Source organism: Perissodus microlepis, chromosome 4 (assembly GCF_051167445.1).
Source record: "Perissodus microlepis isolate ML-2025 ecotype Zambia chromosome 4, ASM5116744v1, whole genome shotgun sequence".
In the NCBI taxonomy this organism is placed as follows: domain Eukaryota; kingdom Metazoa; phylum Chordata; class Actinopteri; order Cichliformes; family Cichlidae; genus Perissodus; species Perissodus microlepis.
Window position 1 is genome coordinate 19,753,304 of NC_140464.1, and position 139,973 is coordinate 19,893,276.

General features: G+C 41.6%; 10 protein-coding genes and 2 long non-coding RNA genes across 20 annotated transcripts; 4 read left to right on the forward strand and 8 right to left on the reverse strand.

Annotated features, from left to right (window-relative positions):
- Window positions 1-1,137: 1,137 nt before the first annotated feature.
- Window positions 1,138-19,609, reverse strand: xylt2 (xylosyltransferase II). 2 transcript variants are annotated; one of them, XM_084926372.1, is made up of 11 exons: window positions 19,438-19,609; window positions 14,734-15,235; window positions 13,814-13,989; window positions 12,030-12,232; window positions 10,838-10,918; window positions 10,276-10,492; window positions 9,711-9,887; window positions 8,781-9,037; window positions 8,498-8,693; window positions 6,634-6,967; window positions 1,138-3,683 (listed from the first exon to the last, which is right to left on the reverse strand). In XM_084926372.1, exons 1-11 carry the CDS (start codon window positions 19,567-19,569, stop codon window positions 3,364-3,366), a joined length of 2,595 nt encoding a protein of 864 aa, XP_084782498.1. In that variant the 5' UTR covers window positions 19,570-19,609; the 3' UTR covers window positions 1,138-3,363. The 2 variants fall into 2 exon arrangements, with proteins under 2 accessions (XP_084782498.1, XP_084782497.1); XM_084926371.1 differs by having other exon boundaries at window positions 1,138-3,686; window positions 19,438-19,608.
- Window positions 19,610-21,292: 1,683 nt separating this feature from the next.
- On the forward strand, window positions 21,293-30,475 carry LOC146388834 (uncharacterized). Of its 3 annotated transcripts, none has more exons than XM_084926375.1 (5): window positions 21,293-21,868; window positions 22,245-22,357; window positions 24,653-24,745; window positions 26,265-26,438; window positions 29,428-30,475. In XM_084926375.1, exons 1-5 carry the CDS (start codon window positions 21,718-21,720, stop codon window positions 29,608-29,610), a joined length of 714 nt encoding a protein of 237 aa, XP_084782501.1. In that variant the 5' UTR covers window positions 21,293-21,717; the 3' UTR covers window positions 29,611-30,475. The 3 variants fall into 3 exon arrangements, with proteins under 3 accessions (XP_084782501.1, XP_084782503.1, XP_084782502.1); XM_084926377.1 differs by having other exon boundaries at window positions 21,294-21,868; window positions 26,268-26,438; XM_084926376.1 differs by having other exon boundaries at window positions 21,298-21,868; window positions 22,248-22,357.
- A 3,569-nt stretch (window positions 30,476-34,044) lies between these two features.
- LOC146388835 (uncharacterized) lies at window positions 34,045-40,652 on the forward strand. Of its 4 annotated transcripts, none has more exons than XM_084926378.1 (10): window positions 34,045-34,217; window positions 35,576-35,650; window positions 36,072-36,170; window positions 36,395-36,496; window positions 38,895-39,029; window positions 39,119-39,256; window positions 39,353-39,404; window positions 39,490-39,516; window positions 39,619-39,645; window positions 39,739-40,652. In XM_084926378.1, the coding sequence occupies exons 2-10, from the start codon at window positions 35,591-35,593 to the stop codon at window positions 40,296-40,298; spliced, it is 1,200 nt and encodes a 399-aa protein (XP_084782504.1). In that variant the 5' UTR covers window positions 34,045-34,217; window positions 35,576-35,590; the 3' UTR covers window positions 40,299-40,652. The 4 variants fall into 4 exon arrangements, with proteins under 4 accessions (XP_084782504.1, XP_084782505.1, XP_084782506.1 ...); XM_084926379.1 differs by having other exon boundaries at window positions 34,097-34,206; XM_084926380.1 differs by having other exon boundaries at window positions 34,116-34,206; window positions 35,581-35,650.
- A 1,588-nt stretch (window positions 40,653-42,240) lies between these two features.
- recql5 (RecQ helicase-like 5) lies at window positions 42,241-56,746 on the forward strand. Its single transcript, XM_084926382.1, has 19 exons — window positions 42,241-42,393; window positions 42,549-42,670; window positions 42,770-43,291; window positions 44,124-44,220; window positions 45,308-45,419; window positions 45,511-45,673; window positions 45,748-45,830; window positions 49,682-49,903; window positions 49,988-50,081; window positions 51,823-51,862; window positions 51,946-52,004; window positions 52,234-52,304; window positions 52,428-52,521; window positions 52,600-52,776; window positions 52,904-53,523; window positions 53,612-53,678; window positions 54,815-55,036; window positions 55,116-55,188; window positions 55,270-56,746. The coding sequence occupies exons 1-19, from the start codon at window positions 42,297-42,299 to the stop codon at window positions 55,392-55,394; spliced, it is 3,060 nt and encodes a 1,019-aa protein (XP_084782508.1). The 5' UTR covers window positions 42,241-42,296; the 3' UTR covers window positions 55,395-56,746.
- LOC146388837 (uncharacterized) lies at window positions 45,856-49,376 on the reverse strand. Its single transcript, XR_014800087.1, has 3 exons — window positions 48,396-49,376; window positions 46,754-46,872; window positions 45,856-46,664 (listed from the first exon to the last, which is right to left on the reverse strand). It is a non-coding gene; the product is annotated as an uncharacterized LOC146388837 (long non-coding RNA).
- A 614-nt stretch (window positions 56,747-57,360) lies between the features above and the next one.
- Window positions 57,361-64,509, forward strand: cdr2l (cerebellar degeneration-related protein 2-like). Its single transcript, XM_084926383.1, has 5 exons — window positions 57,361-57,784; window positions 59,761-59,873; window positions 61,461-61,609; window positions 61,966-62,130; window positions 63,009-64,509. Exons 1-5 carry the CDS (start codon window positions 57,706-57,708, stop codon window positions 63,952-63,954), a joined length of 1,452 nt encoding a protein of 483 aa, XP_084782509.1. The 5' UTR covers window positions 57,361-57,705; the 3' UTR covers window positions 63,955-64,509.
- Window positions 64,510-65,176: 667 nt separating this feature from the next.
- arhgdia (Rho GDP dissociation inhibitor (GDI) alpha) lies at window positions 65,177-77,442 on the reverse strand. Of its 2 annotated transcripts, none has more exons than XM_084926384.1 (6): window positions 77,347-77,442; window positions 68,866-69,064; window positions 67,985-68,068; window positions 67,466-67,542; window positions 67,246-67,309; window positions 65,177-66,965 (listed from the first exon to the last, which is right to left on the reverse strand). In XM_084926384.1, the coding sequence occupies exons 2-6, from the start codon at window positions 69,056-69,058 to the stop codon at window positions 66,763-66,765; spliced, it is 621 nt and encodes a 206-aa protein (XP_084782510.1). In that variant the 5' UTR covers window positions 69,059-69,064; window positions 77,347-77,442; the 3' UTR covers window positions 65,177-66,762. The 2 variants fall into 2 exon arrangements, with proteins under 2 accessions (XP_084782510.1, XP_084782511.1); XM_084926385.1 differs by lacking the exon at window positions 77,347-77,442 and adding an exon at window positions 70,322-71,367.
- Window positions 77,443-78,429: 987 nt separating this feature from the next.
- alyref (Aly/REF export factor) lies at window positions 78,430-81,744 on the reverse strand. The gene is made up of 6 exons (XM_084926387.1): window positions 81,370-81,744; window positions 79,807-79,965; window positions 79,566-79,713; window positions 79,406-79,469; window positions 79,126-79,321; window positions 78,430-79,030 (listed from the first exon to the last, which is right to left on the reverse strand). The coding sequence occupies exons 1-6, from the start codon at window positions 81,607-81,609 to the stop codon at window positions 79,016-79,018; spliced, it is 822 nt and encodes a 273-aa protein (XP_084782513.1). The 5' UTR covers window positions 81,610-81,744; the 3' UTR covers window positions 78,430-79,015.
- A 3,314-nt stretch (window positions 81,745-85,058) lies between these two features.
- On the reverse strand, window positions 85,059-88,763 carry mcrip1 (MAPK regulated corepressor interacting protein 1). Of its 2 annotated transcripts, XM_084926388.1 has the most exons (5): window positions 88,662-88,763; window positions 87,907-88,002; window positions 87,648-87,766; window positions 85,888-85,992; window positions 85,059-85,790 (listed from the first exon to the last, which is right to left on the reverse strand). In XM_084926388.1, the coding sequence occupies exons 2-5, from the start codon at window positions 87,912-87,914 to the stop codon at window positions 85,726-85,728; spliced, it is 297 nt and encodes a 98-aa protein (XP_084782514.1). In that variant the 5' UTR covers window positions 87,915-88,002; window positions 88,662-88,763; the 3' UTR covers window positions 85,059-85,725. The 2 variants fall into 2 exon arrangements, with proteins under 2 accessions (XP_084782514.1, XP_084782515.1); XM_084926389.1 differs by lacking the exon at window positions 87,907-88,002 and having other exon boundaries at window positions 88,662-88,743.
- A 909-nt stretch (window positions 88,764-89,672) lies between these two features.
- On the reverse strand, window positions 89,673-92,341 carry ppp1r27a (protein phosphatase 1, regulatory subunit 27a). The gene is made up of 3 exons (XM_084924790.1): window positions 91,497-92,341; window positions 91,146-91,296; window positions 89,673-90,503 (listed from the first exon to the last, which is right to left on the reverse strand). Exons 1-3 carry the CDS (start codon window positions 91,930-91,932, stop codon window positions 90,383-90,385), a joined length of 708 nt encoding a protein of 235 aa, XP_084780916.1. The 5' UTR covers window positions 91,933-92,341; the 3' UTR covers window positions 89,673-90,382.
- Window positions 92,342-103,850: 11,509 nt separating this feature from the next.
- On the reverse strand, window positions 103,851-113,484 carry pecam1a (platelet and endothelial cell adhesion molecule 1a). Its single transcript, XM_084926390.1, has 15 exons — window positions 113,306-113,484; window positions 113,180-113,203; window positions 112,146-112,439; window positions 110,816-111,112; window positions 110,466-110,729; window positions 110,045-110,326; window positions 109,243-109,542; window positions 108,877-109,155; window positions 106,537-106,669; window positions 106,362-106,429; window positions 106,070-106,123; window positions 105,544-105,633; window positions 105,403-105,459; window positions 104,699-104,721; window positions 103,851-104,186 (listed from the first exon to the last, which is right to left on the reverse strand). Exons 1-15 carry the CDS (start codon window positions 113,355-113,357, stop codon window positions 104,022-104,024), a joined length of 2,382 nt encoding a protein of 793 aa, XP_084782516.1. The 5' UTR covers window positions 113,358-113,484; the 3' UTR covers window positions 103,851-104,021.
- Window positions 113,485-132,982: 19,498 nt separating this feature from the next.
- LOC146388844 (uncharacterized) lies at window positions 132,983-133,744 on the reverse strand. Its single transcript, XR_014799986.1, has 2 exons — window positions 133,365-133,744; window positions 132,983-133,149 (listed from the first exon to the last, which is right to left on the reverse strand). It is a non-coding gene; the product is annotated as an uncharacterized LOC146388844 (long non-coding RNA).
- Between the last annotated feature and the right edge of the window lie 6,229 nt (window positions 133,745-139,973).

Sequence of the window (139,973 nt, forward strand, 5' to 3'; positions counted from 1 at the left end):
GCAAGAAATGCCCACAATCGGAGACAATAAACAGGATTTCACTTGCTTTGTTTTTAGTTAAAACTGTGCAGCTCCTGTGATTGTGACAAAGTCCAGAAGTTATCCTGCTGACCGATGACTAACGCGAAATTGGTGAACATTAAGTGATGTGCTCTTTCCAGTTCTTAGACAGCGCTTTTAGTTTTTTAATTTTATCCAACATGTCTCATTCATCCATTCACACTCATAAATCATGACACACTGCACTCCCCTAACCCCCTAGTACTACGGGGAGGTTATATTGGGTGGCATTAGATCACTGAGCTATTAGGAGATTATTGTTGGTTACAGATGTTTCCAGAAAAGGAGTCACTGTGGAAAGAATAGTTAATTATTTAAAAAAAAGCACATCCTTTTGAAAGTTAATTTAAAAGTAAATTAAGAATTTTATTATATTTTTTTCTGTGGTAATCTGGAATTTCAGTTTGTATATTGTTAGTTTCCCCCATCATTTTTAATATAGTTACATAAATACCTTGTGTGTTAGTTCTTCATTATAAGGGTAGGTGATGGCCGTGGGCGTCTGTCCATCCTCTGTGGATGACATGTACGCGCTGTCTGAGGAAACCATCTTCCCCCGCTCATTCATCCTGTGCGTATCCCAGCTGTCGTCCATCCACTTTCTATTAAATAGTAATTATCAGCTCCTAACCAAAAAGCAGGTGAAGTCCTAGAGGTGAACTAAACGTTTATGCTTCCTCTCCATCCTTTTTATCGCCCTGTCTTAATTCCTCCACCCCACCTTCTCTGCATGTCTCCTTCACCCCTGGATGGTTTATATCTCCATGCTACGACGTATAATTATGTTGAAACTAAATATTTAAAAGAAGGAGTTTTGGTCAGAGATGATAACGGAAGTGTAGCTTATACAGTATTCATGATGTAAGTCATGTTGAGCTTTTTAACAAGGAAGGGAAAAGGAAGTGTTCAGCGCCCCGGAGAGAGAGCCTCATAAATATCTCCCATCGTGTTCTTGTAAGAGGGAAAACCCCTCGAAATGTAGCGGAAAGGTTAATTTAAGACTTTCAAATAAGAAGCATTTCCTCTCTATTTCCACCTGATTCAAAGGCATGTTAAGAATGAAAATAAGGAAACATCTTAATTTTTTTGTTTTGTTTTATTTTATTGAGTCATCAGTCAGATCTGTCCTATGAGCTTTTTCCAGATAAGAGCTCTGGATGACTCACCAGCCGAGCTGCTGCATATCACAGCGGCACGGAGGGAGACCTCAACTTCCTACCCACCAAAAACAATAAAGGTCTGTATCAAATGACGCTGAACAGCTGGACAAATGTAACACGATTGGAGAGCAGCTCTAATAGTTTAGAGTGCTGAGAGATAAACAGACAACAAACATAATTCCTCCTAAACAGGATAGAAAAATAACATCTGTCACACCCATTCATCTGCTCCCTTATCCCAATAAAACTGGGGCTTCACTGAAGCAACTGTACTGATCGAGGTAAACAAGGTCACTTAAAACTCACACGGTGGCCAACTATTACTTAACACGTAACGTTGGAGTAAAAAAGAAATCAAACAAACCAAAGCACAGACATGGGTTTCACTATCATCTGAAAAGGCATTGATTGCACATCTGTGGAAGCTTTCATCCCGTAGTAAACAATTCAGCTTTGTGACATAAAGGCATCTTGGAGTCTCGATCACACTGAAACAAATGGACGATACACTCGTGACCACTCTGGGTCGGTGGACTCAAAAAGAAAAACAAAACAAACAAAAAAAGAAAACATACAAAATTCAAAAAGTTGAAATTAAATTCACCGTAACAAATTAAATGTGAACGTGTCGTGACAATACTGCATACAAACAGATACACGGCAGGTGTGTGATCTAAAAACCTTGCATTTAAGAGAACTTTGAGATTTTGGAGAACTGTGTAAGCTTGCTTACTCTGCAGAGAAAAGACTGACAACAAGTGACAGTCGTTAGTGTTATGGTGGGGTTATACGTCCTATACCTTGGTTGACACCTGGCACGGAGTAGCCAGGGTACAGACATGAGGGCCTTACAGGTCCCGACAGGTAAAACAGTATGAATTCTCTTCCATTGACGTTGTTGTTTAAAAAACAAACAAAAACAAACAAACAGCTGCGTTTCAGACGTAGAGTGTCTTGGCTTTTGCCCGCTTCTTTCTATTTCCAGCCTACATGCTGAGCTAACATATAAACAGAGTGGTTTCAATCCTCCCAGTGGGCCGAGAGTAATCTGAATATACGTTATTTTTACCCACATTTCCTTCAGCTCAGTAGAGTCGCTTTAGCAGAGTGGATAAGAAATCCTGACAGGTCAAACAGCGGAACTAAAAGTCCTGACTTAAGGTCCACCGTCTGTTGTTCTGGAGCTTTCATGCACACTTGCACATCCCTCCTTTTCAGTTAATGACGTATTACAAAGATGATCTCAGAGAAACTGTGAATGCATCCTCGCTATCTGCACCAGCAGTCTAGGCACTTCCTTAGACCAGACGTTTAGCTCAGAGCCTTTTTTTGCAACAACAGAAAATTTAACTCAATTTAGCAGCTAGTTCTGCGAATTAACAAACAAAATGTAAAAAAATGACACAAATAATATATTTAAAAAAAGCATAAGACTCCTAAGGATACACAAGAACCTCACTCTCTTTACTACTCTTCCTTCTCTGTGTTACAGTCCAAGTATTTTATGTGTCTGTGCAACAGGGAGTGGCAGTTTGTTCCTATTGTAAAAAAGAAAGAAAGAAATGACCTTAACCGTTACCTTCTAATCTTCACATTGTAACCTAGTGACCTCTGTGTAAAACCAAAGTCTTACAGTAAAGTGCACTTCATCTATCTGTTCCTTAATGCTTACATAATAATGCTTCAAAATAAGCACAATAACATGATTCACAGGTTTGATTCTCCCTCGAAAAGAAGACGGAGCACGGCACGGAGCCAGTTGATTCTACCGAAGCGCAGGAAAACTGTGCGCCTGAACACTTCTTAAAGAAACTCCGGCACAGACGGATCATGACTGCAAACCTGTGCGACAGCTTAAACAACACGTTACACCCGGCATCCATGTACCCATTCAGTAAGCAGTGCTACAAGTCTAGGCGCTTGCAGTTTCCTATGTGCAAATTTCCAGCAGTCATGCTCTTGTCTTTCAAGCCTGTATTACTGTGGCGCTGAGAAAGACGCGGCTCCTCGGTGGAGGAAGATTCCTTATCGTTGCTTATGTGCCCTTGAGCTCTTAGCCGACCTCGGAGACGTCCTGGTTCACACAGGTCTCCTAGCAGTCTCCGGTTTTCTCTGCACGTCTGCAGTCTCTCTTCTCTGAGGGCTACCTGATCCGCCCATCGCTTTTCACTGGGCCCATATCAGATTTAGGGTCTGGGGACAAGGAGCTCCAGGCAGTCTTGGAACAAGACCCCAAAGCTGGGCATGAGGAAGTCTGTGTTGCACACAAGTCGCCGATAACCCAGAAGGACTCAACAGAAGTGTCCACCCATGCATCAAGGGCCTGGCCCACCAACTGGGCATTACGCTGGGCCACCTGCATGGCAGGTTCTTGGGGAGGCAGTTTAAGCACTGAGCTCAGCTGCTGGAAGCTCTGCTCCAGGTACAAGTTCCCTGGAGGTCCTGCATGAAGCCAGCTGTCCTCTTCTAGAACAGAAGGAGAAAAAAAAAAATCAGAAGAAGATGACATGAGTTTCTGAAAAATCCACCAAAGTTTGCAGATTTTAATGATCAAGCACCACGCACTAATGTACGCCCAGGGACATTCTGCATGTTTTTATTCCCAATAAATCCAATGCAAAGATTAAGACTAACAATGAACACCATCAACTGTGCAGTCTGACATAGCCGATGCCATGTTTGCCCAGGTAGGCATGGTCATTGATTACAGCACACACCAGCATTGTAGTTTATTTACTGTAGCTGATGAAGCTTGTAGGCAACACCAAACTTCTGTGTGTGTGCGTGAGAGAGAGAGAGAGAGTAGTTTTGGGCACTTTGGGTGCGTCTACTTCTTAAAACCTTTATATTGCCTTTTTTTTCTCAAATAAAGCATGCTGGAAACAGAAATCAAAGGTGAAAATCAGACTTTAAGTTGATGTAATAATATTGGTTTAAAATAGTGGAAAGTAGAGAATCGGAGAATTTAATAGCCAACATTAGTTTCTTGCCGATATATCAGCATGGACTGGTATGATAAATGAGCATTAAAAAATAAATTAAATAAATAAAAGGGGCAGAAAAATACCCAATAAATAGCGTTATGAGTGCTGACATCGTTTACCTAAAAACACATATTTGAATATTAGGAAATTAGGTTTTAATAATGTGAAAACAAAACAAAAATATAATGTCCTGAAAAATACAGGGAGTGCAGAATTATTAGGCAAGTTGTATTTTTGAGGAATAATTTTATTATTGAACAACAACCATGTTCTCAATGAACCCAAAAAACTCATTAATATCAAAGCTGAATGTTTTTGGAAGTAGTTTGTAGTTTGTTTTTAGTTTTAGCTATTTTAGGGGGATATCTGTGTGTGCAGGTGACTATTACTGTGCATAATTATTAGGCAACTTAACAAAAAACAAATATATACCCATTTCAATCATTTATTTTTACCAGTGAAACCAATATAACATCTCCACATTCACAAATATACATTTCTGACATTCAAAAACAAAACAAAAACAAATCAGCGACCAATATAGCCACCTTTCTTTGCAAGGACACTCAAAAGCCTGCCATCCATGGATTCTGTCAGTGTTTTGATCTGTTCACCATCAACATTGCGTGCAGCAGCAACCACAGCCTCCCAGACACTGTTCAGAGAGGTGTACTGTTTTCCCTCCTTGTAAATCTCACATTTGATGATGGACCACAGGTTCTCAATGGGGTCCAGATCAGGTGAACAAGGAGGCCATGTCATTAGTTTTTCTTCTTTTATACCCTTTCTTGCCAGCCACGCTGTGGAGTAATTGGACGCGTGTGATGGAGCATTGTCCTGCATGAAAATCATGTTTTTCTTGAAGGATGCAGACTTCTTCCTGGACCACTGCTTGAAGAAGGTGTCTTCCAGAAACTGGCAGTAGGACTGGGAGTTGAGCTTGACTCCATCCTCAACCCGAAAAGGCCCCACAAGCTCATCTTTGATGATACCAGCCCAAACCAGTACTCCACCTCCACCTTGCTGGCGTCTGAGTCGGACTGGAGCTCTCTGCCCTTTACCAATCCAGCCACGGGCCCATCCATCTGGCCCATCAAGACTCACTCTCATTTCATCAGTCCATAAAACCTTAGAAAAATCAGTCTTGAGATATTTCTTGGCCCAGTCTTGACGTTTCAGCTTGTGTGTCTTGTTCAGTGGTGGTCGTCTTTCAGCCTTTCTTACCTTGGCCATGTCTCTGAGTATTGCACACCTTGTGCTTTTGGGCACTCCAGTGATGTTGCAGCTCTGAAATATGGCCAAACTGGTGGCAAGTGGCATCTTGGCAGCTGCACGCTTGACTTTTCTCAGTTCATGGGCAGTTATTTTGCGCCTTGGTCCACACGCTTCTTGCGACCCTGTTGACTATTTTGAATGAAACGCTTGATTGTTCGATGATCACGCTTCAGAAGCTTTGCAATTTTGAGACTGCTGCATCCCTCTGCAAGATATCTCACTATTTTTGACTTTTCTGAGCCTGTCAAGTCCTTCTTTTGACCCATTTTGCCAAAGGAAAGGAATTTGCCTAATAATTATGCACACCTGATATAAGGTGTTGATGTCATTAGACCACACCCCTTCTCATTACAGCGATGCACATCACCTAATATGCTTAATTGGTAGTAGGCTTTCGAGCCTAAACAGCTTGGAGTAAGACAACATGCATGCAGAGGATGATGTGGACAAAATACTCATTTGCCTAATAATTCTGCACTCCCTGTACTTTCAGCACAGCATGCTTTTTTGGTGACTGGCTTTATTCACCAATAGCAATCAGTATTAGAAAAGCTTCTGTCATTAAACCGGCATGCTCTCTTTTCCATAGAGTACTGATTGGGACAGCTATTTAAAAGTGGTACTGTAAAACTAGCAAGGCCTCCTTCTTGTCCATCATCTTCAGCTGCATCATCTTCCAATTGGGCCTCAGGGATTCTTAAGATGTTTGCGGACACAAACAAAAACTTGCTGTTACTGTTAACCATTTGCATTCACAAAAATTGACCTGAAAGGGTCAGACGAACTATAAAGAAGCAAAAATAAATGCATTCACCTGATACCCATCCACTTACATTTACCAATTACAGCAGACTGAACAACAGTATGGCTTTAACTTCTTCGTGAACCAAATGTGTGAAAGCCTGAAATGGTGTGTCACAAAATGTTGGAATGACATGACTGAACACATTTGAAGTTCAAGACTTTTAAAGGGCACGGAGACACCCTGTGACCGCGACAGACAGGACTGAACAAGTATTTAGGGAAAATGTAGTGCTTGACTGATTTGGTGTTTCATCATGTGATTCTGTCACAGAAAGCGAAATAAAGAATAACATCAGCCTTATCTTTTCAAATTAAAAATGAAAATAAAGAGCTATAAATACATGTCTCACCTTTGCGTAGTGGCTCCTTGTTATTAAAAGTTAATGGCATGACAAGGAAGTGAACTTCTGCCACACGCTCCCATTGTTTTAACACCCGTACCGTCCAGGTGCCCGGCCGCAGGGGGTGCTGCAGTGGCGGTTTGTAGTGTGTGTACTCTGCATCCAAATCCACTGTAATGTCATAAGATGCCGCCACCACCAAAGCCGGGTCGACCCACACAATAGTGGCGGTGAGATTCGGACCACGTGCCCACTTCTGGACTGCCAGAGGTTCATCCAAAGGGCCGATCACCCCACCGAAGTTACGGAAGATCCTCTCTTTGGGATCCCACTCTGTGCCGATCTTAGGATAACAAAAAAAGTCATTTTTTAAAAATATTTTAAAAAGTTTATGTGACATATGTTACGTCCCTCTGCAGCCCCTAATCATCTCAATGTTTTCAGCTGGTGCTAATTGGCCACACCTAGTCAGGTGTGGATAAAAGCATACCTTAGGCAAGCTTCCTGGGGGAGCTCACTTGCCTTTGCGGCACCAGCCATTTTAGCCAACCTGCTATGCATTTTAGGATTTAAAACCTCTTCTCACTAACACTCTGGTATTCATCTCCTTTTTTATGTTGCGGCTTTGAGCCGGGACGTAACATAAGTGGGGGCTCGTCCGGGATCTTTGGACATTTTTGTGGAGACTGAATATCAGTTTTTTGTATTGGTTTTAAGTGGGTGAGTGTTCGTTGTGATTGAGCTACGTCCCTTTAGTAAGTGTGTTTCAGCTGGGTGGCTGTGCTGCCCTTCCATCGAAGCACTTGTTTGTTGTTTTGCTTTGTTGTTTTAGTTTATTGTGTTTGGTGGTTATCCTGGGTGGGGGTATGCTTCAGAGCTTGGTAGGAGACTATATCTCTGGTCTGCTGCCTGCTCTCGAGTTCGCGTTTAAAGTTGCCTCGAGTCTGGTACACCACTGAAGATGACAGGTAAAGTTTTATTATTTTTTAGCATCTTAGGTTGGGAGTTGCGCATAGTAAATCAGTGGCAGCAAACTTGGCAGGAGGTTTGAGACCATTCAATAATTATGGTCTTGTGCCTGAGGCAGGTAGGCCGTTTTTAAGTTGGCATAATGTATGCTGTGTGTGCATATGTCAGTGTTGATGGATGCTAATGAGATCCTTGTGAGGTGAGTGTTTTGTGCTGTGACCTTTAGTGTTGTGGGGAATATGGCTACTTTTGTTGGATCACTTGTGAGTGTTGTTGGCCAGGTGATGGCAATAACACTGAGGGGTGCTGAGCAACCCTTGATGTGATCGTTGTGTGGCCATAGCTCTCCGTTTTGTGGGTGGTCACTAGTATGCTTGCTTTACTGAACCTTGTGGATTAAAGCCTTATGTTACGACCCAGCTCAAAGCCGCAACATAAAAAAGGAGATGAATACCAGAGTGTTAGTGCGAAGAGGTTTTAAATCCTAAAATGCATAGCAGGTTGGCTAAAACGGTTGGTGTCACCAAGGCAAAGGCAAGTGAGCCTCCCCAGGAAGCTTGCCTAAGGTATGCTTTTATCCACACCTGACTAGGTGTGGCCGATTGGCACCAGCTGAAAACATTGAGATGATTAGGGGCTGCAGAGGGACGTAACACATAATACAACAACACTGACAACACTACAAAAGAGACCCACTCCTTTCTGTTTGAAGAAGGTGAGTGAATATTCATTTCTTCCAGTATTAACGTACTTTTTGTTAAACTAATTAAACTTCAGTTTAGCTTTTGTCAGATCACGCCTGATACAGCCACCCTAATTTTTAGATATCAGCTAGAAAATCTTCCTCATGTTGCAGTTGTCTTGATCTTGAAAGTTTGTACAAAAAAACCTAAAGAGTGCTTACTTCCAGATTCTTGAGCCTTTCAAATTCTTTAAGGTTCTTCTCAAGGACGAGTGTAGCCTGAGGCACTGCCCACATCTCCAAAGTCTCCCTGGCCTTTGACTCCACTGCCTGGACTTCTTGGCGAACCAGGTACCCTTGGAAACGGTCATCATAAAAGTATACATGCACAGATAGAGGGAAGCCTACTGGTTCAAACCTGGGAGAAAAAAATAGATAAATTAAAAAAATAGCTTATGTGCTGTGTTAGTGACAATAACAAAGCAAAGCAGAACAGACTCTCCACCTGCAGGCCTCCACGTTGCTCTGAGCAGTCACCAAACTCTTCAGGCCCAGGCGAAAGAATGACAAGTACGCTGTGAGAGCCATGTCACTGAGAGAGCCCACGCTGTCCAGCTGTTCAAACAGGCTCTCCCAATATGCCTTGATAGCAACAGTCCCTGGAGCATACTGGCCATACAGGTGAGTGTCCAGGATGTCTATGGCCTCCTGGTTCACCGAGGACTCAAACTTGCGGGCAAAGAATGTTGGACGGGTCAGTTGCTGTGGATGAGGAAGAGAAAATAGCAAAAACATATTTGACAAAGAATTAGAATTTAGTTAAAGTCAGTTTGATTTAGCATTAAATAAAGCCCTTCTTCTGTAAAGTATCTGCAGCTCTGCCCTTGTGCTTTTTCAAAACCACCGGACTCTGTTGACAAAAACAGTGATTTCCCATCTTACAGAAACAGGGCTCATTAGTCTACTCTGTGTGCCTTTCCTTGCTTGCAGTCAGAACTAACCGCAAAGAACTCCAGGAGCCAGAAAGTAATACAAACTAACTGAGGGAACAATTTCCATTCATGTTTTTGTCATTAGAATCATTTCCTTGTTTGACATGGCTTTGCCTGTTGGCAGAGAAAATCATCTAAACACACCATTACTCATATGCAATTCTTTTAGGTGGCTAAAATGTGTTTTGTCATCAACTGAAGATAATATACTGACTGTGAATCAGAACCTCACAGATCCCCACTTCAAAGACAAGAGACTATCACTGAATGAAAACATTTTACCAAGTGAAACAATTAATCAGAAAGAAATACTTAATGTTTTTAAATATAACCTAGTACTAGCAAAGTGTACCTAACAAAGTGGCCACTAGGTGTATATGGCTTCTGTCTATATCACTCAGCCCTGTTTTTTGTTTTAAAGTGGCATCCTCTGTTGAACTCACCTGGATTCGAACGAGGTCTTGTGGTTTAAAATCGTTGGGAGAGCAGCCACACCAGTCAACAATGTGCTTGTACTGACATTTACAGCCCAGCTTACGGTTCCAGTTGGTGACGCGCAGGTTATTGTCCACCAGGGTGTCACACATGAGACTGTTCCCGAGCACTGTGTGGAAGAAAGACTGGGAAGAAAGGGTAGGAGTAGGTACGTTATTTCTTCACTGTGTGAGAAAACGGAGTGTGGCCAAGTGTTGTGTCTAAATTAAGCTTGTGTAAACCATCAAATATACGTATAAACTGTTTCTAACCACAGTCAAAATTACAAAAAGGTCACAGCTCTATAGCGGTGAACAGACAACTCTTCTGAGACCAAACTACACAGATAAAATATAGCGAAGCCTCCTCTCATCTTGCACTTCTGCTGCACGCTGTGCCAGAAAGCTTAAAGTATTACATTATCTCTGCTGCTAGGCTCTTCTGACTTGGCAGGGGACGACGAGCCTGAGACAGGCTTGTATATTAAACTGTCTCAACAACGGGAGATAACCAGACTGCCTACAGCTCGCTTACCTCAGCAGGAAGCAGAGCGTAGGAATAGAACTGCTTCAGCCCCGACACAAGCTCGTCCTGGGAGTTGATGACGTACTCCACAAAACGGCGGGTGAGTGCAAACCAATCGGAGCCGCCTGAGACCTCCAGGCCTTCGGGGATGTTGCGCTCGCCTAGACGCCACATGTGGTTGTCACACTCGTGGAAGAGACGGTCAAGGCCCTGCTTCTTAATAAACCTGGAACAGAGGACACAGCTGAAAATGATGGGTGGAAGAGACACGGGTGAAGGTATTTGCACCATTCATCGCAGTAAATGATAAAGAACTGTAACACTGCATTAAATAATGTATCTGACAGAGCTCTTTGCTCCCCAGCTCACCTGTATCTGCAGCAATATTTACATACACTTCTATTTGCTGAGAATTTATAGAGCAACTTTTTGTGATTTCATTCATTAACATTGTTCAGTTACAGTTTTTCTGTAGTATTAAAAGGTGTGTAAAATTTAACTTATAATAAGTCAAAATGCCATCCTGATGTCAGTATTTGCAGACTGTGCTGCCTTTATGTAGCAAACTCACCGGGCATTCTCTCTCCCGTGGGACTTGAGAAAGTTCTTATCTCTGTGCAGCGACAGGAAAGCCACCAGTTCATCATTGGTCCTGCAGGAGGGCATTATGGTGAGAATTGAAAGGAGGAAGGGTTATGTTGAAGCAGGAGACCAAAAAAAGGGCCATCTACAGGGTTCTTTGGACTGTTATGAGTATTGTGCTAGCTGAAATAAACTACTCTGGACACACTACAGAAAACATTGTCTTTCTGTGTGTATCCAAGCAAGCCTTTTCCCCTTGAGATGGTTCAGGTGGACTAACAGCTGCTTTGTTAGGGGTTCAAAGCTGCCCCAGAAACAAGCCAGCCAAAACTGATTCATGCCCAAAATAATTCATTTGAAGCTGCCACTAGATTCTCTTATCTGCCAACTGTTAAGTTTCTTTGTAAAGTTGCTGTAAAAAGCACCGTAATTGTAGGTGCAGTTTTGCAAAAGGGAAAGAGGCATTCAAAAATAATGAAAAATGGCTCAAGATACAAACTTTGAGGGAATACAACAAACACAAAGTAGGTTGAAGAGGTAGTGCACACTAAAATGTTTTTTTTAAGCTCTAAAATAAACTTCACTGTGACAAATAGAGTGAACATAGCTCAAGACACCCTCTTCTGTTTGGGATTATGAAAGATAAGTGGTGTAACCAGCTGTTAAGTTTCTTTTGTTTTAACATGGCGGTTCAATGATTTTGACAGGAGCAGAAGCAACACCATGCTGCAATGTTTCACTACACACCCACACATGTCTCAGCACTGCTTTTGATGGCAGGACACTGAACTGATAGCAAGAGGGCGAGAGAGAGTCAAAGACAGCTTTGGGCATTACTAGGGCTTCAGGTAAAAGCTTGAATTTATACAGTTTATGACCATCCTGATCTCCCGTGACCCTCTGTGGCAGAGGTTCATTGACAATCTGTCTAATCCTCTTTTTTTCACTTAGCCTGAGATTCACTGAGCAACTCCTGCCTCACATATCTATGTCCCCTCTTCAGTAACCCATCTAAACTCAAAGCATCTTTTTTTAATCTTGCACTGCATGGATTTAGGCTCAAATGTGGGAGTGAATGTACACCTTAGGTAAAGTGCAACAAACATATTTAACATTTTCTGCCATGATCTAACAGCAAAGATTAGCTGTTGAGTTTATTTCTGTGTATATGTGTGACCAACCTAGTTGGAAAGTCTGTGGCACTGAGATTGATGAAAAAATCCCACTTCCAGTCCAGCATGGAGAGCAGATCCTGCATGCTGCGTAGGTAGGCTTTGAGAAGGCTGGCTCCTCCCCAGATGGTGACCATGCGCCATGGCGTGGCTCTCACATTTGGGTACTGCTGGGCTATCTGCAGGACCTCCCGATGCATGTAGCCAGACCGCTGTCAGAGTTTTAAAACCAAAAGTCAGTTAAAGAGTTAAATGAGAGGCTGCTTCTGAAACAAAAGCATAATCTACTTTTAGCTTTGTTCTCACAGAGCTGCAGCTGCCACTGTGCCAAGACCATCACACAAAACTGGCTCGTGTTGAAAGAGAATTTGATCTGAGAAGAACAACAGCCACATGGTGCTCTGTGCTGAGGGTCATAATGACGATAGAGGAAGAATCAAAATTAGTTTCTGTTGCTGGCTGTTCCTCCTTTAGGTGACTGCAGGTGAGACAAAAATAAATGAACTGAGCTTAAAAGATAGTCTGGAACAAACCACAGTGCGGGGATTAAAGGAAGAAATAGAGGCTGCTGAGCTGCCAAGCTTTATGCAGCGGTATTAAAAATTGAGTGAGTGAACATGTGACCACTGCAAGTGTCTGAAATATGCAAGAAACCAACAATAGAATATAATTCAGAAGTGCTTTAGCCATGATATAGATATATTACAATATATATTAGCAATAATATAGATATGTAAGTATATTACAGAAATGGGTCTATTACGGTATGTAATATGTACACGGTATGAAGTATGTTATGAATATGCTATAAGTATGTACAGGCTGTACAACTGAAGGTTCAACAATTATTTTTATTATTTCTACTTGGAACTTAAATTGATTAATTATAACCTAATTAACAAGGAGCCTGTTCACAAATAAGGAGAGCTAATAAACGTTGTGAAGCAATAAATGGGCAGTTTAGGGAGACACAGACACTTCGAAAGTGACTGTTTGGGGACACAAAGTCCAATTGTGTTTAGCAAAGCATGAACAAAGGGTATAGATTCTGTCTTGTATATTTAAAAGAGGACAAAAAGATTGTATAGTATGAAAAGGGTATACTGTTTTTTTTGCAGAAATTAGAAAATAGGAGAACGAATGGTAAAAGAGTAGTCTGAACTCAGTGCTCGCCTTTAAACAGGAGAAGAAGAGGACAGGATAAGAGGGAGCAGAGCAGTTGGCAGACATTTTCTAGGACAAACCTGACCTCATCTCTCAAACAGGCTTTTGCCTCTGAGATGGATGAGGTTAGGCAAGCAAAGTATCTAAGACTGTGTCTGTGGTGTGATTGTCCTACTGACGTCTTATCCATCATTGCCTCCGGTGAGCTGCTCTGCCGTCCCTTGGCAGCAGAACAGAGCAACTCCCTACGTCTCCGCAACCTTTCCGGCAACACAGGTGCACTGAGAACAGGCACCTGTTTCTCTGCTGTCTCTGCTCAACACACCTGAGGTCCCTGCCTCAGTACCAGCCGTGCATTTGTCTTTTGCCTTCTGGCTGCACATGACAGCAGACCTTTCCTCCACTAAATCCAGCCCCTAAGAATAACCACACTTTGCTCTATCCAGGCTAATCCCCTTTACTACACTGTGAGACCCGTGGGATAAATTTAACCTTCATAATGCAAGAAGATCTAACTGGGAAAAGCATCTGTGAGTGCACCAAACACATACTGTTTAATATAATATTTAAGCACCAAAAAAAAAATACTGTCTAAAGAGACTGCATGGCAGTTGAAGCTCTGTAATTACCTTATCCACATGGATGTAGTAATAGTGGTCACGGTGATAAATGGCTTTGATGAGACGTTTGAGCTGCCGTACAGCACGGCCGTGGACCATCAGAACAAAAGCCACCCTGACGGGGTTCTCCACTTCGGATAGGCTGTCTTCCAGCTCACCAACAGCCTGAACTGGGTGTGACACACCTGTCCCAACAGGACAGACAAATATAACAGACTCAGTAGGCTTGGGGGCACCTCTAAACTAGCTGTTTAACAGGCACTATTAATGGATTGAAAGAGATTTAATTTTAACATGTTACATCTCTGAAGTATTCAAAATCTAAAATGGTTTTCTTTTACTTTCCTTTTTGACAAAGCGTCCAACTCAGCAACACTGCAAGCTGCATTTACAGTAATGGCACAACTGAGCCAGAGGCGTGGGTTGAGTCTTTTGGCCCAGTGCAACCCCTGCATTATACTGCAGTTGCAAACAAGTTCCCTAAATGTGGCTATATAATCAGAGACATTTGCCGATCTATAATGTATAACCCTAAAACTAAGCATAGCAATGGGCAAAAGATGGAAAAACTCTTCTGAGTTAAGGACATGAAACAGCTATTTGTTGCTGTTTATCATAGTGGGTCAAATCTTTTTGTTTTTAGTATTTGAATTTAGTACATTTTTAATTATGTACCAAAGAAAACTAACAGCTACAACATTGTTAGACTGAAAAATAACAAAATCTATAAAACAAAATTATCCTATAACTGTCAAGGAAATTTGGCAACGAAGAATGTCTAGACTGAAAATGCACTGGTGAGTTTAAAAATTACAGTAAATGTCAAAAAGTGTCATTTTGTTCATTTTTTACATTCATCTCCTTTCACGTTGAAGTTTGTAGACTACAAGCGATTATAAATACTCATGCAAACTTTAGCGGGTTCTCACCAAGCTGAGGGCAGAACTGAGGGAGTGACTCTGGCATGAGCTGCCCGGCCTGATGCTGGCACACAATGTTGGCGATCTCCTGTCTGCACTGCTGTGACGCGGCGCGGTGCAGAGCAGACAGCGCATCCTTTCCTATGATATCACATTTAGGCACAAAGTCACTGTTGGGGGCTTGGTGCGCCCCGTCCACGCTGCCTGGCTCTCCTGGTATGGCAGCAGCAGGTAACTTGCCTGCCCCGTCTGGGCCGCTGCGGATCTCGCTAAGGTTACGGCTGCTGGAGAGATCGTGGGGGACTACACCATCTACTCCAACCCCTGTCATTCCCCGTTCCTGGGGGGTCTTCAGCCTGATGTTGGGCTTCCCTCCACGGCGGCTGCTCCCTCTCCTCAGTGCACTAGCACCATTGCTTCCCTTGTTTCTCCCCGACAATGAATTCTGTGCGTTGTCTTTCTTGGGGTCCTGGTTGTCGTGGTCAGGCAGCTTAGACTGTCTTAGTTTTCTCTGAGGAAAGAGAGAGAGCAGAGACATGAGACATATTTTAAATCCTGCTCTGTTGCCAGTCATTCCATAAGAATATCTTGGACAACCACTACTGGGAGGAGGCGTTATTTCTTTGGAGTCATAATGAATCATAATGAATCCACAGAAATGACACATAAGGTAAACAAAGACCTCGACTAGGGCAGCAGTAGACGGAGCCCCAGAGGGAAGGATGTGTTTACTTGCTTTTGTTTTTTTCATTCTGCTGATCTGGGTTATTTTTAGCTGAGCCTCTGCCTTTTTATGGAGCTAATCTGCAAAAAGTGGACAGTCACACATGATTCCAGTGATTCACTGTACCGACCTGAGTTTCCTCCCTCTGGCCAAAATCACAGGCAGGAAAAATGCACACACATGCAAGTAGGTCACATGTTTACAGCCCCTTCATACACACATTAAGAAGTGACAATTTGGCAAATTTACAGAGCTCAGGGGGATTTTGTGACAAATTAACAACAATATTCTATCATTTTAGTTTATTATAAAAAAAATCTGTAAAGCACTAACTTTAATAGTGTTTGACTGTAACCTCTTAAAAATCAAACCAAGGCTTGTGAGCTTCCTTAAAATGTCAAGATAAGACCTTCTTATAAATGCTTTGACATAAAATCAGTGAAGTGTCCCACTGCTGCAGTCTCTGGCCGTAAAATCTCTAAATGTTAAGTCCACCCAGTGTTTGTCATATAGTTATACTTTTGTGAAAATGTCAACATAAAAGGGAAAGATCAGCTTGGGGGCAGGTGCAGAGCTGCCCGTTTTCCCCAGCAGGAAAATTATGTAAACACTAATGAAAGCTAGAAAGGTCTCTTTCCTCAAGTGCAAAAAACAAAACAAAAGAATGCATCATAGAGAATAGTGTGTTATCATCTAAACTGATGTTGTATCAAAATGAAAGAGGACCCAGTTTAAGTTTTACATCTAAGGCTCGGTTTCAAAGCTTGGAGTGAATCAGTCTCACTGGAGTAGAAATCACACCTCAAAAAATAAAGGCAGAGGACTTTTTTGGAGGGAAACACACACACGCACACAGTTTAAGCCCTTTTAAATCTTCTAGCCAAATAACATCATAGTTTTGGCACACTAAATTACTGGTTCATATAAAAAGTCCCTTCAAAATATTCATTTGGAGAAGAGAAAGAAGAAGAGCGAGTGGGCTGAGAGTGTTCTGCCTCTGTCAGAAGTTATGGTAAAACGTGGGCCCGCTCATTCGCCTCACACCGCTGGCACCCCGACAGCCCAGAGATTGTGGGAACAGAAGATGGACCGGGCCTGTGCGGTGGGACGAGGAGCCAGATAATACATGGCCAACACACCAGCTGCCAACCAATAAAGCAAAGTCAGCTACTGGCTGCCAACTGCAGTCTCAAATCCAATACAGTAAGAGGGATTGTGAAGTAAACTTACACAGCAGTCAGTGCAATGCAAACCTACTGGAAGATGCTTATATGCATTTAAGGAACCTTGCCATCTTTCTGAGAAATTATGACGCCATACATGTCAACTCATCAAGAAAGCTTTGCTTCCTTTAATCGGTGTAAGAGTGGGTGCTTTAGTAACGTCTTTGTGTCAATTTCACAACACTCAAAGGCCAAACTAAACACAACCTCAGCTTCTGTGGAAGTGCTGGGAGGAAATCTGTGGTCTGACCAGCTGCACGACACTAACTCAGAATAGGCCTTAGAGAGTGACTACCAATGTTGCCTTACTTAACAAAGATTTATCCTTTTTTTGCCATTTCTGACCTTTTCATAAACCAAATTGTATTTGATGCAAAACGCCGCAGCTGCAAAATGTGGCATTAATACTATGTAAAAATGCCAACAAAAACTTTTTGTTCTGAAAATCTAATTCCTGTAAAATTCAATTTTTAAAAAAAGAATAATAAAAACATTAGTGGGATGATAACAACAAGCATGATTGCCAGCAAACATTCATAAGAAAGCTCCTTAGTTTTCAGCTGCCAGCTGACATGTTTTTGTGCAGAAAGCCAAGCACGCAGCACGGGCTAACATTTCAATTTTCCTTATCACTTGTGTTCACAGCTTTTAATTAACGCCATCATGTCAAAAAAATTTATTGATTCAAAGGCAAGCCAGGCAGCCTCTTTACTTTCCAATTAAAGTCGAGTGAAACCATATCAGCGTTGCCATCTGCTGAAGCGTGAAGCTGCAGCAGCAGCAGCGAGCACTTGGCTCTGCAGGAGAACCCGGGCGTGCAGAGGGTGATACGAGGATGACAAGCGCCATGTCTTCTTCTGTCCTCGCAATCCTTTCGCTCTTCTGCCCAAGGGATTTAATATAACGCATGTGACCGTGTTCACACATGCACTGCCAGACGCTGATTACAGCAGATGCAAGATAAGGCAGAGATCGCTGAGCACGGGGAGACCGTTCAGAGGTGAAGTGATGATTAATGCGCACGCTCAAGTCAGAAATTTGATTCTGCATCTGCGAGAGTGCAAACATGCAGAGACCAAATGCTGACATTTGCATAGATGTCTGCCAACATAGCTGCATATAGAGCTGACATTTGTGCTGAGTGGTAGTGCCACATCTTCAGGGCCCAAAGATTAAAAACAGTCAATAAATAAATCTGATTAACAGTGAAGCAAACAACCAGTGCAGCTCTTTTCCCATCCACCTGCACACCTTTTAACTTTAAGACCATTATGCTTTCACCTGAGACACTCAACAGCAACCCCAAGGTGCAGTTGAGCTTCTATAAAGTAGTGTGCACTTCTGCTCATTTAGAAACACAGAAGAGCTGCATTTAAACACAGAAACCACAGCCCTGCAGACATTTCTCTTATCTTTGCTGAGGCATGTTTAAGCATGAATACAACTGATGAAACAGCAAACAGAAACAGGTGATGAAACCCGGAGCCTCTCTCAAAATCACTTCAGCAAGAAAAGTTGACTCACTTGCTGCATTTAAAGGAAATGATTGATTTATTTAGTCTAGCATCACCATCTGACCGATTAGCTCATGGTTTAAACTGAAGTGGTCAGCAGCAAATCATTTCCTTGGCAAACAGAGGCTACTGTCCGCAGAGTAATGACCCATCTTTTTCCCTTTCTCTGAAGGAACAGCCAAACATCTTTCCCTCCCCTCCCACTCGGCCACTGTTACATCTGTTGCCTGCCTTAAACCTTGCCAGGCACAGAACTTCAGCCTATCCATATTGGAAAAAATTACACAACCACATTGCTTGATACATCACAATAGTGAGCTGGCAGGGCTCCCACCTCAGTTTTCAGTGTGCATTCCTGTGGCTCCATCATCACTGGTGTGCCTCAAAAAATGAGTCCTGTACACGCATGGTTCACCTATCTATGTTAACAGCTCAGGTTACCTGACTTAGAGGGAGAACTGGAACAGAAACTGCCTCAAGGTAGCGCACTCCAGGTGTGCCAGGGAGACCCAGGGAGAAAATTCCCACACAAGACTTGGCTACTGTCGAAGAAACGGTTTCAGTGGTATGTAGGAGAGGCAGCTCTCTGCTGAACTTTTCTCTTGCATATATACTCCCCTGTATGTTTTGGTATGACTCAAAGCTAATTGAAAGTCACAGAACAGCCACAAGCACATCACAATCCACAGGTTGATATAAATAAGTAGGAAACATAAAACAAAAGAGATCCAAGTCATCCTGGAACTACTACATGAAGGTGTTTGGGATCAATGAATCACCAGTCTGTTCTCATGCTCCCTCAAACTTACATTACTTCATAGCATACTATTCGTCTTAGATATTCCCCTCCGTCTGTTTTTCATCACATTTTAACAACGCCATGGTTTCCAAAAGAAATAAACATGAGCGGTGGTACCCAAGCTCACCGCTGTTCCTTAAACAAGTTAACTACCACTTAACTACTCCTCTGGTTTCATGGCTGTGACAGTCTAGCAACGAATACTTTCTCACCAGGTAGTGTGGTCAATGAGAGACTGAGGAACAGACAGACACGCAGGCAGGTAGGTAGGTAGGAGGGCTGGACAGGGCTGGTCCGTTGTGCTGAAATGTTTGGGAGCAGCGCTCTTCCCCAACTGCTAACAGCTAACATCAGCTATAACTCACAGGGGGCTAAGTGCTAACGGCTAGCTCTACAATTAAACCAAAGCGAATAGCTGTCACGCCAAATACACCCGGAGGATCGGTTCCTCACCTCTGCCTCGCCTTCTTCCAGACTTCTCAGACTCCATACCACAAGCCCTTGAATCAGGAGGATAGTTAATGCGGCGGCAATCGCTAGTTTATATCGTCGGAGCAGCTTCTGCACTCGAACGCTGGCCACCATTTTTCCGACTCCGGTTGACTGGGAGCGCGTGCAGGGCTCATTCTGAGCGGCGCGCCCACGCGGGGTCGCTCAACATCCCGGTTTGCTGGAAAAAGTTATAAAGACGATTAGAACTGCTTATAATAATAATTATTATTTATTTATTTGACTGTATTTTATAGCGTTCACTCACATTAGTTTTTTATATTTCCAATGGCCTGAAACAAAAATAAATAAGTAAGCGTTCTTTTTTAATTCATTTATATTTTTCTTATTTCTTCAACATCAGTGTAATGGTATCAGAAACAAAATAAAAGAATAAATAAAAATAGGCATTATATTTTCCTTCAACTTCCAGGTACAGACATAACATGACACTGACAGGTGACATATTAAAGGAAAATCTAACATACACTACACTTCATAGCATCTTCAGTTAGCATTGAGATTCAAGTTTCAGGAGGTCAGCCTTTACATTGGAGCTCAGTTTTCCCCAAAACATGTTCCCTCATTTGGTGCTTTGATTCAGAACTGAATCCACCATAGGTGCTCATTTGGGTTGAGTTACTGCAAAACCATAAGTCAGACATTTACATACCCCAACAGGTCCCATAACTCATATGACACCCCCCATTTTTTTTGTTACTTTGTTACATAAGTGCGTTGTAAAAATGTTATATTTAATGAAATCTGGCAAATCTGATGAGGTGCACGGTGATATTTTCTTGAAAGTGTGATATAAACAACATTTTACTTTACTTTACTTTTATAAGTAAAAGTAAGCCAAGTCAGTCAGGATGGGGGCATTGTTCTCCAGAAAGAGAGACCGCTCCCTTAAGGATAGCAGTGTTTCATCATAGAACAAAGGTAATTACGCAGAAAAGCTATGTATTGATTTGCAGTCACTCTTCCCTCCAAGGTGGCGAGGAGACCCGCAGCATAACAAAGCCATCCGATCACCTTCAGCGTCATGGGTCAGGATTTTACTTGAATTAGGCATTTTTTAATTTTCTGTACTGATTAGGCCTGCCTATCAACACCCATTCATATGCATTTACATAAATAGTAAAATTCAATACGTGGTATAACCCCCCTCCAAAAAACAACAACAACAACAACAAACAAACAACAACAACAAAATGAATTGAAAAAAACGAATTCAGAAAATTACTTCATTATAAAATGATACATTAAACTGTATGTTTACGGATTTGTTATTTATGTATTTATTACTGTGTAAAATACGCTGACTCGAATGAATACTTATTACTTAAAAAGCTTGCTGGAGTTTGGCTTTTCCAAGTTTTAGTTACTTCCCTCTCCCTGTAAGGATGGCCAGTATGCAAAACTAATTTCTCCTTGCTGTCTCGAGGGCAAAGTATAATATACTGATTCAATTCAGCAAGCTTGGGCCACAGCCAGATATGTGAAGCGCATATTAAGAGATCTGTTTTATCCTGTCTACAGGATGTCAGTGCCTCTCTCCACCTTTAAGATATAAAATAATGAAAGTATCTGGGGTGACATACTTTATGAAGTTTATCTAGTAAAAAAGGAGAAAAAGGGCGGGGGCGCATGTTTTCATAGTTTCCATCTATGAATACTAATGCTACATTTTGGGTCTTTGTTTGTGTAGAAAGCCTCTAAGGATGGGACCCCCACGGTTGCCAGGGTAACGGGACTCCAGCTCAGGAATCCGGGGTGTTAACTAACTTACTGGTCTGGATGCCATTAGTTAAACAGCGGAGGAAGCAGCAATAGCAACCTGCTGTAATATTTATTCAGCAGCACAGACGCTGCTGTTTTCCGTGTCCGTGGCCTGGTGTCCTCCGCACATAGAGAGGGGTCCAGCTTAAAAATGCCTATTAGCCTAAGTAATGAGTCTGTATGCCCGTGCGCTGCTGCTGCTGCTTCCAGTCAGTGTCAGTCAGTCCATAAACAAAACCAATGCTGCTGTCCGGCTCCAAGCCACAGCGACGTCACGCGCGCTTCGGGGAGGGCGTCAGTGCGCCGTCACGGGCTCTTAAACGCTGTGTGGCGTGTTTGACCGAGTGGAGAGAGTTTGAGATCCCCACTTTGCAGAGCGCATGTGGACTGCCAGCCTGTCCGGGACTGAGCGCACGATGAAGACGAGCGACAGGAGGACAGATTCCTTTTCTGATCTGTAAGATGAGAGCCCCGGCGCTGAGGCCGAAGAGTTCAGGAGGATTTGTAAAGGGAAGATTAACAGTTCACGAAGGAGAAATGTCCACAACTGCAACTCCAACCATCCCCTCCTTCCAGCTGACATCTGATCAACTCACAGTGGTCGCTGCGTCCTGTAAGTAAAGCTTTAAGGATGTAATTCGAGTAAAAATCGTTTCTTTAGAGGGAGACATTTGGATATAGCATTTGGATTTAATCTAGCCACACATGCAGATAGCTATATATATATACAGGCTTTTAATGTCTCAGCTTTGGCTCATATGTTTACCAAGCCCATTAAAAACAAGCTTAGACACTTGAGTTTGTCATTTTAAACACACCAGAGAAACTTTGACTGTAGAGATGGACTGACATTTAAAAACAGCGAATAAGCACATTTTTATTAAAAAAAACTCATCACAGGCTTCAAATGTGCAAAGTGAGTGGAAAAAAAAATGCACAGTGTCTGACTCAGTGTGATTAAGTGACTTCTCATTCTCTCCGGCTTCAAGCAGTTTCCTCTCTGGTGTTCTTCGTGGTTATCGTGGTGCTGCTGTCCATCATCTACCGCAAGGATCCTCAGTGCTGCAGACTCTTTTCCTATCAGGGGCCACATGCAGATATGGTAAGGAAAAACAAACCACATGGCAGAGAGTGTATGTGTGTGTGGGTGGGGGTGAGGGGGGACAACAAAAACGCCCTGATGCTGAGTTTTGTGGGGTTTTTTCTTTGTAAGCCAAGTTTCTTTCTTTGTAAGGTGATCTGTATGTTCAGTTTCTCAGCACAAACTGTTGAGATTACACTCAAAGACAGGCCGGCACGCAGACATTAAGGGGTGTCAGATTGAATTTGCATAGCGGCACAAACATGGCCTACAATAAACTTGATATGATCAGTGTCAGTCAGTGAATTTGCTCCGGTGGAAATAGCGCGCTGCCAGAAATATCTCCTGAGTGCTGCACTATCTCTCCAATAGAATTGGACAGAATTAGCACTGATGCTACTTCAGCACCATAGTGGCCTAATTAAATCACTGCAAATCAAATTTATTTTTTTTTCTGTCCCAGCATTGGCAGGGTGAAGCAAATCAACCCAAGTCCTTGGGTCTTTTTTAGCTGGTGTGTAACATTTTGTTAAAAATCACACCTACAAAATAACATAACTGTTTGCTCACTAAAGAGAAACACTTGACTATCCTCAGTGCTGCAGGCGCTGGTGCAGGATAAACTAAAGAGGAAATGCAAATACTCCCAAAGAATTATACTGTTTATTAGTCGTCTGTTTCCTTTTCCTGACCCGTCTCTCCCCTCCATTAGTCCCCGGGGGTGAGGTTTGAGTGTTATCTTTAGATTGCAGAGACACAACTCATGCCTCCCTCCTTCAACTGACAGGAAGCTGTCTGTTCAGCTGTGTCTTTAATGGAGAGGCTCTGTTGTGCCTGAGTTTAAGGAACTAACAGACTGTTTCACTTGTACAAAGTGGCCATACTGACCTCTGCTTACAGCTGTACCGTGTTGCTGATAAGAGAAGCACATGATGGTTTCTATTTACCCACAGGTCACATACAGTGAACTGCACGTGACAGATTAGAGAGTGATGAGTGTCGTTACAATTCCTGCGATTAATTGTGGTGAAAAAGAGGCTTTCACTCTTTTGACCACAAGCGAGAGAAAGTGAAGATTGAGAAACACACACAGGCGCTCTTTCATTGTGTTTCATGTCTTCGACTTCATAGTCACATACCTTTCCTTGCTTCAGTTTGCTCCATGAATAGTGGACCGACCCCACGGTGGGTGTTGGAGGTGGGGGGGAGACAAGAGGGACAATGGGAGCTCCTTTAGGCTGCGGCGGAGGAGAAAAAAAGCACACTGCTGCTGGGGTCCTCCCCCGACTTCGACACTGATTTTACACGGTTGTGCTTTTTTCTTCACGCTGGCTGATTCAATGGCAGGCGACAAAAGCTCCTCTCCTTTTTTTTTCCTTTTCTCTTCGACGTGGTGACGTTTCTTTCTTTTTTTATCCTCCCTCTCAAAAGTACAAACCAGTGAGGGGAAAATGACCTTTGACATCACCTTTTTTTGGTGCCATCTCTGTGTGTCTGTGAAACGTAATGAGGGTTATGGCAAAGGTCGACAGATCGCGTCAGTCTGATGGTGAGTGATGTCATAGTTTAAAAAGGCCTGGGAAAATAATAAATCTGATAAACTGATGATATGTTGATGTGACCCCGTGTTAGTGCAATCTGAGCTGCCTTTGTTGCTTCTGTGTGAGAAGAATCTCTATAGTATTCGCAGCAACTGCTGTTTAGCTCATATCTCTTGTCCTCATGCTGGATCTAAATCTCAGTCAGGCAACAAATTGACTTTGTGGTAAAGGCGGCTCAAATGACATAAAAAGGCCATAATGTGTATTGGAGTGTGCTCCTTAACAGGTACCTGCAGGAGCTACACGGGGAATAGAGGGACGCTGAAAAGACCACACGGTGTGGTTTGTTGCCTAGGGACCTTGATGACACAGTAGGACATCACATTGTTCTCCACACAAAGGAGACTCATTTAGACGCGAGGCAATTACCTCGTTTTACTAGCGGCCTTTTTTCAGGATTTCTGCACCTCATACAGTGAGACACTGACGGGTCTTGTTTTATAGGAGGAGGAGGCACGGAAATCTGAGGGTGGTCGTCTTATTGATTAGATAATTTATGGTACTGCTGAACCAGCCGGTGCACCAAAGTGACTAAACAAGGCATGAAAATTGGTCAATTGGGCTGAAGTTAGTGGTTCTCAGCAACAAGAACCAGAAAAATGCTTCACCTAGTTAAACTCTAAAGGTGAAATTCCAGTCCTGTGTTTAATTAATAACTAAGGGGTTTTTTTTCCTGTCCCGCAACTTCTTGAATTTATTATTGTTTGTTTTACAGGGTGCTCCCTCTCAGTACTACAGCAGCAGGCAGACGCTGGTGCCATCTCCTTTTCTTGAGCAGACACAGATCACTGATGACAGCAGCACTCAGGTGAGAGAGCCCATCATCTGCTATTAAGCCAAACAAAGCACCACTCTTCCCCTCTGTGTATGCTAATGGTTAAGGCAGGGCCTTCATTCACATGCACACACTCTATAATACACATAGGCCGGAAAGTCCTCGTCTCTGAAGTGAATGTTTCTGATGAGATTTATCCTTTAAAGTGGGTATCTGGGAATAATACCCATCTGGGGTATATTATGGGGGAAATAATTATTTGATACCTGCTGAATTTGAAAGTTTTCACACTTACAAAGAAATGAGCAGTCTCTGATTATAATATATATAACATTGTATATTATAATATATATATAATATACATATATTATATACAGAATATCCATCAGAAATGCAGTATTTAACACATTACATAAAAATAATAAACTGATTTGCATTTTACTGAGTGAGATAAATATTTGATCCACAAGCAAAACATGACGTAGTACTTGGTCGAGTAACCCTTGTTGGCAAAAGCACAGCAGCAAAATGTTTTTTGTAGTTGGTTTTTGCCCAGTCCTCTTTACAGAAGCTCTTTAAACTCATCCCTGAGGTTCTCGTCTAAGATTTTACATCCATTGGCCTCTCAATGTGCTGAAGCCATCCTGCACCCTTAGCAGAAAAACAGCCCCAAAGCATAATGTTCCCACCTCCTTGCTTAACTCTGGGGATGGTGTTTTCTGGGTCATACTCAGCATTTGTCTTCCTCCAAACATGGCAGGTCAAGTTGATGGCAAAGAGCTTTTGGTGTCATTTGACCACAGCCTTCTCTGAATTATTTAACCTACTGGTGTCTTAGGACGGGCCTGTACATGTGTCTTCTTGTGCAGGGGATCCGTGTGGGCGCAGCAAGATTTCAATCCACTAGTGTAGTGTGTTACCAATGGTGCTCTTGGTGACTGTGGTCCCAACTTCCTTCAGATCATTTAAAGAATCCTCCGGTATAGTTTTGGGATGATCCATCACGATTCTCATGAGAATGAGGGTAATTGTTAGTCATTTTATAATTTTTGCTTCTTGCTGACAGTGTTGTGGCTCCTCCTAATGTCCTCTGACAACTTTGTGGTCATGCCGGTGGTGGTGGAGAGGTTAGAATGGTAGAAAGTGATTCTGTGGACAGGTTTGCTTTATACACGTAAAGAGCTGAGATGATGAATGTCTGTAACTGACTGACTGATTGTAATTTGTATGTCACATGGCCACACAGAATTCTGGCTGGTTCAAATGCCTATTTCACTCGGTGACATGCAAATCAGTTTATGTCTTTTATGTCATGTGTTTGGGTTTTTTTGTCTGGATTTTTGGTTGGTATTCTGTCTTTCTCCATTAAAATGAACCTACCATAAAAATCTATTTCATTTAATTTCTTTTCTTTCATTTCTTTTTAAGTGCGCAAATCTATAAATTTAGCAGGGCTCAAACACTTATTTCCCCCGCTAAACTTTAGACCACTTTTCACAAATAACATAAAGACACCTGCTTCTTGTCCCACTGTGGTCTGTTTACGTCTCAGCAGGCAGGTCAGCTGTTCTACGTCGGCCTGCCCTCCAGCTACAGCCTGCCTGTGCTGGAAGGCCCCCTGCCGAGGCTCCCCTCCTATGAGAGCGTCCGAAAGAAGGACCGCCAGAGGCAGATCCACATGATGATCGCAGACCGTTTTGGTCTCAATGGACCCATTGTGACTGAGGTGGGGTACACTAGAGACTAAAACTGCATTACACAGTTTGGTATTGTTGTAAAGCCTTTGGAAATGTAGCCCTTCAGGTGGTTTTGTTAAGCATGGGATTGTGGGAGAACATTAAAGCTCCAAAAAAAGTCGGCTTTTTATTGAAAGCCCTCATTTCTATTGACACAGTGGGTGGAGATAACAGAATGAGACTCTCTTTATTATTGTTAATAGAAAGATGTTGGCACACAATGTTGTAACAAGACCTTAGACTGCATTCAGAGCGCAGTAAACAGGATGCAGTATCAGCTCATCTAATGCCTGCTGCCGAATTGTGCTGGCAGCTGCGTTTCGAGGTTTTACCGTGTTGATCTTTCGCTTAGCTTCTAGTTCGCACAACGCTTGAGCAAACAAGGTAATGAGAAAAAGGCACATCAAACATAATTAAAGCCTGCGTTCTGAGTGCAAACAGTGCCCAAGAATGCAGCTTTGTGCTCCCATCTTCCACCGTTTTTTTCTACTTTGACCTCCTCTCCGTTTCTTTAATTAAACACCCCCTAGCATGACTGCTCATCACCAAAGCACATTCACACACAATACTCTTCTGTCATCCCATCACTAGTCACTGACAAACATTCCTCTACACAATCTGAACTCTATCTTGCAAGAGTTCAGATGATGGACCCCTTTATTTCCCCGCCTGCCCTGCGTGGCCCGAGGCAGGACGGCAGTAAAACTTTGCAGTCTGGTATGCGTGTGCGTGTGGTGCGGGTATCAAACGGAGGGCAGGGTTGTGGTTTTGCACTTGTCGCCTGAGGGTCCCCAAGCAATTAAAAGATAAGAGGACTCAGTCAGGGAGCGTGAATCTGCTAGATGTGATGAGAAAGATAATATATTTGGAAAAAAAAAGAACATGTTCCAGACAGCCAGGATGGGGATGGATTAATTGGTAATGTAAATACAAACACGTTCTGCTTCACCACAGGGTCAGATTTCAGTTCTTTCAGGCCTGTGGATGCTCTCAGATTAACTCAGTCCTCCCGGATTGTTCGAGGACTTTTAATTTCCCTGAAGAATTTTGTGGTCTGCAACCTCGGTGGCATTATTGTGCGCTCTCAGACAGCTATGGAGAACAGTGCCCATGGCAACTTGGGAAATGTTTCCCAAAAGTCTTCAGAAGTCTCATCACTGCATACAAAGGCAGCAGTATGACAGTAACATGTATACATGTGCATCTCATTACTGAATGATATTCCATGTCTTTCCTTAAATCTGTATTAAGATAGCAGCTGTAAACATAATATTACCACTTGATTAATGCTATATTATAATGACCATGGAGTTTGCATGTTCTCCCTGTACCCATGTGGGTTTCTTCTGGGTTTTCCAGCTTCCCCATCCACAGTCCAAAGACATGCAAATTAGGTTAACTGGTTATTAGGACATAGATGTGAATGTGAGTGCAAATGGTGGTCAGTCTCTCTGCGTAGTATTTAATTCATGCTACTCCAGTTGTATTTGTTTGTGAAAGTATTTGCCTACAGAAAGCTGACAAAGCAGGGTTTTCAACCACTGCAAACTTTTCTCTGAGCAGTCGTCCAAACTATCAACTATGTGGTTGACAAGTGGGCCATAATAGGGAAGGAGTGACAGCAGTTAACCAGGAGTGAGAGAAGTGCGATCAAAAAAATACAGCAAGAAAAGTACCAAAAGTGGCCATTTCAGCTCCCTGTGTGTTATAATGGTGTGAAACCAGCCCAGTGAAGGAACAATGGGCTGGTTTCAGTCATTATGCAAATGTACTGTTTATAAGATGGGGAAACCTGCAGTCAGCCAAGACTGAAGAAGTCACTTGGATGAGTGACGAAACGTTTCTCCCACAAAACTCTACGTCCAGATGAACAGAATCAACTTTTGGAGATTTACTTACCTGGATGATTGAACATGCATCAAGACGAAAGCAAAATTGTGAATTCCCGAAGTCCTGAATAAGTCGGAAATCTGAATTTCTCAGAATTTGAATCTAGAATGTTCCTTCAACTTGGATTTCTTACTTGGAAAGTCAGAATAAAAAACAAACAAACAAACAAAGTATTATGCTGTATTGCCAGTGATACAAGAGTTGCTCTACTTAGCTAACAAATCCTGTTTTTACTTGCTTTTGTTCCGATATCTGAGTTCGAAGGTATCTAGAACACGGTGGAACAGCAACGACAGCACAATCTAGAGTAGGGCACAGATTAGTTGTACCACATGTTTCTGACATTGCCGCCATCTGACTGCAGGTAGCTGGGCAGTCTGAGCTGCCCTAAGCTGCCCAACGACTCCCAATATGCCACAGGTGTCGAACTCCAGGCCTCGAGTGCCAGTGTCCTGCAGGTTTTAGATGTGTCCTTGATCCACAGCTGATTTAAATGGCTAAATTACCTCTTCAACATGTCTTGAAGTTCTCCAGAAGCCTGGTAATGAACTAATCATTTGATTCAGGCTTGTTGACCCAGGGTGATATCTAAAACTTGCAGGACACCGACCCTCGAGATCTGGAGTTCGACACCCCTGCAATATGCTGTCACCATTGAACTGTCATTTCCCATTAGCCCTATGACAGACTCATGATCTGTCCAATCACAGCTAAAATAGGCTCCAGCTCCACCCCACACATCCCGCAACCCTGAATTGGATAAGCAAAAATAATGAATAGATGTCAGCAGCCTATTTATTCACTCTGCACAGATGATGTTACATTAGCATTTTGAGTCTAACCAGCTGATTAAGTTTATTTTTCCTTTAAGTTCTGTTAAATGCTTATCTTGGTCCACCTGCTGGCTGCTAACTTTATCTGAATCAGAGCAGTTAACCTGTGGATCTGAACACTCCACAGACCCTTCAGTTACTTGCTAATTTTAAACAATTAGCTATTCTGACCGACCTTACAGTGTGACAGTTCAGCTCATAGATGTTCGTGTAATATTTAGTGTAAAATCTCTTCTATCTTTTTTTTTTCCTACAGCCTCCTCCAACATATGAAGAGAGCATCCGTCAGTCGGTGGAGCTGCCGTACGACATCCTCTCATCCAGCCTGGACGTCCCCTCTGCTCAGAGTTTCTACACCAACACTAGAGCCGTCGTTCAGACTAACACAGCGCCTCCAGCTAACTTTGAGGCCGCCGACAACACCGTCCTACCCGTGTGACACCGATCAAGCCATCAAGCTTTCTGGTGAATGTGAAGCAGAACTGCGATATTTAACGTAACGCAGATGCAGTTACTAAATCGACTGGATCCTTAACACTTGTGTACAAGATGATTCTGATACCTCAAAACTGACAGAGCTAATGTTGATCATGAGCTGGAAGGCAACCATACAAGGAGCCGCACACCCTGCAGGGAAGGACACGTTTGAATGTTAAAAATACTTTGTGACATTTACTGTGCTCTACCGTGCCCGTGAGTTTGAAAACAGAAACACTGAATACTCATAAAACTAAGGTGGCTGGCACATCTCGAACAGGGCAGGGAAGAGGAGATCTCTGGACTACAGAATTGAAACATACCAAAAAAAGGGAACGACTATTTACTTTGTTGGTTACAGTGACGTGTAGTAAATTCTGTTAATGGACTTGTGTTTTCACAGTTAGCTCTTCTCATTTATTCTAATGTCCCCGAATTGGAAACCTCATTGTGTGGTTTTTAAAGAGGTCTGTTTGTTTAGTAGCTGCCGCAAAGCGGGCTTCTTTACCCTGCTGAGGCGATGCAACGCTGCTCTAGCTTGAGGCCTGCAAGAGGGAGAATAAAAAAGGTGCTAATGAGAGTGCCTTTCATGGAATCGAAACTAGACATTCATTACAAAACCTTTGTCTTTACCCCATCTTTTGATTTTTTTCTATTTACACACCAGATTTTATGTCTTAATGTTCTGTGCATTATTTTCTCTTACTTTCCATGTGCACGTGTCGTATGTTTGCCCTGCATATGTCTCGTACTGTATTTATTGAAGAAAGATAACTGACATCTTGTTATTTCTCTGTGGAAACAAATGTAATAAATACTTTTATTGCTTTGTTCGTGAATGTTTTTCATTACACAGCTGCAGTTTATGTATGTGGACCACATCCAAACCACTCACGGTGAGGCAGGATTTTATATGCACGTTTCTGAGTGCATGTTGTTTTGAAAACAAAGGACAAATCAGGAAAAGTTCATGAGAGACTGTTGTCTAATTAGTATTTCCCAAACTAATTTCCATGAATTTTATTGAATTCTGGAGTTCAATAAAAAACTGGAATATTTTCAGTTTTTAGGTCCTAATATTCAAAAACAACTTCCTATGGGGGATGGGCAAACATTCCCATTATGGAAAAATAATGACCAGTCTTTCGTTTTTATTGTAGTTTCACAGAGTGGAAAATCCTGAAAAAAGAATTACATAAAAGTTATAAACTGACTTTTTGTCATTGAATTCAATAAGGATTTGATACTCTATGAAGCTTGGTGAGAAGGTGACAACTGTTGGTGTCATTATTCAGAAATGGAAGAAATATAAAATGAATTCAGGCTCTATGCACGATCTTGCCTCAACAGTGATCAGCCCAAAAAGTAAACAGGTGGAGCTTGTTAATGATCTGAAGGCAGTTAGACCAAAGTACACCACTAGTAAAACACTACGCTTTATTAAATTGAAATCTTGCTGCGCCACAAGGTCTACCTGCTCAACAAGACACGTATACAGGCCCGTCTTAACTTTGCTAGTGAACATCTAAATAATTCAGAGAAGGCATGGGAGAAAGTGCTGTGGTCAGAAAATCGACCTCTTTGCCATCAACCTGACCCAATACGTTTGGTGGAAGAGGAATCCTGAGTGTGACCCAGAAAACACCATTTTTCCAAACCTGGTGACCAACTACGAGAAATGTCTTACCGCTGTGTTTGCCCACAACGATTTATCCACCAATACTAGATCATGTTTTGCTTGGGAATCAAATTCTTATTTCCCTCAGTGACATGAAAATCAATCTATAACTTTTATGTAATGTGCTTTTTTCTAGATGTCTGGTTGTAATAATATGAACCGCTACTGAGTTCCACCATATCAGTGAATTACTGTTTTCTTTATATCACTTGTTTTCACCTTTGGCAATATAAAACTCCTTTCTGCTGCAGATTGTGTTCAATGATTATGTCGACTCAACTGTGTTTCATTCCATATAATATATGCAGTAATCTTGTCTCTAGGATATTTAATTTACATCTCATTGACATTAGTTCTGTAAAAGCACTGCAATAAAGAACCGGCAGCTTTATTTTGAGCTACCTGCAAGGTTTTATTTCTATTGCTGAAGCACTTGAGGGGCTCACACAAGAATAATAAAGCTGAGGCAGAACTAACGCAACCAAAGCATCAAGTCTGAAACTCTTCAGACCACTGACAAACCTTTAGCAGTTTACTTGCAATATCTCCTGCACTTCACCTGGAGTACTATTAACACTCAGTCTATGCATTTGTGACTTAGTAACATCTAACACCTGTTTATTAACCTTTTACAACCTTCAACTACTTATTTAGCATTTCATTTATCAATCGATGGTTCCGCTGCATTGTTTAGTCATCAGGAAACACAGCAATCTGAGCCATTGTTAATACAAATGGAAGGTCTTAGTAAAGACTGAAAATTACACAAAATATCTAGCTTGAGGTATTCCATACCTTACATTCACTATATTGACAAAGGTATTCAGTCACCCATCCAAATCATTGAATTCAGGTGTTCCAATCACTTCTGTGGCCACACGTGTATATTAAATCAAGCATCCAGACCTGCAGACTGCTTCTACAAACATTTATTAAAGGATAGATCGCTTTCAGGAGCTCAGTGAGCTTTAGAGGTGTACGGTCATTGGATGTTACCTGTGGAACAAATCCACTCGTGAAATTTCCTCACTATTAAATATTCCACAGTCAGCTGTTAGTGGTATTATAACAAAGTGGAAACAACTGGGAACGACAGCAACTCAGTCACAGAGTGGTAGCCCATGTTAAACCACAGAGGGGGTCAGCAGATGCTGAGGATCATAGTACGTTGAGGTCGCCAACTTTCTACAGAGTCAGTCACAGACATCCAAACTTCACGTGGCCTTCAGGTTAGCTCAAGATCGGTGTGTAGAGAGCTTCATGGAATGGGTTTCCATGGCTGAGCAGCTGCAACGAAGCCTTACATTACCAAACACAATGCAAAGTGTCAGGTGCAGTGGTGTAAAGCATGCCGTCACTGGACTCTAGAGCGGTGGAGGTGTGTTCTCTGGAGTGACGAATCACGCTTCCCCATTTGGCATTCTGATGGACAAGTCTGGGTTTGAAAGGACAACACTATTTGTCCGACTGCATTGTACTAAATGTAAAGTATCAATCAATCAACTGATTTCACTTGCAGACTTCAAAAGACATGCAAATGTTTTTGTGAAATCATCACTGGGAACTTGTTGTTGTATTTGATATTACTGTGTGAATTAGACAAATTTAGCTATTTTATTATTTCTTGTATTGTTGTAATTTGAATGTTTGTCCGGAACAGATCTGCCTTGTAAATGAGACATTGAGTTTCAATGGGACAACCTGTATAAATAAGGGTTAAATAATTTTTTTTTAAAGGTTTGGTGGAGTGGGGATTATGTTCTGGGATTGTTTTTCAGCAGTTGGGCTTCAGGCCCTTAGTTCCAGTGAAATGAATTCTGGAACTAAAAGGAATGCTTCAACATACCAAAACAGTTTTGGCAATTTCGTGCTCCCAACTTTGCAGGAAAAGTTTGGGGATGCCCCCTACCTGATCCAACATGACTGCACACCAGTGCACAAAGTAACATCCATAAAGACATTGATGAGCGAATTTGGTGTGGAAGAACTTGGTCTGCGCAGTCCTGACCTCAACCTGAGAGAAAACCTTTGGGAGAAATTAGAGTGGAGACTGCGAGCCAGGCCCTTCTCAGTGTCTTACCTCACAAATATTCTTCTGGGAGAATGCTCAAAAATTCCCATAAACACTTCTAAACCTTATGGAAAGTCTTCCCAGAAGAGTTGAGGCTGTAAATCCATATTAAACTTTATGGATTAGGAACGGGATGTTACTCAAGTTCATTTGCGTGTGAGGGCAGACGAGGCAAACTTTTGACAATATAATGTGCCTTTTTAACAATAGACAGCCGTTACACAGTAAATCAAATGTTACAGTGATACATGTATAATCAGAGGCAGCAGTTTAAGCTGATGCTGAGATGACAGTGAACTTCCAGTATGCAAGGATTAAATCTGATAAATCTGCGCTTCAAGTCTTGCAGGTGTGCCCTTAATAGCAGAAATGATATCAGGTTTATCAGATTTAGTTAGTCTGTGTGCGCTGAATGAACCTATGCATGTAAAATAAATCCAGTGGCATAAATGAACATCGGCCTCTGATTTGCTGCAGTGCAAGCCATATAGAAGAAAATGTAAATACACAAGTGAAACAGTCGCATTTTTAAAACTTGAATCCAAACTACAGATTTGCCTCTTTATGATAGCATAAAATACTGCTACCTTACCAAGATGGTCGCGAGCTCTGCCCATTAATGAGCCGCTTTCGTCACTCACGGAAAAAACCGAAACTGCACGAGCAGCCGACTGTCAGTCTGGTATGTAAACAAGGTCAGACACAGACTGCAGAACAGAGACCAGACACTTTTAGACCCGGCAGCTTCTCGCTTAAAGAAAGAGGCAAGAGGAAAACCGAAGAGCTTCAACAAAACTCAGCGGATCCCGGTAAGCTGCAGGTCAGCTGGCGCCTTATTACTAACCGCGCTGTTTCGCAGGACGCACTGCAGGGGACGAATTATAGGACAACAACGCTATAAATGCATGAACCTGTCATTTTGTTGTGTGGACACTGGTGGTAAAAATCAGTCTGCAACGTCTGCAAGGAGGCATCTTTGCACATGTGATGCAAATCTGCCGCAAAGTCACTCAGCAGATTTGTGTTTACCTCCTGCGCAGTCATCAGCTGCCCGCGAACTGGGTCGCTCTCACTCTGCAAAAGCTGCATGGTCATGCTTTCCCACAGCATAAATACAAAGCGAGCACTTCCCCATCGTTAGACGTGTCGTCTAAAAAAATGAGTCTTTCATTTGATTTTATGTGATTGCTGTTGTTGTTTTCCTGTGTGACGCAGCATTGACGTGTACTTACAGGTGCGTGTTGTTGGTAGATTCCTGAGTGGTGCAGCTTAGTTTTGTATATGAAAGTGGGCCTAACCAGCGCTATTTCGAGCCGTCTTCAAGCTGCAGAGAAACACAGTTTATTCACATGAAACAAGGGGTGATATTGCATGCAAATACAGGCTTTATTAATTGCACTGTGTTGTGTTTTGTTGTGGGGGGGGGGGGGGGGTTTGTACGTCCTGCTCAGCCTGAGAACCAGTTTTGTCTGGTCATGATAATTGATGCAGTGCCAACCAGACACAGACTGAGCTCACACTGTATTCTTCTGCAGATGATGAGGGAGAGAAAAAGGCCAGAGTGAGTGACATACAGAGTAAATAAGGCAGGGAGACAGAAAATCTGGGCCTTTCCTGCCTCAGACTGCTTGTTTTTATTGCTTTACTGCTGCTCAAGTTAATAATCACTGCTTTTCTCTGCTTCTGCTCGATGACCTTCTTAAAGACTTTGTGCTGTGCATGCGTGCGGCATCTATGACTTCATTAACTTTGTTGATCCTTTATATAACTTGCCAAAACTCCACCGCTGCATCCCTCACCTTTTACTGTTATTGTTATGTCCTGATCTCCAAAAGGCCGTGTGATGTTTCCATCATCATCATGTATTTACTGATTTACTTGACCTCCCAGTGTTTTGGAACTAAACATTGCCCATTTTCCACTTCAGCATTCACCTCCTAGAAGACACCAAGGACAATAACAAGTCCTTAAGGGTTTGAGGAGCAGCAGTGAGATAACTCACTGCTGTTTTTACCGCCATGGAGTTGCCATCAGATTTCTGAGATGTAGCAGATTGTGCTTAAATGCTTCATTACCGCGTAATGCTGCTTGTCAGGATGACACATGGTCTGGACAGGAATGAATGAATGGGTAGTTTGCTAAAGCTAAATTTTTTGTGTGTTTTGTGTGTCATGTTAGGACAGGCCAGCCAAAATGATGCAGTGTTTTCACTTCATGGTGGAGCCGGCCAAAAACCTGACGGCCAAGATCAAGGTAACCCATTTCTGTACACTTTAATAAAAATATTGTGTGTTTAATGTTCAAATGTGGCCCCTGGCAGGAGGTCATCTTTATACTCAGGTAGAGAGCTGACATAATACATTTTTTTTATAATCTTACCTGTTTGGTGTTGGTGTTTGGCTTAATGTAAGTAAAATGGGGGGTTACTCTATGCAGGGAGTTGATGAGATGAAATGAGACAGAGGCTGTTTTTTTCTGCTGACAGGATCAGAGCCCCGATGTGCATTTTGATTAGGCTAAGTGACCGCCCCCTTTCCCAGTTGGCCTTATTACTTTCTAAAGCCCTTGTGAACCAGCACTAATGCTGTCTAAATGTCTTTCTTTGTGGCTCGAACACTCCTCTTTACTCCAGCATTTTCTCACGGAAAATCCTTTACTTGTATTTTCCTCGCAGGATTCGCACAAGAGGGCAACGAAAGAGAAGAGGGAGCCCCTGGATGAGGACCAGTTGTTCGTTGTGGAGCTGGCTAGAGACATCGGCCGAGTGTGTCAGGTAAAAACGTCTTGTGAACCTGAACTGATGTTTGCATTCCCTCACTGTCTTAGTGTGCTCTTTCAGGATGAATGGGATTGTATCACTGTAACAGTTTTCTCTTAATGCCAAAAGTGACGCTGATCATCACTGTTGTTTACAGCCTAATGAAGGAATTATTAAACTCTGAAATAATTAGCAGTCTTCATCAATCCAGTGTTTTTCTCTCCATTTTACCGTTGCAGAGATCAGCAATGCTGGAGCACATCTGGAACCAAAATGACATCTGGCCAACTCCTCTCTGCAGGGCCTTCATCCTACAGTGGGCCTCCATGCTGGAGAGCAAGGTGTTTAACTGAAAAGTACCAAAGCATCATTTGTGTGGGAAGTGATATACTATTGTTTTGCCATTGATTGGCTGTATTGCACAAGCCAATGAGAATTCAAATACGCTGTGGAGTCAAGGATGCTCGCAAACAGTCATATGCAGGACAAATTATTCTAGTTCAACCACAGACAGTAAAGATGAATGTAGCTTCTGGAAAAATAAAGTCAATGTGGAAGTGGAACTTGCATTCTAAGTGAAGGCCACCAGATGGCAATAGCTGTGTTTGCAAAAAGACTGAGTCCTGTTGAAGTTTCCCACTTGACACCATGTGCATATTGTGTGAGACTTGTCCAACATATTGGACCTGATACAATCATGCAAAGAAGAGACTGCCCCAAAACCTTGCAGTGATTGCTTAAGCTAGCAGACTAGAGTTGCCTGCAGTTTTACATGCTTGTCTACAAATATTTGCTAACCACTAGCTTAGTGATAGTAAGGCTGACATTTCTGGTTTGTGTCACACTTTTACAGTTTCCCTACAGCCTTACTGTAGCCTTACTTAAGTCCCTTACTTTCATCCAAACTACCACTGCAGCAGTCACAAGGAGGTTTTGCCAACCAGTTGAGGAATACACATTTTTCCCAAAGTAACACGTGGTTGCTAGGGGGTCACTGATTAGTCTGTAAGACTTTGTTAATGGGGCTTTAGCAGTCATTTTCATATAATAATTTTTCCCTCATGACCAGGTCTCTAGTACTGTGTTACTAGGACTTTAGTGGTCCTACACTGTCACCATGATTTTTGCACATCCATAATGATTGCAAAACCTCAACAGAAGTCTATGGTAACATTTCTGTCTTGAAAGTCTTGGTTAAATCATGTTTTAGGAAGCAGGATTATCTGCGGTATTATCAGCTCATTCACTGGCAGTGAGTTGTCAGTTGCAAGCAATTAGCCAGCAAGCAAGTGGTGTCACAGGTTGATCCGTCTTTACTTTCAGTTTTTTGATACCAAGATGGTGCCGGTGAAATCGCTCACCACTTCAGAAAGTCGCCGTAGCTATGTCCACCTTTTGTACTTTCTACAAGTTCTCTACAAACAGCAAATGAGCTCAGAAGTATCATGACTACATAACCAGCAGTAATCATTGCCATAAAAAGCTTGAAAATATATTTACATGTCAGTATGTCATAGCATTGACCATACTACTGTTGTTAGCCTCAACTATGCCTTTCTAATAGGTCTGGACAGGAATGAATGAATGGGTAGTTGATAGAGTTGGATGTCTCGAGACCACTTTTATGTGGTCTTGGTCTTGGTCTTGGATCCGTCGGTCTCGTCTTGGTCTCGCTGTCTCGGTCTTGCTCTCTCAGATCGACATAAGTGGTCGGGAGATTTGGAGTCAACAGTATCCATGACACACAACGTAACGTTCGATAATGTGTCATGCGCAAAAGCATCAGCTCTAAGAGCCGTGCTTACAGAGTGCTTTGTAGTGAATCAGAAGAGTCGACTCCCATTGAGCGAGAGCCGGCTCCTCACTTAATTTCCTTTCGCTGCTCAGCTTTCACACAGTGGCTCAGCTATGCTCCAATGCCTCCATATTGTGGCCAATCACATGCAAGGATATAGGATAACATCATTATGTGAAAAACAGAGAGGGTGAGAGACGTGGCAGTCAAGTGGAGCGTGCGTCTGTCCTCTCAGTAAGTGAGTGAGACAGTAGACAGCGGTGAGGAGGGCTGTGCGAGTGCATCGCAAAAACACATAAATATGCCTGACACCTGTAAACGAACCAGCATCTGGCTGCGGTTTAAAGACTTTTTTGTCTCGGTCTTGGACTCGTCTCGACTTTGTCTTGGTCTTGACTCTGTCTGACTTGGTCTTGGTCTTGTCTTGGTCTCGATACCCTCTGGTCTTGGTTTAGGCGGTCTTGACTACAAGTCTAGGAGTTGAATGGCCAGCTAATAGGATGATCAGTAAGATCATGGTCGTTACAATCTAAAAAGATACAACGTGTGGCAGAGCGATAGTTCAAGCTATCACATGATTTAGCATTCCAGGAAGTTCTCACTTTATTATTGTATGCATGCACTGGGAACCTTGTGTTAATGACTTTGCTGAAAGGGTTGAATTGAATATTGGTGAGAGTGTAAGTAGTGTGCATGAAGGTTATGCTGAGAAAATGGAAATGTGCCCATAAAATGACAAATGTGACCTTGAGCAGACTTTGGAAGAAGTAAGCTGAATTAAAACCTGGCCAAATCTGATCAAATCTTATGAATTGTGAACATGTGGACAGTCAGATGACCTAAAAGGAAACATCAGATTCCTACAGAAAATTAATAGTCACAGTAGAACTACACGTCTTTTAGATATAGAGGTATATTTAATAAATGTGTTTTTCTCTGTGCAGATGAGACCCATGCAGACTGATGGCTGGCCAGAGATGAATGAGGGCAAACAGCCCGATGTGACGAGTGAGAAGGACCTGCAGCAGGCCAAAGGTGTTATTCTCGAATGGATCAAGGATATAAGAGCCCAGCCTGAGGTGGGAGGTTCAGACATACAACTAATATTTCCTTCAAAACAAAACATAAGTTTGCTTATTGTTTTTTATTGACATTGATCATTCTGCAGCAAAGTGTGTGGCCCGGAGAACCAGTGGTGAAGAATCTGGAGGACGTGCAGTCCGCCTGGCGCTGGGGCCGTGCTCCCAATCTGCTGACCGCCATGGAGCTGCTTATGTGGACTTTAATGTTACAGCGGCCTGACAAGGTAGAAGTTCTTTCTGTAATCCACAGGTCAAACTTTACAGCTTGCATGACCTGCTGCAGTTAATCAATGAGCCCTCTTTGTTGTTTGTTCCTACAGGACACCATCCCACAGCAGTGGCTTCTGTGGAAACAGAAGACTCAGAAGATCGGTTTGTAAATCGTAAATCAAGCTGACTTTGGTTGTTTCTTTGGAAATATTTACCCTCTTATGAGTTTATCATTCTCTTTTTCCAGGTGCCATATCCTACATCCCTCAACCAGGTGAGATATGAACTGTAGACCACGAATCACACATTACTATTCCCATGCTGGTGCATTTACACTATTAGATCCACTTACTTTTATTTTCCCTTTTTCTGGCAGTGTGGGATTGGATTGCAGATGCTGCAGGTACAAAATTAAATATTTAATCAGCTTTTTTTTTCCATATAGTTTTTGCTCAACCTGTTTTGTAATTTAAACCTCTTCACATTTCCCCTCTAGTGGAGGTGACCCTGGATCTGGACACGGCCAACCCTGATCTGCTCATCTCTACTGATGAGAAAAGGATGCGCTGTGGCTTTGAGAGAAAAGATATTCCCAACTACCACCAGCGCTTTGACGGTTGGTGGTGTGCCGTTGGAACGGAGGGCTACGGCACTGGTCGCCGCTACTGGGAGGTGGAAGTGGGAGAGCGCGACTGGCGGCTGGGCGTTGCTAAAGAGTCAGCCCTGAGGAAAGGTTTCAAGTCGCTGAATACAGATACGGGGTACCTGACCTTGCGGCTGGAGAGGGGCACTGAGCTTAAGGCGCTGACGGTGCCATTCACCGCGCTGCCACCCGGCCTCATCCCCCGCAAGGTGGGCGTCTACCTCGACTATGACAACAACCAGCTGTCCTTTTATGATGTGGACAAACATTTCCACATTTACACCTACAACGAGAGCTTCGATGAGAAGCTTTTCCCACTGTTTGGCACAGTGGAGATCATCAAGGATCTGGTTATCAGGTCTCCAGCAGCCAAAACCCAGTGTCTGTGCTCCACATCTTGCATGTGGGGTTGAGTTTCCCTCCGTGGGCATTTCCTTTAAAAGAAAAAAATCAGTAGACATCATAGTGAAGTATAACAATCCCAAATCACAGGGAGGTTGCAAAAGACCTTAAATGTGCTACTGAATAGCTTCACTTTGTGACCACTCTCTATGCTGCTGCTTTAATGTGATTGTTGCTTCCATTTTCTCACTACAGAGTTATAGTGCAACCCTTTTGCTCACATACGTGATGAAATGCCATCTAATGAAATGCCGTCATCTTCTTTCAAGAGAAACCTATAGTGTTAATGTGATGTATTGTGCATTATTAATCCAGCAATAAAATGCACTCGTGTGAATAATAAATAAACCAAATCTATGTCTTGATGCTTCATGTCTTTATTGATACTGCTGATATTCTGTTTGGTAATGTATTTAAAATATATACAGTTATATACAATTTATACACTCATCATTGGCATGAATGTCGTGTTAATTTTGGATTTCTTATTATTTCTTTGAACTGTCCTTTTTCCAGAGTGCAATGATTGTACGGCATATGTTTTGAATGACTGTAAAAAACATGAATTGAGTGCACAAGTTTGAATTTATTATCCTTTCTTTTGTTTGACGGGCATGTATTAGTATTTTTTCACCAACAAAGAGGTTCCCAAAAAGCTATTAGCAGAAAACTTAGCACATCTAAGTTAAGGGAAAAGGCTGAGCCATTCCAAATTACAAAAGAACTGGACTGAAAATCTGTGACAACAGGTCTTATAGAGTAATGAATGTGAGTTTGAAGTATTTGGTTGAAATTGCTGTCAATATGTATGGGAGAGGTCAGGAGAGAAGTACAATAGTGAGTGTCTACAGCCATCTGCAAAATGGTGGAGGCCCTGTCATGGTTTGGGGCTCTATTTTAGCCAGCAGTGTTGGGGATCTAATCAAGATTGATAAAATTAAAAGCAGAAAGAAAAAAAACTGAAAAAAAAAAGAACTAGATTACATTATAATCTATGATGCAACAAAACCTTGAAAACATTTGATTGGTAGTGGCTTCATTTTTCAGCATGACGATGATCCTAAACAATGTAAATGTACGGAAGAGGATTAGGGCCACCAGAAAAAAGTGGGCACGTCTTTTTTCTTCTATTCCAGAATTCTGAGGAAAAAGTCAGAATTCTGAAAATAGTTCTTTTCTTTTTTCCTCATTTTTTGACTGACTTTCTTTTCTCAGAATTCTGACCTTAATCTCAGAACTCTGACTTTTTCATCAGAATTATTTTCAGAATTCTGAGGGAAAAAAAAAGAAAATTCTGAGAAAAAAGTCAGAATTCTGAAAATAATTCAGAGGGGGTAAAAAAAGTCAGAATTCTGAGGAAAAAAAAGAGAAAATTCTGAGAAAAAAGTCTGAATTCTGAACTTTTTTTCATAGAATTCAGACTTTTTTTTCTCAGAATTCTGGAAAAGAAGAAAAAGAAAACATGTGCCCACTTTTCCCCCCAGTGGCCCTAATCCTCTTCCATACTAATCCTCTTCAGTACAACTACAGAATTTTTCCATAATTTGCATGTAAACCATGTAGGACACATCTAAAAGAATGTAAGAAGCTTCTTATAAACGTATTAGCCCCAGTACACCCTGCAGTGGAAATATTTAGAAGTTTGTATGGTTTAAAGATCCTTTTTTTTTTTTTTTTTCTTTTTTTTTTTAGGAAATTCAGGACTTATTTGTAATCGATAGATAGAAGCTGAAAGGCGTGTCAGCGGGACCAATCACAGAACTCTCTTTCACCATGACAAAATGCATATACAAAATAACGCATACAATTTTAATCAAATTTTAATCAAAATTTTAATCAAATAATTCTATAACAAATATATTCAAACTGAATTTAACGCCGTTAAAAGAAGCAAACAAACAAAATATTTCTTTACATTTTTTTTTGTGTTTTACGCGCCCGTGATGACGCAATCACTGCGCGACGATGCCTAAGAAGATTTATATGAGCTCCCAGCAGGTAGTCAAACGATGACAACAAATTTAAAACAGGCCTTAAAAACCCACTTTGGGTTCGACACCTTCAGGTCTAAACTGCAGGAAGATGTTGTTAAAGCAGTCCACAGAGGTAAGTCGGCTCATTTTTCCTGTCTGCCTCTCTGTTAGATGAACGTTAGCAAGCTAACATAACTGCTGTTTGTCTTTAGTTTTGAATATGAGGTTCAGTTGGTTTTCACAGACAGAATAATGTGTAACACGGTGGTCTCTGTGGTCTTCCTGCAGGTGACAGGGATGTGTTTGTGTGCATGCCTACTGGAGCAGGAAAGTCGCTCTGCTACCAGCTGCCTGCAGTGCTTGCTGAGGGCATTACTCTGGTTATATCCCCGTTAATCGCTCTCATTCAGGTTAGCGTCTGTCTCTAGCTCCTGAGCTCCAATCCAAAACCTTCAAATAAGTTTTGCAGTATCAGGTTTGCTTTAACCCCTGTTCGTGTTTCTATCCAGGACCAAGTGGATCACCTGAAGGAGTTAAACATCCCTGCCTGCTCCATCAACTCTAAGCTCCCAGTGAGTGAGCGCCGTTTGATCCTGGCCGACCTGGGGAGCAGCAACCCGAAGCTAAAGCTTCTCTACATCACTCCAGAGATGGTGGCCTCGCCCGCGTTCCAGCCCTGCCTGATGGACCTGTGCTCCCGTGGCTTGCTGTCTTACCTGGCTGTGGATGAGGCTCACTGCGTCTCGCAGTGGGGCCATGATTTCAGACCAGACTACCTCAAGCTGGGTGAACTGCGGGCTCGATTGCAAGGAGTTCCCTGTTTGGCCTTAACAGCAACAGCACCCAAGAATGTACAGGAGGACATCATTCAGTCCCTGAGGCTGTCCTCGCCGCTTTCTTTTCTTACACCCGTCTTCCGGAGTAACTTGCACTATGATGTGATTTTCAGGGAGCTGCTGCCAAACCCATACGTCCACCTTTGTGCCTTCATTAAGAAAACATTATCACTTGGAGGTGGATCTAATGGACAGGTTTGTAGACTGTAGGCTGTCATGTGTTATCCTTTTTACAAACAGAAATATTCAGAGTAGCGACAGTTTGCCTACGGGGTTTACATTTTTGGCCACTAGTTTAAAAATACTCATCATGGGCATGAATGTCATGCAAATTCTGAGCTTTTAATGACTTTTTTTTAAACTGTTCTTTTTGCATTGGGGAATGATTGTATGTGACTTTAAAAAACAAGAATTGGGTGCAAAATAATTGACTTGGGATTTTCTGTGATCCACACAATGTCGAAAGTGTAGATACAGGCTCCATAAATAGATACAACCTCTATAATTAAATTAGATTAGATTAAATGTCCCTTAGCAAGTTGCATGTTGACCAGATGCTTTTGGTACCCAACAGTTAGCTTCTGGTTTAATTCTGGATGGATATTTGAATACCAATACTTATTGGTAGAGTTCTTTAAAGTGGTTGATTTCCTATCAATTCCCATCCTTAAGCATCACTTATAAAAAGGTTTAAACGACTTTTCCATTTACATTTTAAAAAATAATAATAAAATAAAACAAACAAATAAAAAAACAGAACAAGTTTTTAATTATTTTTGAAGCATTTTAGCACCTGTATGTTTTACTTCTAGAATGACTTTTTGTTCAATTTTATTTCAGGATTGTTTGTGTGCCTTTTCTCTGTTTTATAACATTTCTGTTGTTATTAACGGCTTAATTGAGCTCACACAGCATTTTCTTGTGTCAATACAACTGATTTTGTTGCCTAGAGTGGAGGAATAACACTCTTTGCCATTTTTTTCATGCAAACTCTGGCTTAATCACACTGTCTGGTGTTCGTAAACAGGGTTGTGGGATTGTGTACTGTCGGACCAGGGAAGGCTGTGAGACGGTAGCTCACCAGCTGACGAAGCTTGGAGTTGTAGCTAAGCCGTATCATGCAGGTAAAATTATTTTATTTTATTTTATTTTTTACCTCTTTTTTTTTAACATCTATATAAACTGATCAGGCATAAGATTATGAGCACAGACAGGTAAAGGGAATAACACTCATTAATCCTTCATTGTGGCACCTCATAGTGGGTGGGAAATATTAGAGAGCATTTTGTCCTCAAAGTTCATGTGTTAGCAGGAAAAAGGGCAAACATAAGGATTTGACAAACTCATGTGTAGAAGACTGGATCAGAGCATCACCAAAACTACATCTCTTGTGGAGCGTTCCTAGATGCAGTTGTCAGTATCTATCAAAAGCAGTGGTGAACCGGGGGGAATGAAGGCTGGCTATCCAAGAGATTAGCTACTGTAGCTCAAATTGCTGGACCAGAGAGCAATGGAAGAAGGTCGCCTGGTCTGATGAATCACATTTTTTGTGGATGGTCAGATGCTTAGTTACCTGGGGAACATCTGGCACCAGGATGCACTATGGGAAGAAGGTGAGCTGGCAGAGGCTGTGTTGTGCTTTGGGCAATGTTCTGCTGGGGTCCCTTTGGTGACTTTGGGTTACTTTGACTTGTACCAACTACCTAAGCATTGCTTCAGACTATGTTAACTCATTCATGGGACTTGTATTCTCTGATGGCTGTGGCCTGTTTGAATGGTAAATGGCCTGTATTTGTATAGCGCTTTACATAGTCCCCAAGAACCCCAAAGCGCTTTACATGTTCAGTCATCCACCCATTCACACACACATTCACACACTGGTGATGGCAAGCTACATTGTTGACTTGACCTTCAAATTCCCCAGATCTAACTCCAATTGAGCATCTTTGGGATGTGCTGGACAAACAAGTCCAATCCACGGAGGCCCAACCACGCAACTTACAGGACTTAAAATATCTGCTGCTAACATCTTGATGCCCAACACCACAGCACACCTCTCTGGGTCTAACGGAGTCCCATACCTCAATGGGTCAGGGCTGTTTTTTGGCAGCAAAAGCAGAACGAGCACAATATTAGGCAGCTGGTCATGATGTTATGCCTGATCTGTGTATAGGATGTGTAAAATTTAGTGTTTGAGCTCTGCTTTTGTAGGCTTGAAGGCAACAGATCGGACAGGGGTACAGAATGAGTGGATGCAGGGGAAAGTGCTGGTTATTGTGGCTACCATCAGCTTTGGCATGGGAGTAGATAAGGCCAATGTCAGGTGAGGCTGCAAATCCACAGTTATCACTCGCATTCTTCTTGTATCTAGTTATTTTTTTTTTCTTCCATTGTGTATTCAAATGTTTCTGCAGATTTGTAGCTCACTGGAACCTCGCTAAGTCTCTGGCCAGCTACTACCAAGAGTCTGGGCGAGCGGGGAGAGATGGCCTGCCTTCCGCCTGTCGCACATACTACTCCCCGAGAGATAAGGAGCAAATTAATTTCCTCATTCGGCAGGAAGTGGCAAGAAAGCAGGTCAGATTAGCAGCAGAGCAGGGTGGAAAGCTCTTTGCTGCACAGTTTTTATATGTGTTTAAATGTGTCTGCAGGAAAAACGGGGCTTTGCAAAGGACACTGACAAAACCGCAATGACTGACTTTGAAGCCATGGTGTCTTTTTGTGAACAAGAAGGGTAAGTAAAGGATTCACACATGTGGTGACAGGTTATTATTATTATTTTTATTATTATTTACATACAGAGCAAAGCATAACTGACAAGAAGTGCAGGCTTAAAGCATTACATCATAACATAACGCCTTCACCTGTTCCACAGTATGTAACGTGCAGTTTTAGATAAAGAGTGCATTTCTGTTTCTGGACAGCAGAGGGCAGACTTCCTCTCTTACCATCCTTTGAAAGCTGCTTCCTGCTTGAGGCTCTTGACTAACTCAGAAGTCTGACTGCCAGTTCTCATTACTTTAGAGTGACACATCATTATGTTTAGAAAGCTCTGAGAAAAAAAATCCAATTGGGCATTCCCAGTCATTTCTCACTGTTTGCCTAAAGTTAGTTTCATACACGTGTTCAGTCCTGTATGGTCCAAGAAGTTTCTGCCTGATTCACACACAGCTGGAGTTGGCCCTGCCCTGTCCTCAGGGATCGCTGTTGCTCTGTCGAGTGCAGTGATGCTCCAAGGAATGTGGACTCTCCTGAAAGCCTGTTGACTTGAGCAGGTGTGTTTGGCAGCGTTGCAGGACATCCTTTACGGTGTTTGGCAGGTGTTTTGTTGTCCAAGGGTTGAGGTTCTTTAGTGCTGCACAGCACAGCATGCACCCTGTACAATTCTTGTGTGTGTGTGTGTGTGTGTTTCTAAAACACGATCAGGACTCGCTGTGTGGAGAGCTTGCAGTTGTGTCTGTTTTTGCTCAAAGGTCGGAACCCTTTAGCTTCCTCTTGCGACAGCAGCAGCTGCAGCAGCCGCAGCAGAAGCTCGCGCAGGTCACCACTGTGATGAGCAGGACTACAACTGTGGGAGAGCAGCAAATAAACAATGTCATGACCAGCTTATTGATGAACAAGCAATGTGGGGGAAAAAAACATCGACAAAAAACTCACGAATAAAAGTTAGCAGGACGAAGAAAGCTCCCAGTTCTATGGGGTTGGCGTTGGGCAGACCTTGAAGCTTGACCCAGATTCTGCCAAGGAGGTTCAGCGTCTGTTCTCTGGCATCCATCCTAGTGAAGACAGGTATACAGCACCTCTTTTATTTCCCTTGCAATCTAGGTATTTCTCCTGTTGCTCACTGGTGACACTGTGAGTGGGGCGAGGTGGAATTGCTATTTACATGTCAGAGCTAAGCAGTTTTTCAGCCTGTGGTTTAGTGGGCGGGTTGTCATGAGAAAGCAGGAATCTCACTGCCCGAGAAGAAACGTGTGTCTGATAGAAAGCGGTAAATGCACTGGTGCTTTTTCTGTGCCTGAACAATTTTAATCCAACTGGGTTTAAAAGTGTTCTGGAGGAACAATATTCTGCTCTGTCGTGCAGGCTGTAAGAGGTGGGGATCGAACCGCCGACCTTCCGATTAATAGAGAAGCTGCTCTGTTTACGAGAGTATCGTAAACAGACAGGCTGATTCACATATGGGTTGAGTTAACAAGAGGAACAGAACGAGGCCCTTCTCTGTGATAAATGTGTTAATCAGACGGCTCTGCAGACACTTCAGTGTGTGCAATGGACGGTGGTAGGGTGGCAAGTCATTGAGCTGGTGCTGAATTGCTGGAATGGGTGTGACAGCGTGTGGCATTTCTAGTTTTGAGAGTTCTTTGTAACTAACACTTGCAGTACGAAGCATAAAAGGATAAAAACTATTGAAAATAACTACAATATGAGTTATTACACTGGCATTGAGGACAAAGCCTGGAAACTTGGGGGTCAACATGACGTCTTGATAATTCAGAGGAGTTATGGTAGCGTATCCTCCTTCTGATCACATGCTTTTGAGTATTATAGATGTAAACATCCTGGTTCCAGAAGTGTGGATAAGGTGGTAATACTATCCAAAGTACACTGTTAGAAATCAGGATACTGTGGCATACCTTAGCCAGGTTTCACAGCTTTCTTTGTTCTCAGTGGCCGAGCTGGTGACAGATCAGATCAGGGATCAACTCCACCCACAGGATCTGTAAACCTGCACTGTGTAATTTATGCAAGTGTATGTGTCTCGTGTTCCTTGTCAGAAACCTGTATCACATATACTCAAAACCAGGATGAGATCGGGGGAAAGTTTGCATGAACACAAGCTAACTTGTCCTTCCTGGCTTTGAAAATTTAAATGTGGGGAAAGGTTGTGCTGCATTGCTTTAACTGTGTATAAGTGTAATGTGTTGTTTCCAGTAAAATCCAGTAATACAGATCTGCTCTGCTCACTGGAAAAAAGCCACAGAGCTAACTCAGTACTTTTATAAAACAGTTTAAATGGGCCACGTGTATTGCAGTGTATTATAGCTATACTACACGCAGTGTTTTCCAACCATGCGGGCTGTTCCTACCTGAGACCGTGAGCTTGTGTGGAACGCGATGCTGATTAATAACAGATTTTGGAGCTGACTGTATGTTCGTTAAAACGATGAACAGTGTTTACAGATCACATGCACGTGACTCTGAGAAATTCTCTATTTTTAAACACATTTTACACATTCGTCTACTTGAATTGTTTTTCTCACGCTGCGCTCGCACAGAAACATTTAAAAGCACTTACCTGCTGATCGGAAACTTCTTGTCGTTTGTTTGTTTGTTTGTTTAGTTTGGGGTGTTTTTTTGTTTTTTGTTTTTTTTTTTTTGGTGAAACTTGGCCGAGTCTAAACTGTCAGAAATCGCAAAACCAGTTGGCAATTAGGAGTCGGTTGGGAACGTGTCATTCTCTTCTTTCCCCTGACGGAGCTGCCAACTGAGTGCCTTTGCTTTAGGCTGCGTGCTAATTTGCTTGTGGGGACGTCATCCGGAGGAGGAGTGGTGCTCGGGCGAGCCTGAGATTAGCGGTGGAGGTTGAGATTATAGTTGAGAGGGATAATTCCACTGTCACTGATGACAAACTGCACGTGAGGGGGGGAAAGTAGACGATAACAAATTTCATCCGGCGCTCTTCTGCCCTCTTTCACGCTGCTCTGACTCCTCAGTCGCTTTGAGTCTTCTCATCTCTTCCCCTCTTCCAGGCTTCTTGTTGCTCCCTTTGTTTGTTTTCTTTGGTTTTTTTTGATTTGTGGCTGTCTCACACGCGCACGCACAGAGTAGTTACTGCTGTGTCTTACTTTTCTTTGTCTGCCTCAAAGGCTGTTTTCTCTTTGATAGTCCTGCTTCACAGAGCTTTGTTTGCCTCTCTGTCGTTCCCCACCTCTTCTAGTGCTTCTCTTTGTTTCATGAAAGGGAAGGTGGCAGCATTTCCACTTCTAGCAAGGTAGCTGGTATGTTGCTGAAATGACTCGTCTAATGGGCTGTTTCCCAAGTGCTGGTGTGTGTGTGTGTGGATGTGTGAATACTGGCCGTTGCGTAATGCTGGATATGATAGTGTGATACAAGAGACCTTTTTTATGAAAAGAAAATCCCGTCTAAAGCAGGGATTGTGAACAGAAACATGCTGCAGAGGAAGCGGGTGACCTGCTGTCAGACATTAATAGTATTTATTTATTTTTTCAAAAACCTTGAAATTGTAAGAAAACAACGCTGAACGACTGTTTCCAAATCCAGACTTTGTGCCTCTGCATCCATTCTTCATATCCGTCGATAACAGTTAGTTAGGGTTAGTGTTGATGCAACTGCGTTGTGTTTTTCATGGGACAAAGAGTGGCGCTTGACCTATTTCATAACAAAAGTATTGATTACGGGGATTGATGTGGTGGTTACACAACAGCTAAAAGATCAATATTGTGTTTCTAAAACACGATCTAAAACAAGATGAGATGATGACTTTTTGCAACTGCAAACTGCAGAGTGTGTTTTCTTTAACTCGTCTGTTCAACGGTAGCTCTTTTCTCGTCCTGCCACCAGTTGCCGCCATGCCACCATCTCAAAGTTTTTTGGCAACACGGCGCCAAACTGCGCGGGGGCCTGCGACTACTGCCGTAACCCCAAGTTGGTGCGAGCGCAGCTGGAGAGAGCGGCCACGCTCAGCACCAAGATCGGTGCGGCTCAGAGCAGCGAGCCCAAGGGAGCGTTCGGGTTCCAGCCGGACACTTATGGAGGAGGAAAGAAGGGTTACGGCTTTGAAAGGCAGGACGATTTTTAGTGATGTTGTGTGAAATGTCCCGCTTGATGGTTGATCCTGTAGGTTAACACCGATGTTTTGCTTCGCAGGTATGATGAAGGGGAAGGCTATAGTGAAGATGATCCTTTTAAGAGGAAGAAGGAGTTTTCTGAGCTTTTCAAGAAGCAGATGAGCATGCGGAAGGTGATTACCAAAAAAAAAGAAATAGAGAAAATCAGCTCAAACTCTTTGGGCAAAATATACACATTATTTCTAAATGTAAGGACAGCATCTCCAGAGTGTTTGTGTTGTGCCTCTGCACATCTGTATGCCATCTGGGGCTGCTTTTGCTAAATGGCTCCCACATGTTCAGTGGAATTTTTACAACATTCGAACTAAAGTATTCCTCATCAGGTCCAAGAGGAGGTTGGCCAAACTGTTTATAACATAGCATAAAAAGCAGGAATGCCATGATTATTAAAAAAAAGTAGAAACTGAGCAGGAAGAACAAACAAGTCATTATAGTGTGTGGAGAGTTATGGAAGTTATTGATGCCTCAGGGCTTCGTTGCTCAGAGCTTCATTTAAATGTTGCTAGCTTAAAACTATGGTTCTTTTATCTTTCTTTCTTTACACATTAAAGATACATTCTGCACTTCAACTACAGATGCACAGGTTTTCGGACGATGATAAAATGTTGTTAATTGTGGTGGATATTAAATCAAGCCATCATGATGCGATTGAAGTGCCAACTTTCAGCTTTAACTCTGAAAGTTTTTACAAAACTGTCGCATTAACCCTGTTATCAGAGAGCTGTCTTTGTGTTATTTTCATGAAATGTTAAGCAGAAGAATATCAGAGGTGGATTCCAAGTGTTCACGGGAACTGTGAATGTGAGCTCCAAAGACACGCTGGAGCAAGTGAGGGAGGCATCATTAGACTGAAAAAACAAAGTAACTATCAGAGAGAGAGAGTGGCCAATCACACAGTCATGTTCTTTCTTAAAAATGCTGAATGCACTGACCAGCTCAGCAACATCAAAACGCCTGAAAAACGTGGATGATGACAGAATTATTCCTATGGTTATGAAAAACATCCTTAAAATGTCTAAAAAAAAAAAAGTCCTTAACAGTCATCATTAACAAGGTCTAAAATGGAGATGGCTCGATGAATGGAAACAGAAAGGCTAGATCACAAAATATCCAAAAGAGCCTGAAAACAGTTCAGCGCAGAGAGAAATCTGGAGATGGAGAGAAGCGGCTTGTGATTAGAAGCATACCACATCACCTGTCAAACATGGCGGAGGCAGTGATATAGATGGGCATGTGTGGCTGCCAGCGGATATAGATCACTAGCTTTTATTGATGATGGTGACTGCTGATGGATGTGCACAGGCCTAACTCTCTGCTCAGATTCAGAAAAATGCTGCAAAACTGATCAGAGCTTCACAGCGCAAATGGAAAATGACACAAAGCAACTCAAGAGTTTCTGAAGGAGAAGAAATCCTTCAATTGCCAAGCCAGTCAGCTGATCTCTAACCAACAGAGCATGCTTTAAAGTTATTAAATACAAAGCTAAATGCAAAGAGACTCACAAACAAGAAGCAACTGAAGGTGGGTGAAGTCCAGGCCAAGCAGCTGAAGGGGGGAAACTGCAGTCTACGCTTCATCCAAGTATTAAAAACAATCTATATTAGTTTCTCCAGTTCATTTTAATAAACAGTTAATGCAGAATTATTTGATAACCCCTTGAATTAAATGAGAAAGTCTGCACATTCAGTGATTTTAAAATCCACTGTGATGTGTACAGAAGAAAAACAACAAAAAATTGCATCGTGGTCCCAAAGCTGTATATAATAAATGCTCACTGTTGTCTTCTATGTTCTGGCTTTAATACACGTGTGAATACTGAAGGATTCCCTTCTGCCTGTGCTCGTGTTTATTTAGGGTAACGACAGCAGTCAGAGGGAAGACTTTGTTCCTCCAGGTAATGTGTAACATGACCAGTAAAAATGATTGTGAATAACTCTCTCTGTCCTGTTTTGTAACCGGTGTTATTCTGCTGTGTAGATATCGACTGCCCGCTTAGAGAGGCCAGCAGCCAGAGAATTCCCAAGCTCAGCGTAAAGGTACAAGACAAAACTTGAACACTACGCACACATTCCTCATATCTGCTGCATTTATGAACACGTCCGCAGGAACTCAGCGACTCAGGTCATGTGATGAGAAAAGCAGCGTAAAAAAACCAAAACGCAGCAGCTTAAAAGCCTGTTGCTCGTTGGTGTTTGACATTTTGTACAGTAAAAGTAGAAAGTGAGCGCTTTCCGAGGCGTTAATAAGATTCATATTGTATTTCAGGCCAGAGAGCACTGCCTGTACCTCCTGCAGGAGGCACTTCAAGGCCAGCAGGGGGCAGAAGATGCACTCAAGTACTCATTTAGATTTTTTTTTTTTTTTTTTTTTAACATTTTTCCTCAAACATAAAAATACTGCAAAAAAACAACAACAACATATAACTAACTTTTCTCAAAGTGTCCGCATTTGTCTCTCAGCTCTGACAGTCTGTCCTTGGCGGTGGATATTGAACACGAGGTCTTCAGAAACAGCAAGTCCTCTAACTTGTACAAAGCTGTGGTGCTAAAGAAGGTAAGTGCAGGCTTTTTGTTAATGTCTCATTGCCATATAGAGGGAAATGTTTATGCTTAGCTCTATTATTCTGTCAAGGTAACAGAGATGAAGAAAGCGGCACCTGCTTCAGCAGGTCGAGATAAAGGAGAAGGTGCTAGGAGCAGCAGCAGCAGCGATTCCAGAGAAACAGAACTCAAAGATGCTGGATCCTCCTCTTCATCCTCGTTTTCTGATGAGCCGCAGGGGTTCACGCTGGCATCTGAGGTGTACTCGGTAACATTGCTTTTCTACTTTCCCAGATTTTTTTTTTTTTTTTTTTTTTTTTTTTTTTTAAAGGAAAACTGGAGGTTTTTGTGGCTGCAGAGTATTCAGAGGAAAACATGTTTTCTTTCCCCCCCAGCTGAAGCGTAAGAGGGTAGGGGCAGGCCAACGGGGCTCTTCTAACCCCTTCATAACTGCTAAGGATTTAATAAACCCCTCCATGTTGGAAACAGGGGCTAACAAAGGTAGGACAAGCGGCGGATTTTTCAATGGCGGCTCAGGAGAAACCATTATGCAGGGAAAAGAAGCCAACACAGATGCATCATCGCCCATCAAAGCCAAAGCAAATGCCGTCACGACCTCCCTGAGCAGCCCGACTAAAGGAGGCAGAGCCATGAGCAAGAAGCAGCAGAAGCTGGCGGAAGCAGCAAAGAGTTCCCACAACATTTCTCATTTCTTTTTCATGAAGAAACATACTCCAGAGAAAAGCCAGGATGAGGAGGAGATGCCGAGGGAGCCCGAAGCCGCTTTATCTCCCGCTCCAGCTTCCATCTCCCAGGAATACATCAACCAGGAACCACACTCACCTGCTGCATCAGAAGGAGAGAGCAGTGCTGCACAGTCAGAGACTGAGGACGTGATCCTCGTAGAAAGCAAATCTGAGATAATTGTTATACCTGATGATGACGAGGAGGACGGAGCTGATATTGCAGAACCAGTTCAAGAGACATCTGAGCAGGACCTGACGTCCATCACAGAGTATTTGATTCTTAATTTGATCAGAAATAGCGGAAAAAAGCCTTTTATTGACTTTTAACTGCTTTTTCTTCCCCCTGTTCTCCCACAGACAAAACAAAGACGAAGAAGAACTTAAACCAAGTGAAGAAGAGGTTAACACAAGTGAAATTCCCGGGGTAGGTGTCTGTACACCCACAAAAGTCCTTCTTAAAACAAGTCTTTCCGCTCAGCAGTTTGAAGCTCCAATCTAGATGAAGTGCTCCAAAGGCTTTAGAAGTTTGTCCAAAAATAAGACTTTTGGACAAATGTATAAAGACAAAATAAGACAAAGTAAAGTTTTAAGAGATTAGAGTTTGAGCATGATAATCTGTCTTACACTCAGATTGGGGTTTTTCCACAGGAAGTCAGTTGGCATACAATTTTAGCATTCACTGTATGGACAAAAGAACTGGGCCACCTACACATTCAGTAACTGCTCGTGCATGGAAACTCATGACATGAAGCTCCTGGCACACAGTTTCTGTGCTGATGTTAATGCCAGAGGTTTTGAGCTTGGCAGTTATTCAATCAGTGGAGCTTTAGCAACTTTTACGAAATACCAAATAGCGTGTTCGACAAAGCACCTGAAGTATGCAGGAGTGGGTCGAAATCTGTCACTCTTCAGTTTTCCTTATAATTTCCTGCATAGCTTCAGACAATATTGAATTATCATTATAGAAAAACACATTTAGCCTCTTTCCACAATCCACACAATTTAACTCCAAAGTCTCGTTTTTGTTCAGCATAATTTCTCTTTTCTATAACAGACTTTGAGCATCAGCATGATGGGGATAGATTTTAGTTTTAATAGAAAACTCCTCATTAAAGTCCATGTTGTAAAGAAGGGATGTCAAACTCATTTTACATCGTGGGCCACGTACAGATCACTTTGATCTTAAGTGGGCGGCCCAGTGAAACTCCTCTTTCTGATAGTGTAAAGATGTTTAGCCACACATTTAATCCCTGATATATTTAAATATATCTGTACTGTGAACCATCTGTAAAAATCATAAATTTCTCTAGTATGTTGTGAAGGAACGGTAACACTCTGTTATTTAATGGTTTATCTCTTAGAGATATCTCTTAGGACCATGGGGGGAAAGCCATTAAACATATGAAAATACAGTTAAAATTCTAAAATTTATACCATCCTATACATTTTCCAAAGATATCCAGATTGGAGTCTTTGGCAGGCCAAACCATAGATTTCAGTTCTGCCTGGAGTCCTGAGTCTGACTTTATGCTTGTGAACAATCATGACATGTGTGTCCAGGTGACAGATGACATGAAAACCATGACGGAGTCTCCCCCTCCGGCGAAGCGCAGCCGGCCTGGGAATGGGAGCAGCAGGAGAGTAACCTTCAACCCCAACGTGCAGGAGAGAGCCCTGCACCCGGTCACTGACTCGCCCAAGCCTGTAACACTTAAGGAAGCAGCTGATATCGTGGTCCGCTACCTGGACCCTTTTTACACTCAGGGAAAGTTTGCCACAAAGGTGAGCGAGTGCTGTGTTTGTAAAAAAGTAGGGTTGCGATTAAAAGCAGAATGATTAAAATTCTTTCTTTATTTTGCAGGAGCTGTTTAAGTCTTTCGCTCGCTACTTGTCTCACCTTCTTACAGAGGGAAGGAGCAGGGGGAAAGGCCAAGGTAAAGGGTGCTTGGGAAATTTCTAACTTGCAGTTTGCTTTGTGTGCTGGTCCTCTTTAACTCCAGCCTCTGGGTCCACAGTGAAAGCAGAGGCCAAGGCTCTCATCAAGAAGTTCTTCAGCAGCGTCCAGCGCTGTGAGAGCGAGGCAGACTGGAAGCACCTTAAGAGACCTCACAGCTGTAAAACCACAGCGAAAAGTGAATGAATGGGGGGAGGAAATATGTAGCCCTTCCTCTTTGACAGTGCCTAAACTTCTCCGGTTACGATGACCTCAGGCTTTGTCACAGATGCCTGCTGATGAGGTTTATGGTCCACTTGCTGCTATTTTGTTATTCTTTTAAAATGTTTTCCAGGATGGTTGCTGATACTGTAACTTAGGTTAATAAATAGTAAGCAATAAAACAGGGACAGTTTTACAGCCTGAGAGATCAGACAGATGCATGTGTGAGACTTCTTTTTAAACTGCAAACTGTGTGTAATTCACATGGTCTTATTACATCACAGTGCAGAGTTATGCAGACCCAGTGGTGCTTGGAGCAGGAAGCCCGCTGAGGTTTTTCACAGGCTTCTCATAGCAGGAAAAGCAGAGGTGTAATTATTGGCATTCAAACAACTGCGTGCGATTTTAAGCAAGCTGGTTTGGGGATCTTCTGATGTTGCCATACTGGAACATTTAATCCCTTCTCTTTTTGTCTGTTTTTTTTTTTTGTGTGTGAGTGACAAGTAAAGGTGTGTCAGAAAGCTAAAATACTGGTTTGTTGTACAGTGTCTGCAGCTGTCTGTTCAGGAAACATTAAAAATGCCATCACAGTTGTCCTCTGATAGCTGTCTGTCACGTTTAAGATGACATTTGTGGTTGGGTGGTGTTTAAAGATGGGGTCGTGAAACGCAAAAAGACTTTGACGCTGTTATTATTTTCTTTTTAATAAATTTTTTGTGCTATTAAAAAGGGAATAAATAAGCCATGATTTCCTTGTTGGTGTTTCTCTGACACAAAACGATTAGAAAGTTCAAAGTAAGTCATTGAGATTTATTCTCTGGGGACCGTGTGTGTGTGCGTGTGTGTGCGTGTGTGTGTGTGTGTGTGTGTGTGTGTGTGTGTGTGTGCTTTAAGTCAATGGGGGAATAAAATGCACAAAACGCGTGTTTTAATGCTTCTGTTTCTGGCAGACTATTTTACTTGCTCTTACATTTTATGTTTTTGTTTATTTGTCTTAAATACTGGAACCAGTTTTGTTTTTGTTTTTTTTTTATTCATGCTATCTACTGTGAAACTGTCCAGCTTGAATTTTCCTGTATATAAAAACTATTTTGTCTCTCAGCAGGGGGAGAATCTGTGATGCAGGGCATTTTATTTTTATTTTCCTTTCCTAAAACATGGTTTCCAATGATGAAAGCATATAAAAGGCGACTGTATCAGTCCCCACAGTCGGGAAGAAACCCAAAGCAAAGATGGCCACTGAGGCCCAGCTGTGGGGAGTCCTGGTGGCCACAGTGGAGCCAATCTGTGCTGCAGATTGTTCACAATAAAGTCTGTGTCGAATACAAAGTACCAAACACAGTGTGAGACGTCTCTTATTATTGTTGTTATTATTAACTGTACAGGAGACGTCCCTGGTGGGGACGCTGTCAAGTAAACGATGATGTCATCTTTAGTAGTGCTGCTTTCAGGAACTCCTGCTAACGTAGGACTCAAGAGCGTCCCACACTTTTTATGAGTAATGTCATTGCTTATGTTGGTAAATACACAGTAGTCAACATGATTTATGAAGAGGGTGTGTATATATTTTAATCTTCGTGATTATGTGTTAATTTACCTACATTATAAAGAATCCAGCCCTTTTTGGCCACTTAAAATGTGTTTATAGTACCATTATGTTTTACTTGTTTCAATTTCCGCTGGCCCTTTTGGCCAGATCTCTCTTTTGTAAGCTTTGGATAGTGGCCGGATCAATCCAAATATCAATAGTATTGATACGAACGCTGATATTAGTATCAGCTCAATATCAATATTTGCAGTACTGCACAGTAAAATGGTCTGTTAAAAAAGTCTATTAGCCTCACTGATAGGGTAAAAACAGCACTGAATTCTTTAAGGGAACAGTAGAAGAAGAATCTCAAAAGACTAACGTTGCAAACAGCACTTTTCTCCCACAGTACATAAACGCAGCACCAGCAGCGTTTGGTTACTCGGCTGCCGCCAGGCTGCCAGTCTGCGTCCGCTGCTGCTGCTGCACATCAAAGCCTGATGAGACACCGAGGAGACGCTGTCAGCCTCCTCCAACCTGCTTCTCGTCGAGGCCGCTCGGATGCGGGGTGCTTCACATCTGCGGACGCTTCGAGAAGAAAAAGGAGAAGGAGCAGGTGCACCGAAGTCCCCGCCGCCGAGGTTTCCTCTCTCTGAGTGATTTGGGGGGGAGCTGTTGTTCGTTGTCACTTCCGGGCGAGCAGTCGGTACCACCGGCAGCTCACATCGCCGGCGGAGGAGGAGAAGAAGAGGAAGTTCGGCAGCATCGATGCTTCGCGCGGGGAGGATGGAGGAGTTTGTCACGGAGGAAGAGGAGCCGTGGTACGACCAGCGGGACCTGGAGCAAGGTGAGCCCACTCCTCCCAACCCCACCCCTCTTCTATTAGCAACCGCTGGCCCCCGGGTGTTCATGCATTTAGAGGTGGGTGGAAATCCGGGAGGAGGTTGCACCTCTTAAAGGCAACTCATGCACGAGTTGGAGCTGCCTGCCCTTCATCTCATCAATTACTCCGATCCTGTCAGCGGTGGTTCGGACAGCAGTCCTCCTGTCAGACTGACTGAATGTCTTCCTCTCCTCTCCTCTCCTCTCAAGCTGTTTTTCTCTCTCAAATCCATCAGCCCACTTGCTGTGGAGCTGCATGACGTTATTTTGGGTGTATGTTCCTAACAAAAAGGTCAGCACAGTGTGTGCAGCAAATCCCCAGAACTTTGTAGATTTTTGAATAAAATGAAAGAAACAAAGAGCAGCAAAGGCAGCAGCTCAGACTGTTTATTGTTGCTCCTCCTTGCTGCTGTGTGACCAGCCCTGCCAGAAAAATGGCTTTAAAAGGCTGCAGTTTCACTGAGAGTGCGTCTGAGGAGAGCTGTGCTCTGGAAAGCCTGCGTCCTCCTGCAGCAGCATCACCCCATCACCTGATTACCTGCTGACCCAGAGAGCTAAAGCAGCTTTGTAGCGTCATTGTGCAGCGTGCATGGAGAGGCAGGTGGATTTGACTCCCTGTGTGTGTGTCCATCATCAGAATTTCATCTCAGCATTATTCAGCATCCAGACTAAAGTCATTAGCCCCCCCAACCCCACTCTATCCCCATCCCGCAGGCTGATCTGATTAGGGAGCCCCAGACGAAGCCTCCTTAGTGGAGATCAGATTTGAGGCTTTTCGGGGTCAGACTGGAAGCGTAATTACCGTCAAGCTCTCACTGTGCCACACAAATACACTGCGTGCACTTTAGAGCCTGGCATCATTTTGCCCCAGAAATGATGCTGTGTTATGCAACTTTTCTGCTGCCGGATCTGCTATTTGGTGACACCACCCCCCTCGCCTACCCACCCCCTACCTCTGTGTGGTTATTAGAATCAGGCAAACATGGAAAATGAGTCCTGGCAGATGGTGTGGTTAGTCCTGCAGCTTCATCTGACCTGTGAGGGGGGGGCCTGTCGCATGAGGAGTTAGAGTTCGGTCCCTGTGATGAGGATGACTTTCTCAGCAAGGCCTCCTGCACAGAACTCAGAAGTTATATAACAGAAGACTCTCAGCACGTGCCCGCCACAGGGACAGAAGCGGCGCCGTGACTGTGAGGTGCCGTGCGAACTCTCCTCCAACGCCTCTTCCTCAGCTCATTAGCGCTCTCCGGTTCAGGCTGGAGTTTTGCTATCTCTTCTGTCTTGTTGAAGCATGTCCTTGCCTCCCCTCACTGCGTTTTAGGCGACAGAGAAGATGCACAGCGTGCACAAATGGAGCTTGTTAAATATATTAGATAAGGCAGAGGTGTTACATGCAAATGAGCCCAATCGGATCTAATCTTTTGGGTTTTACACCTGCAGTACTGCATGCATGCAGGCTTGTGTTTTTATCCTCTGCGTTGGGTTGAAAAAACACTCCATTCACTGCTCAGTAATGGATGTCAGTGCCTCTCTGTCTCCTCCCGTCCCTCCACTCCCCCATGTTTGTTATGGGCTCCAAGTATACAGAGCCAGCAGGATTCTCCTCCTCCTCCTCTTCAGTCCAGCTTGTTTTTATCCACCAGAGGAGGATGAATAATGGATGCTTCACGCTGTGTCAGAAAATATCAGCAACTGCTAAGGTGTTGTCAGAGCTCAGGCTCCTGCTGTGCGCACGACTGCAGGCTTTTATCAGCATGATGTGAAGAGAAACCAATCTGCAAGAAAACTATTGTGATCTTTAAAATAAATGCACGGTAATATTTGGTGCCTGTTCTCTTTATCTTGGTTTTCATTAAGTCATCCACAAACAATTGGTTTTAGCCATAAAGCCCTGAGAGCGAACTCTGCTTATGTCTGTCCTTCTCTCCCATCTCTCGTCAGACCTGCATTTGGCAGCGGAGCTCGGCAAGACCCTCCTGGAACGCAACAAAGAGCTGGAGGACTCTCTGCAGCAGATGTACATCAACAATGAGGAGCAAGTGCAAGAGATTGAGGTGTGCTACTCCTGGGCTGCTGCCTGTCTGTGTTCCTTTCCTACTCAGTTATGGTGTAAAGTGAGGGGAAGAAATGGCAGAAAACAGCACGAGTGTGTGAGAAGAAAAAAACACGTGCAGAATGCGTCAGCCTCTTCACAGCTCAAAATCTGCATGTGTTGTTAGCGACGAGGCTCGCCGAGGGTAAAGTAAACACCTGATGAGAGCCTCTGAAAATGTATTCTCAGTCTTAGAGATAGACACACAAAGTCAACGTATCGAATTTTGGCGAAACCTGTATATAAACTCGTTAGCCACTATATTAGGAACACCTTACTAGTACTGAGTTGGACCCCATTTTCCTTCTGAGCTGTCCTAATTTTCAAGTCAAGTCAAATGGCTCTATTGTTATTGCAACCATGTGCAGTGATACAGTACAGAGGGAAACGTTCCTCCAAGGCCATGGTGCTACATATGACATATAACAGACAATCTACACAGCACTGCATAAAGTGCAATGTGCAAAAAAATGCAAAAAACCCCAAAACAAAGACAGTGCAACACCAAACTGAACAGAACGATACAGACACAACACAGTGCATGCACAACAGTGCAATAGAAATGTGCAAAAGACTGAGCATTGTGCAAAAAGCCACTTGGTATATGAAGGTGTGTGTGTGTGTGTGTGTGTGTTAATCCAGTCACTGAGTGTTCGGGAGTCTGACAGCTCGGGATAAGAAACTGTTTCGCAGTCTAGCACCGAGGGCCTGATTACTCCGGTATCTCTTGCCCGAAGGCAGCAGGGTGAAGAGTGCGTGTGGGGTGTGTGGGGTCCTCCACAATGCTGTTGGCTTTGCAGATGTACCAAAGTGAGGTGACTGTGGAGCCCATTTAAGTACGGTGAACTCAGTGTCATGTTCAAGAAACCAGTTTGAAATGATTAGTTTTGTGACATGGTGTGCTGTCCTGCAGAAGGTGGGTACACTGTGGTCATAAAGGGACAGGCATGGGCAACAACAATACTCTGGTGTCTGTGGTGTTTAAACTATACTCAGTGGGAACTTATTAGTGCAGTGTGCAATTTTGTGACCTTGTGTAATTTGTAGCCTCAATTTCTTGTTCTTAGTTGGCAGGAGTGACAGCTGGTGTGCTCTTCTGCTGCTGCAGTGTTCAGAGATGCTCTTCTGCTTACCTTGGTTTTAATAAGTTGCTGTGGACTTTCTATTAGCTTGAAGCTCTATGACCATTCACCTCTGACCTCTGACATCAACAAGGCATTTTCTCCCAGAGAACTGCCGCTCTTTGTTCTGACCATTCTCTGTAAACCTTTAAATTAGATTATTAGATGTAGATTTTCCAGTGTTCTGGCTTAGATGTCTCTAACCTTACACTGCAGAATTATGTCTCACAGTTTTGACTGACACTACCCACGAGATGAACTTTTAACCCATATGAACCTGTGTGAACTGTAATTGTATAAACGTGTGTATTTGGGTTAGTTTGCATTCTTTAAAGTACTTCTACCCTGTGCCCCCAGGACCAGTCTGTTCTCCAGATGTAAACCATTAAGATCCTCTCATTTTAATGGCAAACATGCGTCTCTTGCAGTACCTGTCCAAGCAGCTGGAAATGTTGCGGGAGATGAACGAGCAGCACGCAAAGGTGTACGAACAGCTGGATGTGACGGCCAGAGAGCTGGAAATCACCAATGAGAAGCTGGTGCTGGAGAGCAAGGCGTCGCAGCAGAAAATAGACAGGTGACCCACAGCTGCTTTGAGCCCACGCTTTCACTATATGTGGTTGGCCTCTGTGGGAAAAGCAGTGAGCCTGATGTAACAGTCACTTCGTAATCAGCTGAAGAATGTGAGCCTTGCTGCGCTGACAGACCACTCCCTCCACCTGAGCAGCTGATTTTAAAATAATCGGATTTAAATAATCAGGGATTAAATTATGTTATGTTCCAGGGCTGAAGGTTAAAAATACTTCTCAGTGCTTCTTTCTAAATATTCACTTTCTTTGGTTTGTAATGCTGAGTCATTCCAGCTTTGAGATAAAGGTATGGTGTAATCAAAATGGAAAAAAATCAGTGATCTGTGTGTGTGCATGCCTGCAGGTTAACCAGCACCATGGAGACCCTACAGAGCCAGGTGGACAGTCTCACAGCTCGGGTTGAGGAGCTGCGAACTTTGGAGGAGCTGAGAGTCCACAGGGAGAAGAAGGAGCGTCGCAAGACCATCCACTCTTTCCCCTGCCTCAAGGAGCTCTGCACTGCTCCGAGGTCACTGAGTGTCAGGAAATGATTGGTGTCTTTGCTGTCTGTAATATAGAGCTAACAGTAACTGTAACATGTCCTATGTATGTAAAAAAGTATTTCATTTCTTAGTTTTTTTGCATATTTGTCGCACTTTTTTCCAGATCATCAAACAAATGCTAGACAAACATAACCTGAGTAAATGCAAAACATAGTGTTTAAATCATGATTTCATTTATTTCATTTATTAAGCGAAAAAGGTATCCAAACCTACACGGCCCTGTGTGAAAAAAGTAATTGTTCCTTAAAGCTAATAATCAGTCATTGTCAATGAGTCTTTCACATCTTTGTGAAGGAATTTGGACCCACTTTCCCTTTTTTAAATTCAGCCACATTAGAGGTTTTTTAGCATAAGCGGCCTGTTTAAGCATATAAATCTGATTGAAGTCCAGGCTTGGCTCCAAAACGTTCACTTCTTGTTTCTTAGCCATTCAGAAGTGGACTTGTTGGTGTGCTTCAGGTCATCGTCCTGCTAGATAACCAACCCAATGAGGCCTTGGTGTGGCGAGTGAAACCGAACTTTTTTTCTTTCCAAAAAATGTTGTTAATCACAGTTAATTCCTGACTTAACAAGAGAGGCAGTTACTTTTCCACACAGTGCCAGATGGGTTTCAGTAGCTGTTTCCTTATAAATGATGAAGTCATTGTCTAAAAACTGAATTCTGTATTTGTTCGGGTTATCTTGGTCTAGTATTAAAATTAGTTTGATGTAAAACAAAAAAACCAGAAGGACTTGAATGCTTTATCACGGGAGTATATTTATAGTGTGACTGTGCAGCGTTTGTACATGAAATTTGAATGAGATTGGCCACAAACGCAGCTCACTGAGTGTTTTTTCCTGTAAGGTATGAGGATGGTTTCCTGCTGGCCAATCCGGGTAGCGTGGACCTGGCCGAGCGACAGCCGCTGGATGAGGAGAACGACCGTCTGAGAGACATCGTCTCGTCGCTGCACTCGGCCATGGCTGCAGAGCGGTCCAAGCGGGAGGGTGCAGAGAGGGAGTGTGCTGCTGTGCTGCAGGAGTTCGAGCGCCTGGAGCAGCGTCTCCTAGGAGCAGAAGGATGCCAGCTGCGGGTTCAGGAGTTGGAAGCTGAGCTCCAGGAGATGCAGCAGCTCAGGAAGTCCAGGGTGTGTCTGATTGGTGACATGGAAGACGGCCTAGAGAATCTGCTCAATAACGGCCCTGAGACTGACACTCCAGAGGAGAGCCCAGGGCAGGAGGACGGAGGCGAGGGAGGTGCTGGAGAGGCTGGGGGAGCGGGGCAGCAAGGAGGACCGGTGAGAAAAAGCTGCAGCGACACAGCCCTGAACGCCATCTCAGCTCGTGACGCAACAGGTAGACGGCAGGGGAGCTACGCCCTCCACGCCAACGGCGTGCGCAAACGGGGCATGTCCATCCTGCGGGAGGTGGATGAACAGTACCACGCGCTGCTGGAGAAGTACGAGGAGCTGCTGGGGAAGTGCAGGCGTCACGAAGAGAGCCTGTGCCACGCAGGGGTGCAGACCTCGCGCCCCGTCTCCAGGGATCCCTCCATGAAGGAGTACAACATGGCCACCGCGGGGCCTTCCACCTCCGGAGACGTCGTGATCGCCGCCGCCCCTCCTACACCCCCTCAGACTCCCTCCACCCCTGAAGCCCTGGAGGGGATCAGCAGGCAGGTGGAGCAGGTGGACAAACGGCTGAGCCAGAACACGCCAGAGTACAAGGCGCTGTTCAAGGAGATCTTCTCCCGACTGCAGAAGACAAAGAGCGACATGAACACGAGGAAGAGCAGAAAGACTAACAAGTGAGGCACAGATGAGATACTACAAACATCTCAGTTTACCTCACTGTTTAAAGGCTTCTCATTTAACCGTTTGGCCACCCTTCACTGCTGTATCCTGTTTCACATGAAACTGCCAAAGGGATGAAATGCTTCTCCTGACTGTAACTGACAAACTATCTGAATGGAGGGTTTTGTTGTGACGTTGTTTGTAACTGATGCAGAAATGACTCCGTTTATTTTGCATTTATGATAAACACTGAAGCCAAATAACAGGCCAACTTTAAGAGGCTTTAAAACTTGCAGCATTTACAGCATGCATCTGGCTGATAACACAAAAAAAGCTAAATCTGTCTTTGAGAAACAGGAATTGCAAGCTTTTGAATGGCTCAATGAGCTTAAAGCTTTTTGAACTCACCGGATGGCACAAAATCAGTGTACCTCCTGAACAGGCGGCGATGCTTCTGCATCTTTTTCAGGGATTTATTTCATCATTTCCACACTGTGCTGCCACATGATCCAACTTGTTCCTGTAATAGGCCGTTTTAATGTTTCCTGTTGATTAAAATAACTACTGCATCAACCATGTTCTCCTTTTTTTGTTTTTGTTTAAACCTCTGCCAAGGTGGTTTAAATAGATGTTTTTGTTACAGCTTGCATGTATGCTGCCATTCTGTCTGTAAATGCAACAGCTCGGAAAGTTTTGAATGAATTCTGATAAAACAGATCCATCAAGGTCAACTTTATGATTTATTAAAAATCAACAAAAAGCCTTGTAACTTAGAAACTACGATTCTTAACATGTACATGTACAAAGTAGCCTGTAAAGATTTCTAACGTGTCACATTTGACCTCTGACCTCACTTTGGCATTTTACATCTGCCTCTCTTTCAGCTTAAGCCCAAAATCTGTTAGATTTTTAAAGAAAGTACTGTCAAGAGAAATAATGACTCCACATAAATAATTAGTAATTATACTCAGGATGATGTCAGTAATTACAAAAGCCTGCCTTAGGCACTTGTTTTTACTGCACTACAAACCTCTTAAAGTACATTTAAAAAGAACAAAGAAAACAAAGTGAATATACACAAAATGCAGCACTATTACCTTTAAAGTAAATACTGCCCAGAGAGCGAGTTTCTTGGCAGAGGTTTGAGCTCTGAGTGTTTCTTTATTTTGCTAATAGCTGCAAAAGTGCTCATGAAGGAAGTTTGTTTGGTAATAACCCTGAATAAAACAACACACACACACCCAGTCTGAACACTTTAATGTGAACACAGATCAGTAAACTGTAGGGTAATACAAATAGCACACATCGAGTCTCACTCAACCCACAGAGGAAAAACATCAGTCCACGGCACGAGAGCTGAACGAAGCTTGACGGGCTTCACTTGGATACTTATGGAGTGTATTTAAAAAAAAAAAAAAAAAAAAAGGGGGAAAAACACTTTCATATGGCAGGATGTGTTAACCATCAGTGTCTGGTTAAAGGACTCGCGTCTCTATTCTGGTTCATAAGTCAATTATAGACGATTCTGAGCTCTGCCGAGTCAGCAGAGGCGGCGCGTGGCCGGTCGGGAGAGTCTGGAGGCACAGTCAGCAGTGGTAATCTTTAACTTGAGCAATACGAGGTGAGCGGTTTAACAGTTTTCTGCGGTGTTCGGCTCAATAGGGAACTGAGGTAACGCGCTAGAATTGATGTCCTCGGGAACAAAAGAGGAGACTGGGTGATATAAAGCCATTAGTACAACCCGGACTCTTAGATTTAGAGTTCATTTATTAGATTTGAAGAAACCTACAAAGTACTGAAATGAAGGTGTTGGCGAATAAAGCTGATATGATTGACACACTGAAACAAAGAGATTAGCATGTCCTCAGTCCTGATTCCCTGTCAATGTAATACAAAATCTGTTAAAACAGGCTCACATGATGGTCTGGCAAATATAATATTTAATAGTAAGAAGGCAACTGGCTCAACTAGGCTGTCTATTTTTTTTTTTATTTTATTTACTTGTTAAGGCCACACGGCTGCTAAAAAACAAAACAAAACAAAAAAAACTGCCAAAATACCCTGATCAGGAAAAAAAAAGAAAAAACAGCCACAGCTAAAGCGAGGGAATGCAAGGGGGTTAGAGGTAACTGCTTTCCCTCTTCTCTCAGCAGAATTTGCTGGCTGTTCGACTATTTGGAAAAAAGAAGTGGCCTGAATTCCAAATAATTTAACAAGACCCAACTACAAATAATCTGCTCAAAGGCTTTAGGCGGGCTGTGTCCAAGATTTGTGTCCAGCAATTACTGCTCAGTGACCGTACAGCGACCGTGTGCACGCAGCACTTTAGGTTCCTGTACAATTCTTTCCAAGGCAGATCGTGGTAATCGTACAAAACAATGTGAAAAAGAGAGAAAAGAAAGGAAGGAAAAAAGTGATAGAGAGAAATCAAATTTGCTTGTTAACAGATGCTTCTTTTTTTTTTTCTTTCCTTTTTTATAAACAAACTGTAACCAAAAATCTGGATAGTGAACACCATTTACTTTCTCCGTTTTCTTTTTTAAAGATGTCATTCTTGTAATAAAGGCTGGTGCAAACAAAAATCAATCAGCGTTGCTATGGGAGGAATGATGAAGTGATTGGAATTTAGAAGAAAAGGAAACTAGATGGAACCGCAGGAGAGGAGTGAGCAAGCTGATGGACGGAGAGAGCAAAAGACTGAAACAATCCAATATCCAGGGGGAGGTGGGAATGATGGCAAGAAAAAAAGAAAAGCGGAAACAAAGCAGAGGAAGACATTGGTGGACCAGCGAGCGAGTGTGGGAAGGGGGAAAAAAAAAAAAAAAATCAGTCCTTCCAATCCTTCTTGATAGCGAGGCTCCATTCCCAAGACAGGTGGTCGTTTTTGTCGTCATCGGTGAACTTGGACTTGATATGGTAGGTGCCGCGGGCCAGCATCCCTTTTGGGGCTTCCTCCATTGTGGTGAGGAACTCGTACTCCTCGCTTGGTCTGGGGCCGTAGCTGCCCACCATGTAATCAGACTTGTCAACTGCACATCACAGAGGGAAAGAAAAAGGAGAACTTTAGGATCAAGAGGCAGACTCATTCTAGTTTTTATTTTCCAATTAGTTTTTATTTTGTTTTGCCTTTTGTTTTTAAGTCAGTTTAGCTCCAGCATGGATTTTTATCATATGAAAATGGTTATAGTTTTAGTTTCATTGTTTTTTAATAATTACTGTATGGTGACCATGTATGAGAGGCAAGGTTTAGGAAAATCAGTACAGCTATATAAAAAAAACGGCAGAGTGAGATGATTTGAGCAGGCTCACCTTTAACTCCTTTCCTGAAAGTTTGCTGCATGTACTTCAGGCCTGACACGATCTCTTTGTTGACCTGCAGAAAGCAACAAGAGTTAAATTCTTCTGAAAAGCCTCTGACGATAATGATAGTGCTCTGCAGACTGCAGTTACATCTCCAGCAGTGATGTAACAACAACACTGCGACGTAAACAGAGCGCAGTGGCGAGTGTGACAAACACCAGACTCTCACCTTGAAGCAGATCTTTATTCTGTACTCAACTCCCTCCTTCAACGGAAACGGGTTCTTCCTGAAGCTTTCCAGGTCCCCTGGCAGATAAAAGCAACACAGCAGGGACAGGAGAGTCAGATCAAGTGTCAGTTTCTTTCCACTTTGACAAAAAATAAAAAAATAAAAATACACAGCAGGCTGATAAACAAACAGTTCCTGTGGATTTTGGGTTTCAACACCCTGTAGTAAGAATAATGACCACCAGGGGGAACAATGTCACAAGTGAGCCTCTGCTCTGCTGGAGGGGGCTAAAGTTTCAGGAAATGGCTCATTAACGGGCATATAGGAATCAAGTCGACACCGATTAGTGAACTAATGACCCAGCAGGCCTATGACCCCCCCCCCACACACACACACACACACACACACCTCTCAATTAACACAACAATGAGACTTGTATGCCAGCCTCACTTCTGCTCACTTATTTTAGATTTCTAGTTTCTAAACTAAAATTGGCACGCACACACCAGCTCTACTTACCAGTCAGATCGAGGACCAGATTGTTTGGAGCCGTTTCGCACACCAGAACCATCTTCGTCACCTGGACGTTGGGGACAGTGGGATCTAAGACCAGAAGAAAAAGTCATGCAATTAAAAACATCGTCACAGTATAGCAGGAGATAGAAAATCTCATCAGTTTGAATAAAACAACAGAAAAATGCTCAGGGGAGGTGTTACGTACACACACACACACACACACATCCATTTGTGTGTATATAACTACTCGAACACTCACTCTACGTTGCATTTAATTTCAGTGAAATTTGTCTAAAACATTAAACGCTCGTATCTGGCGAGTTAGAAACGCCATAACAATCTCTGCTTTTCAAGCTCTTGAACTGAAATTGTAATCCGGAAAGGATTTGCTTTACTTTGCTCACGTGGAGTTGCTCTACTTTCATGAATACTGTGCTAAAATTAGTCATTTAAAGCCTTTTAGCTAACAAAGATTTCAGATCAACAGTACCAGCATGCTGTATGACAGTAAATCTGTATATTTTTAAACAGATTTCTTTGCTGAGAATATAACTCAATGGCAAAAATACAGGAAAGAGTCTGTCTGAGCCATTAATGACTAGTTTCTGACTCATCAGCTCAGTTTTCAATATTCTAACTGTTTCCACAACAAATTCCTGGCCTTGTTATACACCGTGCTATTGGTAGGACAAACATGTTGAGTAACAACTTTGGCAGGTTTATTAAAGAATGACTTTAACATACTTTTGTCATGTCGTCACTACACAGGTTTTAATCATAAATTTAAAAAGGCACAAGCTAAATCCACAAGAAAAAACACTAACTCTTCTTGAAATCAACGCGTATTTAAGCTTATTGACGTATGTTAATTAACATCCACACACCAACGACTACAGCAGCCGCGTTTCCCAGCAGCGCCTCCTTGTACTTGCGCAGGCTCTCGTCATCTTGGTCCAGCTCCTGGATCTCCTTCAAGCTCTTCTGGGCGGGGGCTTTGTAGTTGACAGAAGAGTCGCTCTCATCATTGGCTGCTGCGATCGCTGCCAGCTCCTCTGGTGTGGGCTCGTGCTCTGCCATGGTGTGCTAATTGCAGCAGGAAACATTGACAGAAGAGAGAGGAAGGGTTAGATGACAGGAAAGTAGAGCAATACACTTTGACCGACAGAGGTTCGCACCACGGACTGCTTCTCCTTTTCACTCTTGCTATGAAGCGAAGTAGCGACGGGCTGTTTAAGACTTCCAGGTGCTGGGATTCATTATCCTGAGGGATAACAAACTTTGACCTGGGCGCAGCACTCTAAAGCTGCAGGTCATGTAGGAAGAAACAGCCTGTTCTACTGCTTTAATAGTTGACAAGCTGAAAGACAAAGTAATGGCATCTGCTCTGCAAAAACTTTCACTTCAGAGCAACTTTCCCTGTTCAAACAGAGTGACAAGAGGAACAATCCACAGAGCTCGTGTGCACTATTTTCTTCATTAACAGGCAGCTGGCAACAGGTCAGCTATATTGAAATAAACCAAAGATGAGTCAGTTTTGTGCCTTGTGGGCAACTTTCACATTATTTTGACAAGAGCCCAGCCACTTCCAAAGCCCCTTTGTTTATTCAACACCTCAACACAGACTTGCACATATGCACACACCCTGGCAGACACGAGCCAAGACACGTGACACTCTAACCCTCGCAGTCTACTTGGCGGACCAGCCAGTTTCCCTGATGTCGCAGCGATGACATACAGCAGAGGTTGGTGGTCTAAGAAGCTGATGGTTATCTGAGCTCCATGCTGTTCTAGTCTCTCCGGCTCAACAGCAAGTAAAAAACAGCAATGCGCGCGTAGCCGTTTACACCCAGCTGTGCTCTCACAACCACTCTTACTGCTAATTGCCAGTGATTCTGAGCAGGCAACAGCACAGTAACACAATGAGACCTTGGACAACAAACCTTCTCTAGTTATGCAATTTATAACATCTGGTGCACAAATGCTGGGCAAAGCCTACACAGTGCTGTTCAACACATGCAGCTGGATGATGGTACTGTGTAACACTTGCGTGAGGTCTGTTCTGCAAGCACAACAAGATGAGAACAGAACCTGCAGTCCTCAACAAACTGATAGCACTTTTCTAGTCTTATCGACCACTGAAGCCTCACATACAGTGCAAACCACAGTCGCAGTCATACAGTGCTTTATCGACTTTAAGCAGTTGATTTATCACACATAGAAAGCAAGAAGGCAGAGACCTGCAACCGAAACACAAAGACCAGCTTTCATGCACTTTGCCCTTTGAGGCGAATCTCAAAGCAACTCTAAACTTCTAACAAAATTAGAAGTGACACTACTTACTGTCAAATAATGAGGCAACACAGCAGAAAGCTCTTTCTGGTCAGCGACAATTATTTATTAATCTGGAGGTGTTGCCCTGTCTTGCCATGAACAGAACATTCCTCCTAGCTAGCGAGCAGCTACACCCTCAAATGTCTCATCCTGCGTGTTTGCATGTTGAAAGAACTTCCTGTACTGCGCTGAATTTAACCATGCATCAACACGGGCCACACGTATCACTGTTTTAAACTGTGCAAAAATGTGCAGTATTGCATTAAAGTGAAAGAGGAAGATTAGAGCACCAACTTCTTCTCCTTTAAACTCTTAGTTACACATGCTACAAAGATGCAGGCAGTGACTAACATCTCAGCTTCTTTTTCTTTTGTACTGTTGCAAATCAGGTTAACCCGGGAGGTAATGACACAATGAACGGGTACAGGCGAGCTAACAAATGCGGATAAAGCAAACGCACAAGAACCCACCAGACAAACAACCCTTAAGTGGCGACAGCTTACGAGGCCAGTTTCACCTGCTCAGTACAGGTTGTTACCCTCGGCAACAGAATACAGCTGACACAACCTCACCCATCGCAGCAAATCACACTCAGCAAACGAACAGTGTTGAAAAAAACAAAACTGGTTTGTTGATCCGCCTAACCCTCTGCTCTGCTCTATTTTGCCTCCATATACAGTTGGGCATTAGCCAAGCAGGAACTGAGAATGCAGCACAGTTTGTTTTTTTTGTTTTCCCCAAATTGGGCCTCTATGCTTCCATAAAAGCACAAATTCCTCTTGTCCCAATAGCTTGCTGGTTTGGCCTGTCAGCTGTGTGAGTGTTTCCTGGTCAAAAAGACAGGGAGGGAGAGATGGAGAAGTAAATCAGACCAGATATCACAGTGATGTGTCATATCATTCTTCAAGGCACAGGTTGTTTTTCTCGCTTCCTCTTCTCGACTTTCAATGCACTCCTTGTGATGGCTGTGCAGCGAGCAGCATTGTGACTGCAGCATACCAAACCGTCACACAGCAGGAAGTGCTCAGTCACAGAGAACTGGCATGTTTCTCTACTGGAAACTATTCTGAAAATCTCAAGTCAAAACTTCACTGTCCTAAATCTCAGCTGTTAGTGTATAAAAATATATATATTTTTTGACTGGATCAGTACTTCACCTCCAAGATGAAAGTATGGCTGAATCTAATAACTATATACTATTCAGTTAGTGATGCTAACCCACTAGTTAAGTCACAAAGCAAACCTTGAACTGAGCTTCTACACCGTTGGCATTTTGAAACCGCAAATTTTTACATCGCAAAGGAGACGCGCCAAGCTTTATTCTCCTTTTTTGACTCCATTACAAAAAAAATGAGTCTCATATTCTACAACCAGAGCTAAAACTAGACTGAGATCATAAAATCATCAAGACAGGTCATAAAATCAGAACATTGTTTAATTGCTGTACAGCGCTTTGTGAGCTCTAAATAAAGAAGCTTTACTAAGAACACGTGAAAAGCAGGTTTGCATTATGGCATTGCTGGCACAAGTAAGCATGCAGGGTTAAGACACTTCCTGCTTCCATTTTCATGCTTGGAAAACGGAAGCCAGTGTGTCCATCTTTTGTATACAGTGTACGATTGGATAACATTTTCCCAGAAAAACATGATTATGGTGCACAAAGAAACAGTTTCCAAATTTGTCTCTAATGATACTAAGCCTGGTAATGACTAGACTGACGTGAAATACAATCACCATAATAAATGCAGGCAGTCATTTCTGAACTGTAAAACTGCAGGGCATCTGATGAAGTTATTCCAGTGCATCGAGCCACATTTACCAACATAAGCACCAAGAAATTATAGATACGGCTGTTCTAAGTGTGGCAGACAGCCACATCACTTCAAGCTACCATCTTAATCAAGTGTGAAATTGTTGATTCAGCATATTTATAAAAAAAAAAAAAAAAAAAAAAAAAAAAAAAAAAAAAGGGGGGGGGGGCATAAATAGATTAGTTTGAACAATACTGACATCACCACCCTCATAATAATACCCCTTTTTTTTCCCCCTCGCTCAATCCATGTGGCTTGTGGCTAAGCAGCTACATACTGAGCTGACAGGAAAAGGCCCCGTCATTGTTCTGCCTGCTGGGAATCAACACAGAGGTCATGAGATCGTGTAAACCCACACTGGGATGTGCTGCTGGACTTCTCCTTTTCAGTGTCCTAACCTTCACCTGTGCTACTTTCTCCTTACAGGTGGATAATCTCACCGCTTGGCTGGACTAAGCAGCACAAATTTACAAACATACCAGGCTTGGCAGGAGTTGAGGCTTGAGATTAGTCTTGCTCCCTAGCAACACTGCTGAGCAATAAGAAAAGGTGGGATTATGGATCACAAGGCATTCGGGGCCAGGAGAGGAAAGTGTTTGTGTGGAAGTGTCGCTGGTGACGCACCAGGAAGCTCTCCTGTTGAAACATTAGTGACTGTGGCAAGTTATTGAGGTTAAGGAGGCACCAAGTAATCCCTGTGGGATGACACAAGAGCTACAGGTGTCATTAATATATGTGTGTGAGTGTTCATAGGGTAATGAACTAGATATTATATTACTGAAACATCCATACAATGAAAGCAAACTTGTGGTTCTTGTGTTTGTCCTCATCTTTCAGGTTGCATATTGTTGTTATTGAATATCTACTTTTAACTATTAATGACGTGAATAAAAAAGTTTTTCTTTCACATGCCACATCCCCTGGACAGAAATACTAGAAAACAAATTTTATAGATTTTTTTTTAAATCAAAGTTAAAGTCAACTTTTTATTCTCTACTAAAATACTGAGCATTATTTCGATAGTAAATAGAGATTAGAAGTGATGTATTCTGTATTTTCCTGGTTTACTTTCATTAAGCACCATGAACGGCATTATTTAAAAATTAAAAATAATGTCACACCTGGGTTTTTAATCATGGAAAGTCAGGGTTCACAAAGCATTTTCTTTAGTTGTTGGCATTTATGTTGATTTGCTGTTTGCTCAAGTGGTGTTTGAGCATATTGGCATAATGTGGTTGGTGCTGGCATCACCTAACCAATCCTAAATATGGGATTAGAGCTACAGACTTCTAACAACAAACTGTAATCCTGAGAAAACATGAGGAAGTAAAAAACAAAACCCAAATGAATCCCAGCAACTGCAACAACAAAGTCTCAATAGATGCGACTCTAAATACAATCACGTATTCTATTCAATTTGTAGGCTGTGTAGGTATATCATTTTGATGTCCAAGACAGTTTTAGCCTTATTTAGTCTCAGGAGTGAGCACTTCAAAAGGTATGCCTATAGATATAAAAGGTCAACAAGTGGGCTACAAGCCTTTGGAGCATCTGTTAAAAGGACTGTGACTACACAAAGCATATGAACCATTAAATTTCTTAGAAACCATTTGCAGAAAGCAGGAACAAAAAAAGAAAAAAAAAAAGAGGACATAATAGTTTCCTCTGTAGAGAATCAAACATTTACTGATGCCGTTCAATGAAAGCCAAAGGGCTTACACACACATTTTAGGGTCCATCTCACTGTCTGCACTCAAAGGTTGATCGCTCATTATGATTTATCGCCTCATTTATTATCTGCTTTAAGGTGTCTGAAGATCCAGCATAAACTATCACGACAACAACAGGTTAATGTAGAGGTTTACCCCTGAGGCTACTTGGATAAGCCAGTTACCATCCCTCACAGTCCAGCCCTCTGGCCGTGGAAGATTTGATGTAATCTTATGAGCTCCGTTTAGAGCCACCGGTAATGCAATAGATGCTGCTGTTCAGGTTCTTCACTGCAGGCAAAGGGCAATGGAGCAGAGGGGGGGGGGGGGACAACAAACAGCACATCACAGGCTGGAGTAAAGGCAAAACAGAGCTGCAAACTGGAAAACCCTGAATGCACCCAGGTTCAGCAACAACTCATATTTGTTAGGAATACTTTTTATTAGCCAGGTTTTCCACTGATTAGGCACATACAGCAGCCAGGTGCAGGACAAAGTAAACCAATATGGGAAGCCTGCTTTACTGATTAATCAAAAAGTGGAAGTATTATCGCTGATAACTTACAGCCTGAATTTGTTTCATGGAATAAAGCACACGTTTACCTCAGAGACAAGAACAGGACATGAACGGCGCTTTACTAGACCTTTATGAAGTGACATTTAGCTCCTGGCCTTAACTCTATTCTAGAAAGCGATGCTTTGATCCTCTCACCTCTCTGTGTTCTTGCTCTTTCATGCAGCTCTCAGTGCGCATAAGACCTTTGGAGTCGTTCCATTTTACCTACACGATCTCTCTACAGTTGCACTTTGCTTTAGCGACGACTTCTCTGATTTGGGTGCACCACAAAAATCCTAATCATCAAATCAGCAGATTGTGATTTGATTCGAAATTAACTACCCTGCAATGACTGTAATGGAAAGGGGTGCTGCTGTAAGACCACATCCTGTATCCACTGTCTCTGTAGTTCAACATTTTTTTTTTTTCATGCATACAGATCGAGAATATTTCACATGTATCAGATAATGTAACTATTATATCATTCCGCTGTTATCTTGCTGTCATTTTAAGCTTTTTTTTTTTTTTTATCTCAGTAGAAAATTGTGCACTTAGCACAGAGCAGCGCTTTGGTGGCATTAAAATAAGACCTGCACCACACACCACATGAAAATACCTTTCTGCTGTGCATCTGAGTAATGCAGAGCCCCCATGTTTGATGAAACTGATTAAGGCCGCAGAACATGTCTTCAAATAAGGAAGCCTTGCACGTCAGGCAGCAACTGAACCATTTTGTCTGTCAAGAAATTACTGCAAGCTTCCTTTTTCAGGCGGGCTTGATGATTCATATCCTTTAACGCGCTAACCACAGCACTGCACAACTCATCTTCTTCAAGCTAACCTGGGGGCCTAACTTAATCCAAGCGAAGCATTTTTTTTAATGATAGAAATGCTAGAAGGCCTGCTTCTGAAGCCTCTAAAAAAAGAAAAAAAAAAAAACATACTAGGTTCAATCAAGTTGTAGGGGCAGTGCTAACATGCCAAATCTTTGAGGAAGTGTTGCAGAGCTGATGCAATGCAGAGGAACCCAACCCTAACAAATATAGACAAGTGGGTAGGATAAAAACAGAAATGCAATGAGATAAGGAGTGGAGGAGTATGCAGGGACACTGGTTAATCGGTTTAACATCTACTAATGAACAAAAGACTCTAAAATGTCACAGAAATGGTTTAAATCCATGGTCAATGAGCAGCAGAAAGAACAGGAGTGGCTGTGAGAGAACAGAAAAGCAAAACATGTCTTCATCCCCAAGAAGGCCCAGGATAAATAGGAAGCTTTAAAAATAGCCGGTGAGAAATCCCTTCGAACAGCAGCAGGAAGCTAAGCGTGAATGGGAGAGCCAAGGTGCCAGCCACGCTGAAAGGTCAGGGCTTTACGCTGCTGCTCCATGGGCGTTTTCAGCAATGTGCCCCAGCCTGGATGGGCAACGGGGCGCGGACTACCCGATAAAGGATTGCAGCTCTGAAATGGTTTTCTTTGAGGAGGACAGCCTTGACTTGATATACATGGTGGATGGTATGAGCGTACTCCCAAAGGTGCTCCCCCGAAGATTTGAATTTAAAGTTGTGGATGCAAAGAAAGGCCTAGTCTCTTGCTCTCACACTCTGAGAGAGGAAAAGACTAATACAAACTCACTGCATCAATTCCTGTGAGACCGAGCTAAAATAGGAGAGGCCATTGACACGATTCGTCATGACTGGCCAAGAAAGTCCACTAGAAAAGTGTGGCGCATGGAGAAAAACAATGATTTGGTTACTGAGAACTGAGAAGGGCAAATGCATCATCAACTTTACTTTATCAGTTCATAGAAATATGCTCCAGCCATTTTTGCAGTTCAGGCCTGTGGTTTTGACCCTTGCACTCTTCACTGTGAGTTGCTGGAACATGTTTGAAGATTATAGCAGTGTCAGGAAAGCACACCAAAAATGTTAAGTACCGACCCTAAATGGGTCTTTCTCCTTTCTTTTCTAAACCTCTGTAGGCCTCTCCCCTCACACCAGAGGAAATAAACTGCTGCAAGACACATCCGCCCGCCACTGGAAGCTCGCAACATTTTAAATATGAGGTGAAGCAAGTGAACAATTCACGGCAGAAGTTGATTAAACAAAAAGTTCTCGACCTTCTATAAGAAAAGAAGGGGCCAAAAAATCCTCTACTTATCATACACACACATATACAGGAAGGAAAGGGAGGCTTCACGGTTTGTGTGATCACTCTGAGAAATCACTTGCCAGCCATTCAGCCAAAAGCACACAGCTTAACTATCACACCCAAAGTGCTCAAGAGGTGATAATCACTCGATCTTGGCAGATTTGATCGACGTGCTCTGATTAATTGTTTGCAAGTAAAAAACCAAAAAAAAAAAAAAAAAAAAAAGCCAAAATGGTGGCTGCTTCAAGTGTAAGCTAATTCAAATTAAAAGACAGATGAGTTCCAGGAAGTGGCTGAAAAATGTTCCTCATATAAAGGACATGATCATGAAGAATGTGTTAAAGCAGACTAAACGACTAATTTGAACAAATCCCCTACTTTACTGGTCAGTGCAATCACTTTCTGAGTGTGCTTTTAACAGCAACGGGTGACATTTCGTTACTTAATAGCCCCAACCCTCTCAGCTCAGATCGGGTTCAACACCCGGAAATTCACAACTAACCGACGGCTTCGAACAACTTTACAGTGACTTCGCTGTAATTTTAAGAAAACGACATTAGTGCAACTACGGGAGTATAACATGCTATTAAAAAAGTAGTTCCTTAACTACAGTAAGCGATTATTTGGTAAACATTTTTTCTAGAATTCAGGTTCAAGCAGTAAGTTAGCCGTTTTTTTTTTCCCTTTTCCTTAGCAAGTAATCGATAGAAATTTGCCGGAGCAGCTTAAGGACGTATATTAACGCACATTTAACAGAATAAAATACATTATAAGAAGACTTAAGTGGGTATTTTATCTACTCTTACCGTTATACTTGTGGTTGGCTGGAAACGTCTCCTGTGAATGGGAGTGCAGTGAAGTGGCAAAGGAAAATCTGAGCCCGGTGCCGCTGACGGGCACAATGTCCGGTATGCCACCTTCAAAATAAAGGGCGACAAAAAAACTACATTTTTAAAAACGTAGCCCCAGCTGCACGCTGTATAGATACAATACATTTTAAAAAGAGAAAATATCCACAACAAAGTATTTTTTAAGCTCGACTATGAATTTTCTTTGTATGTGGTTCAAATAACTTAATGTTAAGTACAATTTAAAATCGTATTTTTATTGAGTGGGGAATTCTAGTTTTAGTATCTTTATACTTGTGTGACAGTGCATTTTAATTAATCGTGTATGAATTGCTACTGTTTATTTTTATATGAGTTCAAATAAACTGCAAAACTACATTTCAGTCCATCAGTAACTCATAAACTATATATGTAACGCTCTTATTTGTATTATGGGTAGACTATTTATGTTTTCTGAATGCATAACCTATACTTCACACTGAAGTGTGAAGCTAGCATCGAATTGTCACTTTTACCTATAAATCGTACTACGCTGCTATATGAGAACAATAATAATAATAATAATAATACAACAGGATAAAAAGTTTATATAAAAGTCGCGCAGATAAGATCAGATGATTTCCACGTATTACCTTGAAAGCCAACCGGAAACTGCTCTTGTGAACGTTTCACACTTTTTGCCCCGCAACGCTTCCGGGAAATATGCGCTTCGACACGCGTGGGCATGCAGATGTAGTTACCTTTTGTGGCCGTTTTTACACTACGTTCACTTCACGCCCTCTTTGGTTTTTAGTCACTTGATCACATCTGTAGCACTGCCTCGCAAGTTTATCTTTACCGACTTGAGATTTAATACACGCCTGTGTGCTTGCAAAAGGCGTGGTGACGAGCACATACTGAAAACTTAAAAAGGTATATAGCAGAGCAGGGTGCCATCTAGTGGCTGTACTTCAACAGTATCATTTCCTGCAGCAAATAGAGCACGTTGGGCCAGGCCTACAACTAATGCGTGCATTACAATTAATCCAGTCCTCCATCTGCTAGTTAGCAAAGTTCCAGGCCACTCCTTTTATTTTTCCATTTAAATGGCAAATCTGTATTTTACAGTTGTTGCAAGTTTCCAAAACAATGCAAATGTTTATTCCAAAATACAGAAACGTCAGCAAATACAGGTATTTAATCCTGATACGCTACAGGTGAAATCATACATTTTATAGTGAACTATAGTGCACAAGTAGACATATGACCAGAAAAAAAAAAACAAACAAAACCCAAACAAACAAAGGGACATTTAATGTGGTTAATATGCACTGCAGGTTTTTATTACAAGTGTTTAACTACAGGGTAGAAGAACAAACTGGGGAAACCCAGTTCCATAACCTACAGTTGAAACCATTTTTTTTTTCCACCAGAAGAAAAAACAAAAAACAAAAAAAACAAAACAAAACAAAAAAACACAAACAAAACTGGTAAAAAACACTTTGGAGCATTTAAAACAAGAGGTGGGGCAATATTTTCAATCACATTAGAAGACAACCAAGTGTAAAATAATCTGCACATTTGTAACAGCCACCCTTCTGTGCAGACAGGAAGGGACGACGACCCTCAGGAGCTTGTTTTTACGTTCTTAGCTGGTGTCCATCTGAGAAAACAAACCAAGAGTTAATTAGACATGTGAGAAAATGGACAATCCGTTACTCAGAAGAAATCATATTTAAAAGTTTCAGGTAGACATACCCTGGCATTGTAGGCATCTAACTGGGCATCGAGCTCCTCTGCTGACAGCTGCTGCTTGCTACTACCGCCACGGCCACCTCGTCCTCGTCCTCTAGGGCCACCTGCACCACGCCCTCCACGGCCTCGCTGCATGCCTCCAAAGCCGCCACCACCACGACTTCTGTTCATCATGCCTCCTCCGCCGCCTCTGTTCAGACTGAAGATAAAGGAGCCTTTACACATTGAGTCATCAAATGCATTTGCCGCCCCCCCTCCCAAACAAAAAGAAATATTAACGTACCCCTGCATTGGCCGTCTCTGTGTGTCGATCTGTGATGTGACGAGCTGAATGTTCATAGGGCGCCCTAAAAACACAAACACCATGAACCTCAAAATCTTTACAGAAGCTGCGAACTTTAAGAAACTGTTTATACTGGCAGGTCAAAGGACGCAAGACTTACCATCCAGTGGGATGCCATTGTATTGCTTCATGGCCTTGAGCGCATCTGCCCTCCTTTCAAAGTGGACATCTGCAGTTCCCAGGCTTCTTCCTGATCGGTCGTAATGAACTGCGGCCTTTTTCAGAGTTCCAAACTCAGCAAAAAGTTCCTAAAAAACACACGCCCAAAACAATTGGTCCCTCTTGATCCAGACTGTTAAACACACCAACCCAGGCCAAGAATCACAAACAACTTAGAATACCTGAATATCTGCATCTGAGACCCCAAAGTCGAGATTGGACACGAGGAGCTTCCCTCCAGTTTCCACGCCAGCTCCTCCTCCACCTCCAGCAGCACCATTGAAGCCGCTGAAGCCGTTGTCGAACATGTCGTGCTGCCACTTATCTGGAAGCTGTTTAGGCTGCAACAGACGAAAGAGAACGCACCTGCTGACTTCAGGATCCCCTTGCCTCTGCTATTCACAGAGTCCACACGGCTGGGTGTTGGGGCAAGCAGGGGCTCCACTTCCAACATGGCCAGGGTGCTCAGGTCCCCCAAGAGGATCCCCACTATTCCCTGCCCACCCCATCACTACAAGCAAGTGAATCACTTCGGACATATAAGGACATACACAAGACAACTTAATATATATATAAAAAATTAAAAGGCAAGGGGATGTCTTGTATACAACCTGTACATGCATACACTTTGGATACATTTTCTTTTTTTTTTTTTTTAAAGTACATGTCTTTTCAATGACCAAGTTCAAATGGAGCTAACTGATTTTATTATAACCCACTCCCACCCATAATCTCTATGTTTAAACCCAAACAACCTCCCATGCTAGCTACAAAAATTGCCCACTGTTTTCTTGCCAGCTGCACCTCCACCAGAGGCCCTCCAGACATGATCCTCAGGGACACAGGGGGTCGCCGTCTGAAGCAGCGTTGCCTCCAGCGTTGCACCATGTTTTCCAGGCCTGCCCAAGAGTTCTTTACCAAGCCACGAAAGGGGCTTTCATGAAGGGGGAAATGTCCATAGGATGAGTGGGGAAGGGGATGTAAACAAACTGAAAGGGGGCCCAGCTATCCCCCCATCAATGAGCGTGGATTATCTGAGCGTCCATTTTGAGACACGCCATTTTGACTGGGGCTTTGTTTAGATATTCATTCACACTTAAGGAGTGATGATTTGCCTTAACATGAAAACTATCAGAGAGGAGGTTTAAAGTCCACTGATCCATCCAAAAAGCAACAGCCACACCGGTTGAATAGCCACCAAAATGGGCCTTGCTGAGAAGAGCGTCAGCCACTCCCGAACAAAAGGCCGTCTGGTCGCTGCGCTGGGACTTGACCAAAAAAAGGAAGGATTTTGCTCCCACGATAGTAGCGTGCGGGTAGACTTTGTCGTCGATGCGATTTCCTTTCACCATCAATTTGACACAAAAGGTGGAAAAGCACCGATATGGACCTTGGACGACTAGCTCTAAATTAAGGTGCTTGATTCAAAATGGCGCCGCTTCGGCCTTTACGATCCAACTTTAGCTAGTTAGCCAACACGGCTAACACAACTGCTCTCTCCAAAAAGGGCTCCTCTTGAAAAAGGATGTAACACATACGGATTGTGGGAGAAGGGACACAATATGCATACAACTTCCATTAATGCTTAGCCGCCAATTATAGAGCTCTCCTCCGAAGGGAAAACTCGGCGGCTAGCAATCATTTTATTCGCTTGACTAGCAAGCTGGCTAGGGGATTAGCTACAGAACGACGTTAACCAGGCATTTTCAGCTTTGTCGAAGGCTTTTCCTTTAACTTTCTCATACCCTGCTGTAAGGCGTTGGTCTGCCTCTAGCGCGTTTCGGGATCTGTCGATTCCTCATCGGGCCGGATCCGCCGCCTCGGCCTCCAAATCCTCCACCGCTGACTCCGAGACGCCCGGGGCCTCCTCCTCCACGGCCGCCTGCGCCTCCGCGGCCTCGACCTCTGCCGCCCCGGCCTCCACCTCTCTGCTGCCTGTTCTGCTTGATAATGTCGTCTAGAGACATATCCATTTTATCGGTCATTATGCTGCCCCAATAATGCTAAACTGTTAATGAAATAGTTAAAAAAAAAAGTAAAGCCCTAGACTTCAATGGTCCCTCTGCCTGCTCTTTCCTCTCTCCCCGACGACAAAACACAATGAGCAGACGTCTGCTCAATAAAGAAAAACTGTTTCGTCCCGTAGCATACGTAGACAAACGTCAACGCGTAGTAACAACTTTCTGTCCAATCAGACGTTAGTACAAAGTTACCAACAGGGAATTGCTATTGTTTTGCTCCCCAGATGAGTATCGGTAAACAATTAACAGTATCGTCCGAAACAATGAATCTACAATTATTCAAATAATCTAAATATTAAATAAAATAAATGTATTTAATATTTTTAATTTATTTTGAGTTGTAGTTGAAAGTCTTCAGTACACAAACTACTACAGCTATGTGTGTATAAAATAACTGAAATAAAAAAGAAAGCAAATGTACCACTGTTAGTCAGTTTGAATAAATATGTACATATTTGTGGTCATAACCGATCGTCATTGTAATTTTTTGGCTTTTAATGATTTCTGTGAACTGACGTTTTCCAGTGTGGAATGATTGTAAAGCACGGGCTAAAATAGACATACACCCCACAATTGTCCAAACTGCACCTAAACCAGACACTGCCTGCTGACAGTTACATTGCACAAAGTGTTTGGAATAACGAAGAAGTAGGACCACCTCCAAATCACCTTACTTCACCTAAAGTCAGTGGCTAAGTGGTTGAAACCTGGACACATTTGGTTTTTCAACAACTGGTTTTGGCATGGATAAACATAAAGCTGCTTCAATAGCCTTCCCAAAGCCCCACTTCAACCCTACTGAAAATCTGTGGACTACACTTAAACGTAAGTGCCAGGAAATCAAGCAATTTAAGTGACCTTTGCAAATTCTGCCCATAAGACTGGTCAAATGTCCACCTAGAATTATGCCAAAAATGTTTATGGCTAACAAAAGTGTGTTATCAAGGTGCAACTTGCTAAATTGTGGGGTGAGCCTGCATGTATACTTTTGCATACATAAATTCAAACTTGTGCGCCCAAATGGTGTTTTTTTTTTCTTTCTCAAGTCATTAATGATGTATGGTGTACAATCATTCCACTGTGGAAAAAGAACAGTTCAAAGAAATTATTCATCAAAGTCCAACTGTGTGGATAACAATCTTTAATACAGCGCTTTGAATAAAAGCATCATTTTCCAAGATAGCTTTTTTAGAGCTTAGTAAACAGCTTTTTTACCCTCTGGATCAATTTCAGAATTTTTCCGCATTTAGAAATAGAAAATGCATTGAGTCATATAGTATCCAATTTTTAGGCACTGATGGTGTGATAACAGCTGCAGCTACACAGAGCTGTGCAGGTTGAGATTACCACACTCACAACTAGGTTTGGATATTTTAACAATGCCTGCATTCATCCAGTCCAATTCAATAAATTATTTAAGACCTTTTTACCCTTGGCTTAGTTATCCCTTGCTGGCACAATCTGTCAGTTCAGACACAGTTATCTATCACCTATCTATCCATTGATATTTTTAACCACATATCCAGTTCAAGGTCAGGCAGAGCTGAAAGTGGGCAAGGGGTGGGGTACACCATGCACAGGGTAACACAGAAACACAAATAACCATTTACACCCTTTTAACTACAGCCAGTTTAGAATCACCATTTGATCCACCCATTCATAAAAGGATTTATTTCTATGCTTTATCTAACTCCTACGGGCTTTCTATCAAACACTGACACACATTCACACTTCGATGGATGTATCAGAAAACAACTCTGGGTTCAGACTGGAGCACCCAGGAATCAAGCCAACAATCTTCTGATCCACCTCCTGAGCTACAGCCACCCCAGTACTATTCTATATACACTATATTGCTCGTCTGTCTTAACACACATGTGAACTTGAGTGACATCCCAATTTTAATTCAGAGGGTTTAATATGATGTCTGCCCACCCATTGCAGCTAGAACAGCTCCAACTCTTCTGGGAAGACTTTCCACAAGGTTTAGGAGTGTTTATGGGAATTTTGGGCCATTCTTCCCAAAGCACATTTGTCAGGTTGGATGAGAAGTCCTGTCTTGCAGTCTAATCTAATTCATGCCAAAGATGTTCTGTTGGGTTGAGGTCAGGACTCTGTGCAGGATAGTCAAGCTCTCACTCATCCATGTCTTTATGGATTTTTCTTTGTGGTCAAGTTGAAACGGGAAGGGGCCATCTCCGAATTGTTGCCCAAAATGTCTTGGTATGCTGAGGCAACAGTTCTTTCACTGGAACCAAGAGGCCGAGCCCAGCTACTGAAAATCAGCTCCACATCTTAATCCCCCGTCTACCAAACTTCACATCTGGCACAATGCAGCAGATAAGTACTGTTGTCCTGGCAACTCCCAAACCCAGACTTGCCAATCGGATTGCCAGATAGTAAAGCGTGGCTCATCACTCCAGAGAACACGTCTCGACTGCTCTAAAGTCCAGTGGTGGCGAGCTTTGCACCACTGAATCTGACGCTTTGCATTGCACTTGGTGATGTAAGGCTCGGATGCAGCTGTTTCCATGGAAACCCATTCCACGAAGCTCTCTGTACAGTCCTTCTCATCTGAAGGCCACATGAAGTTTGTAGTTGTTGACTTCTGTGCGTTATGTTCCTCAGCATCTGCTAACCCCACTCTGTAATTTTACATGAGCTACCACTTTGTGGCTGAGTAGCTGTTGTTCCCAATCGTCTCCACTTTGTTACAATACCACTAACAGTTGACTGTAGACTATTTAGTAGTGACAAAATTTCATGAGTGCATTTGTTGCACAGGTGGCATCCCATCACTGTACCACTCTGGTAGTCACTCAGCTCCTTAGAGTAAGTCATTATTTCACAAATGTTTGTAGAAACAGTCTGCATGCCTTGGTGGTTGATTTTATATACCTGTGGCCATGGAAGTGATTGGAACACCTGAATTCAGTGATCTGGAAGGTTGAGTGAATACTTTTGTCATTAAAGTGCATAAGTCTTCCTTAAAAATGAGGTTTTGATTAATATCAGACCTCTAAAATGGTCATATATGTATGATTTCATAGTAAGATCACCCAACAAGGTCAAGCCTGGTTGTCTTTACCTTTGGAGTATCATCTGCTCCACCCTACATGTCGACTGTGCGTAAAGTGCCTTGCAAAGGGATACATCTAAATTGCTGACTTTTTAAATATTGGATCTGAAAAATAATAAAATACTATAATAATTAAAAAAGCAAAACAATTAAAACAATACCAATACTGGTGAAAACAAAAGCTATCTGAACATTTTTGAGCAACAACTCTGGAAACTAGCTGAAAATAAACTGGATCAAAAACTAAATTATAACTCATGACCAATACATAACTAGAATTCTAATGTGATAAAAATACAGTGATGTATTTATGTAGAGTAAGTACAACTACAAATACTGTAAAAGTCTTTATTCAACATTTTGTTTCAAGGCTTTGGGAAAGAAGAGGGGAATGGGGGGGATTTATCAATACTTGGGGAGGCCCTCTACTTAATAAAGTCCGACCAAGGGCAAGAAAATGTATAATAAAAATGTTGGCTTTGTTTACACTCTGTTTTGGCTTTCAAAACTCGCCCATAAAGTGTGTGTGTGAATGTTCAATTACTTCTACACTTGCTTAATTAATGATAAACAAAATAAAACTACAAATAAGAAGTCAGCCCTTTCATATTTTCCTCCCATGTCATATTAGTAGTAGTTGTAGCGTCGCGTTTAAGACTGAAGTCTTTTGCGTCCTGTGGAGACAAAGAAAAGCTGAGGTACAAAGTCGGCAAATTTTGGATGAATCTTTGCATCGGTCTCGTCCACATATCGAATGCGACTGGAAAAAACAGGAACTGAGAGAGGAGGGGAGAAATCCAACTTTTTCTTTTTAGTCAGTCTTTGAGGGCGAAGGAAGAGAAGCTTTTCTATGGTCCAGAGTTTAGAAATTAGATTTGCATTCTGTGTTAGACTGACCAACAACGATAACTTTCTGGCTGACAAGAGGGCTGACGGAGGAAAAGTTCTCAAGGATAATGTATGGGAGAAAAAAAAAAGCAATGGGATCATTAAGAGAAAGACTAGGACTTCTTGGAGTCTTGTGTGTTGCGTTTTTTGAGGTCACTCAGGTCCACTGGTGTGAAAGCTGCAAGAACGAAAAGGAAACGAGTAGTTAACCGGCACGTCCTTTACCGATTTCATCTTTTAGTGTGACGGAAAAATAAACATTTGCTGGAACTTACAATGTAAGTTAGGATTTGGGTTCTTCTCGACATACTCCTGTGGTCCACGGTCATTCCGGTCACTATTTTGCGTTGATCTTATGTCTCTGAGCACGCACTGCCAGGCTGCGAAATAAGCAAAGACGAATACGTTTTACTTAACGATGCATCTGAGCTGTGTGTGTGTGTGTCTAACTTGCAAAGCATTATTTCCAGACCTTTTAAAGTGCTTCAGTGTCAGAGCGTGGAAAATGAATTTTTGCCATCTTAAACCATCATCACTAAAGTCCTTTTAACAATGTTTTGGAAGTAATCACTGAATTTCAACTGTGGTCTGTGTTCACTAACAAAGCATGAGGAGCTACATTCCTGTTGTCTTACCATTTTATTTTACTCCTGTACAGTTGGCGTGGAGCACCTATAATTTCATTGTACATGTACAATGATAATAAAGGGCTATTCTATTCTATTCAAGCCTTTTCTCAGACTTGAAGGGCATTAGAGACCCACAGAGTTTTCCTTGTTTGCTGTGACATAAAATATACTGGCAGGTGCCTGCAGATGAATAGTAAACAAATCCTACAAACACTGATTTTGTATTATTTCATAAATTGTGGCAATCTTGCGTTGTCATCTGGTGCAAACACAAATACCAAGGGCTCAACCATTCAGCCCCTGCACCATGATTGGCATGACTGTGACTGGACAGCTGGGTAAAAAGCACACTGCAAGAATTTCTTTAGTGTGTGCACAACCTTAAGAGTGTCCGTTTAATGGTACAATACAGCTTATAAGTGTCTTGTAGGCGTTTATTGTTATGTCCAAGGGCATGCATGCTACTCTTGGTCACAGATCTGTCACAGAGATCTGGTGCACAGCAAACAGGTCACAATAGACGAAGAATTCCTTTCAAGCAGAATAAAAAATTTCCACTGTTTGTGCTTCTCCTCTATGCTTTTTGATCTGTTTTCTTTGTGTTTGTTTTGTGTGTGTGTCTCTTTTTGGAGAAGACTTCAGTGGTTCCTTATCCCGATCAATCAGCATGCACAGTGTGTGTTTTGAGGACTACACTCAAGTGTGTCTTTGTAGCATATGCATTGGCTTAACTCTCATAGTCCTTCTCTTTGTGTAGCCACAGAAATAGTGGACAGGCTGCCAGCTGGATCCCGTTTTGTTTATTGCATGTGGATAGGCAGATCAAGACTTAAAAATGGCTGTCATTCCACATTACTGTGCTGATCTATAGGTGGCAGTGGCACGCAAAGATACTGATGTTCTGCAAGACAGACGATGGGTTTGTAGGCCTCAAAGAGACCTGGCAACTTCTGATGAATAATACTAAACCATGAAATTTAAATGACCAGCTTTGACAACAATGAATACAGACTAACCAGTTACAAATACTGCTCGTAATAAGTGTCTTTTGCATTGTAAAGACAAACATTTAACAAAAAATGATCAAAATGCTGTTTCATTTTTAATATAATCAGCTTTCATGCTTTAGAGGCTGTTTAATGTCTTGTGTAACCAACTTGCTATTTGTTACCCTATTATGTATATGATAAATAGTCTACTGTTATAGTTACACAGTTTATAGTTAACTGAAAAGTAACCATTTTAACTCAACCTGAATGTGTCTTAGGTTCTGAAAGAATCTTCCTTTTCAGAATTAAATTCATTTGACAGGCAATTCAGTTTTAGTTTTAAAGGAGCTGCATTTAAAATCCTGAATGTTTTCATGAAGAGAGTTTGACACATCACTGTTAGACAGGCATACTTACTGTCGTGTATAAAGCGCACATTTTCTTCATGTGCTGGGGTGAAGAGCTCCCCACTGTTAGTAGGGGATCTGGGGCTTGAAGTTCTCTTGTAACTGTTCACCATCCTGGGAGCTGATGAGCTTCAGAAAACATGGAAACATTCAAATTAGCACCACAGCACACAGTCAATTCATCTTTTACTCTAAACTAAAGCTACCGCAGTTCAAAAGCACTAATTAAATGTGATCACGGGTGTTTAAGTGCTTGTCTTTGGTCAAACCTGGTCATTCTGTTTGGAGTCTGTACTTGCTCCTCGCTCCTCTGTGGTGAGTGGAATATAAGTATAAACAAACGTCCAGAAGTCCTCAGCTCAGTCCTGCCAGTAAATAACAGTGACTGGGTAATTAATTCCCACATGACCTCAGAAATAGTTTTTTTTTTAGCATTGGTTACTTTTAAGCTAATTGTGTAGATGGTAGTAATTCTGGTTAGTGGTGTTAGCTAGCTTCTGGCTTAACGCTCTTAAAACATAGTCAGTCATCCGATGAGTTCCGGTGACATTAGAGATATAACGAGTAAATCATTGTTGCTGAGATTAACTAGTTTTAGTAAAGCTAATGTCAGGCAGGAGTTTGAAAATGAGAAATATTGACGTTAGCTAAACAAGGAGCCATTGTTTACGTTTTGAGTCCAGTAGCTTCAGCAGTGTTAGCATCGGCTTACAAACCGAAACCCAGCGTTTTAGCCTTCCACTGCCATTAAAAACCATTGTATCTAAACCAGTTTGTATTTTAGAGATACGCGTGCCCCAGCAGTTATGTCTGTGGGGGCAAATAACAACATATTTTTCGACACGAGAATTTAGCATGTAGCTAGCTGACTGCTGAGTTTCATTGTCTTGTCGTAACGTTAGCTTGTAACAGCTACAATTTCATTCATTTCACTAGCGCAGGATAGGTATTAGAAAACACAAACATCAGCGCAATAGTGTATTTCCAGATGCATACTGAATGAGAGATAGGATATTCAACAAACCCGTGTATAAACACTCCTCCGGACGTGGCTGTATGGCGTTAGAGCTGGCTAAAACGTTGCCAATGCCAACCAAACATTTCCGGGAAAACAAACGGAAGTGATAGAGCGTCCAAACCAGGTGACTCAGGCAAATAAAAAAACAAGAAAAGCAAGCAAGCAAACAACAAACAAACAAACAAACAAACAAACAAACAAACAAACAAACAAAAAACGATGTTGCTAGAGAAATTGGAGTGGGATTGCTGCTACTTGGTTTGTTGCAGGTAATTATTACTATTATTATTATTATTATTATTATTATTATTATTATTATTATTATTATTATTATTATTATTATAGGCTTTTTTATTTATTTATTTTTTTTAGCACTCATTATCCACAGCACAGAGCAGAGAAAGTGGAGAAATAAAACACAAGTGCTGGTCCAGGCCCCTGCAGCCTTTCAACAGATGGATTGCCCGGTCAACCAAGTGGTTGCTCTTCATTTAAGAAACCAAGTGTTCCTCTGAGTCACTGTAAAAGTGTGTGTGTACACACACACACACACACACACACACACACACACACACACACACACACACGCACGCACACACACACACACAATCTGTCTTAAGTTTGTCAGAAACATCTATCAGCATTGTTATTTAGTCGTGTAGTATTTCGTTACTATAGCTATTAGATTCATTTGAATGGCAAGAGATTTTTAGGGCTTTTCTTTTGCAACCTAATGCAACCTGTACCCCCCCCTCCCCCAAACAAACAAACAAACAAACAAACAAACAAACAAACAAACAAACAAACAAATCCCTAAGCGTATCTTAACCCTTGCCTCACAAGGTTGTGAGTTAGTTACATACCAGATAGTAGCTTTCTAGAAAATGCCAGTGATTGAAGTACTTTACTAGTGATGGCACAAATAACTATGAACTTTGTAGTTCTTGTAATATAGTTTCATTTTCCTTAGAGAGACCACAACAGAAAGTCAGTCAAATTAATAAAAGGCTTCTTTATTTATGAAAATATACAAAAATAATAACTGAGCAAAAACATGATAAGACTTACACTGCTGGCATTTATATTCTTATACCTAAATAAATGAAAGTAATGCATTAGAGGAAACACTGCAGGGTTACAAAGCTTGTACAAGCTTGCGCTTTGGTGATTTTTTTCTTTTTGATTGATGATTGACTGATACTAAGGTATCAGTATCCATTTTTATGATCCTCTTACTGCCCAGCAGTAAAGAAACTCTTTCTATGAGACACAATTTTCAGAGTTCATCCAGCAATGTAAAAACTGCCTAACACTAACACATCAGATAAATAACCCAAACTGAAATAATCCTGAAAGTCAAACATTTCTCCAGACAGTTACACTATATGTGACAAGAAAACATGTTTTGCTTCCATGTTCCATGTTACGCCATAGTGCTGAAACTGGTAGTATGACAAATATACACATAAAAATAAAATCAAATATAATGAAATTAAATAAAAATAACCACCAGAAAAAAAAAGCTTACTGGAGTATCGCTTTGAGGCAATAATTTACAATAATACACCTGCAGGTGTTTGTACTACAGTTTTGAAACTAGCAAACACAATCTTGCTTTACGGGATCGGTCGTGAAGTGAGCTGTGGTGGAAATGTTCTGCTCCGGCTCCTCATCTTCTTCTTTCTGTAATCTTTGTTTGCTTTCCTTTGGACCCACCCGGTATCCAATCAGACGCAGCCAGTCTCAAACAGTTTGGCGAGGTCTTTGCACTCTGGGTCGATGAGGTCTGCGGGCTTCTCTCCACTTTCATTCTCTGCCTCTGTGCTGGCGCCCATTGATAGCAGATATCTGAGTAGAAAATGAAGTACATATTGATATTTATACATATTACAAAAGTGCGTGAATACATGCCATCATTAATCATTAGTGCATCTAATTTTTTAAATGGATTTTAGATTTGTGACATTAGAATATAGAGTCAAGTTTCAAAGTTGTAGTGGTGAATCTCTGTTAATTCCCTTCCCAGAAATGTTCCCCACTTCAGCTAATCTGATGCTTCTTTCATGCTGAATGCTGTGCACTGTGATGATGATGGTATGATGGTGATGTCACTTTTTCATGTGGGTGCTGCTTGTTTATGCCAGCATCAGCTGTCACATGCAAACTACATGGGTCATGTAAAAATAGGTTTTGTCTGCAGAGTTTATTTTTGTAGCACATTTGTATATACTACAGGTGCAATGGTTAACACATTTCCTTGGCAAGCGAAAGGTTGCTGGTTCGATTCCAGCTGGAGAGACAGGTCCCCTTTGCGCTTGCATCAGAAAGGGGATCTAAAGCTCTGTCAAATCAAACATGCTGAGCTATCGGCTGTGTCGTCCCCTAGTGGCAAGAGAGTAACCGCTTCTTTTTTTCTTTTTCTTCTAATAACCCTCCAGCTGCTCTATATTTACATCAGTGTACACTTTTGGTTAAAAAGTCACACGTTACCTGGCAATTTCTGGGTAGCCGTCACTGCAGGCCATGTGGAGCGGCGTCCAGCCGTCCTCGTCTCTCTGATGGACATCGGCGCCATATTTGACCAGCAGCTTCACCACCTCCAGGTTCCCCGTTAGCACAGCCTCATGTAGTGCTGCCATACCTGCACAGTGCAGCAATAATCAGTTCCCTTGCAGCCAGTGCGGTTAGCACAATGTTTAACATCAAAGCTCTCAGTCATTAGTGAAGCTAGTACTGCTTTTACCAACAACAATAATATATATACATATATTTTAAGAAACTTTGGATGTGAGTACCTGCAGATAAAAAAAAGAAAATCAAAGCTGTGGAGATATTGCTCACCTGAGTGGAAAACTGTATCCACACGAACTTTCCTTGCTCTCATGAACCGACCAATCTGCTCCAGATCTCCCCGTCTAACAATATCCTGGAAGATGATGTCATTGGGGAAGTGCACTGTCCTCTTGGCAGGTGTGACAGGAATTACAGGTGCAGGCTTTTCCTGTGCTTGTGTGCCACGTGTTGAGCTGTACCGTGACCCTTTGCTGTATGAAGGGACGTATGCTGATGCAGGCTTGTAAGTGGACGTGTGGTGTGACGGGGTGTAATATGTGGTGCTGTACTGTGTCGGTTTGTACTTTGATGCGGACGTGTATGAAGATGTGTACGGTGGCGGTGTGTAATATGAGGGGGTGTACTGGGTGGTAGTGTGGTAAGTTGGTGTGTACTGTGAGCTGCGTGCGTACGTAGACGCCGGCACACGGTAGCTGTACTTCATGCCTGCAATGGTTGCAGCTCGTCTCCCTCTAGTCTTTTAGATCAGGAGGAGGGAAGAGAGAAATCCAAGGGAATGCAACAATCCAGTAAAAAGACCAGTATCCTTTGCTCTATGTCCTATTTGTCCCCAATTGTCCTTTATCCTTTTTATAGCCGGAGCAGCTCCTGCGAGCACTTGTCAAATCCTTTACTTCGTTCTGCTCTGTCCACATCCACTTCTTTTCGCTTGTGTGGTCATCCTTTTTCTCACCAGTGGCTCATTTCTCTTGCCCGAATTACAATTCAGCCGTTGCACAGTATTATTTGCTGTTGCACAAGGCTGCGCTCTTTTGGGAGCAAGCAGGAGAGGATCCTTTTATATCCTCTGTAGTGCTATTTCAAGGTCCAATATCCAGTGACTTCAGCTTACAAATGAGTGGCCCTTGCGCGCCTCCTCCCACCATGTGGTCACATGGCCACTGACACTGCACTCACCAAGGGATCATAAAAAATGTTGACAACCAAAATGTTCTCCTCACCCGAGACTTAAATGTTCCCTCGTAAACATTGAAACTATGGTAAACATGATTGGTAAATATTGCCCTGAGGAAGAAGACTGGACCTCAATGGCACGTGTGATTTCCCAATCATGCAGTCGATCTGTCTGCTTAAATTATACCTTATGGTGCAGTGTAATTGTAGGTATACTAGAGTCATTAAAAATAGTGTTTTTACTTTGTGTGCCCTTGTTCTTTCTCATATTACCCGATGACCTAAAGGACACCTCGTGCTTGCCCTTTGCACCCAGACTAGATAAACCATCTTCTGAAGAGGTTGCATGTGGGCATGTAGCCATGACCAGCTGAGGAGGCAAATGATATGTAACCCCTTCCCGCAAATGCTACTAAAAAGTCACACGGTTAAAAGAAATGCAAAACATTTGCTAAAAAGTGTCAACCAGAAAAGCTCCCTCAACTGGAAGCACGTAAAAACCCACGAATTCAGACTGTAAGCAGGATGTTTAAATGTGGACCAGCAGGCTCACACTGTGGAGTCAAATGCATACTGTACGTGTAAATGGTGGTGGAACGCTGTGGTAGTGGGCCCAGCTGTCCAGATTTCTAAGTGGGGCAGAGCTGGTTATAACTGGTTCACAAAACCTTTGGAAGTGAGACTTGGGCATTTCACAGATGCTGCCAGCGTAACAGAGGAACTAGCTGATGGATGCCATCCTCAGGATTTTGATTTTCCAAGGTCGGCCATTCAAGTTGCACACGCTTGAATATTTTTGCCATTTTTACACTGTGTATAATTCAGTTTTTCATTTTCACACACCATCAGAAATGCTTTAAAGTGGCTAAATATAGAAAACATGTTATTAGAATATCACACAATATTTAGGGACAGTCTTTAAAAAATATTTCTATTGAGGTTGTACACAACTGGAGGAGGTAATAATCAGTTGTGTAATAATCATGTTATTCATCACCTCTTTCTTCTTCCTACTGATATCTAAAGTGTGTGTGTGTGTACGTGTGTGTGCGCACAAAAACAAAGAAACTTCAAACACCCGTTAGTATCTGAATGTGCCAACTGCCAGGTTTCACCGTCTCTTGTGGCACTAGGGGTGCGGGGGGTTCAAGGGTGTCCCTGAACAATAATGATGCCCCTTCCAGCTTCTCCTGCTCTTGCTATGCGGCAGTGTTCTCACCAGAAAAAACAGGCACCAAATGTCAGAGTGAGGTTTCACACTTTATGACTTCTTGCTATACATAGAGTCAGGCTGCCTTTCCACCGCCTACCTGCTCTTTAGAGTTCATGTTATGATCTGTCAAATTACCAACAAGTCAGAGCTGAAAACATTCAGGAGAATGGAAAGTGGTAAACACTTTCCACAAGACTGATGGGAAACAGACTATTCTTATCTTCTTGTCTTTTTAGTTCAGTGGCAAAATTTATATGAGGTTACCCCCTCCCTGCTAGAACCTCTTAGTCCCTATAAATAATATGCAGTAAAATAAAATAAGTGACGTTCCCTTGGTTCAGGGAGGTTGTGCAGGAATGGGAAATACATTTAAGGGAACAGTAATGAATTTTAAATATATTTATTTTGTTTTCTTTTTTCTTTTTGAGCATAATTTAAGAAGTTTGTAGTATATCAAAATCTGATTGGACAAACATTGTAACTGGACATAAATAAGTTGAGTTATTATATAATATTACACCAAAGGAGCTCATTGTCTGCTTTGCATTCTTTCTGAAAATGCTACCTTTAAAGATGTAACACATTTTGGATTTAAAAGAAAGGCAGATGTGAGGTCAGAGGTCAAACATGACATGATACTTGGATGCAAACTATGATGTTATATTTAGAATCTCCATATACTATTATTATTGCCTAAAAGCTGCCAATAGAAAGGCAGCAGACTTTTAAACATAATTTTAAAGAAGACATATTATATTATATTATATTATATTATATTATATTATATTATATTATATTATATTATATTATATTATATTATATTATATTATATTATATTATGAAGAAGACATTTTATAAAAAGACAATCTATTAAAGTTTGTCTCTATCTGACCTTGAGGTCAGAAGTCAAATGTAACTTTCTATACATTATGTTGACAATACAAACCACACTTGTAAAAATCATAGGTTCTAAGTTCTAATGCTTTTTCACAATTTTTGACCAATAAGTTGACCTTGAGGACCTCTGTTGATGTAAAACAAATTTCTAATAGATTGCTGCCGTGACCCCGCTATAACAGCCTTACAAAGTTGAATTAGAATTCTTTCAAAATTCTTCGAGCCATTGTGTATACAGAAAACCCATGAAAACCACAAACATGACCTCCTTGGTGGAGGTCATGGTATTTGCATTGTTTTTCAACTCCTTCTGTGGTGTTGTAAATATGGTCGGAAGCCCCTGATCTCATCGATCCCAACACGTGGCTTTGTTTTTTCGTGATGTAGTTGTCGCTTCCTATTATTAAAATAAAATTGAAAAGGGAAAGCACATTGTATGGCTTTATCTTCCAGTCTCAATGAATTAACTTTCATTTGTCATTGAATTTGCTGAATTACGAGCAGCAGCCTTCTGACATTTAAACAATGAAAAGACAATGTTCCAGATTTTACTTAAATAAAAATTTGGCATTAAATAAAAAAAGAAAATGACCTAAATCACACTGCGCACACAACCACATCGAAAAGCTGATAAGTTTCTAACCCGTGAACGAAATAAACAGTTCGACCCAAAGCTGAAGTTGAAACCATGTTATTTTTTTTCTTCAAGAGTTGGCCAATACATACCGCAAAGACCGCCAGCTACGCGCGCCTCCACACTCCTCCGCCTCACGTGATGCAGGTAAGTGGCAGGTTGGATGTGATGTCTAAAAATAAGAGCTGTGAAGCGTCCTGACTGTGTATAGCATGTTATGAATGCGGGCTGCCACCCTCATAAACAGTGCAATTTAGAAAGGTCAGTGTAACACAAGTAAGTCACATTAAGTTTTATTTTGATAATTCTGACTGAATAATCATAGCTCAAGCCAAATTTAGTTGTCTGCTCCTCTTATTTGGCTGTAAAATCCTTTTCTCATAAATCAGCCTCCTGTGCAAGACGTATGCAGTCCCATGGGTGACAACAGGGTCAGTGGTATGTTACAGACCTGGATCGCTGGATGGTAAGCGCTGCAGGGATTAGTGTCTGTCTGGATCTCCACAGGTCCAATGAGAAATACTCACTCGGTCTGAAAAGTATCCGGTTATGGCACACGCGGTGGGCTGAAAAAAAGGAGCTGTAATCTAAATCAGGATGCAGTAATCCTTTGTCATTTAGTGAAAAGAGTGCTGTGGAGGTGGATCTTGGGAAAGTCAAAGTGAGAAGCTCCAGCAAAATACACCAAATCCTGCTTGCTTGAACTGCGTGAGTTAGTGATATCTAGTGTCAACATAAGAAAAACAAATACATTATGGTTTCTAGATGTTTAGTATTACACAAATACAGAAAAGCACATCACAAATCCACAATAATAAAAGCCTACAAACAAACTGAAGCACAGTTACAGGTCTTCTAAATGAAAACTTGTCAAATAACAACACTGTTTTACACCACAACATTACGACTCCCAGCCCAACAAGTTGGGGTGTTGGGTAAAATGTAAATATAAACTGAAAGTAATGATTTGCAAATTTCACAAACCCATAGTTTATTCAAAGTAGAATATAGAAATGTACCAATTTAAGAAAAAAGGGTCATTATGAATTTGCAGGCTGTGTAGCATCTCCTCTTCTTTTAACAGCAGTTTCTAAACATCTGATGCAGATATTTTCAGTTGGTGAAAGGTCTGGCTTTAAGACATCCTACATTGATTTTTAGCCTCGTCCTTTGTTCACAGAGATTTCTCCAGATTCTCTGAGTCTTTTGATGATATTATGTACTTCAATTTAATCCAAAAGATTATTTAAGTTATTTCATTCACAGTTTAATTTAACTATATAGCACCAAAAAGTAGCAACTCTACTGCAGATGATGAAGCATTAAAAGTCCTTGAAATTTTACATTGAGAAACATTATTTTTTAATTGTTCCATAATTTATGAACAATTTTTGCAATTGGTGCCCGTCTTCTGAGATAATCTGCCTCTCTAAGATACTTTCTTTCATACCCAGTAATATCATTTAAACATTTGACATGTTTTATGTCTTCTGTTGTGGGTTCATGATATTTGTATATCACTGCATTCTGGTTTCCTTTTTGTTTTCCATTTTGCAAGCATCCCAGCTGTTCTGAATTTAGGTTGTTTGCACAGCAGCTTATTGTTAATATTTTTGCTTTTGCTCAGAGAGGTCCACAAACTATAAGTTTGCACATTGGAAATACTGAGAACTGACCTTTAAAAATGAAAAACTGCAGACTACACTCCCTGCAACTTTGTCTGCTTCCCAAAAATGAAAATCACTGCTGTGATGCACTGGAGGCAATCCAGTGGCCATTGGAGTAACACAAGTGCAAGGGGGCATGACAGGACTTCCTGGGATTGATTTAATTATAGCAGCAATGCTGACAATGGTCCAGAGGTGGATGAGAAGATGCTATTAGGCGGAAAGATGGGCCAAATCTATATTGGAGTAAGGTTTTAGATGTTTAGAGGCCAATTCCTGGGACTTTTTGATCATGCCTTGTGTACGTTCTCTGGGAGTGCATCACATGCCCGTTTACCCTCTTCTTTTCAGTCAAAAGCAAAGTCAGTCAGTGCCTCTGGGGTGACATACCCATAACTTCTATTCATTGTGATATTTTTGTCTGAAGGTTATTAGGTTGAAATGAAAAAAATAAAGACAAAAAAAAAAAATCAAGCAAACAAAGAAACAAAACCATAAATGAACACTACGGCTTTGAGGTCAGTATTGCTTTCATTAAACAAAGTTCTTTCAAAGCATCTCAAAGTAAACCAACACAGAGGGACTAAATACCAATATTTCTAAGTAAAAGTTTATTTTATTGAGCAGCACACATTAACATGAATGCTGACGAGATCAAAAAGAAGTCATAAACATATTCACACAGAGTCTCGTGAGCAGATTACATGAGCCAAGCAAAACTAAATTGAGCCATTTGCTGTTGAAAATGAGACCAACTGCCATCTGGCCCCGCATACATGGCGTGACCGTTGTGGCTCCCATTCCTCTGGACTCTTAGTTGCTGAAGCCCTCCAGTCATGAGCTCATAGTTTCCATGAGAAATGGTCCATATTCATTACTACAGACTGATTTTTTAATAATAATAATATAATGTTGTTTTTAAACTAATAGCATTGCAGGTTTCACAGCAATAACATATATAATAAAAAGTAGATGTGCACAATATAAAATCTTTTTTAGTTTTATCAGAGGACACACCTAACCCAAAATTCAGTGTGCTATTCCACATACTGCTCTTTTCATTACAGTAACCGAATCAATGAATTGTGTCTTTTTGTATTTAATAGATAAAAACAGCACAGATCAGCTGCAGCTGTGTTATCAGGGCCATTTTATCAGAGCTCTGTTCAGTTAATCTGTGCATTATGCAGTTTAACATACTTTTAACACATTCATTAATACCACAAATATAATTTAGACCTAAACATAACAGGTGCTATCAGTGTGTGTGATTGAGCACTACACTCTGTGTACACTAACAGGGCGATCGTGGCTCAAAGTGTTGGCAGTTCGTCTTGTAACCGGAAGGTTGCCAGTTCGAGCCCCGGCTCGGACAGTCTCGATCGTTGTGTCCTTGGGCAAGACACTTCACCTACCGCCTACTGGTGAGGGGCCGATGGTGCGATATGGCAGCCTCGCTTCTGTCAGTCTGCCCCAGGGCAGCTGTGGCTACAACTGTAGCTTGCCTCCACCAGTGTATGAATGTGAGAGTAAGTGAATAGTGGAATTGTAATGCGCTTTGAGGGCCCCCAAAAGCGCTATATAAATGCAATCCATTATTATTATAACCGTATTAACACCCTGCTAGCACTGTGTTGGACCTCCTTTTGATCAAGGTGCTGGAAACATTCCTCAGAGATTCTGGTCCATATTTACATGATAGCAGGACACGGTGGCTGCTGATTTGTCAGCTGGGCGTCTCTCGTCCCGCCACATCTTACTGGTGCTCAACAATGCAGCAACAATACTCACGTAGGCTGTGGTGATCAAATTATGCCCAAGTGTGCCAAAAAAATATCCCCAACCATTACACCACCAGGCTGGTGGTGTAATGGTATTCGCATACCTTGGAATATGGTGTTCTGATTATTTGAGTTGCTATTGGCTGAACAGCAGTCCGCCGTTCTCACTTCCACTTTGTTGGTGCCATATGATTGGTTGATTAGATCTTTGTGTTTAATGTCCAGCTGAAAAGGTGTACCTAACAAAGTGGCATCAGTTGCACATAGCATAGTACATGCATGCAAAAGCTTATCCCTTGTTCAAATGTTAGCAAAGCTAAGAGAAGTTTCCTACTGACTGTGCATGTGCCCACAAAAACACTTATGTTTCCCTTGTAGCCCAAAATTTAAAGGCTTCTAATGAAGCTGTGAAAACAGTCTCAGGAGAGAATCCACGGACTGTTTAGAAAAGCAGTCAGCATGTTATCTGAATCAAGGATAACGCATCTGATTATGAAGCTGCTACGTCAGTGAGGGCTGCTGTTGCTGACATTGTGTGAAGAATGCTTCCCTGCAAAATGGCACTGCAGCTGTCCAGGGCACAGAGAGAGTCTGAGGGATCAGACCGAGAACAGATGGAAGCGGGAGCAGTTTGTGAGAGGATAGGGTTACCTTAGCTGAAGCCTGCATTCATGGAAAAGGAGGTCAGAGGTTAAAAAATCTCCATACATGTGTGTAATCTTTTTTTTTTTCTTTTTTTTTTTTGTGTCCCGTTTGGATCTTTAGCCATCAGAATTGTTGTCTTAAGGCCAAGAAAGATGCCAAGCGGATTTATTTTACCAAGTGGATCATCATGGCCTTGCCATATTGGTCCATTTGATTGACCTTTATTATAATTATGTATTTATTTTATTTTCGGTTGCTACAAACGGGACAGACGTGTGTGTAATCTTTTGATGCACGATTGCACAATGAGTCTGTGTGTTTAAAAGTGGAAACGGTCAGCTAAGAAGACGTCAGTGAACCTCTGCTTTTTCTGACCAGGTTGCTCAAGGTTATGAAGAATTAATTTCCTGGATTTGGGAGAGCTTAAATTATTAAGGATGGAGGGCATCAAACAGGTGGACTTACTGAATGTAACCTTTACTCGCCATACGAAGGACAATGGAGAATCAGTCTTCCACACATGCCTTTAGCTTGCAGCCTTTGAGCTTTGATTATTTCCAATCAGGAAACTGCAAATACACATTATATAAACACATTATTTTGCCATTCTCTCATCTCATAAAAAGCTCTTCTCCAGAAGTACTAAGTTTGTTTAAATTAGCTGTGGTTTTACTAAAAGTAACCTCGAGGTCATTTAAGAGGAAGCTTAAAAAGGACAGAGGTGTTTAGTTTTTGCAGTTGCATAACCATCCTTGCTTTATAACGCTGTTTAAGAGTGCATTACTGCCACTATGTAAAAATGATCTCTTTCTATATATCTGCATATGTCAGTAAAGGTCTTTAAAATCACAACAAATGCATCACTTCACCCAAAAATGCTCGACTACTGAGCATGCAGAACAAAAAAAAAAGGCAAAGAGTAAATAATTATTTTTGTAAAAGCACAATGAATGAGGCACTTCTTAACAACATCTGATGCTTTAACTGTTATAGCTGTCGCTACTCTTACCCTGTTATTGTGACAATAAATAAAACAGATTCACAATAAAAAATTTATATCAGTGTCTATAGACTTTTTGAAAGAATGCTGATTATTTTTTAACTTGGCACAGATTTTGAACTTTTAAGTGGATTGTCATAAATTGCAGTTTTTCCAACCAATATCGACTCCATCCCCATCGCCATTCATACTACACCAAAGTAGTTAAGTAACAGAAAAACAATTAATTAATGATCAAACTTATGATCAAAGGTAAATAAAACATACATTAGAGAAGTGGACATATACAAAGTCAAACATATGCTCAACCACACATACATATACACTTCCATATATCTACTGAATGTGAACTATAGCTGAAAAACTAAACCTATAAAAGTATATGAAATTTACCCAACGTTTTTGGGAGTGATATTAACTACTGATTGCAAGGGTGATAAGAAATAAGATACTTGTCACCCTTGCAATACTCCTTTTTTTGTTACCTTTTAACTTTATCAGACAGTGACAATAGTGAAAGAGAGGAAAGTGGAGAGACATCAAAAAAAAAGACATGCAGAAGTAGAATTTCAAAGATTGTTTGTGAAGTGCAAATATATAATGCCACATTTAGAATAATTACACCATGGCTGGGGATCCTTTGCAGGAAGAAGGAAGCGGCGGTCTACACGATGACCTCACTGCTTCATCTGAAGACCAGAAACAGCACTGGCTCCATAAGGCCAAGGAAAAGACAGGATATTCCCAGAATGCATTTCACAGGGGGCAATATGCTAATATTAGCACAGCAGCCAATGGCAGTTCAAGAGTTGTGCTCCAGATACATGAGGGGGCTGGATCAGGTTACGTGGCTGAGACACAAACAGCGTACGTGCAGCAGAGAGAAAGTAGACAGAAGACTGTACTGGGCCTGCTAGACTAATCCATCACTCCAGACATATGTATGCATATAGCCAAGCCCCTTTCCTTATCTGCCACATAATGTCCACCCTAAGTCTCGATCATGTGACTGTTTTACTCCCTGGGGGTGGTGCGACATGCCTCCTTCTAATAGGAGTCCAAAAGGTCAGTCAGGTTACCGAATGGGCTCACAGGTCATAGCTTTAGGAGCAGTAGTAAATCCTCAGGCTGCCCCTGATGCAGTTTAGGATCTGAAGGCAGAGCAGGACCATCCTTGGGCAAAGTGTACAGTGACTGAAATGAGCGGCAGGAATTCACTCCAAGCATTTGCACACTGTCTTCTAGCACATGCTCAGGTTAAAGTGGGTAATGGTGACTTTGCTGTTTTGCCTTTTCACATATCGAAAAACAAGTCAAGTTCTCTGTCTGCTGTTGATTAAATTCCAGCAGCTGTGAGGCTCAATACTGTAGTGGTTTACACGTTTGCTTAACTCGGTCATGGTGGATGGCCGCCCTTCCCTGAGTCTGGTTCTACTGGAGGTTTCTTCCTGTTAAAAGGGCGTTTTTCTTTCCCACTGCTACCAAGTGCTTGCTCAAAGACGGTTATTTGATTGTTGTGGTTTCTCTCTATTATTATAGGGTCTGACTTGAGCTCTAAATAAATACAAATGAATTGAAAGGAGGAGGAGACACAAATCCCTTTGGGGGTTGCTTCAGGAAGGGCACAAAAACTGCCAAATCAAACATGCCGAGCTACCCGCTGGGGTGACACCTTGTGAATAAGCTAGCAGCCAAAAGTAGCTCCAGTTTATTTCTAATGATACTGTATAACTTACACTTCTGATATTAATGTAACACAGTATCAGTTCCAGAGTGCGTGATCGCTGCGGCTCAGAATACACTGTTCCCCCATGTCAAGCTCAGCCTCCTGGTTAAGTAACTTGATTAATAAACCACAGGTTCACTGAGGCACTGCTCTATCCTCAGAGCAGAGGTGGGCTTTCATTTTGGCACCTCGGAGCTTGAAGACATTTCTATTTGCCTCAGAGGACCTTGCAGAATCACCCTGGTGTCACATATGCACACATGCATGAAGCAATAAGCAAATTTTGAAGTGATGGAGGAGGAGATTTTAGAGTTTTTTTATTTCTTATTGATCACAGTCGTAGACATACAAGCTTCAGATGGATGGTTATTAAAGATTGTTTGAGTTGGTGGCAAGCTTTTAGCGTTAGCTTAGTTTGTGTAACAGATTCCCGCATCTGCTGTGTGGTGTTCCTAAAAACCTCGCGTCGAACAGCAGAGCCTCATAATCCAGACTGTCGACAGGAGTTGCAGCAAACGAAGCGAACCCAACGTATGTCGCCCGTGAAAATGAGGAGAGGGAACTTTTGTCATCCATGAAAAAAGTCATAGATCTATAGCTGTCTCGGTTTTAAGATCCTAGTAAACATCCTTTTTATAGCAGGCACTTTTACTGGTGAGTTTTTGTTTTGGATTTAATATTGAGTTCATGTTTAATTAATAATTCACAGATGTCTGTTATTGATCATTTCAGGATTAACTATAAACACATTTTATGTGGTGGAGTAACATCGTGGCTTCCACAAAACACAAACCTGTCCCACATTAAACATACTAATTATAAGTTTTATAAGAACACATTAGTTTGTTGGAAGATGTAATTTGACACTATTATATGTATATATATGAGTACAGTATCCTTTTTTTCTATTAAATAACTTCAAAAAATATCTGACTGTGCCTTTAAAGGGGACCTGCCTTGGTGCAGTCTCTCACTTGAAGATGTTTTAGCTCCGTTGACCCTTCCTGTAATCCAGCTTTCTTTTGATTGGCAGCCTGAAGCCTGAGCTGTAGAATAAAGGGATTACTTGAACATACACTGACCTCCTTATTTGAAACTTTGGCCATGTTTAATAAGAGCAACTACCACTGTAACAGGCTTGATAACAGAAAACAAGGAGGAACATAACATACTCAGTTTAATCATGGCATTTATTAATACCATCCCAAATCACAGTAAATTATGATTAAATAAATATAAACTTTTTTAATGTTTCTCCTTTTTCTGTTTTTAATAAATTTGTTTGCGCTTTCAAAAGCTGAAACAAAAATCTGGTGTAGCTCCAAAAGTGATATTGACTCTCATTATTTTCTTCCAGGAGTGAAAAATAAATTAACAGCTTATTCCAAATGCTAGAGTCCAAACACCGCAATGCATACTGCATGCATGCTTTGTTTCTGCTGTGCTCTCAACAAAGCCTTGGGCTTTTGCATAACTTCCCACAGTGTTAATAAGATGACTGACCTAAAAAACATATCAGCTGTATGGAGACCTTGAATAGATTCATGTTATATCATTCCAATTAAATCTTAGATAATGGAAAATAAAACTGATATCTCCTGATGTGGAGGCAACAGTGAAAGCCTCTCTCACATTCAAGCTGATCACAGCCAGATGGCACTGAGTTTCCACACAGCGCTGCTGCCTGAAGTCTGCCCTCTAGTGCTTCAAGCTGAAATCACTGATGTGCAAACAGCAGTGAAGACCGAATGTACTCCAAACCAAGCTACTGAAGAATTTAAGGACCCTGCTCAGCTGATGAGAAACACCTCTTTACAGTTCAAATGATGCACATCTGAATGTGTTTTCTTCTTTCATTAAAAAAAACTGACAAAAATAGAGAGACTTATTTAACAAAACCATGTATTTAGCCAGGACAAAGCAAGTACATGTACAGTGTGGATTGTTTTTCCAAAGCATTATAAAAAACATATGAGCACAAAGACTGAGCCACATGAACAAGCTGGATAAATACGGGAACAAATATTCTTGTTGAGCCTGGTATCTGGTCAGGGTTTCATTCCTCGTCGTTAGCGCAGTTAATGCTAACACTATTGTCATTTGGCTGGTCATCATTGGCGATGTGGTAACCATGATTACTGGGGTCACTGTGGTAACCATGGTCACTGGGGTCGCTTCGGTGATTGGTATCATGATTCAGTTCTGCATATTCCACGGACGCCTGTTGAAACACGAAGGTTGTACGAACGATTATTTTCATTGGCTCACTGAGTTAAATGCTGACTGTACGGTTACTACAGTGCTGTACTGTTTAGTGATTTTACATATTAAGATTATTATTTCTCAGTTGATACAGCGATAACATGAGACACATCAGCACTCATCAGGATTGTTTCTACAAACTCTGGAGAGCTCCTCCAGAAGGATGGAGGAGGTTTGAGAGCTGCTATCATATTACTCCTCCTAATGAGTTAACTCAATGTGATGAGCAAATTTGGAGCCTTTTACTCAGCTACATTAGATGCTTTTTTCCTGCAAATTTTATATTACATGAAATGTAACACTTTAAGTTACCTTTCTACAAACAATAAAAAGTGTCTCCACTGGGTTTCCACTTATTGTACAGTTTCTGTCTGTGAGATGTTTCTCTGAGCAAAGGCACAATACAGTCATGAGTGTGTGTGTGTGTGCAGCTCTTGGTAGTATGTGTATGCATGACGTGTTCACACTTACAGCATCAGCCAGCTCTTGAACACCTGCAAAAACAAAGCCAGAGGACAAGCTCAGGAAACAAAAGGTGTGTGAGGATTAAATGAGGGCTGTTTTAGTTTCCAGCACTCCCATGAACAGCTCTCTATTCCCAGGAAACAGGCAGCTTATCACATCCGACACATTCATACTGATCATTCTCATAAGCTCATGTCTTTTTAGACACGCAGCTTCCTGAGACACATGCACAAAAACCCTTGACTCCAGATCATTTGCTTTCTCCATATAATACATTAAGTTCTTAACTCTGATTATGTAAAGTGCCCTGAGATGACTTAACTTAGGATGTGGTGGTGTATAAATAAAACTGAGCTGAATTGTGCTGTATCACTCATTAAGTAATATTATATTATTAGGAGCCGAACTGAACAATGGACAATAAATTTCAAACAATCAAGCACTTTGCTTACTTAGCCTTAACAGATGCAAGCATTGTATGAGTCTGTTGCAACAACAGGAAGTGCTCTTTGACGAAAGCAGGAAGTGGACACCTAGGGACTGGCCCTTCTGTTTTACTGGTACATTCTTTCAGTAACAATGCAGATGTTTACAGTTGGGGTTGATCCTGTTTCCTGTTGCTAGCGTTTTTTTCTTAATCTAATGACCTGATTTTTCTTGACCGTGTAGTAGAAAAGGGGTCTGTGTGAAGAGCAGGATGTTAGTCATACCTTGCTGGGAGTTGCGTACTTCACCGTGTACTGTGTCTGTGCCCTGTTTCACAGGAACTGAAATGGAACAGATATAATATTTTAGACTGAGCTTTAAAAAGTCAAATTACAACTTATTAAAATTCAGAAACAATCTCTCACCTCTGCTGGGATCTGCCTGTCTCAGCTGATTCTCTTTGTACTGATTTTCTGGCTTTTCTAGAGTGTTTGTACTACAGTTGTCATCAGACTCTGCAACACAGTGAAATGAGCAAACTTAAATTACTTGCATATTGCAATATTTTATTATTTTTATTTAAAAAAAATAGTATGACATGATATTTAATGACAAAGATATGTTCTTTTGCTATTTTCTTTTTCAAAAACAGCATTAAAAGACAAAAGTCAACAATGTCTGAGTAGCTGACGTGGTATAACTTATTTTTTTGTGCCAATGATCTCAGTTTTTCTCTAAAAGAAATCAGAAACACACTGATTAATCATTCTGTCTCACCGGGTGAGATGTTTCCTCATTAAAAAGAGACAAAAAAGCCCAGAAGAGCACACTTACTGGACAAACTTTAGATTTATGTGACGGGAAACAAACCTTTTGAATTAAAATATTGTTGACTTTGAATCTTCATGAGATTTCATGAGTTGCTACCAATAAAAAAAGTACTTTACATACCCGAGCCTGATACATGTTCACTCCAAATACTTTTCCCCATCATGCCTGGAGTTGCTGCACAGGGAGAATAAACATGGCACAGATCTCAGTTATGTAACTGATACATTCTCCTGCTTTAACATCAAAATCAGTCAAGACAACATATGTTTAATATATATTTAGGATAATTTTATGTTAGGATTCTTGGTGTTTTCTCTATATTATTGTATAGTTATTACTTTACAAAATAAAGCGCCTTGAAAAGACTGTGTTTTGGTGCTAAATGAAACTGCATCAACATAAGGAGCTGTACCATTTGCGGCTTCGTTGACCTCTGCCTGGGTGAGGCTCATTCGCTCTACTTTGGTGCTGGCTGCCTTCCTAAAACAAAGTGAACACAAAGTATGTTCAACAGGAGGATGTATGGGAACCATACTCTGGTAACTAACCTTTAACATACTGATAAGAACACGAGAAATGCTACTTACACTGATAGGGTGCCGGTGCGTCTTTTCTTTAATTTGGGGAGACGCTTTTTGTAGAAAAGAAAGAGGATGATGGCCATTACGAAGAGGACGCAAAAGACTGCAATAAGACCTTTCTTCCAGCCAGCCATCTTCACTGCAGAATACATGTGACTAAAGTCATTACTTAGTTACAAAACACAGCAATAAAATGTACTCACAAAACCTCATTTTGGCTTAAAGTTGTTTAAATGTCACACATGAGTGCATGTACAGGTGCATAATCAAGTTATTTATTTATATGATCATATCAGATGTGAAGTTTAGCACCTTATCCTTAAAACATTAGGAAACTGGACAATTGGAGCACAGCAGAAGAACAGTATCTGAAATTCATGTCTTTAAGAAACAGAAAAAAATCTGAAAGAGCTGACATTTCAGTTAACTCATCTACTGCTTACTGAAGCCTCATCAGAAATGATTTAAGTGGAAGGGTGACTCCCTGCTTCCCATTCTCAAGGAAGGGAAACAGTGAAAAACGGTTGAGGAATGCCACAGTGACTGTCTACAGCTATCTGTAAAATACAGTGAAGGATCCATCATGGTGTCGGGGTTGCATTTTAGCCAGTGGTGTTAGGGATCAATAATACTGGGACTAAAGCTGATGAAATTATGAACACAGAAAATATTTTGATCCACCATGTAATGCAGTGTGAACAGCCTCTGACTGGCAACAGCTCTGTTTTTCAGCATGACCATGATCCCGGACGCCCTAAGCTTTGAATGTATTTCAAAAAGATACGATAAGATAACCTTTATTAGTCCCATGCGTGGGAAATTTCCTTTTGCTTCTGCTTTTGCCTTACATTATGTATTTGCATATATGTTTGCACATCTGTAGGAAATAATTGAACCTATTTCCCATTTCCTTGCAAAACATAAAGAAATGAGAGGTGGCTCAAGACTTGCATAGCACTGCAACTCATTTTATCCCCAATGAAAAATTTTTGAAGCATTCATTTATCATTTTTGACTTCTTCATATGTTCAAACTTTGTAGTCATTTATTAGATATATTTATATTTTTATTTACCACATGATAACATGAAGAAGAAATTAAGATGAATTTAAGAGTAGCCTGAGAACTTTGTACAATAAGTTCTTAGGCTACTCTTAGTGTAAATGAATAGAAATTCCAGCAGCTATTTTAGATTTCTTAAGTATTTCATAGCAAACTGTATCCATAAACAGCTAACACAGTATTCAGTGTCAAAACAACGATAGCATGTACAACTGAAATACAATTGGAAACATTAAAAAACTACTGAGGCAACTGTTGTTGTGATTTGGCTCTATATAAATAAAATTGAATTGAATGACGGTGCATTGTTTCCACAATAACAAGAAGGAAAGTAAAGAACGCTGGTGAAAGTTAAGAATGATCTTTTTATGGCCCCAGATAGTGGACTCATCTCCATGCTTGTCCTGTAGGCCTGTAATTCTAATGACATTATACAGGCTTTCTTTAGGCAGTATTATTAAAGGCACAGCATGCATTTTCATTGGTATACAGATGATACCCAACTCTATCTATCCATGAAACCAGATAACACACTCCAATTAGTAAAACTGAAGGAAAATCTTATGCATATAAAGTTCCAGATGACTTCTAATTTCCTGCTTCTGAATTCAGAAAAAAAATGAGTTTATTGTCTTTGCTACACTGCAATAGGCTTAGTCTGCTGGGGGTTTCCCATAACAACATGTTTCTTCTTTACTTACCTCTTTTCACTAGTCATTCCTAATCTTCCCACAGCATGTCTTGTGTCCTGTCTTCCTCACCCCTAAATAGGCAGATGACTGTCCCTCTCTGAGCCTGTTCAGTTTCTTCCTATTAAAAGCGAGTCTTTCCTTCCCACTATTGCTTGCTGACAAGGGATCGTCTGATTGTTGCGCTTTTCTCCGTATTATTGTGGAGGAGTTACCTTACAATACCTTGCAATATAAAGCGTCTTGAGGTGACAATTAAGATTTGGCACTATATAAATAAAATGCATTTAATTTAATTGAAAACATGTTAATAAAAGACTTATTTTAATAGAGAGGAATATATATTAATTAAAAACAACCATACTGTTAACTTCAAAATCTGTCAGTGGTTGTGAAGAACGACAATTTTATTGCTTCGAATTGGTTGCTTGTTGATAATGCAGGAGGAAGCGAGCGCACTCATAATAGCTTGAATATCCTCACTTTTCAACATCACATATCTTTAAAGTCCAGCTGATGTTAACCCCCCCCCCCCCCCCCCACACACACACACACACACACACACATTGCTATTAACTGAAGATAAAACACACACCTCCAATTATGATGGTGGCACTTTGCTTGGGCTCTGCAGCTGGGTTTGTGCACTCACAGAAGTATCCTCCAGCATGATCTCCTTTGACATTGCTGATGCTGTGGGATTCTTTCAGTTTCCTGGAGGTCTTGGAATCAAGGAAACCTTTTCTCTGACTGTACCAGGTAAAGTTAATGGGAAAACTACCTCTCTGAACAGAGCAGACGAGAGTCATGTTGTAACCCTCAGAGATGTCCTCCATCCTGGGCTCAGTGGTCAAGTGTGGTTTTGACACAGGTTCTTCACAGAGAAAAAAAATGTGTTAGACTTGGGTTCAACATGTTTTATATCAGTTTTATTCATTTCATGGTCATCAGTCCAACAAACCTATGATGTCGGATGATTTTAGTAGTTGCTCTCCTGTTCCTGCCTTGGGAGGCTTTAGTTGACTGTTTTTTGCATGGCAAAGAATGTTTTTTATGTCCGATATTTGGGTGATGGATGTGAGGTTGAAGATAGCCTTTTCACCGCGCTTGCTCACAACTTTTATGTCGTTTGGTTTACTAGGTTGATACAGGGTGTACTTGATGGGCAGAGTGCCTCTCTGACTGTAACAACTCAACTGGAAGGGCTTTCCCAGAAACAGCGTACCTCCCACCACAGACAGCACAGGCTCTGAAACAGGAACTGGGAATGGAGAATAAGATAGTATTAAACCAGACTGTGAGTCTACAGCCATGCTGGGAACTCTGATGCTGTACTGTAAGGCTTCCAGGTAAATGCCAATATGCTCATCCTCTTATGCTAGTTCTATGCAGTTTCTCACCTGTTGCATAGATCAGGACATAGTCTGATTCCCGCACATTCTCTCTACAGATGATACTCAGTTTGGTTTAAGAAAAGGTCAGTCAGTGTGATCTGACTGAGTCAAGTGTTTGCATTCCTAGATGTACCTCTGTGCGAAAATGGCTAATGGTGTCATCAGAGGAGTGAATCCATTTTTTTTTCACAGAATTTTCAGAAATGTCTCCAAATTTCTTCTAAATAGATGTTGAATGTAACACTTAAACCTAAACCAACAGAATAAACGGACCAACAGGCTGACACATTACGTGCATGGCTAACAAAGTAAAACATGTACCACATCTTTATTGTGACAATAGCAATACTTCGGTTGGATTAAACTCACCTTTGACCTTGACGAAATGTTTTTGGCTCTCCTTCACAATAGTGCGTGTCAGAGAATCAGACGTGGCATTACAGGTGTAGTTGCCACTTGCAGAAAGTTGTGCCACAGTCACATACGTGGCAGTATTTGCGACTTCAGTGTTATCTTTGAAGATGGAGTACTGCATGGTTTCATTGTTGATCTTACTGGAATCAAGAATGCTAACAGAGCAGGTCAATTTGAAGTGGTCTCCTTCAATTATGTCTGTGGGCTCCACAGTCAGCTGTGGCTTTGAAAACAGCGCTGTTGGGATTAGAGAGCAAAAATTAAGAATTCATACAATCTTTTTGCTGTGCATATATATAATTTTTGATTCGATTTAATTTGATAAGATGAAAAAAATGATGCTATGTTTGAAAAATTCAGAGTAATTGATGCTTACATCTGACTGTGATTCTTTGCGAGGTTTCTTTCTGCACGCTGCCCCACTCTGCTTTGCACACAAGCTCTCCAGAGTCATCCTCTCGTACAGTGAATTTATGACTCAGGGCTGCAGCTCTGACCTGCTTGAGGATCACTTTGTCTTTTGTCAAGAACACTTCAGTGTTGCTCGGAGGATTGACAACTCTGCAGACCACTTCAATTATATCACCCTCAGAGAGATTATTGGAGGGAAGTATATTTATGATGGGGGTGATGTGGAGTGCTACAACACAAAATCCAGAATAGTCACACTCCTCCATAGGCAATCAGAGCTTTTCATTGTGACATAACAATATTCGATCGACTCACCTTTGACTATGAGTTCAACCTTTTTGCTACTGTTAGACTTTTGGTTCCCGGAAACCAAGCGGATTTCATAGTCACAGTAGAGGATACAGTTTCCGATGTGACTCAGTCTCAGTGTAGCCGTTGATGAGTTGCCCCCCTGTGACAGCTGCTTTATGACCTCAGGGGATCCGGTCCTAAAGCTCTGGTAAAACTGGAAAATGAGGGGTCCTTTCTCCTCTGGAGCACTGCAGGTGGCTTTAAACTCCTCGTTCTCATAGGGCGATGAAGTAGTCAAATGCAGGGTGGGGGTCTGCAAGCCTGAAAAGCACATTCAGGTATATTAAGTATATTAGTTTCTCCAAATGTTGGACAAAGTTAGCGAAGAAAGGCTGCGAAGGCTTGAGCATCTGCAGAGGAGGACAAGGGATGTTGAAGATGGAGCTGCCAGGCAGGAAGAAAAGGGGGTATGAGACATGCACTTGGACGTGAGAAGCTCTACTGCCAAAATACAATTGAGGGAAGACATTCATTAGCCAGTGTGTGATTGTAGCTCACAAATTTGATGACAAACTGAAAAAAGTCTGGGGCCGCAAAATATATATTTTTTATATTTCTTATTATTTATAGTCATAAAAAAATAAGCAAAGCAAAAACAACCACATTACTACAGATGTGAACCTACTATTCATATTTCTTTCATATTATAGTTCAAATAATATATATAATAATATAGTGCATATGTAGTTAGATCCAGAAATATTGGAAAATTTACTCAATGTTATACAAAATATTGGATATGTGTGACATCAAACAATCAAGATTCAGATGTTGAACTCATTTCATATAAAATGTGTAGAAAGTGCCACAGTTTCCCTAAACAGCTGCCAGTTTTTAAGGGCTCAAATGTAATTGGACACTGGACAGGCAGCTCCTGCCTGAAATGGGCTTCCTTCTTAGGAGTTGGCCTTTACTGCAGCTACCTCCTCTTGTTGTAGTTTCCTTCCTTCTTTTCAATTTTGTCTTCAGTAAACTTTAAAAGCTTGATTATTGCTGAGATAAGCTGATTGACTCCGCCGCTGCAGGATATTTGTTTTTAACACAGAAAAAAATTCTGAGATCATCCACGATTGCGCACTTTTTTTTTTGTTCGCGCTGAAAAACTGATAATTTAGGCGTTCCTTCTGCTCTGATTCTCCTTGATGAATACATTTTGTGCAAAGAAAAGATGATAAGCTTTGTTTGTGCTTAGCGCTCCTTTGATTGCATTTTGTGGTTTTATAAAAACAGTTTCCAAATGTAAATGTCACACTTAGAATAATCTGCAGACCTTTACTTGTAAATGTAACTGTACCTTTCACGTCCAGTTTCTGGCTGTTGCTGGCTTTGGCCTTGTTCTTGACTGAGACTCGACATTCATAATTTCCAGAGTCGGCAGCTCTGGCTGGGTTGATCTTATACTCGACCGTGTCTTCTGTGGCGTTGTTGGTGTAGATAGGAACATCGTCCCGTGTGAGCTGGAAACTGTGTATCAGGTTAGGGATGTTGCTGTGACTGACGCTGACCTGGCAGCGTAGCCTCACTGCTGTCCCGGTCTGAACTGCGTTCCTGGGTTCGATTGTGAGGCGAACAGTATCTATGGTGTATGCTGTAGTCCACAAATATCACACACAGACATAGAAACAGAAGATGAATGGGAAAGAAATAATCAACAAACATAAAAAAAGACCTAAACAGTAGCACAAGCGCCAGGTTAAGACTATGGAAAGGTGCTTCCTGCTCATCAGTCGGGTGTACAGAGGAACTGATGGAGGAAGGAAGGCACCTCAGTAAACAGTGCCGACCCTCTACATCCCCTTGGAAAACCATGTGGATTCATTCAAACTTCTGCTTTCCCTCCACGACAAAAAGCACAGTGGAAGTGGAAACAATCACTCCACATCCTTACGGTAGCCAATTGCTGTTAATCTGGATTCTGGGATGTGAAGTGCTGTAAATAACAAACCCTGAGCCTAGCTTTGAATGATGATGACACCAGCGCTTTCAAAGTTTAAATCAACAAGATGCCACTTTAATAAGGAGTCACCAGAATCGAATTACATTTTTTAAACACGGGTGTTATTTCTTAATTTCAGAGGAAAGGTGGTCTTCTAAGATCGTGGCAACTTTATAGACACCTAGTTGTATTGCCTTCTGAAAGCTTTCAAATGTCATATTATTCAAATTGAAGGTGATTAAAACATGGCCCAGCATCGCCTGTGACAAATCAATTTCTTTTTGTGTGAAAACAGCTTTTTTGTTAAATATAGAAAGGACTGTAACTGTTACTACACCGGGGAGTGTGCACTAGTTATTATAAGATCAGGCGTGTAATGCAGTTATACTTACACCCCTGTCCTCCAGCACAATGCCCTGTAAGTCACACAGAGTGGAAGAAAAAAAAATATCAGGTGAAAATCAGGAGATTTTGTTTATAATATAGTAACATCCTTCATCCTCAGTCTGGGTTCTTACAGATGTGTAGCAGGCTAGTCAGAAACAGCAAGCCGGGGGGTCTGCAGCCCATCCTGGGTGAAGGTGGTTTACCGCTGAAAGACTACAATTCATCTGCAAGGACGGAGGCCAGAAAGGGCAGTCACAGCCAGACCAGGGAGGACTTTTTACTTAGGGAGAGGTGGAGTGAACAGAAGGCAGTGGTGCTGAAGGGCTGTTCCATGTCTTATCGGGCACGCTTGACTGAACAGGAAGTGGCTGCTACTTCCTCAGGATCTGTACCATTTACTTTGCCCTTTCTTTTGTTATGATGACGAGAAAAATTCAACAGGAAGAAGCAATTTTTTAGTCTTCTCACATCCTTCAAAGGTCTGGGGTGTAGAAAACACAGACATGATGTCTTCTTTTTAGCATAATTTAATTAATGACAACCATGTCAAAGAACAGTAAAGACAGTGTGCGCTGTTGTTCTTCAGATAGAATTAACCTCTGAATCCCCTGAGTTTTGTCCTCAAGTATTCTTATGTGCACATTAATGTGTTTAAAATGTGCTGATGTGACTAGACGTTCATTAATCATATTTCGATTTACTTGATAGAGCCCCGTCTGGAATCACTGGATTTGTGTTTGTATGCGTTTCTAATAAACTGCCATTTTACTTTAATTTATCCAGATTATTTAAAAGGATTGACAGCGTGGCATTTGATATTAGTTACCATACTTGTCATTTCCTCAGTTATTGTTGCGCGTAAAAATTACGCAAAGCAGGAAGAATCAAAAACATGAGTTTGTCTTGTGACCACTTAAGAAAAATGAGTCAATCTTTATAAACTCTCAGAAAACATGTTTACAGCCTGGTAAGCATGCACTCGAAGGACAAAGGCTATACTAGAACTCTGATAGTTTCTAATGCTTTTTACAATATGATGAGGTTAGCCTGTTATGGTGTCATTGTTATGTCACAGGGTGTCGTATTAAAAATATATAAAGTGTGTTTTACAGTTCTCTCCATCCCTTTTCATGTAATAGAGTACTCAATATGGTTTCTTGAAAATTTTCTTCAAGGTCAACTTTGAGCTTTAACAATGAAGGTCAAGGTCAAAGACTTCCCCAACCAAATAGTGTGAGTTATAAAAGTTTAACTGATTTTCAGTTTTGATGTGACCTTGATCTTTACCTGATTTTCACCTAAATTAAATCAGCTCGAGCTGTTATTGGCATCTACCATCACAAAAAAATTCAAAATGATATCTTGAAAACTGTGGACTCAGGGACCTAACCCACAGACAGATGGACAAACAAACAAACTGAACCAGTTACATACTCCCTCCCTTCAGAAGGGACACTAAACAAACAAACAGTCAAACCCTCATTCACTTGGGTAACAGTAAGTAACAGTTTAACTGGGTGTACTGGTAAACTGTGTGCTTGGCCTCCCCTCTGGTTACTGGACGTCTAAACCTTGTTTAGTTCTTTTTAATTATCCGAATTAACTGAATTGTCTAACAAATAATATGACAAAACAGTGTGATACAGCCCCTATAAAAAGTTTAAGTTCAAGTTTCAGAGAGAAATATCATTTGATGTACAAAGTAATAAATGAAGTTGATATTATCAGCTTTCAACTTGAATTTGAACAAAAGCTTGGAACATCGGCACTGTGAAGTGATACCTTGTGTGAAATATTATTTTTCATACCATATTGTATCACTTGGGAATGCCTCGGTGTCCTGCCCAGAAAAGCTGTAGGAGGCAGTGAGGGAGCTCTGGGAATCTCTGCTTAGATGGATTTTTGCCCAATGTTTTGCAATCAGAGTCTGTTGAAGGAAGAGAAAGGAGAACTGACACTACAGTCCCAATGCTGAAATTATGATTATAATTTTATTCCTGGAGTAAAAAATTAATCAGCAGCTTATTCCAACAAATATGAATCTGTAGTCTGCAGGCTTTGTTTCTGCTCTGCTCTCAACAAAGCCTTGGGCATTTGCATAACTTCCCACAGTGTTAATAAGATGACTGACCTGAAAAAACATATCAGCTGTATGGAGACCTTAAAAAAGGTTCATGTTATATCATACCAATTAAATCTTAGATAATGGAAAATGAAACTGATATCTCCTGATGTGGTGGCAACAGTGAAAGCCTCTGTCACATTCAAGCGGATCACAGCCAGATGGCACTGAGTTTCCACGCAGCGCTGCTGCCTGAAGTCTGCCCTCTAGTGCTTCAAGCTGAAATCACTAATGTGCAAACAGCAGTGAAGACCGAACGTACTCCAAACCAAACTACTGAAGAATTTAAGGACCCTGCTCAGCTGATGAGAAACACCTCTTTACAGCTGGAAAAATCCACATCTGGATGTCTTTGAATGTGAAAAAAATGAAAGAGAAACACACTTTTAAAAAATCCTGTCCCGTCTGGCAGCTTTTGCATCTCAGAATCAGAATGATCTGAAAGCACCTGTAAGAAGAACAAACATTCAGTACCTGGAACGCAAAAATTTGAAAATGCTCAGGTACATAAATCAATAATCTTCTTGTGAGGTCTGTGTGTTTTAGTATGAGTGTGAGAGACAGGAAGAGAGTGTGGAGTGTGAGTGTGTATGTGTCTGCCAGTACTTGAGAAGTACTTGAAAATGATGGTGGGAAGAGGCGGGAAGCAGAGGCAGACAGAGATAGGTCCAGGAGATCTGGGCCATCTGCAGCCCCAAGAGTCCTGAAGACCTGAGGCCACACATCTTAGCAATATCTGCTCGCCCATCCCAGCAGGAGAAGGAGGAAGGCCCTAGATAAGGTGCCAGTTGCTAAAGGGCAGGAGTCTCAGAGGACCAGAGCTGATGGGCAGCCGAATCTGCTGGAGGTCGGCCACCCCATTGTGAGTCGAGATCAAGGTCCCATGGCTCCAGGCAGTACCCAGCAGAGTCCCCCCTCCCCAACCCACCAATGGAGTGGGTCAGTGACCACAACAGAACATCCAGCTATACGTCCCAGAAAACAACAAGTACCTACATCCTTAGTGGGGCAGCAGTTATGTAATTCCTACATTTTATAGCACTGCTTTAATGCTTCAAAATAAATCAATTATTTAGCCCATTTTTCTCTTAATTACAATCGAGTCTGTATTGCTGGCTATAAGTTGGACTCTTTTCTGGTGGGTGGCAGACTCTGCCAGGGTTGCCTTTTGTCACCAATTCTGTTCATAGTTTTTTTGGACAGCCTTTTTGGACCACCACCTGTGTAGGCATAGACACCACCTGTCGATGTACACTGTTCCAAAAAATAGTAATGTCAAAGAATCTTACTGTATATTTTACAGTTTTGTACTGTCTTTCTAGAATATCATGAAATTTACATAAGTAGACTGTGATTTTACATGTCAAAGGTAAAATAACACAACATCACTGTACATATAGTAAAAAACAATTTACTTGTTTTTTAAATATATATTTTTGTACATATGCATATTGAGATTGTAAAAATACATTCACAAATGTATCATGATTTCACAAATATCTGTCCGTTATTTGAAAGATCGAACTGTTGAATTCAAATGTAATGCTATGGAAAAGTATATAACATGATTCCTATAAGCTTGTGTTACATCACATAAGTATTATTATCATTGCTAGGTAGGGCGATTGTGGCTCAAGAGTTGGCAGTTCGCCTTGTGATCAGAAGGTTGCCGGTTCGAGCCCCGGCTCGGACACTCTCGGTATTGCGTCCGTGGTCAAGACTCTCCACCTACTGGTGATGGCCAGAGGGGCTGATGGTGCGATATGGCAGGCCCTCTGTCAGTCTGTCCCAGGGCATGCAATCCATTATTATTTAAACCAACTGTTAACTGTATAATTCTGTACATTTACGTATTATGATTCATATTGCCACATTCATTGACCTTGTTTATAGGTAATTTCATTGTTTGATCACGTTAAAATGTTCCTAATTTAATGTCTAAAAGCACTTGGAAAAGGCAGAATCCCATGTAAAATTAGCGCAACAAACTCTATTTTCATTACTGAAAATAACCGTATTTTCATGAGAAAGTTATTTTCTGTTCTTTTACGGTCGTATTTTGGCGCCCCAGCTGCCGGAATATTACCGTTTTTTAAGATGTTTTTTGTAACAGTGTATAGACAGGTGGTGGAAGGTGTTCCCTTTGGTGGCTTCAGGATTTCATCTTCTTTCACCTTCTCACACTGTTGTAATCTGAAATCATGCAGACTTTATACTGGGAAACTGATAGTTTAAAGCCCAGTGAGACTGATGTGACTAATTCAGATATTTTGATTCAGTCACTGAGTCTAGATATTTTCTTAAAGGAGCGTCATTTTAATTTTGTGCATCTGATAACTCATTTTTGGCCTTAGCAGCACCTGTTTGGTTTTTCTTCATAACAGTGAAGTAGATCACAGCCAGATCTTTCTGAAGTTTCCTATTTTGACTGCCTGAAATAGGCTCTGTAATGGTACAAACAAAAATGACCAATTCACACAGTCAAACACTTCTCTTCCTATCCAGATTTTATACACTGTGTCCACACTTTCCACATTGGACTGAACATTGCAGTTGCATGAACAAATAATCCTCTTGTGTTCAATTTTGGGTCCTATCTTCATTCCCCATTGTCAGTGGTATCAATGTTACATGGTCACCACTGATGCTGTGGTTGCCGTGGCTACCGAGGTCACCGTGTGATGAACAGTATTATGGTTCAGTTCTTCATATTCCACTGAGACGTGTCAAAACACGAGGCGTGCGTGAAGAAAAAAGCCTTATTAGTGATGGATCTCTGAGTAAAAAGCAGACTGTAAGGTTACTATATGGCAATCTTGCACATATCACAGGGTAATGCGATTAATCACATCAAATCATTTGTTTCGAACACGATACTGTGCACCAAACATCTTCACTTTGGTCTCATCTGTCCAAAAGGCAGATGTCCAGAAATCGTTTGGAGGTGGAACTTTGTAAACGTAAGCTGTGCTGCCATGTTCTTTTTGGAGAGAAGAGGCTTCTTCTGCTAATACTTACAGAAAAGTCACACTTGTTCTGTCTTTTTCTAATTGTACTATCATGAACTTTAACATTGAGCATGACAGAAAGTCTGATATGTAAATCTTGGGGTTTTTGCAGTTTCTCTGAGCATTGCACGAATTTACTGGGACGTCCACTGCTGGAAAGATTTTGACATTGGTTTTGAGTATTTTCTATGTGTGAACAATCTTTCTTACTGTAGAATGAGGAACTTAAAGTTATTTGGAAATGACTTTACAACTTGGGCATCGACATTTGCTTCTCTAAAATCATTGTTAATTTCCTTCCTCCATGGAATTGCGTTAACACACACCTGAATGCCCCACACCAGCAAACTGCCAAACCTCTGCTTTCATAGAGGTGCTCACATTTGCTGATGATGAATTAATCAAGTGCATTTGATCAGCAGCACCTAGCTGCTACTTATCTTCTTAATTCCTATGAAAGTAATAACAATGCATTTAGTTTTCACACACTGAATCTGCATTTTGGCTCATTTTTTGTTAAATAAATGACGACATGATGTAAAATATCATGGGTCGCTGTTCATGCAAGTTAATTTTAAGGCTTGATAAGAACACGATGAATTTTTAGTGTCATGATATGTAAAACCTTAGAAGTGAAAGAAGTAGTTTCTATGATTGTAGACACTCTTTAAAGATTTTAGGCACATAGGATATTTAGATTGATCAGATAATATCACCACTGATTGTCATTCTGCAGTATCACAGTGACCACACGCTCATAGCCAGTCATAAGATGTTTGCGGCTTCACGGTTCGTAAAGAAATGAGCCTCAGCTCTGTTCGAGGTTGTCTCCTTCAAATCTCTGTGAGCTCCACATTCAGCAGTGGCTTTGAAAACAGCTCTGTTGGAGTTTGATAGCAGAATGCAAATTTATATTTCCATTTTCATAACCGCAAAGGCTCTGAACCTGGGAATATAATTGTCATGTCCGACATTTCTTAATAATAACTTTACCTGTTTCTTGCCTTTGACTGCCATTGTTTCATAAGCTTCCTGTCCCACTCTGCTTTGCATGCAGGCTCTTGGGGGTCACCTTCTTGAGCACAGAATCGATGATTGAGGGCTATGGCTGTGACCTGTTCGAGAATAATCATGTCCTTTTTCAGGGATACGTCAATGTTCGTCAGTGGATTACTCAACATTTTACATACCGCCTCAATTCTGTCATCCTAAAAGACATTACTGAAGGGCAGAACATTGGGGAAAATGTGGAGTACTGCAAGAAAAAAACAATAATAAGCTAACACAGCCTTCTTCAAGCAAACTGGTCTTTCCATTGTTGCGTAAAAAAAACTTGTCTAATGACTGACTATCACTTGAATGCCATTGCTTCTGCTGGACTGTCAAGTCCCAGAAACCAAACTCATCTTGGAACAGATGTCTCTTGCCCACAGAGACACATCTGCACATCTCCCTCCATCTCACCCTGCATCCTCCTCTGTCACTCCAGCCCTTCTCTCCCACTGCCTCCTAACATGCCTTCCCCATTTCAATTCTCTTTTTTTCACCGGGATCCTGTTGGACAACAGCATCTGGTGGTCATTGTTAATCCGGCCCCTGACCAATCTGGTACGAAATCTCATTCTTGATGATCTGCAAGATTTTATGTGGAATGCCCTTCAGCATGAAAACTGAGTCACAAGCAGCTTGACTAGCGTGCTTGACACCCATCGGTATTTTATCAAAGAGTTCAGGTTTATCTGTAACGTATGTGCACTGAAAGATGAATAAATGCTCCTCTCTCAGTTTGTCAAGTTCCAGTCTTTGGCATTGGGCCACAGATGTGCCTCCAAAATTACAGAAACATATTTAAAAAATCTGTAGCCAAGCTAGCTTCCTGAGGAAATAGCCTACTGTTGCCAATGATATTGTAGTCCTTGACTATTTTTTAGATTTCAGTGGTCAAGCACTGTTAGCCGTAGTGCACCTCGTTGAGAAGTGTACTGAATTAACAATATCTCCTCAACAAACAATGACATTTGAGTTTGGTGGAAGAGTTTGAGGTCTTGTGAACTATCCATTTTAGCTTTCTTGCTAAGTACTATCAATGCTACTTTTGTGTTTGCCACATGTTAGCCACATGCCAGTTAGCATAGTAACTTAATACATTTGAATCACAAAGCAGCAATGCCCTAAATTATATTTAGCATCAGTGTCTATTTGCTGAAAATTGGGCCAAAATTTACACAAATTAATATTTATTTTCATAAACAGTTCATTGTAATTAGCTATTATTATTATTATTATTATTATTATTATTATTATTATTATTATTATTATTATTAATTTATTACTATTATTATTGTAGTTTATTCTTTTGTGGTTGTGACTGCGTCTGCATCCGCCTGGCGAGGAACCAAAGAATTTAGCACAAGTAGTAAAAAAAGGAAGACACTATGAGTGTTATTCAAATTCCTGCTGTTTGAAAGCTGTTAAAAATTTGTGATGTCTATTCAAGCTCAGCACGATGTCAAAGACTACCCAGCGTCATCTGTGACTAAAAATACCTTCAATGAGTCTTGCTGAGGAGTTTAAAATATCAAGGGGCAAGAGTGCACAGAACAATATCCACTTCCTGCAAAAAAGTAGCTCTTTTTGATATGTGATGTAAAAATAGCGTACTTTTCGAATACAGCTGGGTAACCTTAATTGTTGTAATGGTAAAAATTGTACTACTAGAGTATTTATTAAACAGAATGCTTGAGTCACTGTCCTTTATCTGAGAAGGAGAAAAGAAAAAAGAGAGAAAAGTGAAAATCAGTTTATAAAATATCCTGTATCAGTGGGGTGAGTTCTCACAGATGTGGGAATCAGGAGCAGCAGCAGGCCGAGTGGTCCAGAGGACATTCTGGTAAAGGTGTTTCACGATTGTAAGATTAATAACACACAGCTTCAGGAGGAACACATGACAGACATTCTGGCAGAGACGAGTGGTGGTGTTGACAGGGTGTTCCTCATCTTATCAGTTATGTTCCCTCTTGCTGCTTGGCTGACCCGGAAGTAGCTGCTTCTTCCACTTTCTAACCCCAAACTGTTTATTGTAAAAATAATTTAATGAAATTTTTTGTGTGAGGAAGTGAGAAAGCATTGTGTCTCTGTTGGATAGTCCAACTAAAACAAAAAGCTCATCAAAAATTATGCAAGAACCTAAAGGCCATGTTTTGCTTCTCTTGCCCCCTTACCTTGCAGCTTTTTCTTTCATTATTAATGTCATGTGCTGTTTTTTGTTGAACTGTGGGAACAAACCGAGTCGTGATCTAATCTCTTAAACAGACAGTGTTTTGACAACATGACGTGCCACTTTATAACTCATCCTCGATCCAGTGCTCAGTAACCTCAGCTTAAAACTCAGAGATGAAGATTTTTAGCAGCAGAGCACACAGAAACGATTTATATAAGAAGTTCATCATCAAATTAGTAATTCGGGGATAAATACGACACATAAGAAAATATGATGTGATATTAATTGAATATGGCTACAACTCTGGATATTGATCAGTTCTTCTGCTGTTCTGTCAGGTGGATAAAAGTATTCATCTGTTAACAAATGGTGCAGCTGTCCCCATCAATTAAAAAGCCTTGGGCTGTGGGGTTTCTCTCAGTAACAGAGACATTCAGTTTCACAGGCAATATTTGAAGTGCATTAAGTCGCAGACTGCAATGGTAATGTGACTGTTTGGTGTGCAAATATCTCAGGGTTATTGCATTTGTACTTAAAGAACAGTTTTCATTATGAGATGTGGATCATCTTGCAGTCGTTACCTTTGACCACTATGAGGTGCTGAAGAATAACAGGAAAAAAAGGTGATTCAAAACTCTGACGGCGCATCCCCCCAGCTTTATCTCCATCTCCACAGTACCATCATTTTTTTTCACCCCATCATAACAACAGATATTTTAGCCCTCACTGGTGCACAGGCAGGCTAACCTTTATAACCCTCCTGCTATTTCAGCACAGGCTTCTCGTCTAATAAAATGCTGTTAATCGGGCAAATCCTGAATTCTGCACGTAAACTTTCTATTCAGGTTATTTATTTGTCCACGTGTAGCAGAACAAAAGAAGACTCTCTACTGCTGAAAGTATTAGGCTCAGTTGCAACCGACATAACTACGCAATGCAGCATTTGGAAGCAGGTCCATTAGCATGTACCATACCGTTCTTATTAATCATCATTTAAATAAGAGACTTATTGGTTTGGAGCATTCAAAACAGGGGAAACTGATTATGTTGTTCTGCTGGCCTAACAAAGTCCATTCTGTCCTTCAGTTCAATCCTTCTTAAATGTGATAGACATAATTCTAGTATTATGCATAACATTAATAACATTAACTTGCAGTTTTGGCTCAAAGTGCTGGCATTTTCTTTTAAATTCTAAAATGTATATCTAATATGACTCCCTCTGAAAGTTGTGGACAACTGGTTTGTAATAATTTATGGATGATGATGCAAACATGCATGCCCATCACTCAGCAGCAGATATACCTGCAATCATCACAAGGCTTCACCATAGGGCATAGCAGAAAATAGCCCAACCTGGTGGAACGTGCAGAGAACAAACTGCCTGACAACATCGAGCTAAATCTCGTGGTGTACGGAAATCATGGTGCTCACTGCAGGGATTCAATACATGTAAGTTGATGTTTGTTTTCTTTACATTTTAGTTATTTTTTCTGCTTTAAGATGCCTGTCTGGAAATTGCTGCGTCAGGTTCTGCCTGCATGTGTTTACTGTGTTTTTATTTCTTTAACGAGTGTGCTGGTTTGAAAAGAGTGACTGATGGTGGCAGTACCACTGAGCTATTTATGGGTCCAGGTTTAGGGTGTGATTGATGTCTTTGCTCTGGGATTTATAGTGCTTGCATTTCATTTATTCAATGTACACGGACTACCACCTGTGTTCCCCGGGGACTCCAAGAATAATTTACTCACATTGCAAAAAGAATAATTATAGCAAAACTTTATTATTTTCACAGCATTATCACTTATCTAATTAATGCTAATCTTAAAATGCAATGATTTTTATTACTGCAAACTTGCAATTAATTTGCATATTTTGTAAAATGACAAACTAAACTCTTATTTAATGTAACTTTCAGCTTTTATCCCGAGTACCATCCATATTATTACTTAACAACTAACTTACTATTCTGTGACTCTGGTATTACTTAATTTTCTTGTAATGTGAAGTAAACATTATGTGTATTGAATTTATATAATGAACCCAATCAGGGTAATTTTGACCCCAAGATAAAATAATTGAAATAAACACACAGCCGGCCCGTCCAGTGATGTAATCAGCGTTTCTGGGGTCTGGGTTAGCATTTTGGTTACCATACTCAATTCAATTCAATTCAATTCAATTCAATGTAACACAGCCCTACAATAATAGGAGAAAATCTTAACAATTCCCACAGTGGGAAGGAAAAACTTCTTTTCAATAGGAAGAAATCTCCATCAGAACCAGGCTCAGGGAGGGGCAGCATTCCAACCGCATCATCAGCATAAAAGCGAAATGAGATCCTCAGGTTACTGAACCTGACACCCTCCAACCCTTGGGATGCACAGTTGAGTCAGACTTCCTGGGAATGTGAACTAAGCTCTCACCAAAACAAATAAAGCTAAACACACAATTAAAAGTAGTTACAGCACACACTTTGCCTCGTATGTTCCAATAGTCAGTTTATAATCAGTTACCCTGGATATGTTCTTAAAAAACATATCCAGTCTATTTTCTTTCATATTAGGTTGATTTATACTGTCAGATGCATGTTTTGTGTGCTGCATCGAGCATATTGAGAAAGGAAATGAAGTGGCACTGTATGGTATTGAAATAAATGTTTACATCTCACTTTTAACACAAACAGCATTGCCTTCACCAAAGAATATTTATCCATGTGAAAAACAATGATGGATCACAGAGGGCTTTATGTGTGTGCGCAGAAAGGGATTTTTGTTTTTCAAAGGCGTTTCAGACTGAGCGTGATGAAGATAATGAGTTCCTGCTGTAAATTACACAATCTACCATAACACATGTTGCTCTAAAGAGAATGAGAAATGGGAAGATGAGTAACAAAAAAAAAGAAGCTAGTGTCGACTTCTAGTTTATGTAGGCCTGTGGGGAATGCTGCTGGATTGTAAATCACTCTACAGCAAAATATGAAAATTGGTTTCACTTCTGAAGAAAAGAATCTGCAGGCCCTGATTTTAATCGGCTTCAGATAATATTACATGTATGCTATCATACACTGCTCAAAAAATTAAAGGAACATTTTAGTCAGAGTAAAGCATCAAGTCAGTTTAACTTCTGGGATATTGATCTGGTCAGTTAAGTAGCAGAGGGAGTCACTACAAGGACAACAAAGAGACAACCTCTTAAAGCAGGGGTGTCGAACTCCAGGCCTCGAGGGCCGGTGTCCTGCAGGTTTTAGATCTCACCTTGGGTCAACACACCTGAATCAAATGATTAGTTCATTACCAGGCCTGTGGAGAACTTCATGACATGTTGAGGAGGTAATTTAGCCATTTAAATCAGCCGTGTTGGATCAAGGACACGTCTAAAAGCTGCAGGACACCGGCCCTTGAGGCCTGGAGTTTGACACCTCTGTCTTAAAAAGACATAGTTTTACAGGTGGAGGAAACTGACATTTTTTCTGACTGTTTTTTCACTACTTTTGCATTTGGCTAGAAAACTTGGACTCATGACATTACATGCCATTGCCAGAAGGTTTGCCTTGTCTCCCAGCACAGTCGCAAGAGCATAGGGGAGGTCCCAGGAGACAGGTAGTTACTCTAGGAGAGCTGGAAAGGGCTTTTGAAGGTCCTTAACTCAACAGTATCTGCTTCTTTGTACAAGAAGGAACGGGATGAGCACTGCCAGAGCTACAAAATGATCTTTAGCAGGACACTGGTGTTAATGTCTCTAACCAAACAATCAAAAGAAGATCTAGGGAGGCATTTCCATGGAGGGACACACTGACCTCTAAAGGCTAGACATTGAAACCATGACTGGGTATCAGGATGAAATACCTGGACTTGTTATCAGACCCTACGCTGTTGCAGTGTGTCCTGGGTTCCCCTCATGGATGACAGTGCCCAGCTTCATGTGGCGAAAGTATGCAGGCAGTTCCTGGATGATGATGAAGGAATTGATACCGGTGACTGGGACCCATGCTCCCCTGACCTAAATCCAATAGAACACCACTGAGACGTTGAGGCACCTCAGACTGTCTGGCCTAGTTCATATCTGGGAGAAGATGCATAGGGGGCCATGCAAACTACTGAGTACCATTTTGAGTTCCTGCGATGAAATTTTGCCAAAGTGGACTAGCTCACAACATCATTTTTTCACGTTGATTTTAGGAATGTCTTTGAATTCAGCACTCTGTAGGCGGATCATTCTTAGTTCCATCAAGTGACGTGGCAAGCATTCCTAACACATATCAGTATAGATATTAGAATTATTTTGTTTCCCCATTGAGATCTGATGTGTTTTCAAAGTGTTTCTTTAATTCTTTGAGGAGCGTATATTTAAAAAAGTGGAACAGAAGAATTTATATAATGTACTATACTGTATAAAAAAGATATCCATCCGTCTTCGTCTTTGTTTCTAGATCTTACTGCCCGACTTTGCCCCTGACCATGTTGACTTCACAGAGCTACTTCCTGTTTTCTCCTCACTGGCATGGTGTGTTTTGACAGAGTGCAGGCAGAAAAAACCCCAGAGAACTTCTGCACCACATAGTGGGCAGGCTGATCTGAGACTGGGAACACAGCTGATGAGCTATGACATGGAGATGTTTCTGCCTGTGGCACAACAGCCTGCAGGAGGCAGGAAGCGTGTAGCTACAAGGCAAAGCTTTGAGGCTACCTGTTCTCTACACAACCTCATGCCCAAGCTCACCTCCATCTTCCTTTCAGCAGCTGTCTGTTAAAAGAATACACTTACTTATTTAGATAGCAGCAAGAATTTTATAAAGCTGTCTTTGCAATAAATCTTCTCACGTCCATTTATATTTTTTTTGTCTAAACAGGCCTCACAATTGCCTTCTACCCTCTTTCTGTGGCTTTTTGTCCTGCTCACTCCACCCACCTCATAGTTGCTGAATTAATAATAAATGATCTGTGAAGCTTGACTGTGACAGGCTCTCTGCATCAACTCTCTCAGGGTTGCTGGGGAAGAATCAGACAATGCTCCAGGCCCTGGTACAGCAGCGGGTTTACAGTAGGACAACGAAGCAGAGGGGACACGGAGAAAAGTCATGCTCACTGTTCCGTACTGCACAACATTAACAGTGAGCTTTTATGGGCTTGTGCATCACAGCACAGCCGGTCCGCTTTTCCGATACAGCACTACATATCCGAGGTATGCAGTCTGGAGACAGCTCCATCTGAATCTCCACAGGGGGCTGCTGTTCTCTGCTGTGGGCTAACTCCCCATGAAAACCTGGATCCAAGACTTCCTGCGTTCTCCTGCTGGTTTGAACACGAGCCTTATTCCCCCCCTTTCTCCCAGTCCTCTTAGGTTGTTTATAAGCTCACTTTAGATCCACCCCGCTGTAGTGTCCTTAAGCAGTGAAACCACAGGGGTGCTGTTCTGCTGCCGATCCTGGTGAAGCAGAGAGAGGGCCACAACCATGTGTAGACATCAAAATATTAAAATGAAAGTTGGCTCCTAACCAAGCCACTTCTTTTCTTCTTCTTCTTTTTTCCCTTTTTTTTACATTTCGGCCTCAAAAATAGATGCTTTTTGATTGAGATACCTCTGAAGCTTCAACAGTCTGTGACTACAGCTAATGCTTTACCACATTTTGCTTTCTTTCTAACATTTTGGACATTTTCCTTGTCCAGTTTGTCGATTTTGTTCTGGTGTTTTTGTAAATTAAAGTTGTGCATAACACCAGGAAGGACAAAAATGCACTTTGCATTTATATTATAGCCTCCAGCCTCAGCTACCAAGCATCCCGGCCCATTTTAAACAGTTTTTATATTATTATTTCATTATATATCATCTGCATAATCACATCCAGTTGACAGTCCGTTGTGTTTACACTTGCTATTATGTTCAGATTACCTCAGCTCTGGTAAATTTTTCATAAGCATGCCTAAAGGTAGGGCACTTGCCTTGAATATTGTAAAATCAGTGATATCTAACAAACATTTTTAAAGCCCTATAGAATCAGACAAGAAAAAGAAGGAAGAACCTCAAATAACAGAGGATAACCTCTCACAGCTCTCTCTCTAGAGACGAGTGTGTTACCTGTGGTTTTCATATATCATGGATGCTGGCTATCATTGAACTAAATTGCGGACACACTAAAGTCAAGAGGACTCCGCATAGTGATGACGAGCAAAGGCGGCGAGGAGCCTCATGATCCCTCTCGCCGCCTTTGCTTAGTGCTCCAGTCGTAGAAGTGTTTATAAATCCAATCTTTGGAAATTCAGTTTGGACTGTAGCTGTTCCAAGCAAAAAACACTGTTCCACTCCACACACACACACACGCACACACACAAGCATGCACAACTGGACCTGATGTTATGTGTTGCTCGCATCAGTCACTGGAGTGACTTTATCAGTCCCTGAGAGAGGATCTCTACCTCAGTTAATCATAATAGTTCTGATTAAAGAAACCGTTTAACCTCAGTATTTAGCTCATTAATACCCCGTGGTCCCTACATGCAGCAGAGGGCATTTGGGCGAGCTCACTGATAATCAGTATGAGCATTATGTTCATTCATGAGATAGAGACAAAAGACCAGTTTCCCTGAGTAATCAAAAGCTCTGATTGCTCAGGCTCCTCCAGCTCTGCTCAGGAATCATTTAGAGTTATAGAAAGTGTAAATGTGTGTGTGTGTGTGTGTGTGTGTGTGTGTGTGTGTGTGTGTGTGTGTGTGTGTGTGTGAGGGGAGGGAGAGACCTGCTTCACTCCACCCGCTCAAATACAAACTGACTCAGAGCAACAGAGGGCTTTCTAAAGTGCTCCCCGAAATGCAAAACAAGAGGAATACTGAAATGTTGTTGACTGTTAAAAGTATTACAATAAATATGGCCTCACCCAACAGCCAAGTTTACATCCATGACTGTAGAAACTCACATATGTAATAGTAAAGCCTTCATAGTACTCCACAAACATGCGGATGTGGCAGTTCCAAGGTTTTTGAAGGGGTTAAATCTCCAGCAACACCTTTAATTAAAAAAAAATATCAGCAAGTCAGCTGCACATACACCACATCCCAAAGATCCTAAATTATATCGAGTGTGGTGAATGTGTAGTAGTTGTCTATCTCTGTGTTATGGGGCCTTTGTGTGGCAAAGTCTTCGTGTGGCAGGTGTCTTGCACAGATTTTGATTTCATATTGTGTGTGGCACGTCGGCCGGTCGTGGGCCTCTTGACTTTTGCAAACTGGCAGATACGCTGTGGCCGCCGCACCTGGGTTGAAGACACAAGCGTACGATCATGTCTGTTTTTACCGCCATTTGAATGATATTCCAGTACAGAAGATCAGAGACATACAGATATACAGAGGGAGAAAAGTTTGCAACCCCCCCCCCAAAAAAAAAGCCAAAACACTCTACAAAGCCTTGGCTTCCAGTTCTGACTTCTCCTCCTCCTATAGCAGCACTTATGTGACTGAATGGTGACACATATTGCTCAGGAGAATACTGCAGCGGCTTCCTGCACTCTAACAGTGGGTATAAATACAAGTGTCTTTTAAATGAGGTTGCGGTTGTGAGCAAAGCAACCATTGCAGCAGGTATACTGGGGTCTTACTCCTGCGTCAGACTCTCACACTGGGACAAAAGTGGAAGAAAATGGATGGATGGGTTGATGAATGGGGAAATCCCAGTAGAACAGCAGTTTCTGAAACACTCAGAGCAGACTAATAAAACCATGTCATGTTCAAAGTCACTTAAATCACCTTTCTTCCCCATTCTGATGTTCAGTTTGAGCTTTAGCGTGTCTGCATGCCTAAATGAATTGATGTGCTGCCATCTACTGTATCTACTGTATCTATCAGTCTGTCTGTATTAGCATGTAAGTACACATGCACACATTTTGAATAGTTAAGTAATAAACATGGTAACCCGCCACATACCCAAGAATGTATGCATTATAATATATGCACTGAATAAAAATACTGGCAGTGCCTAGTGCCACCCTCAGCCAGTAGAGGCACCTATGGTCCGAATTTCAAAATCCATTTCGTTCTCGAGGTACTGCATTCACAAACTCGGGTGTCCATGTTCCCCATCCACTCGTACGTCAGGATGACGTGAATACCCCATCAGCCTTTTACAACTGAGGGGTAAAAAGTGTTAAGTTGATGTTTTCTCTTTTGGATGTCAACACTTTTTTACACATTTGTGTGAAATGTCTTAATTAATGTGTGAAGCACTGATTCTGGTCAGAGGTCCTCTCTCACTATATTTTATCATATTATTCGCTTGCTGTTTTATTTTATTTTAGTTCAGCTTTCCACTTGAAAGAAGTAATAACCATCAGGGCTCATAAAGATGCCGTATTTTGAGCTTACTTCTAATATGTGACGTTAAAGGAAACATGCTGACTGGCTGTTCGGAGTTTAATAGGGTGATCTGTTTAATAATGCATGTGCAACGCACAGGCCTTGACACTTTTGCTTATTTCCTTAGTACACATCAATAACAGCCTATTTAAAAAAATACCAGGACACAGGAGAGAAGCAGTTGGTGAAAAGCAAAAGTAAAGTAGCGAGGAATTCATTACAGTGAGTTAACATCGAGCATTATGCAACTCCCAGACTTTGTTGGCGCTGGCCTTTACAGCAGAGCAATGGGTCTCATTTGGGAGGAACACAATTAGCTTGAAATAAATGTCATGTTATTGTATTTTACAGGTTATCCGTCCTGAAACAAATATGAATGTTTGCATGGTTTATGATACAGTGTATAAACTTCTAACCTATTTGCTTACAGACCAGGATGGATAATACATTCACTCGTTACAGATGTACCTCAGTGCAAACCTTTGAGTATCTGATGTAAAAACATGCAAAACACCTTTTTTTCCCCCTCTCAATTCTCAATGTGTGAATGTTTTCCATGGAATTCTATGTTATGTGCAAAGATCTACCATTTTACAGTTTTTCCTGATGGCTTAGATGCAGTTCTCACGTCAGGGACGTCATTCTCACCACTTTTATGCAGTTAAGAACCCCCCAAAGGTTAAGAAATTTCTCATAACATAGACTCACCTGTGCAAAAGACGCTAAAACAAAAGTCAGTCAATCACCAGCTATCGGCTGAATGAATAAAAAGCCCCTTCACTAAGGTTTTAGACACCAAATGGCTTTATACTTATTACTTTAAAACCTTACTGAGTAGCACAAGAGTGGTTAAAAATGTAGGTGTAATGTGTAGAAATTGAAATGTGAAGGATTTATTTGAAACTTTAAACCATGTAAGTGTTGAAACTGAGGGAGGGAGTGGGAGTAGAGGTCAATGAATTAGAAGGCAGAGGACCAAAAGGTCTCATTCCTCGCTGTTCTCTGTCCGCCATGCTGGAGTCATAACCACAGAGCGCCTGGAGCCGTGGTAAGTTTCCTTCAAAGATTTGTTTCAGTACATTAGCACTGTGATCAATCAATGCAGACACCAGACATCTATCATTCATCATTCAGAGCAGCAGCAAAAATGAGAGTGAATGAGCATTTTGGCTATGAGTAACGGTGTTAGCTAACTGGCTATCCGGCATAAAGATCACTGTGCTGCGGTGACACTCAGTCAACATGCTAGCAGTGTCTTCTCACTCAGTCTGACCCACTGGTGGCAGTAAAAGAGTACTGTTAGCGCCCACTCTAAACCACAGCACGGTCACTCAGGGACATCAGTACATCACACTTTAAATCACACTAAACCAGAGTCTTCCTCTGTACCTTAATACCGATTTAGCCATTCATTCATTACGATAAAAGAGAACTATACCAAGTAGGTATCATGGAGCAAACTGGGTTGATTTCTAAATTAATTTTACAATATTCATCTGAATTTTATGTATGTAACACCCATAGATTAATTTACCTAATTAATTCGTTTACCTATTTCCCGGTTCTATTTTCTCAGGTTTTTGAGGACCTCTTTCACACTGCTGTCCACGCATTCAGTGTAGTGGACGTTTTCCAGAGGTACTGTAGGATGTGTGCTGCTTTTGAATTTGATGTAATGGTTTGTTTAATGGGAGCAGACTTCTCTTCTCTTTTGTCAGTTTGTATAAACTCAATTCTTTTCCTCGCCTCCTCTCTGACCAGTGCCTCCCAACAGAGATTCAAATGGAGTAGGTGAGAAAGTCCAGTCAGCATCGCTGCAGTGATGAGGCATCTTTAGTTTGGAGCCTAATTTCAAAGTGATGTCAGCTACAAGTGCGAGTTTTCCAACGTTTACTGCAAGAAGTGCAAAGCGTGCAAATTCGTGAATGTATGACTGGAGAGGGCACGATTGATCGGTTGTATTCACTGATTTGAAAGGTTGTTATCACAGAGCTGTGGTTGTAAGTAGTATACATATGTAAAAAGAATAAATATGAGTGAAATTTGAATTACGAGTGTGCAGCTCTCAGCTCTAACTTTGGAGATGCAAAGCGTGAAATGATTGGATGGATGGATTTACCTTCATATGCTTCCTCGTGCTCTCTCTCCTCACCTGGAGAGACCCACCAACTCCTTATTCCAATCTCCTGCTGGGGAACCTCTTTCCCTTTGGATGTTTCCTTAACTTGACTTCACTTATTCTGTGTTACTCTGTGCCAATAACCGATCTCAAGGAGACTCACCTGAAACCATTATTCCTCTGTTCTCTCTGGTCTCTCCCTCCTTCCTCCTCACCGTTGCCGCTGAAGATGAAACTCTTCATCTTCTCAAAATTCATAGCCGTGAACATCTATCACACTTCTTCTCGTCCATGCTCTGCTTTGTTTATATCAAGCGTGGCATCAGTGATAGAGCAGTTATTACTGGCTCCACTACAGATCTCCATCTCTGATGTAGATAGATATTTTTTCTCATTTCTTTGGCAAAGCCCTTTGCAGTGCAATCCTTCAAGAGATACTGCTCATGAATAAAATTTGATTTGGCAGTCATCTATTTCTCTTGATACCTATGCAAAGAATATTTATTTCATTTCATCCCTTTTACTTCCTATTTCATCACCTGGGTATAAAAGTACAGGATGTCCTTAACTCAGTATTCAGGACACGTTATAAAGGCTTAACAGGATATAGCAAATAACACACACAAGTACAAAGACATGTGTTACTAATGAATACACATGATATCTTTGATATGCACAAAGAAAAAAAAGCTTCATTTCCAAATCCAATTAATGTGAGTATAAAGCCTGATGCCAATCAGAAGTTGAAACACCAACTGGAAGGAGGGAGTAACTGAGGTCAGAGGTGGACAGAGAACATATGAACTGTTGGGGCTGTCAGTGTAATTGGGCTCTGAAGACAGAGCCCGCTTACAGGGCTAAGTGGAGGTGAAGGTCTCTGAGTACTCACATGGAAACGGATTGAAGAGCATGTTAAAAATATTTTTACTGCAGCATTAATGTCCTTTCTTAGGCGAAAGACAATTAGTAAACAGACCAGGATAGTGACACTACAAACTAATGACAGCGTTATTTATTCAAAAGGAATCCTTCAGGCCATGGCAGTGTCAGCACTTGGGTATAAAACATGTTATATAATCTGTTGATAACTTTATTTTTCAGCCGTTCAGAAATTCAGATGTGACTTTGGTGAGACATGATGCATTCCATCTTTTCACTTCCATTCTGCTGGGAAAAAAAAAGAGAGGAGAGAGAACAAGCTATGTGCAAAGTGACCTTGTTGGGGCTTTGAGAGTAGTCAAACACACAAAGTATTTAGTGAATGCTGGGGATTTTTGTCTGAGAATGATTAGAGAAATATTTTGACAAGGATATAATAAAACTGTATCCATAGCAACAGCTCTGCTAATCACGAGGAAGCTGTCGGCCGGCTTGCCTACCTTTGTCTGCGAACATCAGCCTGAATAGATGGGAATGAATTCCTTTGATTTCAAAGGTTGGATAAAAGCAACAGCTGGAAAAGCGTGAGCCTGTGCTTTGTTACACAGAGAAAGGTCAGGTGGAGGGTGGGCTGCAGAGAGTCTCCTCTTTCTAATGCTATTTACACAAACACCGATGTACGCTTTTGCCTTCATTGTGAGTCAGTCAGTGTAGGGGTTGGACTGTTAATGTTGCATTCAGGCAAACATGGGATAAAAAGGCACTTTAGGTGTCAAGGTGAACAAAATTGATTTATAGAATGGAAATAAACAAAAAAAAAAGTTGGGCTGCCAATGATTTTAAAATCTCATAAACCCATATTTTATTCAGAACATAGAAAATAAAAGGGCGGGGAAGTAAGTGGTTCTAAATAAACAAACAAACAAAGCAGCTTGAAGAACAGTTTGCAACTAATAATGTTAATAGGCAACAGGTCAGTAACACGATTGGGTTATAAAAAGCATCTTAGAGAAGCAGTTTCTCAGAAGTAAAGGTGGGAAAAGATTTGCCACTCTGCAAAAAACTGTGACTATCTCATCATCTGCAGTCTGGTAAACGCGGCCCTGTCCCAACTTTCTTGTCACTTCTCCTCACATACAAGGTCTTAAATAATCAGGCCCCATCTTATCTTAATGACCTTGTAGTACCATATCACCCTATTAGAGCACTTCGCTCTCGCACTGCAGGCTTACTTGTTGTTCCTAGAGTATTTAAAAGTAGAATGGGAGGCAGAGCCTTGAGTTTTCAGGCCCCTCTTCTGTGGAACCAGCTTCCAGTTTGGATTCGGGAGACAGACACTATCTTTACTTTCAAGATTAGGCTTAAAACTTTCCTTTTTGCTAAAGCATATAGTTAGGGCTGGACCAGGTGACCCTGAATCCTCCCTTAGTTATGCTGCAATGGACGTAGGCTGCCGGGGATTCCCATGATGCATTGAGTTTTTCCTTTCCAGTCACCTTTCTCACTCACTATGTATTAATAGACCTCTCTGCATTGAATCATATCTGTTATTAACCTCTGTCTCTCTTCCACAGCATGTCTTTTATCCTGTCTTCCTTCTCTCACCCCAACCGGTAGCAGCAGATGGCCCCGCCCCTCCCTGAGCCTGGTTCTGCCGGAGGTTTCTTCCTGTTAAAAGGGAGTTTTTCCTTCCTACTGTCGCCAAAGTGCTTGCTCATAGGGGGTCATATGATTGTTGGGTTTTTCCTCTGTATGTATTGTTGTACGATCTACTGTACAATATAAAGCGCCTCGAGGCGAATGTTGTTGTGATTTGGCGCTATATAAATAAAATTGAATTGAATTGAATTGAGTTGAAATAGAACATTTTCTGAATTTAAACAGTTGATATGTTTATTTATGTAATTTAAATCCAACCTGGATTTTTCTCTTTTCTGTTATTGCTGATAATTGACAAAAACTGTGGCATGTGGGACATGGACTTTTTCTGGAGCAGAAGAACTTCGCCGGAGTGAAGGGAAATCACAAATTCCATTCATCTCACGATCACTTGACCGATCCAGCCTGCTGACGTTAACCTTTATCTTTCTTAGTAACCCGCTGCCTCCATCCATAACTGCTTTGCTGCACCCGGCAGTAGTGGCAGCATGTGAATGATAAAGATGCTTCCACATTCAACCATTCGTGGTGTGTTGATACTCCAAAACTGCCTGGTGTAGTATTTTTTGCCCAGTGCTCACGTCCATTGGGGGTTTTATTACCTGCTTGACTGACTTCCAGATGGTGAGAAATCAACAGGTTCTCAACCGAGGGTGACAAATAACTCCTTCTCTGTCAGATACAAAGGTGTTGTAGCAGTGCGAGCACGAGCACTGCAATATTGAATGCAGAGAGACGTCTTTCACAGGTGACAACCTTGGCATTCAGATGTTTTAAGGGTGGTAGTGGATTAAATCTTGCTTAGTTTTTCTTTTTACTATTGTGGTCACCCTGGCAAATGTGATAACTTGAAAATGAGAAGAAGTAGGAGCTTCAAATTGATACCATAGCTGCATCTGTTTGAATCTCAGAGGTCAAGTTTTCTGAAAAGCCTGAGAACTCAAGAAGGAAGTCACGTATGACTTTCAAATTGATACCACAGGTGTGTCTATAAGGAGGCTGATGGGTAGCACTGGGGGTTTTCCAATAGTTTCCCCTTTGTCTTCATTTGGTGAGTCTGGTTTGCTGACTTTGCTGCTGACTGGTCCACAGTCCAGGTTAACTCTGCACTTATAAAAACCATAAAAAAGTCTGTTCCACTGGACTCTTTAGAAACATAGATTTTTACAATTTGGGAGTGAGTCCCATCTCACCAGTGCCAAAGAACACTTGCTGCATATTCACAGGATTCCACTGGCTTTGAAATAATTGTAGTAGTTTGTAGCACGAAGGAGCCCATAAGCAGGCAGAGAGTTGTGATGATGACGGTTTTATTTATTTTTATTTACAAAATGTCCTCAGGAGTGATGATTCACACAGTCCACAGTGTCTAAGTCGCTCCACCACTGTTTCCTGCTCACAGCTCAACACCTCTATAGGTCAGGGCGTCTACTGAAATAGGAAAGGTGAAATCACACAATTACTGCCAGGTGTGTGATGACCAGCCTTCCCTGTCACTGTCTTCTGAACCCACTGCTCCACACCCTGCCCCATAGTTGAAGCCCTTTGCCCATGTCACTGGGCTGGATAAACTCAGAATAAGACCTAATTATGTCAACCAATCCAAAATAGCACTTCAGCCATTCTTGCAAGCTTAAATAAGCATAGTAAAGTAGTTTCTGTGCTGTATTCTTAGCTTTCCTCCAGTCGCTATTTGAATAAATCTACAAAAGTGAATTCCCCCTTGCTCTTTTCACACTTCTTAAATTGTAGTTTCATTTAAAGTCCAGTGATCTCTGCACTGAGACTCAATGCAAAACAAATGCAACGTCTGAAGAAGCTTCAGCCAAACCAAGCAGCATGTGGTTTCAGACCCGAGCTCAAAATCTACTCTCTGAACAGAAATCGAAGTTAGGAGGCTTTTCAAGTGTAGTATGAAACAATTTGGCTTTTTAATGAGCCGGACAATAACAGCATTTCCAGTTGTAAATACACTTACTGGACATTGTAAAGGTCTTAGTGGTTTTTTAAGCACTTGTGCAGAAGTAGGTATAATGGCAGTGAATAGAAAATAAGAGAAATTTGGGCAAATCTAAACCAAAAAGTAATTTTTTTTCTCAGATACCCCCTGTTAAAACCCACGCTGACTTCCCTCTGGGGCTCCAGGGAAAAGCCTTCACTCAGGGACTTTCAACTGGAGCAAAGCACAAAGAACTTTGTGTGCAGCTCAGATTTGGTCTCCACAAAGAGGCCTGATGGCACAGGAAGCCATGCGGGAGGGAGGCAGAAAAAAGCAGCGACGTGCTGCGTCGGGTTCCAATTAACTCGGACAAAAAGAGAAAATCTCATTGTTTTAAATCACTGACACTTCCCTCCGTGCTGTCCCTCCCCTGACATGCACACACGATCACTGTGGTTTCATCTTACCTTTCATATATCCAACACTCTCTGTGATTGTGTGGCTGTGTGTCGCACAGGCCGATGCACTCTTTAATCTCAGCCACACGCACACATTCATAGACCTGTAGCTGCTATTGTTAATGCAAGAAGCTAAAACAATCTTGTTTTTTGGGGATTACTATTAAATTTCACCACAGATGTGCTGATGTAACTGAAGATAGAATTAAGTTTTTCAATTCAATACATACTTCAAACATAAAGATTTATACACAAATTTTTATTTTCCAGCTTAATCAGAAGAGGAATGTGTCAAATGCGAAACGAATCAACAAATTTCTCTTGGCTGCAGAAAACACCGAGTATTCAAAAGTTAACAGTTAAAATTAAAAGTTAACAGATGATTCACACATAAACATCTGCACTACTTTTGATGTGTAATTAATTGTTTGATTTAAGGAGAAGACCACTCTGTACTTATACAGTTAGGTCCTTAAATGTTTGGAACCTGAAACATTTTTTGTAGTTTAGCTTCTGAAACCACAAAAGCTGATTTTAAATCAAATAGATAAGGTGTGATTAAAGGTCAGTCTTTCAGCTTTAATTCAACAGATTTTGCAGCCATTATTATACACAGCCCCCACTTTCAGAGGCTGAAATTGGATATTTGAGTGACAAGTGGTTTTATGACCTGGTGATGGAACTGAAGCAGATTCAATTCAATGTGTTGAATTTAATATTTGATAGCTGTTCAGTGGAGCTTTGCAACATGAGGTCAAATGAGATGTTCATGTAAATGAAGCGAGTTCATTATTAGTTAGTGGGTGGTTCATTATTAATAAGGATGAATTCACTCACCAGCTCAGCAACACTAAAGGGACTTAGAACAAATCACTGGTTACACTCAAGATCAGGAAATCCAGATTAGACTTAAAACATTTAAAAGAGCCTGAACAGTTTTGTTAAAATTATTTGAACAGATGAAACCAACATGAACTTTAAAGGAGATGGGGAGAAACAGCTCATTATTTAAAATGTAACACATTATCTGCTAATCGTAAGCAGTGTCATGCAGCATATATGGTTGCCAGTGCAACTGGATCACTAGTGTTGATGATGTGACTGCTGATAGAAGCAGCAGGATGAATTGTGAAGTGTACAGGGCTATACTCTCTGCTTGGACTCAGCCAAATGTTGCAGCTCTTCACAGCGTAAATGGATAATGACTCAAAGCAAATTGAGAAAGCAACCCAAATGTTGCTCTAGACAAAGAAATGGGATATTCTTCAAGATCCAAGTCATCAGCTGATCTCAAAACAAAACTGGTTGCGGTGGGGTGGCTGTAGTTCATAGCAGCGCAGGTCATCTGTTAATCTGATGGTTGGTTGTTCAATCCAGTCTGCATGCCAAAGCGTCCTCGAGCAAGACACTGAACCCCAGGTTGTTCTGTTGACTGTTAGATTGAAAGCAGGTGTAGAAAAAAGTGCTCGTGTCTGCCAAATTTGGACAAAGCGTGCATCTCTGTGGGAATAAAAACAGGTCAGCTGATGTCTGGTTGTTGTCATGTCATTCTGTCAGAGGGTCTTTACATGAGGCTGAGCAGACATTTGCCTCCCGATTCATCATGGGGATAACTTTAAAAATGAAAGAGTACATTCCTAGAAAACACCTTTAATACAACATCTAGCAAGTAAATGAAAAAAAAAAAAAAAAGCAAAGGCGATTTGCTGGGGAAAGTGCAAACAAATAGCGCAGGTAAAAAGAAGCAGGAGTTTGTGTAAAATCCTCTGTGTGGCAGTTACATCTGGGGTGAATCTAATTTCAGCTTCCAGCGACAGGGTAAAAGACACTAGTATCACCTGAATCACCATTTTAGTATGCAAGCAAGGATATTCAAGTGTTGCGAAGCACCTGTCTTGCCATTCATGCAAATTCTCACCAGGCTTAAAAAGCATTTTCAGCGAAAGCTTAGGGAGAAGCTCATTCAGCTTCTCCCAGCCCTGCAACAGTTAAAAAACACTCCCCACTGGCAGCCAGAGCTGCTGGTGGCATGTGATTGAGGGAGTGAGTGGAAAAATGCCTTTAGTGTTTATGCAAACTGAAAACATTCACTTTAGGAAAAATTACAGCAGTCTGCTACTTCTAATTAATCCAGTACAACTGCTGTTCAGCAAAAGCAAACAAATAATGAGTACAGCTTCATGGACAGTAATGATGGCTGTCATTATATGAAGGAAGCATGTGGGAAGAAATGGCTGCAGTTTTCTATCACACTGTATTTCTTAATGGTTTGGAAATGCACGCCTGGCCCAGACAGTGACCGTCAATAGGCTGAAAGCGTGTTTGGAAGAAAATGGCTCAATCGCTCATAAACACAGCAAACCAGCTGTGCAGTCTTGTGCGTCACTTTCAGATGGACACTGAGCGATAAGGACATTTCCTTATTATTTGTGATGCTGGGGCACGAGAAACGGAAACTGGAATGAGCTGAAAATACATGCAGATTCCTCCCGCTGAGAGCAGACACTGTGACACAGATATTTTTTGAGATAAAAATGTTAAATGCGGACAAAGCTCCAACTGTGAAGCCAGTAATTACTGTAAGAGATACTGTACGAGCGGCCCGTGGCTCAAACCTCCCACTCAGAGTGCCTCAGAAAGGCTGAGGACAAGCCAGGCCGATGGCATTAGCCCACAGCAGCACAGTTTTTACACTCAGCATAATGAAAAAAGCACAGCAATCGTGTTCACACAGGTGACTTACAGCCTCAAATGTGATTAAAGTGCAGAACAACAGCATATAATCTCTCAGGTTTCAATTATTGGATGTAATTATGGCAACAGCTAAACACGCCATATTCATGTCTGCTGTGTGCTATGAAGTTAAATACATGAATGACTCAGGGGAAATCATATGCAAAGCAATGCAGAGGCAGGAACAACAGGCCACTCTTCGCTGAGAACTTCACAGGAGGAGGCAGAGGTAGATCGTGCTGTAAGGATCTCTGCAATTTCTCTTTTGATATGAGTGTTTGTGCATCCGTGTCCTGCTTTAGGAGACTGTCCCATGTTTG

Bases quoted from the DNA above. Each gene is read 5' to 3' on its own strand.
- xylt2 (XM_084926371.1), bottom strand. From the start codon at position 19,569: ATGGTGGCCAGCGTTCGAGTGCAGAAGCTGCTCCGACGATATAAACTA. The intron at 9,888-10,275 runs GTAAGCGAGCTG...CTTTCTTCCCAG, and splicing joins ACGCTCTGCTTCCTGCTGAG to TCTTTCTTCCACACAGTGCT. The intron at 3,687-6,633 runs GTGAGACATGTA...CTTCTGTTCTAG, and splicing joins CAAGGAGCCACTACGCAAAG to AAGAGGACAGCTGGCTTCAT.
- LOC146388834 (XM_084926375.1), top strand. From the start codon at position 21,718: ATGAGAGCCCCGGCGCTGAGGCCGAAGAGTTCAGGAGGATTTGTAAAG. The intron at 22,358-24,652 runs GTAAGGAAAAAC...TTTGTTTTACAG, and splicing joins AGGGGCCACATGCAGATATG to GGTGCTCCCTCTCAGTACTA. The intron at 26,439-29,427 runs GTGGGGTACACT...TTTTTCCTACAG, and splicing joins ATGGACCCATTGTGACTGAG to CCTCCTCCAACATATGAAGA.
- LOC146388835 (XM_084926378.1), top strand. From the start codon at position 35,591: ATGATGCAGTGTTTTCACTTCATGGTGGAGCCGGCCAAAAACCTGACG. The intron at 36,171-36,394 runs GTAAAAACGTCT...TTACCGTTGCAG, and splicing joins ACATCGGCCGAGTGTGTCAG to AGATCAGCAATGCTGGAGCA. The intron at 36,497-38,894 runs GTGTTTAACTGA...TTCTCTGTGCAG, and splicing joins CCTCCATGCTGGAGAGCAAG to ATGAGACCCATGCAGACTGA.
- recql5 (XM_084926382.1), top strand. From the start codon at position 42,297: ATGACAACAAATTTAAAACAGGCCTTAAAAACCCACTTTGGGTTCGAC. The intron at 45,420-45,510 runs GTGAGGCTGCAA...ATGTTTCTGCAG, and splicing joins GTAGATAAGGCCAATGTCAG to ATTTGTAGCTCACTGGAACC. The intron at 52,522-52,599 runs GTAAGTGCAGGC...TATTCTGTCAAG, and splicing joins AAGCTGTGGTGCTAAAGAAG to GTAACAGAGATGAAGAAAGC.
- cdr2l (XM_084926383.1), top strand. From the start codon at position 57,706: ATGCTTCGCGCGGGGAGGATGGAGGAGTTTGTCACGGAGGAAGAGGAG. The intron at 59,874-61,460 runs GTGTGCTACTCC...CGTCTCTTGCAG, and splicing joins AGCAAGTGCAAGAGATTGAG to TACCTGTCCAAGCAGCTGGA. The intron at 62,131-63,008 runs GTCACTGAGTGT...TTTTCCTGTAAG, and splicing joins GAGCTCTGCACTGCTCCGAG to GTATGAGGATGGTTTCCTGC.
- arhgdia (XM_084926384.1), bottom strand. From the start codon at position 69,058: ATGGCAGAGCACGAGCCCACACCAGAGGAGCTGGCAGCGATCGCAGCA. The intron at 68,069-68,865 runs GTGTGTGGATGT...TTCTGGTCTTAG, and splicing joins CGCGGCTGCTGTAGTCGTTG to ATCCCACTGTCCCCAACGTC. The intron at 67,310-67,465 runs GTGAGAGTCTGG...TGCTTTCTGCAG, and splicing joins GAATAAAGATCTGCTTCAAG to GTCAACAAAGAGATCGTGTC.
- alyref (XM_084926387.1), bottom strand. From the start codon at position 81,609: ATGACCGATAAAATGGATATGTCTCTAGACGACATTATCAAGCAGAAC. The intron at 79,966-81,369 runs GTATGAGAAAGT...CGTCTGTTGCAG, and splicing joins GACCAACGCCTTACAGCAGG to CCTAAACAGCTTCCAGATAA. The intron at 79,714-79,806 runs GTATTCTAAGTT...TGTGTTTTTTAG, and splicing joins TCTCAGATGCAGATATTCAG to GAACTTTTTGCTGAGTTTGG.
- mcrip1 (XM_084926388.1), bottom strand. The intron at 85,993-87,647 runs GTAAGTATGCCT...CTTATTTCGCAG, and splicing joins TGTGCGCTTTATACACGACA to CCTGGCAGTGCGTGCTCAGA. The intron at 85,791-85,887 runs GTAAGTTCCAGC...TCGTTCTTGCAG, and splicing joins CCCAAATCCTAACTTACATT to CTTTCACACCAGTGGACCTG.
- ppp1r27a (XM_084924790.1), bottom strand. From the start codon at position 91,932: ATGAAGTACAGCTACCGTGTGCCGGCGTCTACGTACGCACGCAGCTCA. The intron at 91,297-91,496 runs GTGAGCAATATC...TGCACTGTGCAG, and splicing joins GGATACAGTTTTCCACTCAG to GTATGGCAGCACTACATGAG. The intron at 90,504-91,145 runs GTAACGTGTGAC...TTTTCTACTCAG, and splicing joins GGCTACCCAGAAATTGCCAG to ATATCTGCTATCAATGGGCG.
- pecam1a (XM_084926390.1), bottom strand. From the start codon at position 113,357: ATGGGCTGCAGACCCCCCGGCTTGCTGTTTCTGACTAGCCTGCTACAC. The intron at 105,460-105,543 runs GTGAGAGATTGT...GTTCCATTTCAG, and splicing joins ACAGGCAGATCCCAGCAGAG to TTCCTGTGAAACAGGGCACA. The intron at 104,722-105,402 runs GTATGACTAACA...TTGTTTTTGCAG, and splicing joins AGTACGCAACTCCCAGCAAG to GTGTTCAAGAGCTGGCTGAT.